Here is a 134,073-nt window from a genome sequence, read left to right as displayed (position 1 = left end):
AAAAAAAATTCCCGAGTTACCCCCTGTGTGCGTGAGAGAGAGAGAGAGAGAGAGAGACAGATAGAAGTAGAAGGCATCACCAAGAAAGAGAAGAATGATGATATCCAGCTCAGGACCCTGGGTTTGCCAAGCCCATACTCACCAGATGTGAGCCCCCGTTCTGGAGAGATTATTGTAACAGGCAGTCTGCTACGACGCCACCTATTTTGGCTTACTAGTCCCGGCAAATGTGTGTGTCTCATTAGTTCGCTATTGCCCTCATGGGATTTCCCCGGGTGCCAATTCCAATTTGGCGCCCCCTTTAAAATTTAAAATTTTTTTCGCATGTGTATGTAATTTTAAGGTTTTCAGGTACCCCCCCCCCACTTTGAATGTTGGAGTTTCGCCAATGCACCCCTTTCACCATCTGGACAGCGCGCCCCTGGGTAGAACACTTGGTAGGATCACCGTCCCCTCCACACCGGGTAAAAAAGAACTGAGTTCAAATCGCGTCGATGAAGAGAATAATTTTTATGGGCCTTTTTCACAACGTGGCTGAGTTAGTCGGGACCATGCGAGGGTAGCATTGATTTTTCTCCAGGAAACTGGGGGGTTTCTCCCAGCAAACATAAAATTTACCTTACAACAACAAACGTTTGAGACGGACTAATTCGGATACTGCGTACATTATCGTTTCTTAAATCCAAAAAGGAAATATTCGGTACCTTCAAAAAGCTGCGACAGAACACTTCCTAGAATTCTCCAAGCTCTATTGTAAAATAACAACTATAGCTGCTAAAATAACAACATCACGAGAGAAAATGTTGACATGTTCTTGGCAAGTTCATTTTTTATACTAATATACACGTACATTACCCTCCGACATGAATTGGCTCCACATGGGCTTTAATAACGCTACAATGTTAACACTGCAATCTCGGTCCATTCATACCAAGGTTGTCGCTGGTTTTCTGCTCAAATAAGAACATCTTGTTCTGGCTCCGAAGTGTTTTCCCAAAATATCCTAAAAGAGTTCATTGGATTTAAATCGGTAAGCTGGGTTAGAAATGACAGTTCTTCATTCTATTCTCCACAAATTATTATTATACTGACTGTGCTTTGCAAGAGAGAGTGTTGGGATTCAGCTGCATATAGAACCCCTCTCTAAAGTGATTGCAATAATACAGTTAAGGCAGAATTGTTCAGAATGGCATTACAGTCAGCCTCTCTCTCTCTCTCATGGTTTCAGCATTGACAACCAGAAACCCAAACATGAAGTCTCTAGCAAAGAATGCAAATGAAAGCTGCAAATACTTCGATGCTTATATTAACAGTAGAAGGAAAGGATTGAAACACATTGGGCCACTTGATATCAATGAGTTAACTGTTGGTGGCACTACTCAAGTTGCTGACTAATTGAATAGGTATTTTTTATCTGCATTCACATATGAGAAATTATTTAGGGTAGGGAAATGCTAGAAGTTCATTTAACTCTAATGGGAAACTAAATGACTTTGTGTTAACTGAAAGGAAAGTGAAAGAGGAACTGTTGAAGCTGAACATAAAGCCCTCATAATTATGGCCTTTAGCAATAATGATGACAGCATCCTTGGATTCAGGGGAGGTCCCTATGGACTGAAGATATGCGACTGTATCTACAAATCATAAAGGCGGTTCGAAATGAAACATGAGTAATTACAAACCTGTTAGCTTAACATCTGTTCCATTGAAAATAATGGAGTTACTGGTTAAAGAAGTAACGCAGGTTGTTGTAGGATTTAAATTATTAGTAGGAGTAGGAGCTTCAACAACTAAGGTCATATTGCTCCGTGTATATTGTCTGTAGATTCCGTGTGTTGTGAGGTCGAATTCCTGTTTCCTAGGCGAAAAACCTGATTATCCAGGAGAAAAGACCATGCCACCCCTCGCCTGAAACCGTTTAACTCAGCCATATTCTGAAAATTACAGTAATGCAGGACCATCTGGACAGGAATGCAAATAAACTGCAGTCCCAACATGGATTTGTTAAGGATGGCGGTATTGTTTAACCAATCTGATAGGTTACAATGATGAAGTGACCAAGGAACTGGATGCAAAAAATAATTTTGATATCATATACTTGGATTTCAGGAAGGCTTGTGATAGTGTTGTACAAAAAACACTGCTGTAGAAACTTGAGCAATGTGGGATTACGAGCAAATTACTGATATGGATAAAGGCAATGGGTAAGTGGAAGAAGACAGAGAATGGTTATCAATGGACACCGCTCTTTGTGGACTAATGTTATTAGTGGAGGGCCCCCAGGTTACAGTTCTGGGCCCAATGATGTTTTCAACATTTATTAATGATATTGGTGAAGATATATCAAGCTTAATGTCAAAGTTCGCAGATAATACAAAGGTTGTCAGTGTGGTTAACGACAGTAATAAGGGTGAGATACTGCAACAAGATCTAAAAGAATTACGCAGATGAGCTGAGAAATGGCAATTGAAGTTTAACATTGGCAAATGCAAGGTACTGCATATGGGTAGAAATAATCCCACAGTAACTTTTCAACTGTGTGGTACAACACCCAGGGAGTGGAAAATGAAAAAGACCTGGGGACAATTGTGAAGTCAGACATGAAATTCTCTGAGCAGTGCAGACATGTGCCTGGACAGCTCATGAGGTTTTGTCAATGGTATACAGAAACTTTGCTAGCAAGCATAAGGAAGTGATTATTCCCTTGTACAAAGCCGTGGTAGGCCACATATTGAGTATTGTCTGGGTGCCTCACTTTAGGATGGATTTAGATCTGCTGGAACGGGCGCAGAGAAGAGCAACGAAATTGGTTAAGGGAAAAAAGGATGCTCTCTTAAGAAACGTCTCAGCTCTGCAAATTGCAGCATCTGGAGAATAGGCACCTGCAGGAGATCTGATTGCGTTGTTTAAGGCTTTGAATGGATTGAGTAAGGTTGATGGCATTCTTCCTCTTGCTGAGATTACATACACGTGAGGGGGCATAAATTTAAGTTTGACGTAGGATAGTTTCAGGATAGATGTGTGGTTTTCCTTCAGGCAGCGGGTGGTTGATTCTTAGAACAGGCCTCCATCTGTTGTTGTGGAAGTGGATGGTTTGAGTAAATTCAAGGAAGAACTAGACAAATTCTCGGAGGGTGTGGATGGGTGAAGTGTGTAGTGTTTTTTTTTTTTTTTTTAGCTGATGCTATGTAAACTTGCTTTCTTGCATTATTTGCCCCTTCTACTACTTTCACCACTGAACTGCACCTATTCTATCGCTCTACAATGACCAAAGATTATTGTTGATACAATACAATCTGGAGGAAACTACACTTTGGACGTGACGAAACACAAGTGCCTCCATCTAATGCCTAGATTATTTAATGTGATTCTTCACTCCATATAACATTCTACTAAAGCCATGCTGTCAAATGCTTCCATTGTCTTCAATAGGTGGTGTTGTACACTGATGCGATACAGCTTCACAAACATCTATGAACTATGCTAACGTTTTCCATGAAGCGTTTTGCTGGAGGTTATTGGTTCTCTCAACGGTCTCTTGAGTCATTTTATTAATTATACTTATACGATTCTTCTTACTATTTGCTGGTAAATTTAAAAAAACAATAGAGTTATGGATCAGTGTGCCACTGATCCATAACTTAATTTATATTTAAAAACATATTAATATGCATTTGTCTGAATTTTTGCACACTTAACAGTTATAAAAACTTGATAATTTAATATTTTAAATATCTCCGTACAGTGTCTTCATTAGACCTCTTTTTTCATCCTCTTTGGATCCTCCATAACAGTAGAGAGGTTTCTCCACATTCCCCTCATTGGGAGACGTCTAGTTTCGATCCATGACCATGACTAGACGAATTTCACAAAATGCAAATCAGTCCGTGAACGCATACTTTTATGTATGTGTTCACGGGCTGATATGTATATTACTATTATTTTGTTCTATTTGTCATTAAACGATTATACTCTAACCATTTATATTTATTTTCTGGTTTCCCAGTGACGCGGTATTATTGTTGTATTATGAATCCTGAGCCTTTTCCTTGATAGTCATTGTTATTGTTATTATTATTAGCTATATGGTGCAAAGAAGCCTGAGGCTTATGCTGCACCAGCCAAAAAAAAAACAAACAAACCTGAGTTACCCTGAGAGAGAGAGAGAGAGAGAGAGAGAGAGAGAGTAGTAGTAGTAGTAGTAGTGGCATGTGATGCAAGAAAGCAAATGTATGAGCTTATGCAGCATCAGCCAAAAAAAAAAAAAAAAAAAAATCACACCATTCCCTCCAAATGCCTGTCCAGTTCCTCTTTAAATTTATTCAAGCTATCAACTTCCACAACGACAGATGGAAGTTTGTTCCAGCAATTAACCACCCGCTGGCTAAAGGCAAATTTCCGCACATCTATTCTACATCTGTCTTTTCTTAATTTGAATTTATGCCCCCTTAGGTTCGTAATCTGAACAAGTGGAAGGATCCCATCAGAATTCAGCGTGCTCAATCCATTCAAGGCCTTATATACCTCAATCAGATCACCGCGCAGGTGCCTAGTCTCCAGCCACTGCAATTTGCAGAACTTAAGCCTCTCTTGGTAAGAGGATCCCTTCATTCCCCTCACCAATCTTGTTGCCCTCCTCTGTACCCGCTCAAGCAAATCTACATCCTTCCTAAAATGACGCCTCCATACCTGTCTGTATGCAGTACTCAAGGCGTGGCCTGACCATTGCCTTATACAGAGGAACAATCACCTCCTTTTCCCTGCTAGCAAAATTCCTATATATCATTGACAAAACCCCATGACCTGCCCTGGCAGCCTGTCTGCATTGCTCAGAGAACTTCATATCTGACTGCACAATTACTCCCAGGTCTTTTTCATTTTCTACCACCTTAAGTGTAGTACCACACAGTTGGTACGTTTCTCTGGGGTTATTTCTAATGGGGAAATGAGAGAGAGAGAGAGAGAGAGAGAGAGAGAGAGAGAGAGAGAGAGAGAGAGAGAGAGAGAGAGAGAGAGAGAGAAGGGAATCACATTGAAAGAGAAGAATGATGATATCCAGCTCAGGACCCTGGGTGTGCCAAGCCCATACTCGCCAGATGTGAGCCCACGGGGGTAACATCTGGTGATTGTTGTACTCGCTTCTCTCTGTACTCGCCCCAACAGCTCCACATCCCTCCCAAAATCAGGCCTCCAGACCTGCATACTCAGGCATGGCCCAACCATTGCCCCACACAAGGGGACAATCATTGGATAGTCTTTCATTATTGGAAGACTTGGCCTAATAAGCAAATAGTTTAATTGAATTAATGACTCTTAAACCATTAGAAAGTAATAGTGCTGATAGTAGTTACTGATAAATATTGATAGATAGTGTTTGAATTAATTTGTTTGGTTCTTTAATTAGTGGTTTTGTTGTTGTTGTTGTTATGGTAACAGCCGTAGTCACCTAAATATGTAATGTGCTGGAGTTTCAGTCCTCTTACTTTCAAATGGTTTAAGGGTGATTGATTCCATTAAAGTATTTGTTTAACATGAGCTTTACTTTTGTGCCCTTCTAACAAAGTCATCGTTAATTAACTAAGTATTGTATGCAACAAAAACAACTTCTTAGCCAAGTGGATAAATTGGAAGAGGTTTAAATATATTATAACAACTACATTTCATGAATCTTGTATTTATCAGTTTATATGATTATCTGTGCATATTCCAAGGTAACACTTGGATCAAACTCAGGGGAGATACAAACATTAATTGAATTGCGACTAATTAACACATTTCAATTCTGTAAACATTGTGCTCCACCACCTCAAGCATATTCAAATCCAGTCTTGTCAACAAGTCACTATCGTTATAATGAGTGTCATTTCTCGAGAAATATGCCTCTGTATTTGCTATAGCCAATTAAAAACATGCTATGAAGAATTTGCGCAGAGAATTCACATTAAAAGTTTTAAAAAAATAAATAATAATAAATGTATATATTTACAGCTATGAAATCAAGATTCGAATTTCTCCAGACATGTGTTTTGGATTGGTTACTATGTTACTATTTTGAGAAATGATGCACGGTTATAAGATAGAAACATGTTGACAACAGTATTAAGTTGGCTTTGAACGTACGTGAGAGATGGTGGAGCAGTGTTTTCAGAATTTATTTCGATTCTAGTAGAACCGTGGAATAAATCAGGAAATCTTATACTTAGAAATTTATTTACGAGAAATGAATAAAATAGTAATAAAAAGTTTATGTTAATAATATTTTTAAATTGATATATATTTTTAGCAAATACATTCCATCCAAGTTTTATTTGATCTGTTATTATTTTTCTTATATTATTTTTGGCATTTTTCCTTTGTTTCACAGATACAAGTTAAATCTGTGCTGAAAACGCAATACTTTATATTACAGAGAGAGAGATTTATCTCTCTTATTGTGTCCAGATATTGTGGTTCAAATCAAAATAAATGTGCAAAATTAATTTTTAAACTAGAATATTGGAGTATTATAATATTCTCTACATTATCATGAAAAACTAAAGTTAATTGTTTCAGTGCTACACTTCCCAAAAAGTAGCATAATGTTACTCGATGCTGATGATTTCCTTATTTTTACGCTTTTTCAGACAATACATTTAAGGGAACATTCGTTTTAATTGAAAAGGGATGGTTGTAGAATAGATGTGTGGAAATTTTCTGCCCACCTGAGAATAATCGATTGTTGGAGCAAATTTCCATCTATTATTATGAAAGTGAGAGTTGAAATAAATTTAAGGAACATTTAGAAAAATTGTTAGATGGAATAAACAAATGAGGGGATTAGCTTCTTTTTTTTTTTTCTGTTTTTTTATTTTTGGCTGATCTTGTATAAGCCTGTTCCCTTGCATCATTGCCACCACTTATTTGCGATGAGAGAGCATCCCCAAATGGTTTTCGGTTAATCATTATATTAGGTTTTTTCGATAGATATCGGTTTTAATGTCCCCAAATCTAAGTTTGTCTCTGCACCTTTTGGAATCATTTGCGTTTGTGAATGAAATCAAAAATGTTTTTTTAGATACTACATTGACGTATGCTGATCCTTCTACTAATATGATACCCCTATTACCTTATACTATTATGATACCAATTAGAGATGTTGGTCGACCAATACAACGATGGCGAGATCAAGACCACCTCCAAGAGCTACAACAGAACAGGTCTTAAAAGACATAAGCAGGACCAAGTTCATGATGATGATGATGATGATAATATCATACAGCTAATACCTTCTATTAATATGATACCGCTAATCCCTTATACTAATATGACACCCCTAATAAGTCACCTGGCAAATGGAATCTCAGCAAATTAACATTATATTTTTCTCTGAAGAAGTGCCAGATATTGTGGTTCAGAGAGAAATAAAATCTTTGTGTCATCATTGTAAATTCAGAGATCAATGCCATGTAAAGATATTTTGTCCTTTTTCAGAGTTTGCATTATTTGGCCCATTTCTACACTTATAATTTTTAGGGCTAAAAGGCCTCTGACTGCTAGAAGGATTTAGCGTCATAATAAGTTAGTGCAATAGCATCATTCTGTGCACAGTAAACTGAGCGCAGTTGTACAGTGATGTTAATGTTAATAACATTTCATATTGTGAATTCCTTCACAATGAGTTGCCTATCTAGCGGTCAGGCGCGCGGGTGCATAAGTACACGTGCCTTGAGTGACCGGGGTTCAAGCCCGTGACTGCTGAATACGGTGCTGTTTCTTGTATTCTGTCTATCTTGTTAACTCCTCTGACCGTTTGGTCGTCCCGGAGTATAAACAGAAAATTTATTTATTTATTATCTCATTATACCTTGAATAAATACGTTTTTCCGATAGAGAAGACTATTGTTACTTACTCTCAGTGAATACCACCACCCAGACTGCCTTTTCAGGGCTATTTTGGCAGTAATTTGTCTGCTGTTGTGCCATCGGCAGGGCCGCCGCAAGTGGGTAAGCGAAGTAAGCATCGCTTACGGGCGGCAGTTCAAGAGGGGGGCGCCGAAATTTTTTCGATATTGTTTTCTGATTGGTTAACGCTCATCAGTATTAAACATTTAGGGAGGCAAATTTTATTTTGCTTACTGGTGGCCCATAGGAATGCAGCACTACTGGCCATCGGGGTATCTCCCCACTCACCGATAAGGGCCAAATATCCCCGAAACGGCAGTCTCGGTGGTGGTACCTATTGAGAATAAGTAACAGTAGTCTTCTCTACTGGGGAAGCGTTATTTATTCGAGATATAATGAGATAGGCAACTCATTGCGAAAGAAATCATAATATGAGAATTTATGTAATGATGCCACTATATAACTTCGCTTGCCTATTTTTTGCAATGGCATCTTATAAGAAGTGGCCCCAACTGGATTATAATTATCATATTAGTTTTCATTGATAGACATGATACAAATGCTTTTTTTATTTTGCTTTTCAATAATGAGAAGCATATTAATTATAATGCTAATATAGTACAATGCATTACACTGTTTACAGTTCTGAGGCTAGTGAAAGGAATGACAGATACTGTATTAATATTGATACTAGAAATAACTGGGATTTAACTAATCGACCAATTAGATGACTTGGTGGTAAATTAGTATGTAGGTACGATTAAAGTTATATGATGAGCCCTGGAACACATGAATTTCCAAAAAAAAAAAAAAAAAAAACAATATACAAGAGGGCTAAAGATCAATTAACAAATGGTTATAATACTGCTAAAGCCAAATTCCTCTGAAATGAACCTGATCCTCAAATTACTGTGGAATCATAATACTATCCAAATTATTAATTAGATAAAATTATTTTACTATAAAAGTAGATGCAGGTAGGACACATATTGCATGCTGAACATATATGTGCACAATGCTCCCTAAAGGTTTGAATCACAATGTAGGACAACAGTTTTCGATAATTGTTTTGAAATTAGTTATAACGATGGAATAACTTTCTTTATATACAGTTATAACATCGCTTATTTTTTTAACACTCAGTTCATATTTCTTGCCATCTTTATCACGAAACACATACGTTTATAAATAATAGAAAATATTTTAATAAAAATTGGCAAACAAGTTTGTCCTATTTTAATAAAAACTTTGAAAATTAATTAAAATGAAACGTGATACCAAACTTTTAGGCGGGAGCATATATATAAGTTAGTGTTATTTAGATTGATATAGTTTAGTCTAGACTTGCCCTGGACTAAAATAAAACTGCTTCAGTTATTGCACCATCTCGCATGCTGTGGATATAACTCGCACATTGTGAATATATTTAGTCACTGGGTTGTTCAGGTCTTCAGAATACCTATCTGCCCACTAATGAGACTCCAATGATAGTAGAAACCAGGTCTGGAAAGTACTTTTAATAAAAAGCAATATACTTCGCTATTGAAGCAGTGCCTTTTATTTAGAATAGCCCAATACCAGGATATATATATATATATATATATATATATATATATATATATATATATATATATATATATATATATATAAGATACTATTGCTATTACTATCCTTATTCCTCTTCATATTCGCATTAATTTTAGGCATAAGCTTCCTTTTCACTACATAAATAAATAGTTGGTACTCATATATTATTCATTATTCACTTCCATTATTATTAATTTTCACTGCTATCTGTCGGGCTAGCGGTTATTCTGCCAGTTTTCTGCTAAATTTAAGGTATATTGAAGTAATTAAGTCAATTTGATTATATCTTCACAGTAAATTCTCAGTATATTTGAACATAGAAAAACTGGCAAATGGCAAACAGAAACAGATAGCCTCAGCTAATTATTGATGCGATATATTGAGTTGTTGTTGTTATTAGGTTTTTTTTAGGAGCATTAGCAACTAAGGCCATATTGCTCCGGATATATTGAGTGAAGCTAGCCCTAGTTAACGTTCCACTCAATGTATCCATATATCTATAATTAGCTATATTATCATTTTAATTTAATTTTATTATATTCTATGTGTTTATTTATAGGGTTCAACAAAGAAGTCCAATTTAGGTTACCTAAATACCTGGCCTTTTGAACTAATGAGTATAATTTTCACCCTTAATAATTTTATGCTAAATTCTCCAATTTATCTAGTTGGTATTATAATTAACTAAACAATTGTTATATATATATATTGATTAATAGTTTTTTATTTGATTGTTTAATTTTAGTTAATGACATGTATTTAATATACATTTAACCGACTAGTGGTGGTATCCTAATTGCAACAGAAGAGGTTACAAAGGACCTGACAGGTTCTCTATTTTTTTTTTTTTATATCTGGATAAAAAAAAATGTTTGTTTTTTTTTTAATACTGCTTACAGTACACCTGTGCTTGACGTTTTAGAAATGAAGTGCAATACAGTACTTGTTAAATGTGATTTTTTAATATAAAGGTTAAAATTATTCTCTGCTTTTAACACCTGTTATTTTCAATGAATTTTCATTAATTCATTGAAAAAAATTTACATTAATTTTGCTGAAAGTCACAATGATATAAACATAAAGTGTAAACTTTTTAAACTCTCAGCCACTGCTATTTTCAAATTAATAAAACGAATGACACCAATTATTCTCAAAGTGATTTGAAAGCAAAGCACCATATAGATGGATTTAAAATTCATTGGTCAAGCACATTTTTAGATGAATAAAACCAATAGTACAGTTAATTAGATTAGGCTTGGATTCTATTTTGTAGGTCAACATCATGTTAATCATGGCTAAAATATAAAATCTCTGCAATGTCTAAATGGCTTTTTGGGAACATTTTTGAAATTATTGGTTAAACAAGCTTACTTTTCCTTTAATTCGACATACTTTACATTCTATTTTTTTATCAAATTACATGTATAGCATTGCATTGTTAGAGGCATACACCGATGAGCAAAAAAACATTATGATCAGCGAGTCGTTGTGCAAATCGAACCTACTGTTAGTACCTACCGAAAGTGGTCCGAGGAGAGAAAAACCCACGAACCGTCGGGGAAGTGTTGGACGACCACTGGTTATCGATGCTCACAGGCTCTTCCGGATGATACGTGGCAACAGAAGGGCGACTATGGCGCAACTCGCAGGTAATTGGAATGCTGGTGACGGGAGTAATGTATCACAACACACAGTACATCGAACCCTGCTGAAAATGGGGCTCCGTTGCCCCAGGCCACTCCGAGCGCCCATGCTGACCACGTTCACTGGCGACAGCGCTTACAATGGGCACGCGAGCATCGAAACTGGACCTTGAGTGATTGGAAGAAGGTCGTCTGGTCCGATGAATCACGTTTCCTGTTGCATCATGTGGATTGGTCTGCGCGGATAGCACAGTGGTATCGTCACCGTCCTCCCCACACTGGGTGGAAATGGCCCCGGTTCGAATCCCTTCGAGGAACTGTAATGGGCTTTTTTCACTCCGTGGCTGAGTTAGTCGGTCTCAGGCGTAGATAGCAAGGTTTTTTCCCCAGAAACTGGGGTTTTTCGTCCATCAAAACAGGCAAATCGACTAGAGAACACACGCAATTTACAGACAAAATACATATATGGGCATATATTAGAAATAATAAGTGGCCCTAATATAATAGTTTGAGTTTGTACCTAAACATCAGAGGGTACGGGATTTTGTGCGGTCAGCACAGACAGTATAGTAGACCCAGTCCCAGCTCCACGTTCATAAAGACGGGCACCAGGTTGCAGTTAATCTAGGTTATGACTGCTCCCTGGTAGGGAGCAGTCATAACCTAGATTAACATAAAGTCACACTTACACGTTAGACAAACCTAACACTATACTGTATATATATATATATTTTTTTTTTTCAGGCTTGTTTATGTATAATAAAGTCAGTGATATTAGGTGGATTTGAACAAATGTCTAAGGGCCACTAAGGCCCTTAGACATTTGTTCTTATATTATAGCCCTAAAGACTATAATAAATAAAAAAAAAACAAAAAAAAAACCCTAAACATCATTGCTGACCAGGTACACCCTTTCATGGCAACGGTCTTTCCCTCTGGCGGTGCCGTCTTTCCGCAAGATAATGCGCCATGCCACACCGCCCAGATTGTTCGAGACTGGTTCACGGAACATGAGGGAGGAAGACTTCCACTATTGCCTTAGTCTCCAACTTCCAAAGACAACAATCCCATCGAGCATCTGTGGTATGTGTTGGAACATCAACTCCGATCTGCGGCGTCTCAACCATGGACCTTACAGGAGTTAGAGCATCTGCTGGTTATGCGTTTGTACCAGATACCACAAGACACATTTAGAAATCTTGTCAGCTCCATGCCTCGCCGGGTACGAGCTGTTTTGGCTGCACTTGGAGGACCAACATCATATTAGGTAGGCGGTCTTAATGTTTTGGGTCATCGGTGTATGATGCAAGAAAGCAAGTTTATGCAACGTTAGCCAAAAAATTCGTTAATTAGTATAATTTATGATGATTTTATTATTATTGTAGCTCCGTAATTTTGATTTTTGCCAAATTTGCTAAGAAATTATTTGTTTAATTATATTTGTATTCTAATTTATATTACACATTTATATTATAGATTCTAAATTAAATCTTATTGTGCTTAATAGGCCAAAAATTATTTTTGGTTTAATAAAAGATTTCAATTTGGTATTCTGCTTAAACAAATGCTTCGTGAATTAGATATTTCAAATTGTGTCTCACAATCAGTCGGATAAGTCGTGAACAAAAAATTATATCGTGTGCATATCACAATTCAAGGACACACATTTCGGTTTCGCTTGCAGTGAAAACACAACTCTGTCCCGCAACTTTACGAAAAGAAATTTTGCTGTCCTTGGGGCTTACTACTTGAGTGTTAATGGCATATTTCCCCCACTCATATTATCAAGGAAACAAATCATGAATGGCTCCGTCCTGATTTAAATGCAGTTATTTGTATAGTACATCTCAGTTACCTATTTGTGTTCCTTGCACAGAAAGTAGTTCTGCATTGTGATGGTAATTCTTGGCAACTAACGTGAAAAAACACCGAATTCTGAATTTATTATATATGAAACACAGGAAGTCGTTTCGAAGAAAACGTTGTCGTTTAAGTTACCTATATTTTATTTTTAAATGAAATTGTTACGAGAAAATATCCTGTTTAGATGATCAAGATATACCCTCCCTTGTCCCTCAAACATTAAAAGTAAAAATGGAAAAACAAGTGGTAAAGGAAAAAGCTTGTTCAGACGTTTTTAATCATATAAGAACATGCCATTTTTATTTAAACTGTTTACATTTTTACATTAAATGTTATTTAAGAAAATATGTGCATAAAGCATAGGACTACGAATTAGAAATTCACCAATGAATGTTCAGTGTAGCTACACGACATTTTGTTCGTAGTGAACTCGAAAGTAGTTGAAATAAAATATTATGTATCTACACTGAACGTTCATTATTGAATTAAATTAAGCTATATGCATTATTAAATATACAAGAAGGTACAGCAAAGTTTTTTTGATAGCTGTACAATTTCTGATGGGGAACATTTCACGGATAGATACAACTCCATGGTAATATAGTTACTTCTGGAAAGGCTGAAGTTAGATGGACTTTATATATCAGGACAATCCTCTGAAACATCATACTGATTTCACCACTTATCACTCATTGGAGAGGTGTGGGTTTGAGTTCCTTCGACGACTGGAGGAATTTCTGACGTCCTCGTCAATCGAGGGTGTAGTTAGCCGACCTCGGCGGAGGGCGAATGGTATTCCCAGTGAATTATGGAGGGTTTTTCAGCCCATACCACATCAAATCAGTTCATGAACGCACATTTCTACAGACAAAATACATACATATATTTCACGGTCCCCGGGTCCCTTATCGGGACCCGGGGACCGTGTATTCACAATTCTATTCACAATCATTTTTAACAGTACCCGGGGACTGTTAAAAATGATTGTGAATAATAAAATATAAAATCCTAGATTGCTGCATATTAGTTTAAATATAGTTCAAACAAGAAGTCCATCGCATTTGTATCTATTGAAAAGATACGAAAAAAGTATTAGTTATATTAATATCCTCTATATTAATATAACTAGTGTGTCTCTAGTTCATTGACAAAATAAGTTATTAAAACTGAGTGCAGGTCCTTATCTATATATGTGTTACAAAAATTACAACGGTATAACGGAATCTTGGCTTACAATAATACTACCGTGTTGGCTGAATTTTGGCTGGTTGGAATCATATTTGGGCTTTCTCTGAAAGCATTTTTTTTTTTTTTTTTTTAATATACTTAATGGATTCGTAGTGATGTAACTTGTTTGTACAACAAATGAAACAGGTGTTAAGCATTTGCTGTTAAGCTGAACGTATTGTTACTTTAGTGTTTGTAGAATGGCAGTAAAAGGTTAGTGTAAATTCATAAAGGAAAGTTCTATATAGAATGGTTTCCATTTATCTTGCATTATATCCTAATTTGGATTACATTCAGAATTTTATCCTTAAGTTAAAATACTGGATTTCTCTATGTGTTCAGGGGCAAATATGTAAGCATCAATCATCTTCAATGGCGATTTAGGCACTTACACAATTTTACTTAAAAAATTGGGTAAAATTTTTTCTTCCATGAGATAGGCATCAGTTTCAAGGTTATCCGGATGCACTTCGTACATCATCCAGGAAGGGTTTTTTTTTTTGTAAAATTCACCTCCAACAATTTGCCCCTGAATAAAATTTCAGAAATTGACACCACACACTCCACAATTAAATCGTGTTAAGCAACCAAAATTTTTTGAAATAATGTATATGTAAGACATCATTAATATATTAAGAAATAGATTAATCCATTTAGTTCGCCTTCGCGGTAGTACAGTGGTATAAACCAGTGATTCTCAACCCTAGTGAGCCAAACGTTCCCTTTATTCATTTGAAGTTAATTTCATGTGTAACATTTACTGTGTCGTTTTAATTTAATCCATGCCCATATTTTACTACAATGACTACTAGAAACAAAGAATTTTATAAATTATTTTAATATTTTTTTGTTAGGCATTAATTTTTCAAACAAATAAATTTAATGAGATCCTTGTGCTTCATGTGATTCATTTATTTATATTCGGTCAATTTATTTATATTTGGCTCTAAATTTGTTAAAAGTAATCTTAAATCTCCTTTCTTACATATACAGGGTGTTTCAGTTAAACGTTTCAGAACTTCTAAGAGGGGTAGGGTACATCCTGACAACTCGAAATCATATAGCAATGTGGGGTCGGAAATGTTTTCCTGAAGCGGTGTTGTACACAGAAGCACCATAAAAAGAAAAGAGACCGTAAGTGAGAAATCGTTTTAATAATACATGAACAGAAGCAAAAGGTACATGGATTAAAGTAAGTGTTTGAAGTTTCTTCAACCTCGTATTGCTTTCGCACAGTGGTACCTTGGAAAATGTGCTACAAATCCCCTTTTTCCTGCTGAAGTGTTGTTTTCCGATGAGGCATCCTTCACAAGGGAAGGAATTTTCAACACGCATAACGACCATATCTGGGCGGTCGAGAACCCGCATGCAATACGACGTCGTGCAGCACAGATTCGATTTTCGGTCAATGTATGGGCCGGTATTATGGGAGATCACCTCATCGGACCTTACCTATTACCGTGTCGTCTAACCGGACCTATCTACTTGATCTTTCTGCAGCAAGTATTGCCACAACTTTTGAGAGATGAACAGATTTCTGCATCGACGCAACAGACAATGTGGTTCCACCACGATGGAGTCCCTGCCCATTATAGCGGAGATGTTCGTAACTACCTGGATGTCACATTTGGTCAACAGTGGATCGGACGTGGTGGTCCCGTGCGTTGGCCTGCTCGGTCACCCGACCTATCATGTCTTGATTTTTATTTCTGGGGTCATATGAAATCGCTAGTTTATGACACCCCTGTTGACAATGCTGAGGAGCTGGTTGCAAGAATCGCAGTAGCTGCCGAAGAAATTCGAAATTCGCCTGGAGTATTCCAGAATGTTCGGATGTCCATGCGTCGGAGATGTGAGGCGTGCATTGTAGCCCGTGGAAGAAACTTCGAACACTTACTTTAATCCATGTACCTTTTGCTTCTTTTCATGTATTATTAAAACGATTTCTCACTTACGGTCTCTTTTCTTTTTATGGTGCTTCTGTGTACAACACCGCTTCAGGAAAGCATTTCCGACCCCACATTGCTATATGATTTCGAGTTGTCAGGATGTACCCTACCCCTCTTAGAAGTTCTGAAACGTTTAACTGAAACACCCTGTATACAGTTCAGTGCAGTAGTTGTACTACTGCACTGAACCCCTTCCCTACCAAGTATGAAGTTGGAAATGCCCTAATAAGTAATTTAGCTTCTAGCCACAGGAGAGGGAAAGTGAGAGATGTTTGCGGATCCAAAAAAATTGTACTCTGGCCTCAAAGTCATCTTGCAACTCAATTAATTCTTCTTGCAAGTGTTGACTCAACACTTGCACTGTGATGTGCAACATCACATGTTGCACATTAGAAAAGAACCCAATCTGGTATAAAAGTTCATGCATATCTTTAAATCAAATTATCGTATCTTTAATAGCATCAGTGTGAGAACAGTAATTTCCAAATCGGTATCCTTAATTCTGTCCTTATCTAACTGTTGCAAAGATTAAAATCGAGAAAATTCTCTGCAACCAAGATTATTTTTTCTAAATAATGTAAGTTTGTTAATAAATCTTATTATAATTCCTTTCTCCTTAAGATTGATCTTGTTTCCTTGCAGCTTGAAAAGAACTTCATTTAATTTTTTGAATATATTTGAAAGATATGCCACATTATTTCGTAAGATTTCAATGTCAGTGCTTAATTTTTTTATTAATAGAATCAAGAAATTCTACAACTATATATCACATTCTTTATGAATCAAACATATGTGAATAATAATGCATCATTATCACATACTGTGCTTCCATCCATTGGCGCCTCCGTAGTCAGGTGGGCAGGAGCAGCAGTGCCTAGCACACGCTTCTTGATTAGACTGGGGTTCGAGCCTGTGCCCACCAAATATGGAGGATGCGGAAAGGTCAGGGAATGACCACCGCATATCTCCGGAGCAATATGGCCTTAGTTGCTAATGCTCCTAAAAAACCAAATAACAAACTAACAAACAAGCTTCCATCCAGCTGTAGTGAAAAATCAGTTGATTGCAGTTACACAGTTTGTATCCATCATTGCACTAATAACTTCCCATACAGCTGGTGTATTAAATTTTCTTTAATATTCTGTGGCTTGCCACAATCAGTTGTGCTATTCTATAAGAAACAATGAGACCTTAATCTTGCTGATTTGTAAGCATTCTGGCGAAAGTATTACATTTTTCAAATTTTACATTTAAATCTCGAAAATATGCTACATCTTTACCTGTTTTATCTGGATGTTTCTTTGTAAAATGATCATTTAATCATTTTATTGCTGCATTAAAAAAATGCATTAAAGGCATGAAACCAAATTTTGTGTTCAGTTGAATATTGTTGACATTTTTAATGTTTCTGTGACTGTTGGGTAGCAGGTTGACAGTTTACACAAATACTGAGGTTATAACAACTGTACTACTCCCGTTGAGAACCACTATTGTAAACCATCCTCCCATACAGTTGGAAAAGGCCTGCATTCAAATTCCATCACTACATCGGTAAATTTTATGGTATTTTTTCAAACATGGATGAGTTAGTTGGTCTCAGGCAAGGATTGCATGTTTCATCTCCGGACACCTAGGCTTTCCTAAGTTTCTGGAAAAACAACAGAGGAGTAAATGTAATTAATGTAATTGTAGACACACACTACATAACATTATTAATTTAAGTATATTAAAATTATGGCATAGTTCAATGCAGATTTTAACTGAAATACAATACAAATTTTCAACTATTTTTTTTTTTTTTTTATAAAATTTCAATTTGTGAAAAATTAGAGGGCATAAGAGCTTCCAACTGAAAACAATGTTTACTTGAATGAGAAGGTTTCCCAGCAGATGAATTCTTTTGTGCTTCGTGCAGTTTGGCAGTTGTGTGACAATCAAATGTGAATTCTGTAGATTTCGGTCAATTTTATTTAGACTTATAACTGTCATGTGTCAATATCTACATCCAATATTATGTGAAGGAGCATTAGAAATGGACAGTAATGTTATTTCTAGTATTTCTGAAGCTTGCACCACCCGACCTAATCTCAAATTTTCCTCATGGTCAGGTAGGGTTATATATTAACTATTATTTTTTCAAGTATTTACTAATTTATCCTTGCCTGACTTTCACCAACTTAGGTTAGTTTGGATTTACCCTGAAATGAAGTTGGTGTAGTTGGTGTTGGTGAAGTCTTCCCATTGCAGAGATCCAAAATAGTTTCATAACTATCATAAAAAGTAAAGCATCATGAACTCAAAGCATCATGTAATTGCACCAAAATATGATTTATTTAAAACTAATATTTAGTTATTTCTACTGAATAGTTATAGCCAGGGCTCCCACTCACAAATTTTAAAAAAACTTAGATTGCAACTTAAATAAACCCAAAAAAAACCTAGTTTTCATCATATAGTATAGCAACACAAATAAGATAAAACTTACCATGCAAAAATATCTTTTATTTAATTGTAATCAGAATTTTCATCCCATTCAGTTCCCTCCACATTTATTTTTTGAAGTTCTTTCATTTTTTTCAAACATTCTTCGTATCTTTTATGACAAGTTCCTTGTATGACTTCTTTTACCAATTCTGATTTAGGTTTCCATGTATAGCAATTTTGATTACATCTATTTATCACCTGTTTTGCCATTAGTCGATTTTTCACAGTTTCTGGTTTAAGGGAGTTTGTGGCTTTTGTTTTTATATGGTTTACTTGGGAGAAGATTCTTTCTACTCTTGCCGAAGAGTGAGGTAAAATAGCTAGACTGGTCATAAAGTAAGATAAAATCTCATATTTAGAATTATTAAAGCCATCTTTTACATTACGTAACAGATACCATAACTCAGGGATGGTTTTGTAAGAGAAATCTAAATCTTGATTTAAACGAAATGATCTCCATTCATCATCTAGAAGATCTAGTTTGTCTTCAGAAACAAGGTGAGGCAACTGCATTGCTAAATGGAAAATGGAGGATGGCGAATTGGCACGATCATGTATCACTGCTGGGTCAAGAACATTGAGACTGGCGATAATTCCATCATCATTTAGAGGAAATCTTTTTCTGATTTCCATACAAAGTTCAACACGAAATTTTACACAATCATTTTTAAACCTGCTTTCACTGTCACCAAGTGGTGTTGAATTTAATAAGGCCATACAACAGCCTCCCAAATATATTTTATTCAGAGGCTTATGATTTATTGCATTGCTTGGATCAATTTCAACCAGCTTGCACGAAGTAATGACTTCTTCTTTTATGAAAAAACTAAGAATATTTTTATACTCAATTGAAACCATTGAATGAAGTAAGTGCAATCTGAAATGCTCAGATTGAAATTCAATATTCAGGCAGTTTATTTTCTCCAGTGCATATCCTAAAAACAACAACATATGCTTAGTTCCTTTGGTGATCATAGTATTGTAAATATTTCCTGCACCATCGATTTTGTCAATTTTTGATTGAGACTGAAAATAAAGAACTAACGCATCCCACTGCTCAATAATAATTTTTATTACATTGCCATGGGATAACCAACGTGTTTGTGCTAATTTGGGGATTTTATGCTTAGCAGTATCTACAACATCTTGAATCATTTTGAACTTGTTTAATCTTTTACTACTACGGGAAAAATAACAAGAGATATCTTTTATAAATATTTCTAGATATGATGGCAGTACCTTGACTGAATGACTAGCACATAATGCAAAAGAATGGCAAACACATCCCATTATAAATACTGATGGTACATACTTTTTTAGCAATGACTGGAACCCACTCTTAGTACCCATCATAGTGGCACAATTATCACTTCCAGAGCCAACGAGATTACTTATTTGAATGTTTTTTTCTATGAAAAGATCTTTTACAGCTTGATAAAGCCCTTCTGAAGTACCATTTTCGACACAAACAGTGTCAAGTAAAACATCTACAACATCAAGTTTTTGAATATCAAAATATCTAACAAACAACAGCTAGAACTTGCGATAAAGATAAATCTGTACTTTCATCTATTATCATTGAAAACTTGTTGTTTCTGCATATGTTAGAAATGTATATATTTTCATGATAGGCTATGCCATCTTGTATAAGATAAGAGACTTTAGTCGCCTTCATCTGAACTTGTTTTGCAATATTGCTATCATGAAATGCTTTCTTACATGCTTCTATAAGGTGATCACATTGCGCAAATGGAATATTATGCTCAGAAATTAGTGCAGCAATTGTTAACTCTGCCTTTGCTACTTCTTCATTCTCCATAGGTTTACGTTTTGTGAAGAACGTGTCTAACGTTGAACTTGTCTTAGCAATATTTGCACTTTTTTTATGTTTAACTGTATTTTTATGCACTAGTAACGTCGATTTATTGGCATTCTTTAATTTCATTTCACAACAAATACAGTAAGACGCACCTTTTTCATTACTGTCTTCTTTCAACCAATCTTTAATTCCGGATCTTCTAACCATTCGTTTCTAAAAATTTGAGTATACCATCGTTTACTCATCTTTCTCTGTGGGGAACAAGTTTCAGACATTGTGGGCAATTTGTGGGTATGGCTAGTTAGCAGTTATCTTATTTAAAATGTTCTATAAAATAAAAAATAAATCACTAACCCATTAACATAAAATAGAAATAGTCACTACAATTTAAATTTATTATATCACTGTATGTAGTACACGCATAAATGTAAAAATCACACCAAATAATGCAATAATAGCACAAACGATCACGAAAAACTGTGGCTTCCGCCTGCTCAATAGGCTGTGCATACATGTTAGTAACACGAACATGTATGCATGAACATGTAAGCATAATTTCATAGTGTAGAACCCTGCGAAAACTTTGAAATCCTTTTACATTTGTAGTATTTTGTACAAGCACTTGAGATATTACAAATTATGATCAGTATTGTTAGAATATAAAATTAAGAAAATTGTAAACTGTTATTAAATATGTTAAATTTTATTGTATTTACAAGAAATAAAAATAAATTTTGACTTAAAATTAAAAATTACCGAAAAAACCCAGATAATGAGATATTTTTGTGAAAAAAACCTGTCAACCCAGATGACAATCAAAAAACCCAGATCTGGGTGAAAAAACCCAGGAGTGGGAGCCCTGGTTATAGCATTCAATTCCCACTCCCATATTTAAAATAAAACTTTTATATGGGGGAGGCTTGTCAGTTTTCTACTATGCCGTTGAACTTTTTCCTTAGTTCCAAGCTTCCCAAAGTATGGGGCATGCCCTCTTTATGAAGCACTTTTTTAACAACATATGGACCATCCTACCCTACTAAGCCAAGTATAAAGCATATTTTATTTCACTCTCTTTCAGATTAAAAGTATTGAAGTATATAGTAAATTATAAAAGTATGTACACTGAGTGGACAGAAATCATGGGATACCTAGCTAGTAATGGGTAGGTCCACCTTTCGTCCGGATAAGGGCAGTCACGTGGCGAAGCATTCCACAGGTATTTCCATCCATGCTTGCTGTCTATAATTCCGTCGCATCCCTGGGTGGAGGATCCAAAACTCAAATGGACCTATCCACAGCATCCCAAAGATGCTTCACAGGGTTCATGTATGGTGAATGGGGAGGCCATTCTATGGTGATAAAATCTGCGGAATGCTCTTCGAACCATGTTCTAGTCACTATGGCTCTGTGGGGAGGCACATTGTCTTGTGGGTCCATGATGACCATGAAGGGATGCAGATGGTCTGCAAGAATGGACATAACCTGGACCATTCAGAGATGTGTCAAGACATAGCAGAAGTCCCAACGTGTGCCAGTTGAACACACCCCAGACCATTGCTGGCTGTCCACCTGCCTGAACAGTTCCCTGTTAATACGACGGGTGTTAACAGGGAACTGTTCGCTTTGTGCGGTTTCCGCCAGATATGCACCTTCCCGTTCGCTCAAAATAACTGGAAACGAGACTCATCGGACCAGGAGACTGTCTCCAATCATCCAAGGTCCAGTGCCAGTGTTCTTTTGCCCAGTTGAGGCGTAGAGTCCTGTGCTGTGGTGTTAGCTATGGAACTCTAGTGGGTCAGCGGCTCCCATAACCTATTGCGGCTAATGATTGCCTGATGGTCTTGGTGGAGACGTTTGTGGCACCTCCCTCATTGAAGCATTGATTTGTGCCACTGTCTCTCTCCGGTTGGCTGAAACAATGTGAGACAGATGTTGATGGCCATGTTCATCCACCACCTTTCTTTGCCCACAGCGCTATCTACGAGATGTTATTTCGGAAATGGCATATTCTCGATACGCTCTTGATACTGTCGAATGGGGATATTACAATTTCTGTACCACCTCCACGATAGAGTGACCCATGCGTTGGGCACCCACTATTGTCCCTCTTTCAAAGTCAATTAACTCATGACGTTTTTCCATACTGATGTTGAATTATTGTCTACATGAATGCAGAGATGTAGTGTACCTATATACCTGCCAAGTGGTGGGTTCGCCACTAGCGAGAGAAGTGACACCGTTGCATTGCCCAGGAACCAGGTATGCCATGAATTCTGTCCTTTCAATGTATACTCATAGCTAAATTTTGATATCTGTTTTATTTGCACTTTAAAGGAGGTCATGAAATTTGTGATATATTTTAGGGGGAAGGATATAAAAGTTTGGGAACCTCTGCCTTAGTCCATTCTGTTGTTCATAACAGAGAAGAAGCAATGACAGCAGTCACTGATGAAGTGGTAGGAATATATCAAGAAACTGTGATTTTCATCTATATATAATTACCAATTGGAAATAAAGAAATATTTAGATTAAAATTGCTTTAGTCCTCTTAAAGCATTTGTTGCATTACTTTTTGCATAGTCACTGAAGCATTTGAACATTTGTTAATTTGAAAACTTTCTGAATTCCATCATCATAGAAGCTGTCACGTGGATGAAGTCAGTAGCATATAGTAGTTTTACACTTTTGTCGGCGTGGAAGAGCTGCTCAGTGAATGAGGCTCTACTTCAGTCGACCAAAATTCCAAAGATCACTAGGTGTGAGTTCTGTGCTATACACAGGATTCTTTTGACACAGTCTATCTAGGAATGCTCTTGTTGCATAACAGACTACTTTTTTAACAAGTAACATGATTCCCCAACCTTTTCCTGTTGTCTGCCTTTCTTAAACACAGTTGTATACAGTACATTTTTTTTTTTTTTTTTTATGAAAACCCCAAACACGAAAGGTATCAAAACCTATAGTACTTAGTACCGTGCATGGGTTGAAGGAGAAGTATGGGGGGATGGGGATGCCGGAAACTTTGCTCTAGAGACTAAACATGGGTTTCACCACTACAAGCAAGAGGCGTATCGCATAAAAGTCAAACAGCTGTACCAACTGTAATTAATCAAAACATGAATATATACTGGTACATTATTTGCTTGAAAAAAAGCAGGTTTACAGTAGATGCCACCTACTACTAGTGCTGATTTTACATTTAATAGTTAGATAGTATGAAACACAGCTGTAATACTCAATATGTTCTACGTTGATAATAATATATTTTTCAATAATATAATAAACGATTTTCAAAATCGTTTTGAATATTTTCGTTAGATTCTTTTAATTGCGTTAATTTGAATTTTAATTGTTTTAAATTGATTTTGAATTGTGTTAAATTGATTATTTAATTATTTATATTTTACTTTAATTATTTAATTATTTATATTTTACTTTAATGTACCGGTAAGTTGTCGATTTTTTTCGTTTTTTCCGTTTTAATTTCTGGAGGGTATCATACGGAAGTGTTCCACGTACTATATTGAGGTAAACTCCTCTTATAAATTTACTAACATTTAATAGTGAAATTCATCCCCTATTTCTTGTGGACACTAATTTTATTTATTTATCCATTGTTGTTCCAGCCTCTTGCCAGGTCAATAAGGAAACCAGTCTTCTCCATTTAGTTCTATCTTCCCACATTCCTCTTTCTCCAATTCCTCCCAGCTAACACTTCTCTCCACATCACTCTTCACCTCTTCTTGCCATCTTCTTAGCCTCCTCCATCTTTTACCCTCCATTTTCATTTCTAAAATTTTCTTTGGCAGGCTGTTATCCTCCATTCTCTGTAGGTGACCTAACCATCTGTCTGTTCCTCTCAATCATTTCTTGTGATTGTTCTCCCATTTGCTTCCAAATGGCCACATTTCTTACTCTATATCTTAACACACACTCTATATCTCTATTTCTATTTCTTACTCTATATCTCAACACACCTCTCAAAAAGTTAGTTTCCATTGCTTGCATTCTGATAATATCCTTTTTTCGCATTACCACGATTCCAATCCATAGGTTATTATATCCAAAAAAAAAAAGCCATGCACAGATTGGTATATAATAAGCTCTATAGCAGGGGTGGGCAACTTTTTTCGTCAGTGGGCCGAATGAAATTTTCGTATCATGATGCGAGCCGAATGAAATTTTCGCATCATGATGCAGGCCGGAATAGATTGAATGATTTAATAAAAAAAATCAGAACCTAAAAAATGTTATATTACTTGAATTACCAAATTATTAATGTATTTTTAAAAAAAATATCTGAATGTCCAATTATCATTGAAAATGCGGCATTCGGCATCAATTTTTCTTTTTTTTTTAATTGGCTCATTTTATGGGCTATAAATTATATTAAATTAAAAATTGTAATAATTAGAAAAGGCATAAAACATAAAATATCTCGCACCAATATTATTTTTTTCAATAAGAAGTCAAACCCAAAGGAACTTCGTTCAATCGATGTTACAATAATAATTAGGAAATAACTCTTTGACGCTGCGTAGAATCACTTGGTTACTGTTGTACTGGCCGCGATTCCCGATTGAACCGAATTAAGCTGAACGTTTACGGCGAGTGTAGTCAGGTATGGATTTTCTATATTTATGCATTTACCGAGGGGGCCGGATTCAACATCGTCGCGGGCTGGATGTGGCCCGCGGGCCGACTGTTGCCCGCCCCTGCTCTATAGCATACCTTCTTGCACGTCTCAGGATCTGCTTTCTCCAAATTAGATCTTTTGCACAGTTAAAAAAACATTCCTCCTTGGTCTGCACTTCTAGATATCTCCTTATCAATTCTCCCTTCTTTATCTATTGTACTCCATAAATTTCAAACTATCCACTTCTTTCCCTCAGTAAAGATGTTAATCTTCTCCTTCCTTGTCATTCTCATTATGTTACTCTTAGCATCACTTGTATCTCAATTGTATCTCTTTCCGGCTGCTCCTGTACCTCCTCCTCTTCATCCCCATAGGTCAACAAATCATCAGCAAACATCATCACTATCCTTTTTCTGTCCCAATCCTTTTTCTCCACAGCATTTGCAGTGTCATCCATTACTAATATGAACGGTTGAGATGAGAATGCATTAGCCAGGTGGGAAGGAGCAGCAGTGCATAGCACACGCTTCTTGATTAAACCGGGGTTCGAGCCCGTCACCACCAAATACGAAGGATGCGGAAAAGGTCAGGGAATGACCACCGCATATCCCCGGAGCAGTATGGCCTTAGTTGCTAATGCTCCTAAAAACCAAATAACAAGCAAACAAACCAGTTTCAGTCCATTATTAATTTCAAACCAGACTGTTTACAACCATTGTTTTTATACAGCTTTCAGTTTCTCTCTCCAGACTTTTAATACTACCTGTTTCCGTAATACTTCCCATACCTCTCTTCTCTCTGTGCTCTCATATGCCTTTTCAGTATACAGAAAAAGCCGTGCACAGATCCCTTCAATACTTTTAATGGTTTCCATCATTTTCCACAGCAAAAATTAAATCTGTGGTCAATCTTCCTTTTTCTGAAATCACTGCTCTTCTCTCATCGCACTTTTGACCTTTTCTCGTATTCTCCTATCTGTTATTCTTTCACACAATTTTCCTATGTAATTAATTAGGATGACCACTATAATTCTCACACTTTCTTCCTGTCCTCATTTTATATATAGGCACAATCAGTCTTTTTTGCAGGGTCTTGTATCCTTTTTCCCCCCCCTTCCTTACTACATTCATTACTCTGAATATCCATTGCAACCCTGCTTGGCCAGCGCATCTTACTGTTTCTGTAGTCACTTCATCACGTGCTAGTGCAGTGATTTTTGACCTTTTTTTAATAATGCCCCCCCCTAAGTAATTTATTTTATTTTGTGGCACACCTACTCAATTTTCTGCCTGTTAGAACAAATTCTCTGTATATATATATATATATATATATATATATATATATATATATATATATATATATATATATATTATTCTTTTGTAATATGATAGTTCATGCCGTATTTTATTTATAATTATAGTAGTTTTATTTAATTTAATTTCTTACTAGCTTCTTCTGTTGTCCCAGTAGCTGTTTTAGCAATGCATGGGTACAAACAGAGTACATATTATTATTCTTTTGTCTTATCTTTGTGGTTTGTTATTCTTTTGTATTAATTTTGTTAATTACAGGCGTTTTTAACACATAGGTATTTTAGTAAATACATAACTGTTCTTTACGATAGCCTAATCTCGGTTATCTTAATTTACCATGGCCTATACATTTAGGATTTTTCAACTTGTTACGTATTGCTAAAGAAATTGTCAAACAATTATTAATGAAAAACTATAGCAATAAGCAAATTATCAATACTACTTTATAATATTATATTAAACATTCTTATACATTTCAATATTACATCACATGTACGTCAATCCCCTACGTTTCTGTTTGTATCTATCATAGCAAAGCTGTGATAGATACAAACAGAAACGTAGGGGATTGACGTACATGTGATGTAATATTGAAATGTATAAGAATGTTTAATATAATATTATAAAGTAGTATTGATAATTTGCTTATTGCTATAGTTTTTCATTAATAATTGTTTGACAATTTCTTTAGCAATACGTAACAAGTTGAAAAATCCTAAATGTATAGGCCATGGTAAATTAAGATAACCGAGATTAGGCTATCGTAAAGAACAGTTATGTATTTACTAAAATACCTATGTGTTAAAAACACCTGTAATTAACAAAATTAATACAAAAGAATAACAAACCACAAAGATAAGACAAAAGAATAATAATTATATATATATATATATATATATATATATACAGGAGATCTTCGTTATCCAAGGATAATTGGTTCCAGAAAATTCCACTTAAAACGAGGACCAATTTTCGCAATGGTTATCATTTAAATAAAACTAAATGCAACTAGGCATAATATTTTAAGAGTTTAAGATTCTATATCTGTATAATACTGGTGTAGATCATGGATAAAATCGTTCTCGCAAAAAAATATTCAAGTGCTTGGTCAATTTTCTCAAGCTTTAATTCTTTAATTTTCAAATCCTCGTAATTGCGGGGACTCGGATACCAGGGATCCCCTATATGAATATATATATATATAATGTGTGGTTTGTAATATAAATAAAGTGTCTGTGAAAATGGAAATGAAAAATACACAAAGTGCATGAACTAAGAGAAGTTCAAAGGATAGTAGAAACTGGAAGTTTAGTGGTGAAAAAGTGAAAGAATTTAAAAAACCTAGTACAAAAATTGTATTGTAGGCCGCATATTTGTCTCCCCTCTTCTCTAATACTATAGACAAGTTTGGAAACGCAGTGCCTGATACATGGTCAGGAATAGTCCCCTGATGAAATTCCTGGCTATGTACCATTTTTTCATTTATTGTATTCAGATTTTGCATATTTGCCATCCCTTGATTCGACCTCTTGCTAAAATTGCCCTCCCATATCTGAATACAGTGTTATTTATATATTTATTTATTTGTACAAAATTATTTTTGTATATTGTTTGCTTCCTCAGTCCGAGTTCATTTTTGTACTAGGTTTTTCAAATTCTTTCACTTTTTCACCACTACTTCACTTCCAGTTTCTACTATCCTTTAAACTTCTCTTAGTTCAGGCACTTTGTGTATTTTTCATTTCCATTTTCACAAACACTTTATTTATGTTACAAACCGCACATTATTTATATCCTTTTGTTTCCATTAGCATTAGTAGAGGCATATGATGCAAGCAAGAGGAAGAATCCCATCGGCATTGAGCATGCTCAAACCATTCAACGCTTTATACACCTCTATCAGATCACCTCGCCTGTGCCTAGTCTCCAGACACTGTAATTTGCAAAACTTAAGCCTTTCTTCGTAAGAGCAACCCTTTGTTCCATTCACTAATTTTGTTGTCCTTCTCTGTACTCGTTCCAGCAGCTCTACATCCTTCTTGAAATGAGGCCTCCAGACCTGTATACAGTACTCAAGGTGTGGCCCGACCATTGCCTTATACAAGGGAATAATCACCTCCTTATCCCTGCTGGAAAAATTCCTGTATATTATTGAAAAGACACCATGAGCTACTTTTGCCGCCCGTCTGCACTGCTCAGAGAACTTCATATCTGCCTACACAATTACCCCCAGGTCCTTTTCATTCCCTACCACTGTCTCTGTAGTACCACAGAGTTGAGCCGCCTCCGTAGCCAGGTGGGAAGGAGCAGCAGTGCGTAGCACACTCTTCTTGATTAGACCGGGGTTCGAGCCCGTCACCACCAAATACGGAGGATGCGGAAAGGTCAGGGAATGACCACCGCATATTCCCCGAGCAATATGGCCTTAGTTGCTAATGCTCCTAAAAACTAAATAACAAATAACAAACCACAGAGTTGATACGTTGCTCTGGGGTTACTGTTTCCCATATGTAGTACTTTACATTTGTCAATGTTAAACTTCATTTGCCACCTCTCAGCCCATCTGCTCAACCTTTCCAGATCCTGTTGCAGCAGCATAGTGTCAGTAGTGTCCTTGGCAACCCTGCCAACCTTTATATCATCTGCAAACTTGGACATTAAGCTTGATATACCATCATCAATATCATTTATAAATACAGAAAACAATAATGGACCCAACACTGAACCCTGAGGGACTCCACTAATAACATTAGCCCATAATGAGCAGTGTCCATTGATTACCACTCTCTGTCTTCTCCCCCTCAACCACCCCTTTATCCATAGCAGCAATTTGGCTCCAATGCCACACTGCTCCAATTTGTGCAGCAGTCTTCCATGTGCAACAGTATCAAAAGCCTTTCTAAGATCCAAATATATAATATCAAAGTTATTCCCTGCATCCAGTTCTTTTGTGACTGCATCATGGTATCCAATCAAATTGGTCAGACAAGACTTTCCCTTAACTAACAAAACCATGCTGTGTCCGAGCTATAACCGAAGTCTTGTCTAGATGATCCTGCAGTGCTTCTTTAACCAGTGCCTCCATTAATTTTCCTGGAACAGAAGTTAAACTAACAGGTCTATAATTACTTGTGTCAGCCTTTGATCCTCCTTTGTAAATTGGGGTCACATTTGCACATCTCCAGTCTATGGGTACCTCCCCTGAGTCCAAAGAAGCTCTTATAATTATGGCTAAGGGTTTGCTTACTTCCTTTGCTGCCTCCTTTAATATAACTGGATAGATCCCATCCATCCCGGGTGCCTGCTGCCCTGCATGTTTTGGAGCATTAGACATATGATAACTTTTATTTTCCTTTTTCTGCTTATTTTTCTTCTTAACAGTTTAATATTACTTTATATATAATATTAAAAAATATATATTATATGATAGTTATTACAATAATATAACTATAAACAAAATTACAATTCGTAATGCAAATTATATACGTATATATAATAATTTTATTCTTTATATAGAAGTACTAAATAAACATCAATTATAAATCCCCACAAAATTAAAAAGATACCATACACCTTTTTATAATGAAATAAATATATATAAATTTTTAAAAAAGGGCAAATAACTTAAAGCCAAATTACATGGCATCCCTGGAATGTTGTTGCGGCACCCCAGTTGAAAACCACTGCGCTGGTGATTTACGTCCTTTCATCTTTTCCATTGCTGCCACCACTTGACCTCTTGATATCCCTCTCTTTCCCTACCTCTTTTTCTTCCATTGTATCTCCTTTTTCTCTCTGATGTTCGTAGCCTCTAAAATAATTTTTCCACCTCCTCTTTATTTCTTCTTTATCTGTAATTATTCTTCCGTCTCATTGGTAATATTGTTGTTTCCTATCCCTCCTCCTGTTCTTCACTAATCCATATAACATCTTTTTCCCATTATTAATATCCCACAGATCCTATGACCAACTCTCCAATCATTTCTTCTCTTCTTTTGCTATTCTCTTTGCATCCCATTTTGCTTCTTTATATTCTCTCTCTGATTCATCCATTGGGTTTTTCATTCTTTCTGAAGGCCCTATTCTTCCTTAGAGTAGCCTCCTTTTCTTTCTCATCCCACCATTCTATCCCCTCACACTGCTTGTCCTCCCACTTACTACACCTCTGCAATCACAACCTAAAGCCTTTTTAGATCCTTCCACTCCTTATACTTCATTCTCAGGCCTCAGTTTTCTCTATACATTTTCTCTGAATCCTTGTTTTCAGCCTTCATGTCTTAATCTTCCTTTCCTGTCTTCTTTTATTTATCTTTCATTGATGCTAGCACCCCTATAAATACTCCTGGTAGTACCTTAATATTCTTCACTCAGCCACAGGTCAGTACTAATCAATATGTAGTCAGTTATTGACTTCTGCTTTCTGTCCTAGCTATACCTCATGTAACTGTGACTATCCTGTTTCTGGAACCACCCATTCCCAATTCTTAGTCCATTTCTCATGTCTAGGTCCAACATTCTTTTGTCCTCTTCATTTCATCTCCCTTTTTCAAACTTGCCCAAAACATTTTCATATATCTTCTTTTATTTATGCCAGCTTGTGCATTAAAATCCTCCATAACAGTTTGATCTTCTTCCTTTACATATCCTTCCATCACTTCTTCAAACATAGCCTTTCCTTACTTTTGCATCCTATTTGTGGTGCATACATCTGCAGAATGTTGATCCCTTTCTGTCTTGCCATCTTTTCATTTATTTGGTTAACCTCCACAACTTTCTCCCTCCATTCTGTGCCACTCTGTTTTTCTGTCTTTGTTTCCTGACCACCAAAGCTTAAATTTTTCCTAGGTCCTTTACCCCTCCACTTCACTCATTCCCAACACATCTAGTCTTATTCCGATCATTACATCTATTAACTTTTCCTCCTTCCCATTTAAAGTTACAATGTTCAGTGTTCCAAGTCTCATATCCTTTTTCCCATTTGCCATTATTAGAATTCCATATGGTTTCTTTGGTTTTGCAAGCACTTAGTTATCCATTGTTGACTTTCTAGGGCTGTCACAGCTTTACCAGAGCCCTATTAACCAACTACTTTCAGGTCATCACGAGCAACCTCCCGCTTCTTGTAGTTGTTGCTGTCCCCCACAATGTTGATGTTGGGTTCGACTTTGGGGGCTACTTTTAATTTTACAGTAGCTCTAATATGTCAGAATTATTATCATTAGCCATATGGTGCAAGAAAGCCAGAGGCTTATGCTGCACCAGCCAAAAAAAAATAAAATTCTAAGTTACCCTGAGAGAGAGAGTGTGAGTGTTAGTCAGTCAGTCAGTCAGAAGTAGAAGGGAATTACCAAGAAAAAGAAGAATGATGATATCCAGCAGTTCAGGACCCCTGGGTGTGTGCCAAGCCCATATTCACCAGATGTGAGCCCCTGGGTGTAATTAGTATCCTATCCATCAGTTCAGACTTGCTCATTTTATTTGCAGTACTCCTGACATTTCTGTACACAGAGTTCACACAATGTTTTTACGTATTGTTTATTATCCTGACACATTCCATAATTTATGTTTGCTGCCCTAACATTTGCTTCCAATTCATTTTAAACAAACCCTTGCACCACCTTTGTTCAAATATTCCATCTCTACAAAGTAAGTAGAGTAAGTGATGCCAGTAACACCCCTTCACAAAAGCCTTCCAAAGGTCCTCAAGTCTGGAGTTAATCCCTAAAGCTTTCAGCATATAATCTTTCCTTGTGCTTGGACATAGTTGCAGACACTATATTCTGACCTTCCAGTGGATTTTAAGCATACTTATACGTATCCACCTTGTCATTGGTTTGTGTGTGGTTAGTATTATTAGGTCCCACGTGAATAACAATATTCTGCCCCTCTCAAAAAGTGACAATTTGTTGGTAACATCATTGATTTTAGTTTCTGGCAGACATACCCTGTTTCTAGTCCAATTATCTTTACAAAAAAGTTACTTGTATTTTTGTTTGTTATTTGGTTTTTAGGAGCATTAGCAGCTAAGGCCATATTGCACCAGGGATATGCGGTGGTCATTCCCTGACATTTCCGCATCCTCCGTATTTGGTAGTCACAGGCTTGAACCCCGGTCTAATCAAGAAGCACTGCTGCTCCTGCCCACCTGGCTACGGAAGCACCTTGTTTTTTTGTAATAAAGACATTGAGCTAGAAACAGGGTAGTCTAGATACAGTTCCCAATAAAACAAAATTCTTCACTTGACTGTTCTCTCCTGAGGCCAGAATCAGGAATGCCCTTAATGCAAATTTAATCCTATAAATCTTATTTGAATGTCTCACAGAAATTTGAAGAAATTTCATATTCTTTCTACACTAAGTATTTTGTAGATATCTAGAGCAGTGAATATTGTAAGAAATCACCAACCATTATAAAAATAAATTTATTCATTACATAAAATGCTTCATAATCATGTGACACTCATTCAAAAACTCATAGTGATACTTTGACCCTTCTTGCTGGAGGTTCTCAAATTTTTAATTTTTTTTCCCTTCTAAAGGATCTAAATAGTTTTCCTAATGTTTTCTGTATGTAGCCTTTTCAAAGGTGTAGTTTTTTTACAAATAATAAAATAATATTTTTATTATTTGTTTGCTGTTTGAAGGAGAAGAGACTGCTTCTACAGGGATGGGATACACTTAAATAGAAAGAGTGTAAGAATATTTGCTGATGCTATTGAGGCAGTGTTAGGTGGGTCAGAAAACTGGTAACTTAGGGGGATTCACAGATTAAAGATTAATAGTAGTCACAGGCAGAGGTGAAAGTGATTCTTGTATTGCTTCTATTGGAATGAGCAACAGCCTGGAGAGCAGGTTGCTGGGGATATCAAGAACTGCTTCTTTATATAGAGGTACTAAGTAAACATCAATTATAGATCACCACAAAATTAAAAAGATAATCTACACCTTTTTATAATGAAATAAACATATAAATTTTAAAAAATAATAAGTTTAAGTAACTTAAACCCAAATTACATGCCACTCCTGGAATGTTGTTGCGGCACCCCGGTTGAAAACCACTGAACTATACAGAGAAATAGTGGGCCAGTAAATCAGGTTGTCTTATAATGGGGGATTTTAACTTCCCAGATATATAGACTGGAACTTGTGGGTTGGTCATTCACACACTAGTAACACTTTTGTGGATTTATTGGATGAGTGTTTTCTACAGCAACATGTTCGAGGTCTTGATCTGATTATCAGCAGTGATTATTCATGCATTAAAAATTTGCAGATAAAGGAACCACTAGGTGATAGTAAACACAGTGTATTACTGATATGGGATTTACTTAAAGATGTAACTACCATCAAGGGTAAAGGGAAGGGTTTTTGCTTTCGTAAAGGTGACTACAGTAGTCTCGGACAGTTTTTAAATTCCATACAGTGGGATCAATTGATGATGTTAAAAATAGCAAATTCTAAATGGGGAGTCTTCAAGAAATTAGTCTTGGAAGCTATTAAGCTTTTCATACCAACTAAGAAATACTGTTCAAGATTTAGACCTAAATGGATGTCAGATGAACTATTGAGGCTCGTAGCAGAGAAGAAACATGCATGGGATGCATATAAATTTTCAGGCGACAAAGAAGCCTATGGTAGATATAAGCTGGTCTGTAGCCAAGTCACAAAAGAGGTTAGGCAAACGAAGGGTGATTACGAGAAATCCTTGGCAAAGGATGCAAAGGAAAACAGCAAAAACTTCTTAAGTAAACTACTTAAGTAAACTCAAGAAGGAAAGGGATGAATCAGAGATTGGTCCACTTGATATTGATGGTTTGACTGTTAATCCTGCTCAGCTAGCTGACAAACTGAATGAGTATTTTGCATCTACATTCACACACGAGGAATTCTGTAAAGAAGGGGGGGGACAGAAGTTTACTAAACTCTAACAGAGACCTAAGTGATTTTGTAATAACTGAGAGCAAAGTGTGGAGGAGAAATTGTTGAAGTTAAATATAAAAAAGGCAACCAGGGTGGATAGAATCTATTCAGTTATATTGAAGGGTACAGTAAAGGAAGTAGGCAAACCCTTAGCCGTAATTATGAGAGCATCCTTAGATTCAGGGGAGGTCCCCATGGACTGGAGATGTGCAGATGTATTCCCAATTCACAAAGGAAGTGCAGAGGGTGACAAATAATTATAGACCTGTTAGTTTAACTTCTGTTCTGGGGAAAATAATGGAGTCACTGGTTAAAGCAGCATTGTAGGATCATCTAGACAAGACTGCAGTAATAATTTAGACACAGCATGGGTTTGTTAAGGGGAGGTCTTCTCTGACCAATTTCATTGGATACTACTATGTAGTCACAAAGGAACTGGATGCAAAAAATAATTTTGATATCATATACTTGGATTTCAGAAAGCTTTTGATACTGTTGCACATGGAAGACTGCTGTACAAATTGGAGCAGTCTAGCATTAAGGGTAAGTTGCTGCGATAGATAAAGGGATGGTTGAGTCGGAGAAGACAGAGAGTGGTAATCAATGGACATGGCTCTTCATGGACTAATGTTATTAGTGGTGTCGCCCAGGGTTCGGTGCTGTGTCCATTGTTTTTTGTATTTATCAATGATAATGATGAAGGTATATCAGGCTTAATGTTTAAGTTTGCAGATGATACAAAGGTTGGCAGGGTTGTTAATAACAGTAAAGACAGTATGCTACTTCAGCAGGATCAAGAAAAGTTAGGCAGATGGGCTGAGAAATGGCAACTGAAGTTTAACATTGAATTGACAAATGCAAAGTACTACATATGGGTAGCAGTAATCCAAAAGAAACATACCAACTGTTTGGTACAACACTCAGGGAAGTGGAGAATGAAAAAGAGCTGGGGGTTATTGTGCAGTCAGATATGAAATTGTCTGATCAGTGCAGATGGGCTGCCAGAGCAGGTCATGCAGTATTGTCACTGATATATAGGAATTTTGCCAGCAGAGGCAAGGAGGTGAGTATCCCCTTGTATAAGGGAATGGTCAGGCCCTACCTTGAGTACTGCTTGCAGGTCTGGTGGCCTCATTTTAGGAAGGATGTAGAGTTGCTAGAATGAGTACGAAGAAGGGCAACAAGATTGGTGAGAGGATCAAAGGGGTGCTCTTACCAAGCAAGGCTTAAGTTGTGCAAGTTGCAGCATCTGGAGACTAGTCACCTGTGAGGTGATCTGATTGAATGGTTTGAGCAGGCTCAATGCTGATGGGATTCTTCTGCTCGCTCAGATTACGAATCTGAGGCAGCATAGATTCAAACTGACGAAAGACAGTTGCAGAATTGGTGTGCAGAAGTTTGCCTTTAGCCAGCGGGTAGTTGATTGCTGGAACAGACCATCTGTTTTTTGGAAGTTGATGGTTTAAATAAATTTAAGGATGAACTAGGCAAACATTTGGAGTGACCGGATGGGTGAAATGGGAATGTTGTTTTTTTTTTGGCTGATGTATAAGTTTGCTTTCTTGCTTCATATGCCTCAACTAATGCTAATTACCCTTATAGAAATGATTATTACAATTACATAAAACAGTTGTTAATTCTGTTTGTAATATATCTATTGATTGATATATGACAACTTTTATGTAATAGTTTACTGCATCAAATGCAAATTTAATTTTAACCCAGTGTATTACATAGCAGTATAAACCTGAAGAAAGAGATGGATTTTACTTTGATTTTATAGAAACAGAGGACCTGCAGCGCCTTCGCTTCCAGATAGAGTTGGAATTTGTTCAGTGTTTAGCCAATCCTAACTATTTAAACTGTAAGTATTGTGTATTTTGATAAACAAATGATTAAGTGTACAGTATTAACTAATCATTATATAAAGATTTCAAAGGATTTTACAAGAAAAAAACAAACTGAAAATTAAAATTATTGGGTGCTGATATGGTTGCCGTAACAATGAGGTTGTTAGCTCTTCTCTTATGGTATTTTCTGTTTTCATTTTGATATGCTATGAATTGCAGGACATTATCTTAGTATTTAATCTGTAAATTGTTATGAGAAAATTTGAAATTCCCTGTGCATGCAAAAATTTGAAATATCAGCAAAAAATATAATTCAAAATTGATAATTTTTTGATGCCACCTGTGTTTTCAAACTTTTCTGAACACAACTGTAAAAAATCAGTGTTCTAGATTAAAAACATATTTTTAATTAATTTTTGAAAGTTCCCTTTAGGTCTGTCAGTGGTCAAATGTAAATTTAAAAACTGCACACTTCAACATATGTCATTATTACACGTCATCCTGCCAGTAACCGGAGTGCTTGCTAAAGTGTGAAGCACACACACATCAACAGTTTTATTTCAGATGATGCATCAATATCACAAAGCCAGAGCATGTCCCAGATTAATGCCATAAGTGGGATACCCAGATCAAAGTAAGGTTGTAAAGAACACTGTCACAAAAGGCACAGATTAAATTTCTAAATAGATTCAGATTTTCAAATTTCAAAATGGAAGCCATTTTCATCAAGGGTCCTCCCTCATCTTTAGCATTCTAAATAGGAAAAATGCAAATTAGGAGAAACTGGTTATCAATCTTTAAAAAAAAAGTTCTCACTTGGAGCCCTCTTCCTCCTTTACCTAAGCAAACACATATGTGAACAAGGCCCTGTGGTTCTTGAAGTGGGGGCCCTAGTGAATGAAATTATTTTGGTATTTGAGACTTTATTGTTGGTTTGTATTTAGTTTTTGTTTTTGATTTTGGAAGTTTTATTTTGTATCCTTTGTGCATGGCTGGTAGAAGACAAAGTCTCAGCAAGCAAAAGTGACTCTTCATTTGGTGCTTTATTAAATTCCTACTTAAGTTGAAATTGAAAGACACAGTACAGTGTTCAGGAAAGCTCTTCAACTCTATTTAACTGATGCAAAATAATTAACATGAGCCACCTGCAACTGAATATTTTCGTTACTATGAAATAATGTAAACCATTATTACAGTTTTAGAAATATTGAGTGTCATGATTGTGTAATGTGATTAATAATTTCTTTACTTAAATGTGATCTGTGTAGGTGCATAGCTACTGGAACGTTAAGGGCTGTGGCTACTCCCAAGCCCAGCATGGGTCCTTGCCGCAGGTTAAGTAACATATCCCTACACCATAATTCATCTTATCTGATGTTAATTATTGTCTTGTTCCTGATGATGTTACTGGTCAACTTAGAATTTGGCTCTCAGTATACAAATGGCTCCCCCACCCCTGTGTTGTTTCTATAACTGTGTTTTAGGCAGTTTTCGTTTTTAAGGGCTTTTGTACCAAATTTGTCTACAAAATATTTCTGATTCAGAATGAAACTCCCATTTATAAAATTGTTTGTGGAAAATGTGTTTCACTTAACATGGTTTTAGTAATGTATTTTCCAGAATTGCATCAGTAGTATTACATGAGCCCCATGTTATATTGATATTTTTTGCTGCATTTCTTTGTAACAATATTATAACACTTTCTGATTTACTTTTACAATAAAAAATTATAAATTGAATTCTCAAAAATCCATTGCTTTAGTTTTAAAATGTTATCAAATAAATAAAATAAAATTATAATCATAATAATTATTATTATTTCATTATTTTTATTACTCTGAAGTCTAACACTTTGAGTCACATTTCTTCAGTTATTGTAAGTTAAATATGGCCCTAGTTACATACTGTAACTTTCAGAAGTAGCATGTTTCCTGAAGTAAACCTTGGATGATGGAAGTAGTGCACCATCATCCAGTGAATTGACTGCTCCATCAGAGATAATGTCAGGAAAAAACTGTTCACTTTAAAATTTTGTGTGGTGTATAGTTTGAATAATGGATTCTGTCAGTGTCAGATATAAGAGCAAACAATCAGAGACTCATCATAAATGCAGCTTGATTGTCAGTGGGGAAACACATTGCTTTAGAAAGTTATGGAAAAATTGACTGTGGCTTTATTTATATGACTATATCAATTATCATACAAGTTCCACAACATTTTTTTTGATATAATTAAAGCTTAGGTTACAATTGAGCATTACAGTAGTAGGTCTCAAAAATCCAGCAAGTGAGGCTTCTGGATTTAAAGTTCTGTTGGATTTAGCACCCTCCCCACTCTTCCATTGATATTATATACAATGGCAGATTAAATGTTCCTCGGGAAACATTTGAATGTTTCCTGAGGAACTCACTTATTAATTGTTAAAAACTCTATGAATTTTCATGCTCAGATTTTTGGAAAATATTCTTATTTTACCATATGTTCAATATATCCTCCATTTTGATGAACAAGTTCCTGAAGGCATACACTAGTATTTGTAATGATGCAATGACACGTCTTTGTCAATTTCATGACGCTGTGAAACAACATCTCTTTCAAGAAACTCCACAAGAGAAAGTCATGAGGACTTGGAGGTGGCCAAAAATACTCACAGTTGTGATGATCTGGATAATAGCATGACAATATGCAAAGGCCAGAAAATTCAAAAAATGTGGCATGGCATTGTTTGGCATAAACTACTGGGTATCCAAGGATAGTTAAGTTACCACAAGTTGTGGTAAAAAAATCATTCTGAAGCATATGTAGGTACTACCATGAGTTAATATTTCATTGAAGAAGGATCCAATTAAACCATGACTTACTGTCATGGTTTGGTTGGAACCTTCTTCAATGAAACACATGGCTACTTTTTGCTTAAGGCTGATGAAAATAAGTTTCATCTAAAAACCAGGTGTTGCGTAACATTGTTTCTCTCCATACAGCAAATTGAGGTCTCCTCTGCTTATCATTTTCAGAAAGTTTTCGCACCACTGTAATCTTGTATAGGAACATTTTCCCATTGAAGTATTTATTGAGCAAAAACCAAAGTATTCCAAGTTTGCAAGCTGATCTGGCTGACTCTCCTGAACTATACTGCATTGCAACTTGGAGGGCATCAACATTTTCTGGAAAATGAATGCCTCACGAGACCATTTTCATTCTTTTACACAGCCTTGCTCTTCAAACTGCTGAGAAAAAGTATTTTTTGCATATTTCCAAAAAAAATAAATAACATATAGCATGTTATTTTATAGTAAAAAATTATAAATTGAGAATTCTCAAAATTTCAGTGCTTTAGTTTGAAAATTTATCAAAAAATAAAATAAAAGCATAATCATAATAATTATTATCATTTCATTATTTTTATTACTCTGAAGTCTAACACTAACACTTCATTTTTATTTACACAAATCATACACATAACTGTATACATGTTCAGTATACACAGAAAATAATTTCTCTCCTTGTATATAAAATCCTTTTTTTTTTTTTTTTTTTTTTTTTTGTTACCAGTGTGGAAATGGAAAGTTAATTGTTGCTGGTTAAGTATGAGATGGAAAACCAGCAATCATTTCAGCATATTTTATTTTTTTATGAAACAAGTAGTTTTTATTTTCTGAATTTATTTAAATATTTTTTCAGTTTTAGTGTAGGGTAAGAAAATTTTTGCTGAATTCATTCGTAATTTACAATTTAAGTGAAACAGATAATTTTTTAATTATTACTAGAAAATTCAAACTCTGCTATGTATGTAACTTACTTGTTCATCAGCTTTATCATCAAACTGCTTTACCGGTGGTGACTCACTGGCCACTTTGACATGATTTGCTAGTCAATTAATCAATTTGATGCATGATTTTATTCATTGCAGATTATTCCCAATGTTCTTGGGAATATCTTACCATAACCTGATTACCTGCATATCAAGTTAGATTTTCTAGTTAAAATTATAAACAAATAAATGACTGAAAAAACCCTTGGGAGTTGGGAACTAGACATGTGAATAAATCTTGACTTGGACCAAACTTCTGCCTATGTTTATTATTAAAAGTGTTCAAAATAAAAATCAAAGTAACATAGATTAAAATCATATATTAAAATATTAAAAACACACATTGGATAAAAGTGCTAAAAAAACCAAAATCTGGAATCAAAATATAAAAATATCAGAAGCGTTTGGCATATGTATGATGCCTTTATCAGCTTAACACTTGCATGGGGTAGTAAGTATAAATACATGAAAATAAAGCTATAGAAGTGTATAAGGAATAAAAGTGATGAGAAGAGGAGGAGGAAAGGAAAGGAAGTAATTCTTGAATATCCCAAGGACAATGCTACTTCCGATTGTGACTTACTGGAAAGAGGGGGGAACGTGAAAGGGAGGTGTAGGAAAGAGAAGACTGGATATCTCGAACTCGTGCAACACTGATCTGGTTATCAGCAGTGATCATTCGTGTATTAAGAATTTGCAGATAAAGGAACCACTAGGTGGCAGTGATCACAGTGTGCTGAAGTGGGATTTACTCAAAGAGGTAACTACCGTCAGGGGTAAAGGAAAGGGTTTTTGCTTCCGTAAAGGGGAGTACAGTGGTCTCAGACAGTTTTTAAATTCTGTACAGTGGGATCAACTGACGATGTTACAAACAGTAAATTCTAAGTGGGAAGCATTCAAAGAATTAATCGTGGAAGCTACTAGACTTTATATACCGATTAAGAAATATCGTTCAAGGTTTAGGCCTAAATGGTTATCAAATGAACTAATGAGATTCGTGACAGAGAAGAAAAATGCATGGGATGCATATAAATTATCAGGTGACGCAGAAGCCTGTGGCAGATATAAGCTAGTCTGTAATCAGGTCACAAAGGAGGTTCGGCAGGCGAAGGCGGATTACGAGAAATCTTTGGCAAAAGATGCTAAGAAAAACAGCAAGGATTTCTTTACTTATATAAACTCTAAAAGGAAGGGGATGAATATGATTGGTCCACTTGACATCGATGGTTCGACTGTTGATGATCCTGCTCAGATAGCAAACAAACTGAATGAGTATTTTGCATCTACATTCACACGTGAGGAATTATTACAATTTGAAAATGGAAGAAGGTTATCAAATTGTAGCAGTGTGCTTAATGATTTTGTAATAACTGAGAGCAAAGTGGAGGAGAAATTGTTGAAGTTAAACATAAGAAAGGCACCTGGGGTGGATGGGATCTATCCAGTTATTTTAAAGGAGGCGGCAAAGCAACTAAGCAAACCCTTAGCCATAATTATGAGAGCATCCTTGGACTCAGGGGAGGTTCCCACGGACTGGAGATGTGCAAATGTGTCCCCAATTCACAAAGGTGGATCGAAGGGTGACACGAGTAATTACAGACCAGTTAGTTTAACTTCTGTTCCGGGTAAAATAATGGAGTCGCTGGTTAAAGATGCATTGCAGGATCATCTAGACAAGACTGCAGCAATAATTCAAACACAGCATGGGTTTGTTAAGGGAAAGTCTTGTCTGACAAATTTGATTGGTTATTATGATGTGGTCACAAAAGAACTGGATGCAAAAAATAATTTTGATATCATATACTTTGATTTCAGGAAAGCTTTTGACACTGTTGCGCATGGAAGACTACTGTACAAATTGGAGCAGAATGGTATTAAGGGTAAGTTGCTACAATGGATAAAAGGATGGTTAAGTGGGAGAAGACAGAGGGTGGTAATCAATGGGTGCTGCTCTTCGTGGACTAATGTTATTAGTGGAGTCCCACAGGGTTCGGTGTTGGGTCCACTGTTGTTTTGTGTATTTATCAATGATATTGATGAAGGTATATCAGGCTTAATGTCGAAGTTTGCAGATGACACAAAGGTTGGCAGGGTTGTTAATGACAGTAATGGCAGTGTGCTACTGCAACAGGATCTAGATAATTTGGGCAGATGGGCTAAGAAGTGGCAACTGAAGTTCAACCTTGACAAATGCAAAGTACTGCATATGGGTAGAAGTAACCCCAGAGAAATGTACCAACTGTGTGGTACTACACTTAAGGTGGTAGAAAATGAAAAAGACCTGGGAGTAATTGTGCAGTCAGATATGAAGTTTTCTGAGCAGTGCAGACAGGCTGCTAGGGCGGGTCATGGGGTTTTGTCAATGATATATAGGAATTTTGCTAGCAGGGAAAAGGAGGTGATTGTCCCTCTGTATAAGGCGATGGTCAGGCCACGCCTTGAGTACTGCGTACAGGTGTGGAGGCCTCATTTTAGGAAGGATGTAGATTTGCTTGAGCATGTACAGAGAAGAGCAACACGATTGGTGAGGGGAATGAAGGGATTCTCTTACCAAGAGAGGCTTAAGTTCTGCAAATTGCAGTGGCTGGAGACTAGGCACCTGCGCGGTGATCTGATTGAGGTGTATAAGGCCTTGAATGGGTTGAGCACGCTGAATTCTGATGGGATCCTTCCACTTGTTCAGATTACCAACCTACGGGGACATAAGTTCAAATTAAGAAAGGACAGATGTAGAATAGATGTGCGGAAATTTGCCTTTAGCCAGCGGGTGGTTAATTGCTGGAACAGCCTTCCATCTGTCGTTGTGGAAGTTGATAGGTTAAATAAATTTAAGGAGGAACTGGACAGGCATTTGGAGGGAATGGTGGGATTTTTTTTTTTTTTTGGCTGATGCTACATAAGCTCCTACACTTGCTTTCTTGCATCATGTGCCACTACTACTACTACAGATTAAAAGATAGGATGTATTCTCGTGTCATCATTTCTTTTCAGAGTGCATCTAGTGCTGCAAATGTGGGCAGATTCCAACCAGTGACAGATCTTAATTTTGTGCATTATCAATAATTTGGACATCATTTTGGCACAAGTTTGTTTGTTTCATATTACAGTTTCTACATAGTATGCTATAAATTACCCCACTTTTTTTGTGTTACTGGTTTTTAAATGGGATGCATAGGTTGTTTTTTTTTAACAGGAGTCTGTACAATATTAATATAACTGCAAAATCCTGGTAATACCATGAGATGCCTTCTGGTAGAAAGGAATGCAAACTATACTGGATGCTTAGTTCAAGTCCAATCTCTGAGTGTGTGATAGGAAGAAATCAGTACCTGCATTCTGAGCTAGAAACACTTTCCACTAATTTAATGTTTGTTCTGGGAAGTCACATTTCTCGAGGATTGCTTTAATGCTTTATATTTCTTAGTATCTTTGTTTCTGATTGATAAATGTGGCCATGTCCTGTCTGTGAGTGTATGACTAGTATTGATGTGCTGTGAGGGAGCATGAAATAACCTATAATTCATATATTTTCCCATGCACATAGGTTTGCAATGTACAGAAGTAGTTAAGTGTGAGTCCATCCACTCTACCGTTATATCAAAGAAGTGGAGGGCATGGTCATTGTCAATCTCTGTTGTAAATTTTAGGAAATTGGAATCTCCATTTAGATATGCTAAAAACATTTCATTCTCACCCCAAGAGAGAGAGAGAGAGAGAGAGAGAGAGAGAGAGAGAGAGAGAGAGAGAAATGATGGAATGTCATTTATATATCTCTTCCATAGCGTAATGGGGAAGGGGGAATTGGAGAGAAATTCAAATTCAGAAGTTTCCATCACTAAATTGGCAATCTGTTGACTGATTGGTGAACCTATGGCTAAACCAAAAATTTGTTCATAAATGACATCTATTATTGAGCCTAGTTGCTTTGTGTTAATTTTTACAAATAAATGACATCTCAAAAAACAATTATAGAACTGTTTAATCATATTGATAAGGCTTTGCATGTATCTCTTACTGTAAGTGTATTGCTGTTAGCTAAAGTAATGCCCCTTTCCAAACATTTTTCATCTAGTCAATTGCATGGTTGATCATATTGATAATTCGTGAAATTTCATGATCCCTTTTCTGGTTGGAATTTGCCCGCATATGGAGCACTAGACACACACTTGAACAGAAATGGCATGCAAAATACATCCCATCTTTTATTGAATCTGTAGTATTGTATGAGTTGGATGGACATCGCCTCCAATCTTCTCTTCCCCGTCCATCCATCCATCCCCTTTGCTCAGAACATAGGGCACAGTCATGTGACATTCCTTTTTTGCTGAGGGCTGATGACCCTCCTGTGTGAGAGTCCTGTGACACCATTTTATCCATTAAGAATATTTTAATTGACTGCACAGATTTTAATGATATGTGTTTTACTACTTTTAATCATCTGACTTGAACCTTATACAAATTAACATAAAAATTTAAAAACAGCTGACACATTGTCATTTTTGGATAAAATCTGACTGAATGTATAATTCAAGAGTCATTTGTTTCCAAGACAGTCTTCTCTTTTCTTTATAAATTTCTTGATAGCATGCATAAGCATTTTTAAAATTTGTAACAACTTTTCTAGTGTGCTCGAAATTTGAATCTTGTGACTTGAAAATCTCAATTGCTTTTTCTATGTGTTGAAAAGCTTCAAGCCCCTTGAGAGTGAAGGAATGAACAGGAGTTTCAGCTGTTAAATCTTCTTCACATTTTGCCATTTCAAGGAGGTCTTCATTTGTGAGCTCTCCATTTTGTGTTTGAAGATGATCGGTGATGTCAGTTGTAGAAACCTCAAGCTGCAATTGGTAGCAATATTAACGACTGCTTTTGTACGATCTCTGCTGGTTCCTGAAATCCTTCAAAATTATCAATAAAGTGTTAACAGAGTTTATTCCAAACACCCTTCATGTTCTTCTCTGTGATTTTGTCCCAGGCTCATTTTATTATTTTAATTGCATCTAAAATATGGAATTCTTTTCAAAATTCTTTAAGAGTTTGACCTCCCTCCTTATCTCTACCAGAACAAATAAATGTATGCACAGTTATACTGTATTGTATAGCTACGCATGAGTTTGAAATTCTGTATTTATGAATGTTTAGCATTTATTTATTGCAATTAATGTTCATATTTTCAATTCTGTTAATACTTTATACTTGAAAAAAAAGAACTCGTAAAACAGGAACTGGCTGTATAGTTTTATTATGTATACTGCTTTTTATCCTATTACTTATATAACCATCTAACGAGGTAACCTCTGAAAAAGGTTACCTCTTTAGATGGTTATAAATTAATTCTGGTAAAAAATAAATAAATTTATTTTTAACTCGCTTTAAACTTGTCTTGGTGCCTAATAGCCTATTCTGCTAATGCACCAAAAAATTGTAAACCTAGCCTAACCATCCCTCCCTTTAGTATATCTCTTCCCCCTCCTAGTAAATTATGAATGATCTGGAGATTACATTAACTTCAGCACATCAGGCATTTTCTTTCCTTTCCTCCCCTCATTCACTTTTATTCCTTATACACTTGTACATTTCTTTTTTTTTTTTACCATGTATTTATAATCACTCTTCTCGTGCAAGTGTTATAGCTGATAAAGGTATTATGCAAATGCTGAAAGCTGAGTGTTTTAGATTTTATGATTGTATTTTGTTTATTTTTAGTGCTTTTATCCAAATATATTTTAAATATTTTATTGCGTTTTAATTAACATTATTTAGATTTTTATTTTTGTACATTTTTAATAATAAATATATTTTGAAGATTGGTCAGAGTAATTAAGAATTATTCATGTAAATGTACAAAACTAGTTTTGCAATAAATAAGACTTCATCCCAAAATTGTTGTGATTAAAATACAACTGTACAAAAAATATTTTTTAACAGATTTACATAACTTTATATTAGCTTCAAAAACATCTGATTCAGTAAGACTGAATAATAAGGAAAATCTAACATGACTGTATTGCTTGCATTGACATCTTAGAAGTGCCATTATTAGAGAAAAGAAATAGTGTGGATAAATTTGTATTTAATAAATGTAAAAATTAAGAAAATAAGTATTTTGTTTATTTATTTATTCGGCGCCTCTGTAGCCAGGTGGGCAGGAGCGGCAATGCGTAGCATACACTTCTTGATTAGACCGGGGTTTGAGCCCGTGACCACCAAATACGGAGGATGTGGAAAGGTCAGAGGAATGACCACCGCATATCCTCGGAGCAATATGGCCTTAGTTGCTAATGCTCCTAAAAACCAAATAACAACATTTATTTATTTTTCTTTTTTCTAGTTCAACTCTTATCACTAAAATGGTATTATGGAAGCAAAATTTTACTGTTATAATAACTAACCAACTAGCTAACCAGTTAATCCTCATGGAATTTCCCATCCATCCCTTTTGTAGTACCAAGAAAGAAAAAAAAAAAAAACAAAAAAAAAAAAAAAAATTTATGATAGGATGAGTAGATAATGCAAATTCAGAGAGAGATTTTTTAGTTTTGTCAGGTTAAGCATTAAAAACTATTACTGTAACTGTTACATTTACACTAACAGTTTTCAAGTTGTAATTTATATAGAGTAATTCCTATAAAAAATTTTTTTTTAGTGTGATAACGAAAAAAAAAACCTTAAAAACAGAGATCCAGAAATGCTTCCTTGTCAAGTTACATCCATGTTTCCAGTCTTGGTGGTGATTCAGAAAGCTGTGTTGCTAAGGTATTGAAGGTGTTTGGCATCTTCTTCACCAGATGTTCACCTTTGCCTTCTTTTATAGTAATACAGGTGTTAACATGTCTTTGTATTGACTGTCAAGCACACTCAAAATAACCAGGAGACACGGTGCACTTACCAACTTTTGCTAACCAAAATTGAATAGACAAGCTTTTAGGTATACTCACACATAAAAATCCATGGGATTTAAACCTGGTGAGCATCCTGACCATGCAATCAGCCTGCCTTGATTTATCAAAAGGTCAGAATAACTGTTGAGAAACTGACAAGCAGTAAATGCTGAAATGTGGAAGAGCCCCATCATGAATCCAAATACATGCTCTTATCTGTAATAGTACATTTTCCTAGTAGTGCAGGCAGATTATCTTACAAAAGAAATCTCTAAATGTTATTGCTGAGTGTATGTAGTAGTATATGAGGTCCAATCATATAGTTAGCAATGATTATAGTTAAGCCAAATGTTGATGTGGATTGTTTTTGATGCTTAGATTGGACAATCTCTCAAAGATTTTCTTCTATCCACAAGTTATGAAAATTTATAATACCATCCCTGATAAACTGCACTTCTGTGAAGAGAACTAGTGAAATGAAGTGAGTGTAAACATGTTTTTGTATAAACCATGTGCGGGACACAAAGCATGCTGGAAAATAATGCAAGGTGCTTTTTCCAGCATTTTGTGAGAGCACCTGCACTTGCCATAGAATATAAGGATATAAGTACTGCTTGTGAAGAATTCACTAGACTGTTCTGTTTCCAGTGAAACATTGAGCTGCCATAAACTTTATGCTAGTCCAAAATTCTCAATCTGGATCAGAACCCATTCTAATTTAGATCCTCTGGTGACACTTCCCCCCTCCCCACCTTCCATTTGGCATTCACAAGCACATGCCTAATTCATTTTTAGACATGTATAAAATGGTTGAAAATTTTCACGAACAACCTTACCTCTTGCTATTTCTAGGTAAGGTGCGGAATTTAAGACCAAACCAAGCTGTATCACGTATCAACTGCACAGTTGACTCGTTCACACAGTGTGGTCCTGGCTGTGGTCAAGTTTATACCTGTTCAGTTTTATCTATGTAACAATGGCTGTGACACGTGAGGAGCAGTGTGCTGCTCTCAAATTTTGTTTCCGTCTCAAGAAAACATCAGCTGAAGCATATGAAATGTTAAAATAGGCTTATAGTGCCTATTTTAACATTTCCATATAGCATAGCTTGCAGGTAATTTAGAATGTTTAAAGATGGATGTGATTCAATCACAAAAATCAGCAGGCCTGGAACTCCAACCACTATTAACCACAGAAACAGTGTTATGGTTTCTCTGTTGACAGCATCACAGAAACCATAACACTGTTTCTGTAATTGTGAGAGAAGATCATCATATAACAATAAGGCAACTGGCAGTAATGTTGAGAATATCAGTAGGAAGCATGCATGGTATTCTCCATGACTATTTGCATATGACACATGCTTGTGCATCCTGAGTTTGAAGACTACTCACACCTGAGCAACATCAAGTTTGCATGGAGGTTTGTCAGGAGCTGCAACGGATGGTTACTGAAGATTATGAGGTTCTGCACAAGGTGATGATGGCAGATGAGATGTGGTTTCATTGTTTCGACCCAGAGAGTAAGCAACAAAGCTCTGTTTGGAAGTTGACATCATTGCTAACACCGAAAAAAGCAAAAGTTTTGGCTTCTCCTGGAAAGGTTATGGTTATTTTTTTATTTATTTATTTTATTTTTTTTTTTGACCTTCAAGGAATGGTTAACCAGCAAGTTGTGCATCATATGACTATTATGGGACTACAGAACTGTAGTAAGGTTCCAAAATGCATACAGTGGGCGGATACTGCATCGTGACATTGCTCATACTGTCATCAAGTACTTTTTTATGTCAAATGTCTTCTTCATTTGCCTTGACCTTGCACCCTTGGTTTTTTTTATTTCTAAAGTTAAAGAAGGAGCTGTGAGGAAAACGTTTCCAGTAATAAGAAAAAGTTGTAAAGACATTGGAGGCGATTCTCAAATGCACATCAAAAAATGGCTTCCGCTATGCTTTTGAAGAATGGCAGAAACGTTGGAATAAGTGCATTTCATCAAATGGGGACTACTTTGAAAAGGATCATGAAAATATGAATGATTAATAAAGGTATGTTGTGAAAAAACATTTATGATCATTCTTTATTGAACAGCCCTCGTATATGTGTAAGCACCTGTTATCTTCACCATGTCCGTCCATCCACTTGTAACAACTTGATCCCCAGCGGGAAATCTGGCAATTAATATTTATTTTTTCCATATAATTTGTATGGAAAAAAAAAATATATTCATAAAAATTTATAGATTACATATATATAGAGAGAAGAGACTTAAAAAAATTAGGGTATACAGTAGGAAAGAAATAAATATTATACAGTTGTAATTAAACCGAACGGCTAAGTTTAGAGAACATAAAACTATAATTTTGTTAAGTGTTGTATAAAGTTATAATCTTAATAATTAATATATAAGAAGATAACTATATTTACTTTTCACATCAGTTAATCACAGAAAAAGAAAAGATTTAATTAATTTTAAGAAGAAAAAAAAAATATAATATGCTTGAAGTGTAACACACTGCATACATAACATGTAATGGAAGTATGTGATCAGATGTTTAGGTATTACTTAATATGAAAAGGTTCATTCAACATCACATTTTCAGCATATCTTTCATTTGACTCCTGAAAAGCTTTTAAGATCAATCATAGCCTCCCCTGCTCCCACCAACCACAGAAATATATTTATATAAATGAAAGTATATTTCACATATTACTCTAAAACAAAATGTGATCAAGCAAGTTTTCAACCTATGTTCTGTTGTTCCTTGGGAAAATTTCGGATTCAGTTACAATTTCACAGCCCTCATTCCTTCCCCACTTACAAAAATCAGTGTAAAAAGTATGTTTTCATATTAATTTACAAGAAAAATGCCAAATTACTACCAAACTTTCAACATGTATTCAGTTTTCTCTACAGGAATATTACTATAAATTTGGAATAGGAGCCCTGGTCCATTTAAAAATTTCAATGCTTGTTTAGAATATTTTAGGAAAAATCCTTGTAACAAATTTTCTTGTCAATGGGTTAACTTATTTTGTTATAAATTATGAAGTATTACTATTTGCCAATGCTTGAAATGTAACATGCTGCATACATTAAAACATGTTAATTTATAAGGAATGCATTCATTTCATTTTTAATTTGAAATAATTTGATTAACAATTGAAAAGAGATTGATCCGTTACAACACCGTTGTAACGGATCAATCTCTTCCGGATCAAACCTCCAATTAAATTTGAGTGCTAATTGATGCCATTCATTATCTGATGAGATACCAGTAAAAATTGAAAGTCTGTCATATATTAAAAGAGTAATGAAGCACTTTAAATTTGTGAGAGATTTGAATATCTTTATTTCCAGTTGTAAATTATATGTACTATATATATTTTTTCAAATGGAAATATGTATATTTAGATCATACATTGGTTGAAAGTAATTCTTTACTCTTTTAACATATTTACCATTACCTGTGCGCTGTGCTACTCAGACGTCTAAGACAGCCTGTCATAGCAACGTGTTAGGATTTTTAATGAAAATGGACATCACCTCTTTTGGTGATGTTATTCAATTAAAATGAAATTAGTAATTTTAGATGGCAATAGTAATAATAATTGCCATATAGTGCAAGGAACCACAGACTTTTTCTGCACTGGCCAAAAAAGAAAACAAAGAGTAGATAAGAAAATACAAATTATTTGCTTCCCTCTTTACATAGGTTTATCCAGTTGACCTTTGAATTTATTCAAACTGTCAGCGTCAGTTACCTGTGAAGGCAACCCGTTCCAACAATTAACAACTTGCTGTCTAAAAGAAAACTGCTTCCTCTCTAATTTGAATTTATGCCCCTGAGTTCTGTAATTCTCTATAACAGTGAAAATTCTGCCTTCATTAATTTTACTAAGCCCTCTCACACCCATATAAACCTCAATCAGGTCACCTCCAAGACTATAAAGCGTTTAGGGCATAAGCCTCAAGCTATGGAAAAGTCTAGACTATGTATAAGTATAGTGCAAAAGCATCAATAATATGTAGCCAAATCTGAATGAACAGAATATTAGCAAAGCGGCATCATGGCATCACTCGGGTATCTACCCACTCACCGAAGAAGGGCCAAATAGCCCTGAAACGGTGCCGTCTGGGGTGGTGGTATCCATCTGAGAATAGGCGCCTCCGTAGTCAGGTGGGAAGGGGCAGCAGTGCATAGCACACGCTTCTTGATTAGACCGGGGTTCAAGCCCGTCACCACCAAATACGGACGATGCGGAAAGGTCAGGGAATGACCACCACATATCCCGAAGCAATATGGCCTTAGTTGCTAATGCTCCTAAAAACCAAACAAACAAACCATCTGAGAATAAGTAACATTAGTCTTCTCCTCGGGTGAAGTGTTACTTATTCGAAGTAGTGTAATATTATGGCAACTCATTGTGAAGGTATTCACAATATGAGATATAACTTAAAACGATGCCGCTTTGCTAATATTCTGTTCATTCAGATTTGGCTATGTATTATTGATGCTTTTGCACTATACTTATACATAGTCACCTCCAAGGTTAAGATTTATACCTGATTGAGGTTTATAAGGTTGCCAAGCTCTCTAGAGCCCACAAATATTTGGAGTCTTTCCCCATATTGTCGCCCATTTGCTGATCTCACCATGCGAGTTGCCCGTCTTTGACTTTTTCAAAAAGTTCAATGTCTTTTTTCAGATGAGGATCTATACTTGAACACAGTATTCCAAATGTGGTCTTACAATTGCTGTGCAGAGTGGGACTGACTTCTCTATCTCTACAGGATAATGTTTGATAAATCACCGATAGGACACCATGGACTTTCCTGGCCGCCTGTTTATACTGCTCAGAAAACTTCATATCTGCCTGTATCATAACTCTCAGATCCCTTTTTTCCTCTACTGGTTTTAATTATATTTAATTAAATCACCTTGTACTACTTTTGTTCAGTCCCACAAGGTGTATAATTTATTTTAGGGTTGCTATTCCCCAAGTGTAATACCTTGCATTTTGCTGCATTAAAACATAATTGCCACTTTTCTGACTATTCCTGCAGCCTGTTCAATTCATCCTGAAGGAGTGCTGCATGGTACTGATCATTAATTACTATACCAATCTTTACATTGTTTGCAAATTTTGATGTCAAGTCTTCTATTTCATCGTTAATGTCGTTTATGAAAATCAGAAACAACAGTGGTCCAAGAAATGGTCCTTGAGGGACCCCACTTCTGACTTTACACCAATCTGAAGAATATCTGAAGTTAAGCATATGTGGGAAAAGAATTTTTAGCTCCAGCAAACGGATAAGTTTTTGATAAATTTTTATCGTTTTATTGACTTAATTGTCATATTAATTTATTTTCTATAAGTAGCTTTATAGTTCTAGTCACACTCCTTAGTTTATTTTGAATTTAGCTAGAGATTTTGTAGGTTACTACTTAATATACGTAGAACCTTTATTTGTTCAAAAATTGACTCCATTGTTATGGTATATTAGATCATACAGTATAGCATAGCATATATCTCGAGCTTGATAGCGTAATATGTATCACTGCATTTAGGAATCTGTTAGCTTAGTTTGCTGTTGTCAATTGATCAATCAAATTGAATTTAAACAAAATGCCCCAGAGCAGCAAAGCAAAGAGCACTAAGTAGTGGGAGTGCTGTGGCTAGGGGGAGAACCAAAGGGGACGATTCTACAATGCATCACAGTCAAAAAAAATGTGCAACTTGTGAGGTGTATGTGGACTGTCTGGAACAGGACATGATCTAGTCAAGGAAATATCTTTGTGTGTTAGGTTTAGAGAGTGTGAAGAAAGTAGGTGCCAACTCAGCATTCTGATGGTCATCTATGAGAGTTTGAGGAGTAGAGTAGATGCCATGGAAGGAATTAAAATGGGGAGGCCCATAAAGCTCTCAGCTGCCCAACTCAATGCCAGAGCTCACTCTTGTGCAACAGGCAACACAGTGGCAATCTTCAAGGCAGAATTTGCTATTCCACAGAACCTAGTTATTGTCGGTGATGCAATTGTCAGGGAAATGGGAAATATATTGTGCAAAAAGGATAGGTAGAATAGGACCATGATATGTCAGCCAGGGGCAAAGGTTGATGTTGTTGCAGAGCAGATATCATCTTTTAAGGGTACAAAAGGTGATACTGTTATACATATTAGCACTAATGGCATTAAGAATAGGAGATCTGCAAACTAACTTAACAAGTACAGGTCAATGTTGAAAAAAAGTCGCAAGTCAGGGTTGAATTTGAAAGTGTCAGCAATTCTGCTCAGTCACGATAGGAGGAAGTATATGATGAGAGTCTTGTCAATCAATTCGGTCCTGGAGGGATTGTGCAAGGCTAATGGGGTAGAATTTTTCTCAGCGTGATCTGTGCTTGTTAACAGGAGAGACTGCTTCTACAGGGATGGGATAAATAGAAGATTAGTATGATGCTATCGAGGCAGTGTTAGCTGGTTCATAAAACTGCTAGCTTTGGGGGATACACAGACCAACAGATTAACAATAGCTACAGGCAGAGATGGAAATGATTCTTGTACTGCTGCTATTCGAATGAGCAGCAGCCTGGAAAGCAAGTTTTTGGGGATTTCAAGAACTGCTGGGAGTCATCATGAAACAAACAAATACATGGGCTGTGTTAAGGTAACTAAAAGTAAGAACAGGTGCATGTATACATGCATCTACACTAATGCTTAGAGTATAGTAAATAAATTTGACGAATTTGAAATGCTGGTCAAGACATCAAAGGCAGTTATTGTTGGGCTATCAGAGATATCCCAACGATAACTGCATGGGATGCATATAAATATGTTGTGTCACACAGATATAAGAAATGCAGAAGTGGAATTTGGGGAGTACAATGTGTGCAGAAAGGATAGACAGGATAGGAATGGAGTAGGGGTTATGCTGTTAGTTAAGACACACACAAATTCTAAGGTAGCGCATTCAGTTTGTCAGCTACCTGAGCGGAATCATCAACAATCGATATCAAGTGGACCAATCTTTTTCATCCCCTTCCTTCTAGAGTTTACATAAGTAAAGAAGTCTTTGTTGTTTTTCCTTTGCATCCTTTGCCAAGAATTTCTCGTAATCTGCCTTTGCTTGCCTAACCTCCTTTGTGACTTGATTACAGACTATCTTATATCTACCATAGGCATCTGTGTCTCCTGATAATTTATATGCATCCCATGCATTTTTCTTCTCTGCCATTAGTCTTGTTAGTTCATCTGACATCCATTTAGGCCTAAAACTTGAATAGTATTTCTTAGTTGCTGTGAAAAGCCTAGTAACTTCCAAGATTTATTCCTTGAATGCATCCCATTTAGAATTCTGTTGGTAACATCATGAGTTTCTTGTCTGATATTTTCGCTGTAAACATCTTTGCCACAAACATTTTTGCCATAAAAGATAAAATAACTGGTTGACAGTTTGGTTTCATTTCTCCATTGACGAATTCAACCGTCTTCGGCAGACTTAATGTGTTTAAGCTAGTTGACAGTTTGGTTAATTATATTATTAATACTATTAAAATAATATTAATTATATTATTAATAATATGAAAATCAAAAGATAAAATAACTGGTTGACAGTTTGGTTTCATTTCTCCATTGAAGAAGTTCTCGCAGTATCCCCATTTTTATATTATATAAATCTTAGCCCTCATAATGGTCTGTACAGTGATGAGTAGACGTGGTGGTCTTAAAATAGTGGATGATAACAACGACGTATATCGACTTGATAGAAAATACGGTGATAAAACTTACTAGAAGTGTGAAATAAGAGAGTGAAAAGCCAGATTGCATACTATACTGGAAAATGATAACATATCAGCTTGCAAATCCTTCGGTGAGCACAGTCATCCCTCCCACCCGTCAAAACCAAAGGTTTACCGAACTATGGTAAATATAAAAGAGGCGGCTACTAATTCACAGCAGTCTTCGAGAGCATTAATTATTGATTCTTTAGCTAAGTTAGATACAACAGCTTGTTCTCTAATGCCGTCTTTACCAAATTTATCGTGCAATATTAGAAGCTGAAGGCAAAAGAAGAATCAAGCTCCACCTATCCCCCCAAAAAAAGAAATGGTTACGTGATTCCTGATGAGTATAAGTTTCTTGAAAATGGTGAAAATTTGTTGTTATTTGATAGTGGAGAACATGATGTAGACAGAATTTTGGTATTTGGCACAGAATCTGGCTTAGATGATTTGGTGAAATATAAGGACTGGGTATGTGATGGAACATTTAAATGTAGTCCAGATATTTACTACCAGTTATATACATTACATATAATGATAAGAAATAGCAGCATCCCTCATCTGTTCGTTTTACTTCCAGGGAAATCTGAAGAGACTTACAGCAGATTTTTTTTATATCGTAAAGACCTTACGTCCAACATTAGCTCCTGAATCCTTAATGATCGACTTTGAGAAAGGAAGTATCATCGCTTTCTCTAACATATACCCAAATACAACTATAACCAGCTATTTGTTTCATATAGCAAAAAACATTTACCCCAAAATCATTGATATTGGACAAAAGTTGTGCTATCAAACAGATGCCGAATTTAACATGAAAATTAAATGCATTACAGTGTTAGCATTTCTTCCAGTTAGCAACATTATTGATGGCCTAATTGAGCTGACAGGTGATGATGATTTTCCCCAAGAGTTGGTTTCTTATTTCGAAACACACTACATTGGAGGAAAAGAGGCCTAGGGCCTCGAAGGCGCAGAGTTGAACCCACATTTCCCATAGAACTTTGGAACGTCTATCAACATGTGACAATATACCAAGAACAAACAACAGTGTAGAAGGCTTTCACAACACAATACAAAGCTCAGTTACAAATATGCATCCTAGTATTTGGAAACTGATACCTCTCTTAATGAAGGAAGAAATTTTAGTAAAAAAGAAAAAGTGCGATGCTGAACGAGGAGACGAATCAACAAACAAAAAAATGTATAATACTATGAATGAAAGACTTCGAAGACAAGTGCTTAGCTACGATCCACAAAATAAAATCAGTTATTTGCCAGGAATCTACAAACATTTTAAATGTATTCAAATATTTTATTTTAATTTTTCGCAATAAAGTCTTTTTAATTTTGTTATTAATTTTTCATGTTTTGTTATGTCCTTTTTAATGTCCCTCTTTTATTTTTCGCTATTTTATCTTTTACGGCAAAATTGCCTTAAAGCGAAAATGTTATGCGGCAAAGATGTTTACGGCGAAAATACCTAGAACCCATCAGTTGTTCCCACTGTATAGAATTTAAAAACTGTCTGCAACCACTGTAGTCACCTTTACAAAAGCAAAAACCCTTGTCTTTACCCCTGATGGTAGTTACATCTTTAAGTAAATCCCACATCAGTACACTGTGATCGCTGCCACCTAGCAGTTCCTTTATCTGGAAATTCTTAATGCATAAATAATCACTGCTGATAATCAGATCAAGAGTATTACTCCCTCTGGTTGCCTCTTGAATGTGCTTCTGCAGAAAACAATAATCCGGTTAATCCACAAAAGTCTTGTTAGTGTGTGAATGACCAACCTCAAGTTCCAGTCTATATCTGGGAAGTTAAAATCCCCCATTATAAGAAAACCTGATTTACTGGCCCACTCTATTTCTCTGAATAGTTGTTCGTTGTACTTATCAGAGTTATTAGGCCTATAACACATTCCTACCCTCATTTTTGCTTTCCCAGTGCTTGTGCTGAAGCCTTTACTTCATGTTCTTCAGCCTAAGAATTAGCTTTCCACACTGTCAGTGAAGGCCATACATTCTTGAGTAATGAAGCCAAAATTATTAATATCCAACACAATTATACGAAATTATTAATAGCTGGAACACTAGAGATTAAATTACATTTAAATTCGATTAATGTTTGGCACCCCTATCCGATTTCAGATTTCTGGTTTTTTTCTGCACATGCTGCAGGATAAAAACTGATCTCTCACCTACAGATTCTGCATTCATTTCATGTTGTTACTATTCTGTGATCACGACCAAAGTGAAAAATTCCTGTCCACTTCAGGAAAGTAAAAAAATTAGCATTAGTAGAGGCATTTGATGCAAGAAAGCAAGCTTATGCAGCATCAGCCAAAAAAAAAATAATAATAAATAAATAAAAAATAACCACTTCCACTTCGCCCCTCTGTTCGAACACCTGTCCAGCTGAGCCTTAAACTTATTTAGGCTATCAACTTCCACAACAAGGGATGGAAGTCTGTTCCACCAACCAACCACCTGCTGGCTAAAGGCAAATTTCCGCACGTCTATCCTACATCTGTCTTTCCTCAATTTGAATTTGTGCCCTCTCAGATGATTATTCTGAGCAAGAGGGAGAATCCCATCAGCATTGAGCATGCTCAAACCATTCAAGGCTTTATACACCTCTATCAGATCACCTCGCTGGTGCCTAGTCTCCAGACACTGTAATTTGCAAAACTTAAGCCTTTCTTTTTAAGAGCACCCCTTTGTTCCATTCACTAATCTTGTTGCCCTTCTCTGTACTTCTTCCAGCAGCTCTACATCCTTCTTGAAATGAGGCCTCCAAGCCTGTATACAGTACTCTAGGTGTGGCCTGACCATTGCCTTATACAAGGGAATAATCACCTCCTTATCCCTGCTAGAAAAATTCCTATATATCATTGACAATACACCATGAGCTACTCTTGCAGCCCATCTGCACTGCTCAGAGAACTTCATATCTGCCTGCACAACCACCTCCAGGTCCTTTTCATTCTCTACCACTGTCAGTGTAGTACCACAGAGTTGATACGTTGCTCTGGGGTTGCTGTTTCCCATATGTAGTACTTTACATTTGTCAATGTTAAACTTCATATGCCACCTCTCAGCCCATCTGCTCAACCTTTCCAGATCCTGTTGCAGCAGCATAGTGTCAGTAGTGTCCTTGACAACCCTGCCAACCTTTATCGTCTGCAAACTTGTACATTAAGCTTGATATACCATCATCAATATCATTTATAAATACAGAAAACAATAATGGACCTAATACTGAACCCCGAGGGACTCCACTAATAACATTAGTCCCCGATGAGCAGTGTCCATTGATTACCACTCTCTGTCTTCTCCCCCTCAACCACTCCTTTATCCATAGCAGCATTTTGCCTCCAATGCCACACTGCTCCAATTTGTGCAGCAGTATCAAAAGCCTTTCCAAGATCCAAGTATATAATATCAAAGTTATTCCCTGCATCCAGTTCTTTTGTGACTGCATCATAGTATCCAATCAAATTGGTCAGACAAGACTTTCCCTTAACTAACAAAACCATGCTGTGTCCGAGCTATAACTGAAGTCTTGTCTAGATGATCCTGCAGTGCTTCTTTATTCTAATTTTTAGAATAGATTTGTATTTGTTTTAATTATAGACATAATGTCTTATTTCGCTTGTTGAAATTTGTGTTGTCCTAACCAGGAGTTCAAATTCAAGTTCATTTGACAGGAGTATTGCCATTTTATTGAAACACTTCTGATACTACCATAGACACAGTTAAGACTAAGTATGCTTTTATAGTTTACTATCCAGACCCACCCCTTCAGCTTATTTAGGTTGTTTCCCTATCTTTCTCATCCCAATGATTTGAAATGTTGCTATCCTCAGAACATCTTGCCAACATCGGATGTTGTGGCAACAAATAAGAATTCTTGAGGTGAGTGCATTACTTTGATCCATATTATCAGATAAAGGCAGATCTGTATTACCCTTCACCCCACCTAACTAGCAGTTTCCCTGAACCCTTATCTTTAGTGATACTGGCAAAAATTCTTGCACCTTTGTTCAAATGAATACCATCTCTACAAAACAGATTCCTTCTGTCTATAAGCTACAAGCATAGGCCACACTGATAACCCCCCCCCCCACACACACATTCTTTCAGATTCCCTTAAGTCTTGAGTTAATCCACAAGGCTTTCAGCATATAATTCCTCCTATCGTGTCTGGTTAGAATTGCAGACACATACACATTCTGATTTAACTCCGGCATTTTTTTTAGCATGGTCCTATATTCATCCAACAAATGATCAGGTTGTGTTCATTTAATGTTGTTAGTTAGAATACATGCCACATACAAATGACAGACTCATGGCTATTCAAATGAAAAGCTTATGACTCACAGTGGACTTTGTATTGTAAGTGGATCTTGTAGTAATCATTAAGGTAAATTTTGAACTTTAGAAAGATTACAAAGTTTAAATTTCAATATATTACAGAATTTAAATTACCAAAATATTACAGAATTTAAATTGCCAAAATATTACAGAAATTAAACTGTTGACAAAACTTTAATCACTACAGAAGTTAAATCTAAGCTATAGAACGAAATTTGTATAACACCCTGTATAACAAGGAACTGTTAGTTCTCTGCCAAAATATCAATAACAAAGGCTATCTAAATATTAAGCTGTAGCTTTTCGAATACTTTAGAAAATTTAAATTTACAATATATTACAGGATTTAAATTAACAAACTGTTAACAAAAAACTTTAATCACTAGTGAAGTTAAATTTAAGCTATTGAATTGAAGTTACGAAGTGCCTGCGGAAATATCGATAACAAAGGCGTTCTGAATATTAAGCTGTAGCTTTATAAATACTTAATTCAGCATGAATTGTTGAGGAGACTTCCATCCTGCAGTGGGTTGATAATGGCTGCACTTTACTTTTTACTTTATGTGACTATATGGATTCAAACTATATATTAACGACAGTTTCTCTCTATACATTAAAAAAGTTTTCCTTCTAGTGATGTTTATTTGATCCAATGGGAGAAGAGGGCGGGGCACTTACATCACTATTTTATTACCTTAGAATTGGCGCATGATAGCCTTAGATGCTGATGCGCCATTAAACTTCCAATAACCAACCAACCAACTTACATCACTACAAATGCAATTAATTATTGACAACTGCCTCCAAAAGGTTCACCAACCTCGTGCACCTGCTTCACTGTCCAATACATGACCACACCTGGCATTATTTGATGTTCCATTGTAACGTTTTTTGTATATTAATGAAGGGACCTATCATCCTGATAGTTTAGTTTTGTATTTTCTAAATATTTTAAATATTTGTATAGTTTGTAAATAATGTAAATGCAGGTAAATAATTACATAGATCATTTCCTGATTAGATATCGATCAGTGCATTTCGACAGGTGATTCTTTTACGTAGAAAATATTTGACTTACTTCGTCATACCTCTACATATTACATAGAAAAGCATGTGCGGGGGTTGGCGAGCAAAGTGAGCAGGGTACAGAGCCCCCTAGTAGTATATTAAATAAAATAAAAAAAAAAAACCCTCAAAATTACTAAACTTTAACTATGAAGTTCCAAAATGCATAGTCACTGTATACAGTCAAGTGCAGCAATGTGCTATATGAGTTCCGTGATATGTTCTAAATGAGTTTCGTAATCCCATGCTTTTTGCTGTTCGTAGGGGGAATGCAGTGCCCTCCTCCTCCTTCCCAGACAAGACAGAAATATAACAAAAAGCAACATTAATTATTGAAAAAAAAAAAACTAGTGCAATACAATATCCCCATCAGGAGCATTTCTTGTTCTTGGCATGTGTTCATGTGTTTCCTGTTGTCATATGTTCACATGAACTTTTTTCATCATTTTGGTGAGTAAAACTTACTCCCAAACTTTGACGTGACCTTTTGGAATCACCCTGTATAACAAGCAATTGTTAGTTAACCTGTAGGTAGGTACACGGGACTCTATCAGATTCTCATGGTTTACAGTAATTTCCTACACAATAAAAGGGAATAGCTAGTTGCCCTAAAACCTTCAGTACGTTATGAGAGAGAGGGGGTCCTAGGATTCACTGACATTGGCATGTGTATTTCAAAATTGAGTCCACAAAAAATGCATAGCCTGTTGTCCTGGTTTATCTACTTCAATAATGCTTTTACACTGAAGTTATAAACTCTGGCTATACAGATCATTAACAGAAATATATTTATTTCTTTGCTGGTAAACTTGAACTCTCATGTGATGTTGATACCTTGATGTCTCACATTTAATGGATTTTTATTTTTGGATTTTTTTTTTTTGATACAGATATTTAAGAAATACTGCAACAAAATTTTATTGAATTGTCATCAGATTTGACCTACAACGTGTTGGACAAGACAACTTGTGTAATCGAGACCCACTAATATCAGTAAAATCAGACATGCTAGCTAGGGCTTACAATAGCGGGATCCTGGTAATTTTTTTCCAGTATTGAAATACCAGTATTGATACAAAAAATACCGGTTTTTCAGTACTAATTTAAAAAAAAATAATTGTTTATAATTTAATCACATAAAGGTTATAAAATCACCTTTTTGTGATTATGACGTCATTATCTCTACTAGCAAATGTTCGATAAATCATTGATAGGACACCATGCAACATTGCAACCTGTCTACAATTCTTGGACAACTTCATGTCTGACCGTATTTTAACTCCCAAGTCTCGTTCCTCTACTACTGACTGTAGTTCACCTCCACCAAGTGTATAAGTTATTTTGGGGTTGCTATTTACCAGGTGTAAGATATTGCATTTTGTTGAATTAAAGCATAGCTGCCACTTTTCTGATCATCCCCGAAGTCTATCTAGTCACTCTGAAGAAGCTCTGCTTGGCGGCAATCATTAACTACTCTACTGATCTTTACATCATCTGCAAGTTTAGACCTCACGCCCTCCATCCCCTTATAGATGTCATTTAAGATAATCAAAAACAACAGTGGTCCCATACTGATCCTTGGGGAACCCCACTACTTACATTAACCCAGCCTGAGGAATAACCATTTATCACAACCCTCTGCCTGGTGCCCTCAAGCCATCGTGCTATCCATCTAAGGATTTTCCCTATGGTTTCAGCCTGCTCCAACTTATAAAGTAACCACTCATGTGGGACTGAGTCAGATGTTTTGCTGAAATCCAAATAAACAATGTCGAAATTATTCCCTAAATCCAGCTCACAAGTGGCCTGTCAAAATGGCTAACCAGATTTGTTAAACATGATTTTCCCTTTACAAAGCCATGCTGTGTATCCTACAGCCTTACTCGCCTGTAGGTGCGAAAGTTCTCATTAAATAATCATTTGAAATTTCAACATCATTAATTACATTTTTTTCAACTTCACTTCCATAATATCTCATTGACACAAAGGGTTTTTTTTATGTAAATATCGATGCAAAGTAACTATTAAGTTCATCTGCAACTTCAGCTGTGTTATCTAATACTATCCCACGTCCATTACATAAGGGTCCAATCTGATTTGTCCTTCTGTTCTTTGCATTTATATGTGTGAAGAATTCCTTAACTGCGCTCTTTGCTCTCTTCTTTATTCCTTATCCCCACTCTTTGCTCTCTCCCAGACTCAGTAAAGATACTATAGTGAAAATTATACTTCGCTTAATAAGACCTCTTTCTCCTTCAGAAAGTGATGATCATAATTCAACCATGGAAGACCAACGTGGAACAGAACATCAGTGTTCTGCAAATTCTTTCCAAAATAAGAAATTGCCTGACTCCAATGAGATTTTAAAAGATGAACTTAGTCGGAAATTAATGAAATACTTTTAACTATTTTTGCTAAAAAGTTCAAAGCCTAGAGAATATGGACTGAGATCATCTACAATTATCTCAGTACGAGAATAGAATCCAAAAGGGCGTTTTCTGTCGCTAATCAAATACTGTATGTACCAAAATTAGATCCGTTTTAAACGATCATACTATTGATTGCCTATGTTTCTTAAGAGCTCACTTTATTCGGACAGGTATTGTGGATGCTTAAACATAACTAAACTTTGCAGTAACAATATGTATTTTTTTGTTTTTAGAATAGCTGTATGCTTATTGGAGGCTTGAAGTGGTGAAACCCATGTTTAGTCTCTAGAGCAAAGTTTCCGGCATCCCCCACCCCCCATACTTCTCCTTTAACCCATGCACGGTACTAAGTACTATAGGTTTCGATACCTTTCGTGTTTGGGGTTTTCATAAAAAAAAAAAAAAAAAAAAAAAAGTTTAATTATTTTTTTTCAGAATATTTATTATTGGAATAAAAGTTTATTTAAAACATGAATTCAAGTAATTACAGTACTTGTTTTTTTTCTTACTTTATTGCACCTAATTGTCGTCGAAATTTATTGAGAAAAACGTTTATTTTTGGAATACCGGTATCCCGGTTTCATAAATTAAAAATACCGCAATATCGGTATTAAGATTTTGACCGGTATTGTAAGCCCTAATGCTAACTCAGTGGTTTTCGACTTTTTTTTTTTTTTTAATAATGACACTCCTAAGTAATTTATTTTATTTTGTGGCACCCCTACTCAATTTTCTGCTTGTTAGATCCGATTGTGTGTGTGTGTGTGTGTGTGTGTGTGTGTGTGTGTGTGTGTGTGTGTGTGTGTGTGTGTGTGTGTGTGTGTTATTATTAAAAATATATGTTATATGATAGTTATTATAATAATATGACTACAAACAAAATTACAATTTATATATACTTATATAATAATTTTATTCTTTATATAGAAGTACTAAATAAACATCAATTATAGATCACCACAAAATTAAAAAGATACCATACACCTTTTTATAATGAAGTAAATATATAAATTAAAAAATAATAATAAATTTAAGTAACTTAAATCCAAATTACGTGTACCCCTGGAATGTTGTTGCAGCACCCCAGTTGAAAACCACCGTGCTAACTCATTGTGATTTGCTGTTGTATAGGCATGCTTTTGAAATACTACAATGGAATGTGCCTGGTCATATAAATACGGCTTCAGCACGTGTTCGCTTACCCTGTGAATATGATATAAGCGAAAAGTCCTAATCAAGCTTCAGGTAGTTAGCATTAGCATTAGTAGAGGCATTTGATGCAAGAAAGCAAGCTTATGCAGCATTAGCCAAAAAAAAAAAAATAAAATAAAATAAAAATAAATAAATAAAAAAAAATAATAATAACCACTTCCACATAACCCCTCTGTTCGTTCGAAATACCTGTCCAGCTGAGCCTTAAACTTATTTAGGCTATCAACTTCCACAACATGGGATGGAAGTCTGTTCCACCAACCAACCACCCGCTGGCTAAAGGCAAATTTCCGCACGTCTATCCTACATCTGTCTTTCCTCAATTTGAATTTATGCCCTCTCAGATGATTATTCTGAGCAAGAGGGAGAATCCCATCAGCATTGAGCATGCTCAAACCATTCAAGGCTTTATACACCTCTGTCAGATCACCTCGCTGGTGCCTAGTCTCCAGACACTGTAATTTGCAAAACTTAAGCCTTTCTTCGTAAGAGCACCCCTTTGTTCCATTCACTACTCTTGTTGCCCTTCTCTGTACTCGTTCCAGCAGCTCTACATCCTTCTTGAAATGAGGCCTCCAGGCCTGTATACTGTACTCTAGGTGTGGTCTGACCATGCCTTATACAAGGGAATAATCACCTCCTTATCCCTGCTAGAAAAATTCCTGTATATCATTGACAATACTCCATGAGCTACTCTTGCAGCCCATCTGCACTGCTCAGAGAACTTCATATCTGCCTGCACAACCACCCCCAGGTCCTTTTCATTCTCTACCACTGTCATGTTGATACGTTGCTCTGGGGTTGCTGTTTCCCATATGTAGTACTTTACATTTGTCAATGTTAAACTTCATTTGCCACCTCTCAGCCCATCTGCTCAACCTTTCCAGATCCTGTTGCAGCAGCATAGTGTTAGTAGTGTCCTTGACAACCCTGCCAACCTTCGTATCGTCTGCAAACTTGGACATTAATCTTGATATACGATCATCAATATTATTTATAAATACAGAAAACAATAAAGGACCCAATACTGAACCCTGAGGGACTCCACTAATAACATTAGTCCATGATGAGCAGTGTCCATTGATTACCACTCTGTCTTCTCCCCCTCAACCACCCCTTTATCCATAGCAGCAATTTGCCTCCAATGCCACACTGCTCCAATTTGTGCAGCAGTCTTCCATGTGCAACAGTATCAAAAGCCTTTCTAAGATCCAAGTATATAATATCAAAGTTATTCCCTGCATCCAATTCTTTTGTGACTACATCATAGTATCCAATCAAATTGGTCAGGCAAGACTTCCCCTTAACAAAACCATGCTGTGTCCGAGCTATAACTGAAGTCTTGTCTAGATGATCCTGCAGTGCTTCTTTAACCAGTGCTTCCATTAATTTTCTGGGATCAGAAGTTAAACTCACAGGTCTGTAATTACTTGTGTCAGCCTTTGATCCTCCTTTGTGAATTGGGGTCACAATTGCACATCTCCAGTCCATGGGTACGTCCCCTGAGTCCAAGGAAGCTCTCATAATTATGGCTAAGGGTTTGCTTACTTCCTTTGCTGCCTCCTTTAATATAACTGGATAGATCCCATCCACCCCAGGTGCCTTTCTTGTGTTTATCTTCAACAATTTCTCCTCCACTTTACTCTCAGAGATTACAAGATTCTCTAGCTTACTGCCGGAGTTGAATACACCTCTGGCATTCCCCTCACTGAATATCTCCTCATGTGTGAATGTCAATGCAAAATATTCATTTAGTTTGTTAGCTACGTGAGCAGGATCATCAACAGTTGACCCATCGATATCAAGTGGACCAATCTGATTCATTCCCTTCCTTCTTGAGTTTACATAAGTAAAGAACTCTTTGCTGTTTTTCTTTGCATCCCTTGCCAAAGATATCTCGTAATCTGCCTTCGCCTGCCTAACCTTCTTTGTAATTTGGTTACAGATCAACTTGTATCTATCATAGGCTTCTGTGTCACGTGTTAATTTGTATGTATCCCATGCATTTTTCTTCTCTGCCATATGTCTCATTAGTTCATCTGACATCCATTTAGGCCTAAACCTTGAACAATATTTTTTAGTTGGTATGTAAAGCCTAGTAGCTTCCAAGATAAGTTCTTTGAATGCTTCCCATTTTGAATTTGCTGTTGGTAACATCATCAGGTGTCTCCCTTTATACCTCTAGTATTAGTCATGCAAGGATTTAAGGTCAAATCATTCTTTTGTGCTGTCACAAGCTTCATATCATAGATTTTATGACATACTTTAGGCAGCTTTTAAAAATACTAATTCCATCTGTTTTAATTAGTTAATTTCATTCTATAATTGAATTAAGTGTAGTTTTATACTGTACCTTGATGCATTTATTATGGATTCCCTTTCCTTGAAGATCTGAACAAAACTTAAATCTCAGGTAAGAGAATTCCAGACTTAAAATTTCTATATTTATATCCCTAATTTAAAAAAAAAAAAAAAAAAAAATCTCCTTGAGATCTTAGATTGCCTTGTTTAAAAAAATTAATTTAAAGTGAAGTCACAGATCCTATACAACAGCAAATCACAATGAGTTAACAGTTGTCCGATTTTATGGATATTAGTTGGTCTCAATTACACAAGTTGTCTTGTCCAACATATTGTTACTTTCAAGATAATAGCATTTCCATAATGTTTTTTTATATAATGTCAGATTTGATCTATTGATCTAAAACTGGTTACCACCCAGAAGTGAAATAGATTTATCTTTTGTATGGCAGTTTAAAATTCTGTCTCCCTCTAGTGTGCAGTTATCATGCTTGAAGAAACAAATGTTCTGGAGATATGATCTAATTCTTACCCCCCCCCCCAATGTTTCAACAAAGTCATTTCCTATTTTTGTCATTTCTGACATAGCAGAGTGTTTATTATGAGAAATTCATGGCTCTTTGATAACCATCATAGCTGTGTAAGGATGAAAAGTTTGTGAAGAGTCTGTGATTGGCTAATTAGACAAAGTAAGCTATCATATTACTTAATGACTAGATAGTGATTTTACCACTTTTGCCCATTTAAAGAATTTTGGTTTCTAGTCCTTTACTGTAAACTGGCTCACGAACACAGGACCAGATTTATTAGTATAGAAACTAGAAAAAAAGTTGTAATCAGATTTGTTACCTAAATAAATTGGTATGCTTAACTGCATTCAATTTTTTATCACGGAGATCATTCTGCTTCCAACGAAGACCGCGGCCAAGTACTCGGCACTAAGGCTAGGGATTACGTTCATCTTAAAGACACAATATTCTATCAAGGAGGGGATGAAATTCTGAAACAATTTTAATGAAATTTTAAGGTGATAAATAATCTGCCTTTGTATAAAGTGGATGAAGTAGTTGGAGAGAACAGGACAACTATAGAATGTCAGTGAGATGGTAAGTCTCGTTTCACTCATAAATTTATCCTAAATAAAGTACATAACTGACAAGAGAATTTTCACAAGTAAAAAAATTCTCATCTTGTCAGTTGTGTAATTTATTTAGGCTAAATAAGTTACATAAATGAATACCCTGATTACTACTGTTAGCACTGATTGAAAATCATAAGGATGGGTTTTTTCCTTGAGGGGAAGCAAAGGTGACAAAATAGGTGCTATACAAAGTTCAAGGGATTATTTCAGAGCCATTTCACATGAACAGCCCTTTTTTAAGACCATGTGTTTTTAATGCATTTTCAAGAGTGCAGCTATTTAAGTTGTAATATACTGGGTGGTTATAAAATAAGTTTCCCTATTCAGGAGACAATAGTGTCAAATGGTTAGAGATAGTGCTGTGAAAATCGGTGGATATCAGGAAGCAATTTGTAGAGGAAAAAAATTAGTTTAAATTTCTGCCACCAGGAGAGAAATTGGCACTGTAAACATGAGATGGAATACTTAACTTAGGATAAGATTTTAATATCAGAACTTATAAATCTACAGATGTTGTTCTATGTGCTTTCCTTCACTTCAGATGACATTCTGAAAACGGAGAACTGCGTGCGACACAGTTTCACGTAGCATCTCATTGGGGATGTTGGCTACATGCTGTTTAATTCTTGCTTTCAAATCGACAAGCGTTTGTATGCTGTCACAGTAAACTCTGTCTTTCAGGTACCCCCATAGCCAGAAATCACAGGGATTGAAATCTGATGATCAGGCTGGCCAGAACTGTGGAAAGTCTCTAGAAATGATGCGATCATTTCCGAATGTTGAACGGAGCAGCTCCTTCACTTGTCAACCAACTTGGGGAAGGGCACCATCTTGCATGAACACTACGGTCTCCAAGTATTGCCTTTCTTGCAGAGCGGGAATAATGTGATCTCTTAGAAGAGTGCAGTACTGTGCACTAGTTACCGTACACTTTACAGGGCCATAAGGTGTAGACTCTTCAAAGAAAAATGGTCTGATTATAAACTCTGCTGTGAATCCACACCGTACTGTAACATATGGACTTTGTAGTGGTCTTTCATGCACAGCAGATGAACGAGAAGTTCCCCATATTCGGCAGTTTTGTGCATTTACAGTCGCATGAAGAGTGAAATGTGCTTCATCAGACCACAAGATCATTCGAGCCCACGTATCGTCAAGTTCCATATGAGCCAGAAATTGTAGAGCAAAGTCTGTTCATTGTTGCTGATCACAAGACTTTAGTTCTTGCACTACGTGAATCTTGTAGGGGAACCAGCGTAAAATTATTAGAAGCACTTTACGTACAGTAGACCAAGGAAGGTTCAAGTCTCTTGACACACCTCTGGTACTACTGACTGGTAGTGTTTTGCATTCTAACCATTGCAACTGCCACTTCATCCACTTCCTCCGTTCCGATGCATGGTCATCCCCTGCCTGGAATTACACCTAACTCCCTGGTTGCTTCAAATTTCTTTATTAGTTTTCGAAGCCTCACTGACATCAAAGGTCCTTTACACAAACCTTTTAAATTTCTGATATTCACATAGTGCTGCATTAGCGTTACTATTATTCTGGTAAAACAGTTTTACTAAAAGAGCATGTTCCTTTTTTGTAAGAGCCATAATGGTTATTGACGATGGCGTTGGCCTTTCTGCTTTTTAACAGGTTGTCATTTGCGTAAGCAGCTTGTCTTGAAGTAAATGACAACTTTTACATATATACAGCACCGTTTTCCCCTGGTGGTGGAAATCTGAACTATTTTTTCTTCTACAAATCGCTTCCCTATACCTTAAATGACATACCCACTGATTTTCACAGCACTAACTCTAACCGTTTTGGCACTAGGGTCTCCTGAATAGGGAAAATTATTTTATAACCACCTGGTATATAATGTTGCTTTATTCAACACAAAAAACACTCTTTAGTTAAGGCTAACAAAACATATACATATATATAAGTTTGTTTGAGAAATTTCCTGTTGTTACATTCAACACCAAAAAATAAATAAATAAAAATAGCCTTGGCTCACAAAACGTGCGTAATATGTTATACAGTCGAAATCGGCAGTTAAAAGTTACAGTTCAGTCTTAGTTTCATTGTAGTGAAATGATCCGTCATGTTGCTGTATTTATCATGATCTATCGCTAGTCCTGAGAGTCTTTTCTGTCATAGTAGAGCATAAGTAATTTTTAATCAGTTTTAGATGGCTAAAAGATCTTTCTGCAGAAGCGGTGCTTACGGGTATGGTGTAAAATATTTGATATAGTGTGGTTACATTTGGATAACTTGAGATCAAATCATTGGTAGTCATAAATTTCAACATTGTTGTGATGGTAGGGTCTTCAAAATTTGTTTCACTACTCATCATCTCTTTCATCAGGGCTCTAAAGGAAAAGTATTCCTGAATAATTTCACTTTGGTCATCAAGGACATTGGCATATTCCTTTGCTAGAAAGTCTGACCTGCTACCCTCATCATCAAAATGCTTGGGATCCAGTACACTAAAGTTTGAAGCCACATCAAGGAAATTTTTGAACCTCTCCTGTGTACTGCTGATTACTGTATCCAAAGACATCAATTAAAATTCTACTATAAAACATTTTCTACTATCAGATATTCTGTTGTCTTCTGCAATATCATAATGGAATCTCTTTCTCGTTCGTCCTCTTTGGAATTGGTATGTGGACGCTGTCTCACTTCAAAGTTAATGAACTTCATTATTACTTCAAATTTACTTCACATATTACTTCAAAGTTCATTAACTTTGAAGTAATATGTGACTGGCTTCCTGCTCAATTTCCTTAAAATGACTCATCATTATTTTGCATGGCTTTTAAATCATTATCAAATACATTAATTAGGTGAGAGGCTGTCAAGATGAACGAGAAGTTCTTTAGCCATATTTAGCCGCTTGATCGAATATTTTTTACGTCGAATTATTTCTGTAAGTAGCTTATAGACCTAGTAAGGATCGTTAGTTTATTCTGAATTGAGACAGCGAGATTTGAAAGTTAATTAATACTTAAGTGTCCGTAGATATAAAGTTCGTAAGTTCCCGCCTTTGTGATACGATAGTTATATACCGTACTAGATAGCGTTAGTTGAACTTCGTTAGCAGTTAAATTGTACTTTTAAATAAATACATATAACGACTTAGATTACAAACGTAACATAATTAATTATAATTAATTAATAAATTAATAGAATCATGACTCAGACCAGAGCAGCAAAGCAAAAGGCTCAAGCTAATGGAAGTGCTGTGGCTCAGAGCAGAACTGAGGGGGGCAGTTGTCCTCTGACTCACAGCCTTATAAAATGCACTGTTTGCTTGATGTTTGCAGAGCAAACTGGTACGGGACATGATACTGCCATGGGGGATGTCTTTGTGTGTGCGCGATGCAAGGAGTGTATCGATATCAGGCAACAACTCAGCGTTCTTGGGGGGCCTATATGAGAGCTTGAAGGACAGGGTGGATGCCCTCGAAGAAACTAAATTGAGGGGCCCATCAAGCTCTCAGCTGCCCACATCAACACCAGAGCTTGCACTTGGGCATCACGTGACACAGAGGCAACCCCCAAGGCAGAATGAGCTGGTCCCGAAGGAACTAGTAGTTGTTGGTGACTCTATTGTCAGGGAAACGGGGAACATGCTTTGTAAAAAGGATAGGTGGAACAGGACCAGGGTATGTCTGCCAGGGGCAAAGGTTGATGACGTTGTAGAGCGAATATCATCTTTTAAGGGCACAAAAGGTGATATAGTTTTACACGTTGGCACTAATGATATTAAGAGTAGGAGACCGGCAGAATTACTTAACAAGTACAGGTCACTGTTGAACAAAAGCCGAGAATTAGGGTTGAATTTGAAAGTGTCTGCAATTCTGCCCAGACACGATAGGAGGCAGTATATGATGAGAGCCTTGTCGAGCAATTCGGCCCTGGAAAGATTGTGCAAGGCTCAAGGGGTAGAATTTTTTTCAGCCTGGACTGTACTTGTTAACAGGAGAGATTGCTTCTACAGGGATGGGATACACTTAAATAGAAAGGGTGCAAGAATATTTGCTGATGCTATCGAGGCAGTGTTAGGTGGGTCGGAAAACTGCTAGCTTGGGGGGAGACAAAGACCAATAGATTGACAGTAGCCACTGGCAGAGGTGAAAGAGATTCTTGCACTGCTTCTATTAGAATGAGCAGAAGCCTGAAAAACAAGATGCTTGATATTTCAGAGACTGCTGGGAGCCATTGCGGTACAAGTAAACACATGGGTTGTGTTAGGGTAGCTAAGAATAGAAACAGGTGCAGGTATACTTGCGTGTACACCAATGCTAGGAGTTTAGTAAACAAATTTGATGAATTTGAGGTATTGCTCAAAACATCAAAGGCAGATATTGTTGGGATATCAGAGACGTGGTGTCACACAGATATAAGGGATGCAGAACTGGAATTTGGGGAGTACAACGTCTACAGAAAGGATAGACAGGATAGGAAGGGGGGAGGGGTTATGCTATTAGTTAAGAAACACATAAAAACCAAGGAAGTGAAGCCAGTCGACATCGCTGGACAGTGCAGTGTTGAGTCAGTTTGGTGTGACATAAGCATTGGGAGATCAAAATTGAGAGTAGGAGTGTGCTATAGGCCTAATGACCCTGATGAGTATAATAAGAAACTGTACAGGGAAATAGAGTGGGCCAGTAAATCAGAGAGTCTTATAATGGGAGATTTTAATTTCCCAGATATTGACTGGAATTTGGGGGCTGGTCACTCACACACTAGCAAGGCTGTTGTGGATTTATTGGATGATTGTTTTCTACATCAGCATGTTCGGGAGGCAACTAGAGGGAGTAATACTCTTGATTTGATTATCAGCAGTGATTCTTCATGCATTAAGAATCTGCAGATAAATGAACCACTAGGTGGCAGTGATCACAATGTACTGAAGTGGGATTTACTCAAAGAGGTAACTACCATTAGGTATAAAGGGAAGGGTTATTGCTTCCGTAAAGGCGACTACGATGGACTGAGACATTTAAATTCTATACAGTGGGACCAACTGATGATGTTACCAACAGCAAATTCAAAATGGAAAGCATTCAAAGAACTTATCTTGGAAGCTACTAGGCTTTACATACCAACTAAGAAATATGGTTCAAGGTTTAGGCCAAAATGGATGTCAGATGAACTAATGAGGCATATGGCAGAGAAGAAAAATGCATGGGATACTTACAAATTAACACATGACACAGAAGCCTATGATAGATACAAGTTGATATGCAACCAAGTTACAAAGGAGGTTAGGCAGGCGAAGGCAGATTACAAGAAATCCTTGGCAAGGGATGCAAAGAAAAACAGCAAAGAGTTCTTTACTTATGTAAACTCTAGAAGGAAGGGGATGAATCAGATTGGTCCACTTGATATTGATGGTTCCACTGTTGATGATCCTGCTCAGGTAGCTAACAAACTAAATGAATATTTGCATCGACATTCACACATGAGGAGTTATTCGGCGAGGGGAATGCCAGAGGTGTATTCAACTCTAGCAGTAAGCTACAGAATCTTGAAATAACTGGGAGTAAAGTGGAGGAGAAATTGTTGAAGATAAACACAAGAAAGGCACCCGGGGTGGATGGGATCTATCCAGTTATATTAAAGGAGGCAGCAAAGGAAGTAAGCAAACCCTTAGCCATAATTATGAGAGCTTCCTTGGACTCAGGGGAGGTACCCATAGACTGGAAATGTGCAAATGTGACCCCAATTCACAAAGGAGGATCAAAGGCTGACACAAGTAATTATAGACCTGTGAGCTTAACTTCTGTTCCAGGAAAATTAATGGAGGCACTGGTTAAAGAAGCACTGCAGGATCATTTAGACAAGACTTCAGTTATAGCTCGGACACAGCATGGTTTTGTTAAGGAGAAGTCTTGCCTGACCAATTTGATTGGATACTATGATGCAGTCACAAAAGAACTGGATGCAGGGAATAGCTTTGATATTATATACTTGGATCTTAGAAAGGCTTTTGATACTGTTGCAAATGGAAGACTGCTACACAAATTGGAGCAGTGTGACTTTGGAGGCAAATTGCTGCTATGGATAAAGGGGTGGTTGAGGGGGAGAAGACAGAGAGTGGTAATCAATGGACACTGCTCATCGGGGACTAATGTTATTAGTGGAGTCCCTCAGGGCAGTAGTGTTGGGTCCATTATTGTTTTCTGTATTTATAAATGATATTGATGATGGTATATCAAGCTTAATGTCCAAGTTTGCAGACGATACGAAGGTTGGCACGGTTGTCAAGGACACTACTGACACTATGCTGCTGCAACAGGATCTGGAAAGGTTGAGCAGATGGGCTGAGAGGTGGCAAATGAAGTTTAACATTGACAAATGTAAAGTACTACACATGGGAAACAGCAACCCCAGAGCAACGTATCAACTCTGTGGTACTACACTGACAGTGGTAGATAATGAAAGGGACTTGGGGGTGGTTGTGCAGGCAGATATGAAGTTCTCTGAGCAGTGCAGACGGGCTGCAAGAGTAGCTCATGGAGTATTGTCAATGATATACAGGAATTTTTCCAGCAGGGACAAGGAGGTGATTATTCCCTTGTATAAGGCAATGGTCAGGCCACACCTAGAGTACTGTATACAGGTCTGGAGGCCTCATTTCAAGAAGGATGTAGAGCTGCTGGAACGAGTACAGAGAAGGGCAACAAGATTAGTGAATAGAACAAAGGGGTGCTCTTACGAAGAAAGGCTTAAGTTTTGCAAATTACAGTGTCTGGAGACTAGGCACCAGCGAGGTGATCTGATAGAGGTGTATAAAGCCTTGAATGGTTTGAGCATGCTCAATGCTGATGGTATTCTTCCTCTAGCTCAGAATAATCACCTGAGAGGGCATAAATTCAAATTGAGGAAAGACAGATGTAGGATAGACGTGCGGAAATTTGCCTTTAGTCAGCGGGTAGTTGGTTGGTGGAACAGACTTCCATCCCTTGTCGTGGAAGTTGATAGCCTAAATAAGTTTAAGGCTCAGCTGGACAGGTATTTTGAATGAACAGAGGGGTGAAGTGGAAGTGGGTTTTTTTTTTTTTTTTTTGGCCGATGCTGCATAAGCTTGCTTTCTTGCATCAAATGCCTCTACTAATGCTAATGTTTGCTTTCTGCAAATAGTTGGATAAAGTAAGTGCCTTGTTTAAGAGTTCTTTCCATACTATAAGAAAAATCACAAATTCGTATGTTTTAACTGCTGTAAGAATGCCCTTTGCCTCAGCAAGCTGCTGTTGGGTGCTGTTAATATCCCCATCTAATATTCGTTGCAGGGCAACAACAATAGTTGGTAAGCTTTGCACAACTGCCTCTACTACAGATTTCCTGGATTCCCATTTAGTATCAGATAGTATCCTTAATGTTAATGCAAAAGACTAATTGGCGACATTGCTCTTCCCGAAGCACAGATATACGAGGCAAACTTCCAGAAAAATAAGTGTGCGAGCTTTCTAGAGTTCCAAAGTACAATTGACTCTGAACATTGCAATTTACTGAGTCACCTAAGATGAGATTTAAATTATGAGTGCAGCAATGCGTGTAAAGTGCATGAGGGGCAATTTATTTTACTCTTGTTTGAAGACCTGATGCTTGACCAGTCGTGCTGCTGGCTCCATCATATGCCTGGCCATATCACATTGTGATTGATAACCCTAACTCGTTTAAAGCAGCAAGAAGAATACTAAAGAAATCTTCAGCACTTGCCCCAGGCAGTTCAAGGAATCAAACAAAGCACTCCACAATATCACCTGTTTCTGTCACATATCAAAGTGATAAGGAAAACTGATCAGTCCTGCTTACATCAATGGTTGAGTCAACTATAACAGAAAAGTATTTGGCAACTTGGACTTCTGAATATTCACTATCAGTTTTTGAGCTCAGCTGCCAGAGCACATATCAAATTATTTTGTATATTTGGGCTCAAATATGTTGTGTTTTGTTAACTTGGTAACATATACTGACTAAGTGATGCGTCATGTTTAGCTAGTAGCTTGATGAGCTCTAAGAAATTTACTTCGTTTGCACTTGGGCCACCTAAGCTCTGTATTCACAATAACCATGAAATGCTAAGTTGTTTTACCAAAAACAGAACTGCATCAATGATACTTGTCAAAATCAGTCTGTTCTTATCTATTTCTTTCTTCTCTGCTGTTACGAGATTCGAAAAGACAGTTTGATCACGAAATAAGTGAAATTTTGTTAAAAAGAAATCCTTTTCTGCTTTCTGTGTGTATCACTTTGTTCATGTTTTTCAATTTTGTGTACTCCCTTGGCAAAATTTTCAGTTACCCCCAAGGATCCAACCAATTTCAGCAGTTTGTAAACTACCAGCGATAAAAGCAAAACATAGCATTTGCTCTTGATGAATAGATAAGCCACTGCCTGGCACTTTCACGGCCACTTTTTTAATGATTTTTTTGATACCACTGTGGTACAAAATGGCAACCAGCTGCATCCTTAGAAAAATTTTGAAAGTTGTCCTTGAAACCTGGCTGGCAAAGTCTGCATTTAAAAGTACAAGAGATGGTGTGGTTGGTTTATTTAAAATTAACAACATTAATTATAGTAAAAAAAAACTCACTGAAAATACGGACAAAAAAAAGGCTGTTCTGTGGTGTAGTGGTTATCACGTTTGCTTTACACACAAAAGGTCCCCTGTTCGATCCCGGGCAGAACCACACATCTATTTTAACCCCAGGGGCCCACATCCAGTGAGTATGTGCTTGGCACAACCAGGGTCCTGAGCTGGATATCATCATTCTTCTCTTTCTTGGTGATTCCCTTCTACTTTTGACTCTTGCTCTCTCTTTCTCAGGGTAACTCAAATTTTTTTTTGGCTAGTGCAGCATAAGCCCCAGGCTTCCTTGCACCATATGGCTAATAATAATAATTTTCTTTTCTGAAATTATAACCCATTCCTTTGCCTTTTACTACTGCTACCTCTCTCTTCTCATAAATATTTTATAGAACTCATAATATATTTTATATAAAATATATTATGGGTATTGCACTACCTCGAATAAGCAATGCTTCCCCAGTGGAGAAGACTAATGTTACTTATTCGAGGTAGTTCAATATCAGGGCATTAGCATTAGTTGAGGCGTATGATGCAAGAAAGCAAGCTTATAGAGCATCAGCCAAAAATAAAAAATTAAATAAAAATAAAAAAAAACTTTCCCATTTCACCCATCTGCTCACTCCAAATGTTTGTTTAGTTCAGCTTTAAATTTATTTTAGCTATCAACTTCCACAACAACAGATGGAAGTCTGTTCCAGCAATGAACTACCCGCTGGCTAAAGGCAAACTTCCGCACATCTATTCTACAACTGTTTTTCCTCAATTTGAATCTATGCCCCCCCCCCAGGCTCTTAATCTGAGCAAGCGGAAGTGTCCCATCAGCATTGAGCCTGGTCAAACCATTCAAGGCCTTGTACACCTCAATCAGATCACCTCGCAAGTGCCTAGTCTCCAGATGCTGCAACTTACATAATTTAAGCCTCTCCTGGTAAGCTTTGTTCCTCTCACCAATCTTGTTGCCCTTCTCTGTACTCGTTCTATCATCATTCTAGTTCTCATCCTTCCTAAAATGAGGCCTCCAGACCTGTACGCAGTACTCAAGGTGTGACCTGACCATTGCCTTATACAACGGGATAATCACCTTCTTGTATCTGCTAGCAAAGGTCCTATATATTATTGACAATACTCTATGACCTGCTCTGGCAACCTGTCTGCGCTACTCAAAGAACTTCATATGTGACTGCACAATTACATCCAGGTCTTTTTCATTCTCCGCCTCCCTGAGTGTAGTACCACACAGGTTTTTTTTTATTTTTTTATGAAAACCCCAAACAAGAGGGGTATTAGAACCTATAGTATTTAGTACCGTGCATCATTATACTTGAACTTCTGTAGACTGTAATTTTCAGGAAATATGTATGAAGGAAGGTTGTTCCAGAAAACAGCAGTTGAATGAATAAACAAGGAAAACGAAAGTTGGTTCTCTGAGTTTGAAGTTGTACAATAAATGGATGTTGGCTGGGCAGCATGTGTTCAGACTGTTTTGGAAGAGAGAGCGGGAATTATAGAAGCTAATTCAGAAGAACAGTGCCCATGGAAGTATCTGTAGAAAAGGCATGTAGCAGAAACAGTACGTCTATGAGACAGAGAGTGGAGATACTGTTAGAGATGAGTCATTAATTAACCTAACTGCCCTCTTCTGAATGGAATCTAGAAGCCTGAGAGAGGTTTTGGGGGCACTGCCCAAGATGTGGAACAATATTCCATGGTAGGGTGGATTTGCGATTTGTACAGAATGAACAGCTGTTTCACTCACAGCAAAAGAGAAAACCAAGTTTTTAGATGCAGAGGAAGCAGTATTTGTAATGTGCTTGTGCCAAGAGAGATTAGAAATCAGGGTAATTCCCAAAAGATATATATCATCTTGCCTAGAAATTGGAGTGTCACCAAAGATAAGCATAGGAGAAAAAGCATCCTTTTTGTGAGATATAAGATAGGACTGAATTTTAGAAGGATTGAAATTAACTAAGTTGTCTTTGCCCCACTGGAGAATTACCTGTAGATCAGCATTTAAGAAATTAGTAGCAGATATTCGAGAAGTTGAAGCTGATTGAGCAGGGCAAGGTTTCTCAAAATGGAAAGTGGAATGCAATGTGCTATCATTGGCAAAACTATAGATAGGATTTCCAGTCAATAGAAGAAAGTCATTAAGAGTAGGGGAAAGAACTGAACCTTGGGGGACACCAGCATTAGTGGAGAAGTTGGAAGACAGAGAGCTATCTACCATCACTCTTAGTGAGTGGTCAGAGAGAAAACTGGATAACCAATTACAAAAAACTGTTGGTAAATCATAAGAAGTATACACTATTGAATGTACCTTTATGCTAAACACAGTCGAAAGCCTTTGAGATGTCTAGAGCAACTGCTTGTGTTTCACCGAACTTTTCCATTGAATTTGTCCTTAATTGGGTAACATAAGCCAGAAAAATAGTAGAAGTAAGTGCAATGGGGCAATAATTGGATGGTAGGTATTTGTCAACCTTTTTAGAACTGGATGGATATGAGCAAATTTCCAAGCAGAAGGAAAATCACCTTTGGAATAAGAAAGTGAAAAGAGGTGGCAAAGAACAGGAGTAAGTTCAGGTGTACAAGTTTTGAGAACAAGTCGAGAAATACCATCAGGACCTGGAGCTTTTTTTTTTTTTTTTTTAACATCAAGATTCATCAAAATCCTTTTGACAGAAGACCACAGGAGGCATTGAATGAGTTGGGAATGGTGGGAGGAGTTTTACCAAGATCATTAATACATGAGTTGGAAGAAAATTGGGATGCTAGCAGGTCAGCTTTATCCTTGGCTGAAGTGACAAAAGAACTGTCTGGTTTTGACAAAGGGGGGAACAGAGATGGGCAAAAGTTGCAGCCAATAGCTTTGGCAAGAGACCAGACTGCTTGGCTACGAGTAGAAAACTTGCAGAAAGCAAGTTTTCTACTCTTAGCCTGTTCAAAATCTAGTTTGGACTGATTAATAACTGCTTTACAATTGTTGCGAGCTGTGGTGTAGGCAGAAAATGAAACTGAAGAATTAGAAACAAGCCAGTTACAATATGCAACATTCTTTTCTTGAACAGCCTTAGCACATTTATTGGAAAATCAAGGTTTAGATAAAGGACAAGATTTTAAAGTGGAGTGTGGAATAAAGGATTCTATTCCTACAAGAATAATTTCACTGACACGATCTGAAGAAACATTGACATCAGAAGTTTTGAAACAGTAATCCGACCAAGAAAAAGAACAGAAATATTGCAGGTCATCCCATTTTGCATTCTTGTAATGCCAAACAACATGAGGTTGGGAATAGCCATGAGATAAAGGTTCCATTGGAGAAGAGACAATCACCAAGTTGTGATCTGAGGTGCTTAAAGGACCACTCACTTCAATCGTCTATTTAGAAAGGTTGTTTGTGATAAAAAGATCAATCATGTTGGCTGTATGGTCAGGATTGTTCGATATTCTGGTAGGTAAATGAACAATCTGTGCGAGGTCATTAGAAATTGCAAAAGCCTCAGCATCTTGACCAGCTAGTTCTGTGTGACTAGAAAACAGAAGCCAGCTGGAGTTGTAAATGTTAAAATCACCAACGGAAATTACCTCACTGTTAGGAAAGTTGGACTGGAGAAAGTCAAGTTGCAAAGAGAGGAAGTCAAGAGTTCCAAGTGATTAGTGGAGTTGGGAGAAGGGTAGAGACAACAGATGAATTTGACAGAATGAGGTAGGGAGATTTTAAGCCAGAGAAGATCGAAAAGAGGAGATTCCAAATTACCAAGTCTTTGACAGAGAATATCGGAATGGGCATATACCACCTTTGAGGCAAAAGGAATCATACAGCGAATAATTTGGGCAACTGAGATGAGCAGTGGTTGAATCAATCGATAACTGAGAATCTGTCAGAAAAAGTACATAGGGTTTGGCAAGACTCTAAGTGGAAATGGACACTGTTGAGATTAGAACTGAAACCACGTATATTTGTGAAATGAACTAGGAAGTGTTTGGGAGGTTTAGCTCTTTTCGCAATACTCGGACTACTCGGACTCCCTCCAGTCACTATCTGGCAGAGTAGAAGTAGCAAGATGATCCTGAAGTCTCCTAAAGAGTTACCAGTAGGTTCGGTTTAATGTACTAACTAGTGGCCAGCCTGCGAACACCGCTTTAGCGCTGTACCCTCGAAATGTCACGAAGTTTGGATTTCGCCATGGTGTTCATCATAACCTCAAAAGACATCAGTCATACTGCATGATGAAGAGTTGTGGAGTTTACCGGAACTTAGCTCTTGAGACTAAACATGGGATTCCACCACTTTAAGCCTTCAATAAGCAAAGTGGTGGTATCACCAGTTGATGATACCACCACTTTGCTTATTGAGAGTCATCTACCACCTAGTATTGCCTTGTAACAAAGAGGGGCGGCATTCTTCCGTGTGTGGGTGCCACGGCTCGACCACCTTGTTATGTTGGTTCACACCTGGGTGGTCACCCACATTGTTCTTGTGCATTGTGGTTATACCCAGGATTACTAACAGTCCCACCATTGTGAAGGTGCAAGTAAAGGATTTGGCTGCACAGACTGTCTGGATTTTGCCGAAATTGGGTCCACTTGACTTGAGTGTCACCCGAATATCAGTGACATCAGCGTTTTAGACTCCCATGTAGCAAGCACAGCTTGTCTGGTATAGCTGAGAGAATGTCTGCGACAACCTCTAGGACCAGTTGGTACATTTCTCTTGGGTTACTGCTACCCATATGCAGTAATCTCGAGCAACTTGCTCTCTAGGCTGCTGCTCATTACAATAGAAGCAGTGCAAGAATAGCTTTTGCATCCACCTGTGGCTACTGTTAATATTTAATCTGTGAATCCCCCCCCCCAAGCTAGCAGTTTTCTGACCCATTTAACACTGCCTTGATAGCATAAGCAAATATTCTTGCACCCTTTCTATTTAAGTTTATCCCATCCCTGTAGAAGCAGTCTCTCCTGTTAGCAAGCACAGACCACGCCGAAAAAATTCTACCCCATGAGCCTTGCACAATCTCTCCAGGGCCGAGTTAATTGACAAGGCTCTCATCATATACTCCCTCCTATTGAGTCTGAGCAGAATTGCAGACACTTCCAAATTCTACTCTAGCTCACTACTTTTTCAACATTGAGCTATACCTTTTAATTAATCCTGCAGATCTCTTACTCTTAAGGTCATTAGTGCCAACATGTACAACAATATTACCTTTTGTGTCCTTAAAAGATGACATCTGCTCTACAACATCAACTTTTGTCCCTGGCAGACATACCCTGGTCCTGTTCCACCTATCCTTTTTGCATAATATATTCCCCATCTCCCTGACAATAGTCACCAACAATAACATTCTTTGTGAAGACATTCACAATATGACATATAACAAAATCTATGCCATTTTACCCACTTCGGTGATGTACTATGAACCAACATGATGCTATACACTAACTTGTTTTATTGGTGAGTTTTCCATAGTCTGAGGCTTTTAGCCCTAAAACCTTTTTATTGGTATTCACAGCAACGATCAAGAGGCATTGGCATGTATGGTGTTGAGCTAAAGGCAGCAGCTGAAAAGTTTACCAAGAATTTGAAGTTACACAATTTTACTTGCAGTTCAGGATGGCTGTGGCGATTTAGACAAAGGCACAACATCACTAATAGAAAAATTTGTGGTTAAGCCCTAAGTGGTGATGTTGAAGGTTTTGAGCCATTTAGAAAAAAATTAAATGAAATAATAATACAATCAAGACAAAACTTGACAGTTTCTTCAAACCTGCATTATTACATTAAAAAAAAAGTATAACTTCTGAGTCTTCTATCAATGGATAAATGTATTGTCTTTTTATAGTTTTTAAATAAAGGCTCTACAGTGATATTTTTTTATTTATTTTCATCAGCACCACCTACACCGATGAGCCAAAACATTAATTCCACCTACCTAATATGATGTTGGTCCTCCATGTGCAGCCAAAACAGCTTGTATCCGTCTGGGCATGGCCGCTACAAGATTTCTAAATGCGTCTTGTTGGTACCAACACGTAACCAGCAGATCCTTTAACTCCTGTAAAGTCCGTGGTTGAGACACTGCAGATTGGAGTTGCTGTTCCAACACAAACCACAGATGCTCGATGGGATTAATGTCTGGGGAATTTGGAGGCCAGGGCAATACCTGGAAGTCTCCGATGTTCCGCGAACCAGTCTCAAACAATCCGGGCAGTGTGGCATGGCACATTATCCTGCTGAAAGACGGCATCGTCAGAGGGGAAGTCTGTTGCCATGAAAGGATGTACTTGGTCAGCAGTGATGTTTAGGTAGGTGGTAGACGTCAGAGTGCCCGTCACATGGATGACTGAACTCAGGGTATCCCAGCAGAACATCGTCCAAAGCATGACACTGCAGCCACCAGCTTGTTTTCGTCCCACGGTGCATCCAGGCACCATCACTTCCCCACGTAAACGATGCACACATACATGGCTGTCCACATGGTGCGGCAGGAAACATGATTCATCGGACCAGACAACCTTCGTCCAATCACTCAAGGTCTACGTTTCGATGCTTGCGTGCCCATTGTAGGTGCTGTCGCCAATGAACTGTGGTTACCATGGGCACTCAGAGCGGCCTACGGCTATGCAGCCCCATTTTCAGCAGGGTTCGATGTACTGTGTGTTGTGACACATTACTCCTGTCACCTGCATTCCAATTACTGGCTAGTTGCACCACAGTGGCCTTTCTGTTGCCACTTACCATTTGGGAGAGCCTTCGCTCACCTCAAGCATCGACGAGCCGTGGTCATCCAACGCCTTGCTGATGGTTCGTGGGTTTCCCTCCCCGAACCACTTTCGGTAGTACTGTGATTTTTTAGTGTTTTCCACCAACCATGGAATAAAACGAAAGAAGAAACCAAAATTTTTTAAAATATTTAATATTTACAATAAATTATTTACAAACAATATTACTAATAGTAATTTTAAAATAAAATAAAACAACTGTGATATACAAGATAATAATAAAATGCCGAATTTAAAATGCAATAAAATATACTGGTTAAAATCGCTAAAATACTAACTGAAGCTTTCAAAGGCTTCTGCCTTCTTTCTCAACAGTGTAATTTCTGTTCTGCGGTGCATCATTAAATACCAGCAGGTTCACGGTGCATCTCACGTGGACGTGTACTGTTCCCGTCAGAACCGGAAGTGGCTCGGGAGCGTTTCAGGCAAAAACGTTCATCCCCTCCAAGGATTACCGCCTCAAAGAGGGGATGAATGCGTGTGCCCCTATCTCTATTTATATTTTTTCTCGGTAGAACTAATTCGCAAGCTCTCGAGCCACTTGCGGTCCCAAAATCTATGCGCCCGATCAGTGATGACCGCTTCTTCAATTGGGTATTTCCCAATCCACTGTATGGAGGATACTGTCAACAAACCAAATCACACTTTCGGTAGGTACTAACCACAGCTGACTGTGAGCACCCCACCATCCATGCCGTTTCGTATATGCACTGACCCAGTCATCTGGCCATTACAATTTGGCCTTTGTCAAACTCGCTTAAGTCCGCTGCCTTTCCCATCTGGAGAACAAGAGTAACACTGATTAACGGAGCTGAGTATCAGGTGTTTTTTATACCATGTCCCAACCCGCGCACGTGCCGTAGTTCACCTGCAGTTGCTTCGATTTGCATAACGACTTGCTGGTCATAATGTTTTAGCTTATCAGTGTGTGTACAGGGTGATTCACTACCAGTGCGACAAACTTGCAGGAGGTGTAGGGGACACAAAGACGAATCGGAATCACATAGCATTGCAGGGTCCGAAATGCCTTCGTCATGCGGTAGAGGACGTTGAACGGGAGGTCGCGTGAACAGCGATCCCGCTGGAAGTCAGCATTTGCGAACCGGTTCCCGAGGCAGTAGGATGGAGGAGTATTCAAACGTTGAACTGGCCGACATGCACCTCGCGTATGGAGCTGTGGACTGTAACGGGCGCACTGCTCTGCGCTTGTACCAGGAACGTTTCCCACACAGGCGTGCTCCTCATCATACGATTTTCGCACGTGTGCACAGAAGGTTACGTGAGACTGGTTGTTTCACGAGAGGTACCATGAATCTAGAGTGAACGACGAGGACGCCAGACAATGAGGAGAATGTCCTACGTCTTGCAGAAGGCAATCCGAGTACGAGTACTCGAGCGATAGGCCAACAATTGGGTATTTCCCAATCCACTGTATGGAGGATACTGTCAACAAACCAAATGAGTTTATACCGTCTGCAACGCGTTCAATTATTGGAGCCTGCAGATTATCCACTCCAGAGGACTTTTGCTACTTGGTTTCTTCAACAGAAACGGTTTGCAAATGCTGACTTCCAGCAGGATCGCTGTTCACGCGACCTCCCTTTCAACGTCCTCTACCGCATGACGATGGCATTTCGGACCCTGCAATGCTATGTGATTCCGATTCATCTTTGTGTCCCCTACACCTCCTGCAAGTTTGTCGCACTGGTAGTGAATCACCCTGTATATATAATTTGTATTATGAATTGTAATTTTGTTTATAGCTATATTATTGTAATAACTATCATAACATATTTTTTAAATATTTTATATATATACTGTACATATATATACACACACAAAGAATCGGATCTAACAGGCAGAAAATTGAGTAGGGGTGCCACAAAATAAAATAAATTACTTAGGGGTGCCGTTATTAAAAAAAGGTCTAAAACCACTGGTATAAGCTCTCATCCCTGCTAACTCGGTGACTGGAGGGAGTTCGAGTAGTGTGTATATGGAAGGCATTGTTAAGGCCACATTATGTTATGGAGCTGGGTATATTCTCGCTTTGTGTACTCCATATCCAAAATATTCATTAATTCATATAACATACTCCTGCTGTACATTTACTTTATCTGCTTAATGCATCATGAATGGTCAAACTAACAGAGCCAGCTTATCTGCAAAATGATCTGAGCCTCACAAAAAACTTCTCATTCATTTTACAAATATACATGGTCTCGGTTATAATCTCGGTGATGTCCGTTATCACCTGCATTCTGCCAAGTTCTACTTTTTCTGACTGAATCCCAATTATTGGTTGTTTCAACCACTACTCATCACCTAATTATTCACTTTGTGACTCCTTTCACTTCAAAGGTGGTATGTGTGCATGTTTGCCCTGATATTCCTTATCAGAGATTTCCAAACTTGGAATCTCTTTTTGCTCCTCTGGCCTAAAATCTCTCTACACCATTCCATCATATTCCTCCAGCTCCACTAATCACTTTGAACTCTTTGACTTCCTTTCTTTGAAACTCAGCTTTCTTCAGTCTAACATTCCTAACAATGAGGTAATGTTCCTTGGCAGTTTTAATGTTCAACTCCAGTTGGTTGAGATGCTGAGGCTTTTTGCAATTATTAATGACTTCACTAATCTTGTTCATTTACCTGTCAGAATACTATACAGTCCTAACCACCCACCCAAGACTCTTGGCCTTTTTCTTACAAACAACCCTTCAAATTGTAGTCAATTTTAATGCTCCTCTAGGCATATCACAACTTGATGGTGGTCTCTTGTCCAGTGAAGTCTCTCTCTCATAACCATTCTCAGTTCCTGTCAATTGGCAGTACAGGATGTGAAATGGGATGATCAGCCAGATTTCTATTCTTCTTATCTTTCGTTAGATTACTATTTTAAACCTTCTGATACTAGGGTTTGCTCAGATCATATCAGCAAAATTATTCTTGTAGGGATAAAATCCTTTATTCAATATTCCACCTTAAGGTCTTGTCCTTTATCTAAACCTTGGTTTTTTAATAAATGTGCTAAGACTGTTCAAGATAAGAATGTTGCTTATTGCAGTTGGCTTGCGTTCAAGTCTTGAGTTTCATTATTTGTCTACACTGAATTCATAACAATTGTAAAGCAGTTATCAGTCAATCCATATAGTAATTGAGCATTCTGGTCTCATGCCAAAACTCTTGGCCGCAACTTCTGTCCCTCTATACTCCCACCTCTTTAAAACCTAATAGTTCTGTTGCATCCTCAGATAAAGATAAAGCTGACTTACTAGTATCCTACTTTATTTCTAACTCTTCTATTGTTGAGCTTGATAAACCACCTCCTGCCATACCCAGTACACTCCACTCAGTGCTGCCTATGGTCTTCCAACAGCAGGATGTTAGAAGAATTTTGAATAATCTTGATGCAAACAAAGCTGCAGTTCTTGATGTTTCTGAGCTTGCTCCTCTTTGAGCTGTGGACTGATTGTAAAATATGAGGGCTGTTCAATAAAGAATAATCATAATTTTTATTTAAAAGATACCTTTATTAATCATCCTTATTTTGATAGTCCTATTCAAAGTAGTCCCCATTTGATGAAATGCACTTACTCCAACATTTCTCCCATTCTTCAAACCATGGTGAAACAATTGGAAATGTTTTCCTTGCAGCTCCTTTAATTTTAGAAATAAAAAAAAAATAAAAAATAAAATTGCAGGATGCAAGGTCATGGCTGTACTGCAAATGAGGAACACATTTGATATTAATGCTAGCTAAGTACTCAGTGACATTATGACGTTGTGGGTGTTTGCAACAAATGTGATCCTGCAAAGTGTACAGTGCAGTTCTGTAGTATGGTCCCATAACAGTCATGTGATACACAACATGCTGGTAAACCATTCATTGAATGTCAAAAAAAGGAGATGACCAGAATCATTCCTGCAGAAGCCACAACTTTTGCTTTTTTCAGTGTTGGAAATGATGTCAACTTCCAAATAGAGCTTTGTTGCTTGCTCTCTGGGTTGAAACAATTAAGTCATGTCTCATCTGCCGTCATCACCTTGTGCAGAACCTCACCATCTTCAGTAACCATCTGTTGCAATTCCTAACAAATCTCCATATGAACTTGCTATTGCTCAGGTGTCAATAGTCTGGAACCCAGCATGCACAAAATGCAAATGGTCGTGTAAAATACCATGCTTGCTCCCTACTGATATTCTCAACATTGCCAGTTGCCTTACTGTTATACAACAACCTTCTCGCATGATTACAGAATCAGCGTTTATGGTTTCTGTGGCTGGAACTCCTTCGTGACTGCTAATTTTTGTTGTTGAATCATGTCCATCTTTAAACATTTTAAACCACCTGCTAGCTGTGCTATATGGAAGCGTAGATTGACTGTAAGCCTCTTTTAATATATTGTATGCTTCAGCTGCTGTTTTCTCGAGATGGAAACGATTTGAGAGCAGCATATTGTTCCTCGCATGTCATGTCCATTGTTACTTAGGTGAAATTGAACAGGCATAAACTTGACTGATTGCCAAGGTCACAGTGTGCGCAAATCACCTGTGCAGTTGCTATGTGATGCAGCTTTGTTTTGTCTTAAATTCTGCAATTAGGCTAGAAATAGCAAGCACTACGGTTGTTCTTGAAAAATTATGATTATTCTTTATTGAACAGTCCTGTTATAAGACCTGACCTCTATCTGCTGTTTTGTAAACTTGTACTCTGATCGGCATAAGAAAAGGACTTGGCATTTCAGCTAGCCACAGAAAAGCCCTTTTCTGTTATTCCCAACTCTGTTGCTGGTGCGTATCATTCAGTAAGATTCATTTTGATCATTTATGTTATCACTTTGGTATATTGTCAAGTGTTCCTACCTTTGAAAGAATGATAGCTAAGCATGTTATATGTTTCCATTTCTGTAAGTAATAGTATCAGCAAATTATGCCAAAGAATCAAACTTATACTGTTAGCAAAAAAAAAAAAAAAAAAAATATATATATATATATATATATATATATATCCACATAATTTGCATATACTTTCTAATAATTTGTCTAATCCTTTAAATTTTTTCAAACTACCCATTTCCACAACATCAGATGGAGGTTTGTTACTGTCTGGCTGAAAGTAAATTTTCACACATCTGTCCTACGGTCATCCTTTTCCAATTTGTCCTCTTGTGTATCATCTGAAAAAAAGCAAGGATGCCATCAGTATTTAGTTTACTCAATCTATTTAAACACTTCAATCAGGTCTCCTTGCAGGTGGCTAGTTTATAGACTTCAATTTACAAAGCTCATCTTTCTCAATAAGACTACTCTTTTGTACTCCTAATTCTTTTGCTTTTGTTTACACTCATTCCAAGAGATCCACATCCTTCCTAAAATGAGGATTCCATACCTGTATGCAGTATTCAAGATGTGGCCTAATCATTGCCTTATACAACAGAATAATCACATCCTTGCCCCTACTGGCATAATTTTTGTATATCCTTGATAGAACATCATGATGTGGCCTGGCTGCCTGTCCCACTGCTCAGAGAACGTCATATCTGACTGCACAATTACCCTTAGGTCTTTTTAATTTTCCGCTACCCTGAGTGTACTATCACACAGTTGGTATGTTAATCTGGGATTACTGCTATCCATATGCAGTACCTTGCATTTGTCAGTGTTAAACTGTTGGCACTTCTCAGCCCATCTGCCTAATTTCTCTAGGCTTTGTTCCAGTAGCATACCCTGATTCCTATCGTTAACCACCCTGCCAGCTTTTGTATGTATCATCATCAAACTTAGACAATAAACTATATGCTTTCAATAATATTGTTAATAAATAATGAAAACAATAAGGGACCTGGCACTGAACCCTAAGGAACTTCACAAATAACATTAGTACAAGAAGAGCAGTGTCCATTTATAACTACCCTTTGCATTGTTACTACTCAACCTTCCCTGTATCTATAACAATCACCTGTTCCTAATTTTGCACTAGTCTAATTTGTATAGCACTGCCATAGAAATGTCTTTCATGTGGAACAGTATTAAAAGCTTTACTGAAATCTAAGTGTATGATGCCAGAATTATTTTTTGCATCCAGTTGTTTTGTGACTACATCATAATAACTGATCAGATTGGTCAGACACAATCTCATTTAACAAATCCGTCTGTGATTTCTATATAACTAGTCCTGTGAAGGTGGTCCTGTATTATTTCTTTAACCACTTACTCCATTATCTTCCCTGCAATGGATGTTTTGCTTATAGCTGTCTATAATTACTGACCCTGCCCTTTGATCCCTCTTTGTGAATAGGTGAGACATTTGCACATTTCCAAGGAATTCAGGATTCAGAATTCCTTGAATCCTCACCTGAATTCAGAGATGTTCTCATAATTACAATTGAAGATTTATTTCTTCGGTGGCTTTTGAGTGTTACAACCTTCCCATTACCTTGAATGAATTCTTTCAGTCATTAATTAGAGCAAACAAGTCTTTTATAGACCTCCAGCAAACACAATCTGATGTTGGCTTTCTGACTTTCATTCCCCTCTGGATTACAGATCTTCAATTGTTGTCGTAATCTTTTGCAGAAACCGTGAATCTGTTTCTTGTTTTCAAATCTTTTAAGCTTATGGTCCTAAAAGTATATCCCTTAGTCATAATATAGAGAAGTGAATGATTGTATCATCCTTTAATAGCTATTATTAGTAGTATTAATAGAGGCAAATGATGCAAGACAGCACTCTAATGCAGTATCAGCCAAAAAAAATTAAATAAATATTTATTTATTTAATTACCATATTTGTTGACTTATAAGATGCTGTGGCTTGGAAGACGCACCCTAATTTTGGAACGGTAAATTTAAGAAAAAAATATTTTGAAAAAAATTTATTGTTAATACGATGGAAATTTAAAATCGAATAAAAATAAAACCCAAAAGCCAATAAAGAAAGGTATAGGATTATTACTCTTATTATTTTAGTATTATTCAACTTCAGATTCATTACTGACTTGATCATCATTATCCTCAACATCATAATCATCATCCTCTTCACTAGTATCACTGTTGCTCTCATACAATAAATGATCTTCAGTGCCATCCATTCATTACTTCAGCGTTTCCCAAACTGTGTTCTGTGAAAAATCGTAATTAATAATTAAAAAAATAAATAATAAAATAGATAAATTTTGCATATTTGTAGCATTCACCACTTTTGTATCATTATAATTTTTAACGTTATTTTATTTTATTTTATTTTATTATTATTTTTTTTTTATTATTAATATACGGGCATAGACTAATAATCAAATAGGCCATGGAACACTTTATTTTGGCTGGCTTTTGCATAGAGAAGTATGTGTAGAAGTAATGACATCTATGAAAAAAGTAGCAATGTAGTGATCTAAAATGCCATTTGTATGTGATTTAGCCTGGAGTACACGGATTGAGGGAGAGGGGGAAGCGAACCGATATCATAACTAAACTCATTTCCTTTATAAATTTTTTTTGATAATTATCAGTATTTCAAATTATTATTATTAAAAAAAATGGCCATGGATTTGTGGTTGAAAAAAAGGAACTTAAAAATGAGAAGCAAGTACTTCTAGTAGTGCAAATGTGGTCGATGAAAACGAACACGATATTGTCACACTTCAAAGTGAGGATGAACAATCGCAGCCTCTTGTTCCCCAAAAATCCGAAGTGAAAAAACAGGAACCAACTAATAAACGACCAAAACGAAAGTATGATGAGAGTTATTTGAATTTCGGCTTTACATGTGTTGGAAATAAAGATGCTCCTGGTGCACAGTGCGTTGTATGTAATAAAATATTAGCAAACAGGTCTTTGGATCCTGCTGAACTTGTGTTTTATAAGTGTTCCATAAATATATTATGATATGAAAAGTGTTCCGTGACTAAAAAAGTTTGGGAAATGCTGCATTACTTGATCACAATTTCAGTCTTAACATCATGTCATGACTTTAACTGGGAAATTAAGACACCTGGAATTGCTGCCAATTCTGTGTTCATCATTTTGGCCAGTTGTTTGATGTTTTCAGTCCTATGTGCTCTAAACTGATCCCATACTAGTAGTGCATTTGTATGCAGTAGTCCACCAGGACATTTGGACCAAATCAAAAGTCAACGGAATTTCATCTGTATTCCCGATTTGGCTAAGTTCGTAGTTGCTTTGTTTTCTAGCATTAAGGACAAATTTATGGAAATCTGATATTTTCTGTTTGTACTCCGTAGGCATTCTCTGGGCTATTCTAGTTCTTGTACATAAACTTAACCTGTTTCTTTTCATGAAGCAACAACACCAAGGTTCATTCCTTTAAAGTCATGCATCCTAATATCAACTGCTCATTTCCATGCTTCTACTATTATCATTTTAGTACTTGCTGCAATACCTACATCTCTAAGTTCCATTATCCAATTGCACAAGTTTTCTTCCAAATTTGGCCATTTAGGTGGAATTTTACGAAGGTCATGCTTTGTTTTATCAGCTTGTAATAAAACTTCCTGCTTCCTCCATTGACGAATCATCTTCTCAGTAGGTGGTAGTCCGAAATTTCGTTCTGCTGCTCTGTTCCTGTGTTCTTTGGCATATTGTACTACTTTTAGCTTAAATCCAATAGCCTTCTTGATATGCCTGCCATTGATTAGGACTTAAATGTATAGCATTAGCATTAGCATTAGTAGAGGCATATGATGCAAGAAAGCAAGCTTATTCAGCATCAGCCAAAAAAAAAAAAAAAAAAAAAAAAAACCCTCTCCCATTTCACCCCTCCGTTCGTTCGAAATACTTGTCCAGTTGAGCTTTAAATTTGTTTAGGCTATCAACTTCAACAACAAGTGATGGAAGTCGGTTCCACCAACCAACCACCCGCTGGCCAAAGGCAAATTTCCGCACATCTATCCGACATCCGTCCTTCCTCAATTTGAATTTATGCCCTCTGAGGTGATTATTCTGAGAAAGATGAAGAATCCCATTGGCATTGAGCATGCTCAAACCATTCAAAGCCTTATACACCTCTATCAGATCACCTCGCCGGTGCCTAGTCTCCAGACTCTGTAATTTGCAAAACTTAAGCCTTTCTTCGTAAGAGCAACCCTTTGTTCCATTTACTAATCTTGTTGCCCTTCTCTGTACCCGTTCCAGCAGCTCTACATCCTTCTTGAAATGAGGCCTCCAGACCTGTATACAGTACTCAAGATGTGGCCTAACCATTGCCTTATACAAGGGAATAATCACCTCCTTATCCCTGCTAGAAAAATTCCTGTATATCATTGACAAGACACCATGAGCTACTCTTGCAGCTCGTCTGCACTGCTCAGAGAACTTCATATCTGCCTGCACAATTACCCCCAGGTCCTTTTCATTCTCCACCACTGTCAGTGTAGTACCGCAGAGTTGATACATTGCTCTGGGGTTACTGTTACCCATATGTAGTACTTTACATTTGTCAATGTTAAACTTCATTTGCCACCTCTCAGCCCATCTGTTCAACCTTTCCAGATCCTGTTGCAGCAGCATAGCGTCAGTAGTGTCCTTAACGACCCTGCCAACCTTTGTATCATCTGCAAACTTAGACATTAAACTTGATATCCCATCATCAATATCATTCATAAACACCGAAAACAACAATGGACCCAACACTGAACCTTGAGGAACTCCACTAATAACATTAGTCCACGTTGAGCAGTGTCCATTGATTACCACTCTCTGTCTTCTGCCACTCAACCATCCCCTTATCCATAGCAGCAATTTTCCTCCAATGCCACACTGCTCCAATTTGTGCAGCAGTCTTCCATGTGCAACAGTATCAAAAGCCTTTCTAAGATCCTAATATATAATATCAAAGTTATTCCCTGCATCCAGTTCTTTTGTGACTACATCATAGTATCCAATCAAATTGGTCAGGCAAGACCTGCCCTTAACAAAACCATGCTGCGTCTGAGCTATAACTGAATTCTTGTCTAGATGATCCTGCAGTGCTTCTTTAACCAGTGCCTCCATTAATTTACCTGGAACAGAAGTTAAACTAACAGGTCTATAATTACTTGTGTCAGCCTTTGATCCTCCTTTGTGAATTGGGGTTACATTTGCACATCTCCAGTCTATGGGTACCTCCCCTGAGTCCAAAGAAGCTCTCATAATTATGGCTAGGGGTTTGCATACTTCCTTTGCTGCCTCCTTTAATATAACTGGATAGATCCCATCCACCCCAGGTGCCTTTTTTATGTTTATCCTCAACAATCTCTCCTCCACTTTCCTCTCAGTTATTACAAAATCATCCAGCTCACTGCCAATGTTTACTTTACCTACATCATTCTCCTTCCTGAATAACTCCTCATGCGTGAATGTAGATGCAAAATACTCGTTTAGATTGTTAGCCACCTGAGCAGGATCCTCAACTGTTGAACCATCAATATCCAGTGGACCAATCTGATTCATCCCTTTCCTTCTCGAGTTCAAGTATGTAAAGAACTCCTTTCTGTTTTTCTTTGCATCCTTTGCCAAGGATTTTTCGTAGTCTGCCTTTGCCTGCCTAATCTCCTTTGTGACTTGGTTACAGACCAACTTATATCTATCATAGGCTTCCATGTCACCCATTAATTTGTATGTATCCCATGCATTTTTCTTCTCTGCCACATGTCTCATTAGTCCATCTGACAACCATTTAGGCCTAAACCTTGAACAATATTTCTTAGTTGGTATGTAAAGCCTGGTAGCCACCAATATTAGTTCCTTGAATGCTTCCCATTTTGAGTTTGCTGTTGGTAACATCATCAGTTCGTCCCACTGTATAGAATTTAAATACTGTCTCAGACCATCATAGTCGCCTTTACGAAAACAAAAACCCTTCCCTTTACCTCTGATGGTAGTTACCTCCTTGAGTAAATCCCACTTCAACACACTGTGATCACTGCCACCTAGTGGTTCATTTATCTGCAGGTTCTTAATGCATGAAGAATCACTACTGATAATCAGATCAAGAGTATTGCTCCCTCTTGTTGCCTCACGAACATGCTGATGTAGAAAACAATCATCCAATAAATCCACAAAAGCCTTGCTAGTGTGCGAGTGACCAACCCACAAATTCCAGTCAATATCTGGGAAATTAAAATCCCCCATTATAAGACTCTCTGATTTACTGGCCCACTCTATTTCCCTGTACAATATATTATTATACTCATCAGAGTCATTAGGCCTATAGCACACTCCTACTCTCAATTTTGATTTCCCTATGCTTATGTCACACCAAACTGACTCGACACTGCCCTGTCCATCGATGTCAACTGGCTTCACTTCCTTTGACTTTATGTGTTTCTTAATTAATAGCATAACCCCTCCTCCCCTCCCCTCCTGTCCTGTCTATCCTTTCTATATACATTGTATTCCCCAAATTCCAGTTCCGCATTACTTATATCTGTGTGACACCACGTCTCTGATATCCCAACAATATCTGCCTTTGATGTTTTGAGCAATACCTCAAATTCATCAAATTTATTTACCAAACTCCTAGCATTGGTGTACACGCAGGTATACATGCACCTGTTTCTATTCTTAGCTACCCTAACACAACCCATGTGTTTACTTGTAACGCAATGACTACCAGCAGTCTCTGAAATATCCTGCATCTTGTTTTTCAGACTTCTGCTCATTTGAATAGAAGCAGTGCAAGAATCACTTCCACCTCTGCCAGTGGCTACTGTTAATCTATTAGTCCTTGTATCCCCCCCAACTAGCAGTTTTCCGACCCACCTAACACTGCCTCGACAGCATCAGCAAAAATTCTTGCACCCTTTCTATTTAAGTGTATCCCATCCCTGTAGAAGCAATCTCTCCTGTTAACAAGTACAGTCCAGGCTGAAAAAAATTCTACCCCTTGAGCCTTGCACAATCCCTCCAGGGCCGAATTGATCGACAAGGCTCTCATCATATACTCCCTCCTATCGTGTCTGGGCAGAATTGCAGACACTTTCAAGTTCAACCCTAATTCACGGCTTTTTTTCAACAGTGACCTGTACTTGCTAAGTAATTCCGCCGGTCTCCTACTCTTAATATCATTAGTGCCAACGTGTACAACTATATCACCCTTTGTGCCCTTAAAAGATGATATCCGCTCTACAACGTCATCAACCTTTGCCCCTGGCAGACATACCCTGGTCCTATTCCACCTATCCTTTTTACAAAGTATGTTCCCCGTTTCCCTGACAATAGAGTCACCAACAACTACTAGTTCCTGTGGGACCAGCGCATTCTGCCTAGGGGGCTGCCCCTGTGTTGCCTGATGACCAATTGCAAGCTCTGGCGTTGATGTGGGCAGCTGAGAGCTTGATGGGCCCCTCAATTTATTTCCTTCGAGGGCATCCACCCTGTCCTTCAAGGTCTCATAAAGGCCCATAACAACGCTGAGTTGTCGCCTGATTTCCTTGCACTCCTTACATCATGCACACACAAAGACATCCCCCTTGGCAGTATCATGTCCCTTACCCGACTGCTCCGCAAACATCAAGCAAACAGTGCATTTTAATAGACTGTGATTCAGAGGGCAACTGCCCCCGTCAGTTCTCCCCTGAACCACAGCACTCCCATTAGCTTGAGCCTTTTGCTTTGCTGCTCTGGTCAGAGTCATGATTCCAATTTAATTCAATAAAATTTAAAACAAAAATTAAATCCTTAAGTTATATCCCAAAACAGTTATGTTATATATATATATATATATTTTTTTTTTTTTTTTTTTCGGTATCTAGTGTTCCCTTTATACAACTTCCGTATCACGTGTACCACTATAGTTATGTATTAATTATTTGTTACGATTAAGTCGTTATATATATTTATAGAGTTAAAAATACAATTTAATTGACAATAAAGTTTATCAAGATTAATAGATTTACTGATTAATTGACAATATTATATTATGCAGTATACTACACTAAGCTTATGCTATCGTGTAAAAATGGCGGGAATTCACGAACGGTATTTCTACGGACTCGTAAGTATTGATTAGCTTCGAAATCTCGCTATCTCAATTTAGACTAAACTAAGGATCCTGCCTAGGTCTATAATCTACTTATAGAAGATAATTTGATATAACAATTGGTTAATAAATCGACTAAATTTGGTTAAAAGACCTCTCGTTCAATTTGTGACACGTGGATTTGATACCGTTACCGATACTAAGTAATATCTACGAAATCTCTGTCTAAGTTAAACTTTAAACTAAGTATCGTAACTAGGAATATAAAGCTACTCTAGAAAAAAGTTAATATGACAATTTAAACTAATAAAGCAGAAAATAAATCAGGAAAAACTTCTCTGTTTGAAGAGCTTTAAGGAGCAATGTCTGCACAGGCTAACCTCGCTATAACTGGAATTCACTTGTTACTCCAACAACAACTGGTAATTACTGAAAAGTGTACTAACGTATAGTAGTTAGCTATCCATTAACTACTATACATTAACTCTCGGTTTTGTGCATGTGCTGTAATTGCCACTTTCAGCTTCTAAAAACGGCAGTTTTTTAAGATAGTCTGTCCTCATATAGCACGATAGTTGTGTTCCTAGAAACCCTCGTGCAATGCAAAATCGTGCAATATAAACAACAGGCCCTAAGGGAAAAGTGGGGTTAGGTGCCGACCACCCAAGATTGAACACACATTTGGAACCAAAACATTACCAAACACAATAAATAATCGGGTAATTTTAATCGTTATAAAATACGTAAGTATTTTATAACGATTAAAATACGTAATAAAAAATATAATATATTTTTTATTATAATATAATAAATAATAAATAATAAATATTTTTTATTATTTATTACATTATAATAAAATATTTTTAGTATTTTTTAATACTAAAAAGTATTTTTACGAATAAAATACGTATTTTATTCGTAAAAAATTTATTATATTAAATAAAATAGTCGTAATAAAATACTTACGTATTTTATAATATGTAAGTATAAATTATAATATGTAAGTCGTAATAAAATGCTTACATATTTTATTACGACTATTACGTAATAAAATATTGCTAATGCTTTTGCTTCTATCGTAAGCAAACTTGTTTTTTGTTTGATTTTCTATCCAAACAGATGACAGCCGTTCCATCTCTTCCAATTCTTGTGTCTTAATCTAATGGATTTTAATTACACTTTGAGTTGTTCCTGCTATGAAAGTTGTTTTTATTTTCTCCGCATTCTTTGTAATTCTCGGCGTTGCCTCATTTAGGTCTGTAGCACGTGCAATATCACATGGTCTTTCGGGCACCTCCGTAGCCAGGTGGGAAGGAGCAGCAGTGTGTAGCACACGCTTCTTGATTAGACCGGGGTTCGAGCCTGTCACCACCAAATATGGAGGATGTGGAAAGGTCAGGGAATGACCGCCGCATATCCCGGAGCAATATGGCCTTAGTTGCTAATGCTCCTAAAATCCAAATACCAAACCAAACATGGTCTTTCATTTCGCTCAAAGCGTTTCACAATTTCATATTTTTTCTCTATCGACAGAGGCGGACTGGCCATAAACCTTACCCGGGAAATCCCGGTGGGCCAGAGGCCGGTGTGATTTTGGCCATAAACCATAGTATGAGGCCACTATAAATTTTCCCGGGTAAGAATTTTTGATCCAGTCCGCCTCTGTTTATCGATATTGCTTTTTTTTTCTCTCTCTCTCTCTCTCTCTCTCTCTGAATCTTCAGTGTCTTCGCCAGGACGCTTCCTTTTCACACCTTTTAAGTATTTTACTAATTTTTAGGGAATAAAGGGCAATTACAAAACGAGGAGGCACGCTTAATACGCATAAACAAAGCTGCGCACGTATAGCAACTGAATAAACAACACTGTAAAGGCCGAGATACACTATTAACACCCCACATTTTACTAAAGCACATTTCTGGGGGTTATTACCATAAAACAATAAAAACAATTTCCAGTTTCGTTTCTGCTAGTGGAATCTGTTATAAACTGGTAGTAAACTCCATCTAATTGCATTTGCGATTATATCGATAGCTGGAATTGTGTTGGTTTTTACGTTATTATGGTGAAATGTGTTTCCCCTTCACTGATATAAAACACATAAATACATTTTCAGAATCTTCTTCATTCCTATCGTGTTGCGTTCAGTTGGGGTGATTCCGCGTTCAACTGCCATTTCTTGTAAACACAAAGGCGAATCGTGCATAAGCGAATTCGGTTTGTGTTATATAAGATAACGTTCCCCTATTTATAAATCGTGTATGATCGAATTCGTGCAATGTAAACACGTGTTATACGAGGACCGACTGTATTTGTAGGGAAAAAAGTGCGTTTTATAAGCCAACAAATACAGTAATTAATTAATTGTTTTTATTTATTTAAATAAAAAAGATAAAAGCCAACACTCCCATATCACCTAGCAGTTTTTAGTTCTTCCTTGAACTTATTCATATTACCCATCTCTACAATGCCAGATAAGAGTTTGTTCCAACAATCAACCACCTGCTGGCTGAAGTCAAATTTCCACATATCTACCCTGCAGCCATCCTTCCTTAGTTTGAATTTATGACCCTCTCATTCATGTGTGTAGTCTGAGCAAGAGGAATGATTACATCAGCATTGAACTTATGCAATCCATTCAAATCCTTAAACATTTCATTCAGATTTCCTTGCAGGTGCCTAGTCTCCAGGCATTACAGTTTGCTAAACTGAAGCCTTTTCTAGGAAGCATACCATTTTGTTTCTCTCTCACTAATTTCATTGCTCTTCTGCACCTGTTCCAATAGATCCATGTCCTTCCGAAATGAGGCCTTAAAGACCTGTTTCAGTACTCAAGATGTGGCTCGACCTTGCCTTATACAGTGGAATAATCACCTCCTTATCCCTGCTGGCAAAATTTCTGTATGTCATTGACAAAACCCCATGAGTGATTTATCCTGGCAAGCCTGTCTGCATTTCTCAGAGAACTTCATATCTAACTGCATAGTTATCCCATGTTCTTTTTCAATGCAATGTCCATTACTCTGAGTATGGTACCACACAGTTGGTACGTTAATCTGGAATTATTGCTCCTCATATGAAGTATCTTGCATTTGTTGATATTAAACTTCACCTAGTTTGTCTAGATCTTTTTATGTTTTTCTTCAATTTCTCCTTTACTTTCCTCTCAGTTATCATAAAATCATTTAGCTCCCTGTAATATGATATACTTCTGGCATCCCCATCCCTAAAAAATTCTTCATATATGAACATAGATGCTAAATACCTATTTTGTTTGTCAGCAACCTGAACATAATAATCAACAGTTAAACTATTCATATCTAGTGGACCAGTGTAATTCATCTCCATCCTTCTAGTATGGAACATAAATTAGGAAGTGATGGGCAACATGAGATCCCACCAGGGGCCCTGTGGCTAAATGGCGAGAAGAACAATATAACTCAACACTACACTACACTGCACAAACCTACACTCACACATACACATTCTGGCCTTTATAGTGTACTGTATACATCACAAAGCTACTATGCAGAGTTGGGGGAGACCCCTGATACCACCTGACAATTATGTCAGTATATCCTTTCCATTCACATTGTACTCCCCATATTCAAATTCTTCATGCCTTATATCTGAATGACAACACATCTTAATAACCCCACAATGTCTGCATTTGGTTCAAGTATACATGCAGCTGTTTTTACTCTTAGTAACCTTAACACAGCCCATGTATTTGTTTTTTCATGAGGACCCCATCAGGCCTTGAAATCCCCGACATTGCTTTCCAGGCTGCTGCAAGTTCCAGTAGAACAGTGCAAGAATCACTTTACCTCTGCTTGTGGCTACTGTTTATCTATTAATTTGTATATCAACCCTTACAGGCTAACAGTGTTCTGACCCACCTTGCACTGCTTCGATAGCATCATAAAATATTCTTGTGCCCCTTCTATTTAAGTGTATCCCATTCCTGTAGAAAGTGTTGCCCGCTAATGAGCACAGTCTCTCCATGGCTAAATTAATTGACAAGGCTGTCATCGTGTACTCTTCAGTTTCAGTTGTAACTCACAACTTTTTCTCGGCATTATCCAAACATATTCAAAGCACTTCTTTGATGCAGTACTCGCATAAACCTTAACAAAGTTCCTGTCTGCCTCTCTGTTAAAATGATGAAGAGATGTAACTTACCAAAGCCATCCAATATGTAAAGCATTAAATGATAAACTTACATAAATAGCTAACTGATATGAGATTAAGAGACATCGTTAAAGAGCACTAAAAATGTAGCAGTTACTCAAGGTCGTACACAAAGTGCCGCTGCAATAAGATCCGTATTGGTCAAAGAACACTAGGAGGCCGTCAGTTACATGGCAATATTAGAATCTGAAACTACACTATTCCATTACTGATAAAAAAAAAAAAAAAAAGAAAGAAAGAAAGATAGACTGCTCCTTCAACATCTCTAGCACAAAGATCTCAATAAAAGAAAATTGCACAAAAGTTGGAGAAATAAAAGGCATATTGATATGGAACCACCAAGTAAAACCATCACATGACGTCAGTCCCACATAACATGATCTGCCTCAAATATTTAATATGGCATGTTCTATTATAGCTTTAGAAATTAATACAGTAAACTGAGTACTATTGTGTCCTTTTGTGTGTTTAATGGTAAGCAGGCTTTTGGCTGCCATAAATCAAAAGAAAGCACTTAGTTTCTAACACCATATAGCATCTGATATATCAAATATTTGAACTGTAACTTCATTACACAACATGGCAACCCACACAGAAGGGTTTCATTATTCACAAGTCATTAGAGATTTGCTAACTGAGACCACCTACTTTCTGGTGAGAGCCCAGAAAATCTTAAAAGAAATTATCATATGATAGCTCTTATTTTAAACAAATAGCAGAATAACTTTTTGGTATTTGTGTTTGGTGATGCTATCCATAACACTTATTTAGCAGTAAATTCTCCTCAGTTTACTCTATGATATGTCTGAATATAGCCAAGCAACTAATCTCTTATTAGCTGCTTCTATCACAGATAATGCTATCTACTAGGGTTGCCAAGTTTCTGGTTTTCACATGGGCAGTCCAGTATTTGAGCTTACTCGTTAATAAACATGTCTGTCATTTGCTCAATTTTTTTACATCATTTTATATGTTTGCTAGTTTAATTTTAGTTACATTCAGTGTTCATTATAGTTGTTTTCTTGAAGTTTAATAAATTTTGGCAACCACTGTATTTGTTTAAGCGGAATTGTATTCTGTAATCTTTATTATTTTCACATTGCCAAAATAATAAAGATTTGACTACGGACAGATGAACATAGCAGTTTCTGCAATGAATCAGTAGGAAGTAACTTTTTTTTTTTTTTTTTTACTTTTGAATTAGCTGGATGTAAAATGTAAAAGATGCTTTCTGTCTTAAAAATTTATATTTTGCAATCCAATTTAAATTGTGAAGTTGCAAACTATTTTGAATATAGTTTCAGTTTAGTTCCATTGCATTTTAGATTGGTGTTTCTTGCTATAATGTGCGAAACTTTTCTCGTGTGCATTGTGTTTTTTGGAAACCATCCAAAAAACCTATCTACTTTAAGATAGTTGACACCAATCACAAAACTGGAAGCTGTAGATATATGAAACCAATAACTGTTTGGTTTTTCCGAAGAGGTCACCTTGGAACTCTACCACCTACTAGTTACATTGAAGCAGAATAGTTCAATAACATGGTACTCAGTTTCATAGTCATTATTTCATTATAATTTCAGCTTGTCCTTCATCTATGCCATCTTGTGAGATTGAATGGCAGACTGGCTTCCTGTCAATCAGCCTTTACTTTTTGGGCATTGTTCACAGTGAGGAAGAGCAATTACCCAAAATGTTTAAAGTTCAATACTAATGTATAGTATAAAGCTTTTCGTTTTATTTCTGGATTTCAATTAATTATACAGTAAACTCTGTAAAATCTGGCACTTTACAATCCAACACATTTTATAAGAAATTAACATTTTAAAATCCAGAAATATTAAGAAAGAAATCCAGCACTCTTATTGATGATCGCATTTGTCTTTGAAAATATATTTCTTTATAGGATGCTTGTAGGACTATCATGGTCTTTAATCTGTTTTGCAGCCAACGGGATTTAAAATGCATACATAATGCAATGGTCTTAATTGTCAGAGCAGAACAGATTTGCCTTGGTATTGCATTGCTTTAAAAAAAAAAAAAGGCCGATTAACGTTTTGTCCTTGCCAAAAGGTTAATTGGTCATTTGTTTAAAGGATGAGACTACTGTGATAGCGTATTTCAGGACTACACGGTCCCTCAGATAGCAGGTGGTCTCTAGTAATAACATGAAGACAGAACAGTCATAAAGAACTTCAATGTGAGCTGCCATGCAGTATTAGAAAATTGGTTTTCAAAGTTGTAATATAGCTAAAGATATCTGCTGAAAGTAGTGCAATGTTGGGGTCTCAATTCTCACAACTAATTGTTGTGAGAATTGAGACCATTGTATTATTCAAGCAGTTTAAATCCTGCTAGCCTCAAAAAAAAAAAGAAAAAAGAAGATAAGACAATCACAACAAATGTAAATAAATTTAGCTGTTCGTGTTTTTTTTTTTTTTTTTTTTTTTTTTTATGAAAACCCCAAACAAAAGAGGTATTAGAACCTATAGTACTTGGTACCATGCATGGGTTGGAAGTTTGGAAGATGAAAGAAGATATTTGTTGACATTAGACTTGACCGTCTGTAGACTGTAATTTTCAGGAAATGCGTATGAAGGAAGGTTGTTCCCATAAACGGCAGTTGAATGATTAAACGAGGAAAATGAAAAGTTGGTTCTGTGAGTTTGAAGTTTGGGCAGTAAGAATGTTGTTTGGCGGCGGCATGTGTTCGGACTGTTTTGAAAGAGAGAGCGGGAATTTATATATATGTATATATATATATATATATCTTTTTTTTTTATGTGATTAATAGCTGCTTTTTACATTTTAATTAACGTAGAAAGAGGCATTGTGCTGAGTACTTGATTTATAATGTGATTATTTTTTATTTTTTGTAGCCAGGTAATTCATTTAATAGGCAGATCATGTTATGTGGACAAAAAGTTGGACAGTAAATGGATGTTGTCTGTTGGCGGCATGTGTTCGGACTGTTTTGAAAGAGAGAGCGGGAATTATAGAAGCCAATTCAGAAGAACAGTGCTCATGGAAGTATCTGTAGAAAAGGCATGCAGCAGAAACAGTACGTCTATGAGACAGAGTGGAGAGACTCTGTTAGAGATGAGTCATTAATTAACCTAACTGCCCTCTTCTGAATGGAATCTTCAAGCCTGAGAGAGGTTTTGGGAGCACCACCACCCCAGATGTGGGAACAATATTCCATGGCAGGGCGGATTTGCGATTTGTACAGAGTGAACAGCTATTTGGAAGAAAAGTAATGCTGTGAGCCAAAGGGAAAAATCATGTTTTTTAGATGCAGAGGAAGCAATATTTGTAATGTGCTTGTGCCAAGAGAGATTAGAAGACAGGGTAATCACCAAAGTTAAATATAGGAGCAGAAGAATCCTTTTTATGAGATATAAGACAGGACTGAGTTTTAGAAGGATTGAAATCAACTAAGTTGTCTTTGCCCCACTGGAGAATTACCTGGTGATCAGCATTTAAGGAATTGGTAGCGGAGGATATTCGAGAAGTTGAAGCTGATTAAGCAGCATGAGGTTTCTCAAATTGAATTGAAAAGTGAAATGCAATGTGCTGTCATCAACAAAACTATGGATAGGATTTGCAGTCAATGAAAGAAGGTCATCAATATACAAGAGGAAAAGAGTGGGGGAAAGAACTGAAACTTGGGGACACCAGCATTAGTGGAGAAGTCAGAAGACAGAGGGCCATCTATCATCACCCTCAGTGAGCGATCAGAGAGAAAACTGGATAACTAATTGCAAAAAACAGTTGGCAAACCATAAGATGGAAGCTTGGTTAGAAGACCTTTATGGTAAATGAACAATCTGTGTGAGGTCATTAGTAATTGAAAAAGCTTCAGCATCTCGTCCAGCTGGGTCTGTTTGACTAGAAAACGGAAGCCAGCTGGAGTTGTGAACATTAAAATCACCAAGGGAAATTACCTCACTGTTAGGGAAGTTGGACTGGAGAAAGTCACGTTGCAAAGAGAGGAAGTCAAAGAGTTCCAAGTGATTAGTGGAGTTGGGAGAATGGTAGAGACAACAGATGAATTGGAGAAATGAGGTAGAGAAATTTAAGCCAGAGAAGATCAAAAAGAGATTCCAAATTACCAAGTCTCTGACAGAGAATATCGGAATGGCCATATGCACAAGTACCACCTTTGAGGCAAAAGGAATCATACAGTGAATAATTTGGGCAACTGAGATGAGCAGTGGTTGAATCAATTGATAACTGAGATCCTGTCAGAAAAAGTACATGGGGTTTGGCAGACTGTAAGTGGAAATGGACATCACTGAGATTAGAATTGAGACCGTGTATATTTGTGAAGTGTTTGGATCTTTTTGCAGATAAGTTTGCTCTATTAGTTTGACAATTCATGGCATATTCAATAGTAAGAAAGGTGGGGGGGGCATGCTGTATGATGTAATGAAATTTTTGGATATGGCATACACATGGTAAGAATATACCTAGATCCTTGACATAACGTGGCCTCGACATTGCCCCCCACATACACACTACTCCGACTCCCTCCAGTCACTATCTGGCAGAGTAGAGGTAGCAAGATTATACACTAGCTGATGATCTGGAAGCCTCTTAAAGAGTTACCAGTAGGATCGGTTTGATGTACTAACTAGTGGCTGGCCTGCAAACACCACTTTAGAGCTGTACCCCCGAAATGTAAAGAAGTTTGGATCTCACCATTGTGTTCATCATTACCTCAAAAGACATCAGTCATACTGCATGACGGAAGAGATGGGGAAGGGCTGACCAGAACTTAGCTCTTGAGACTAAACATGGGATTCCACAACTTTGAGCCTCCAATAAGCAAAGTGGTGGTATTGCACCAGTTGATGAGAGTCATCTACCACCTAGTAAATAATGTATATAATGTAATAAATAAAGTATGTGCTTAATAGTTATTAAAATGTTCTTTTTAAAACTACTCAGCCAATAGAGATGCTGGACCTTAGAAAGGTCCAGCACCTCTCAATCCCCAAGGGTGCCGGATTTTAAAGAGTGTTGTATGAAATTTAATGAATTGATAAATTCATTTATTTTGAAAATGAAGTATAGTGTAGAGCTGGGGTGGCCAATGAGTCGATCGCGGATTTAATTTCGGTCGATCATGACGAATTTTAAATATACAGTCATCCCTCGATTTGTGCACCTTGTGCAATGAAATTTTTGAGATGGTAGATCAGATCGTGGCACATTTTGAAGGAAAAAAGTAGATCGCATCACAAATTAAGTTGGCCACTCCTGATGTAGAGCATTCAAGGCTGTGATGAATGCTATTTTTATGATAAAACATTATATGGATAGTTTGAAACCTTTAAACCTTTTAACCATTTCTATCATAGGTTAAGAAAGAGTGTAAGGAAAACTATCAGCAACTTGCTTTCCCTAGCATGCCCATTGGTCTATATTATCTTTTCATTCAGTAATTCCGTAGGTGTTTGCAGTATTGATGGTGGCAACTATTCCAATACTTGTTTCAGTAGAATCCAAGCTGAGATAAACTAAGAATTTGCTAGTAGCCAGCTCAGTCCAACAGTCAGCAACAATGCCATCTACATCCAAAATTTGTCTACTTACTAACTGAACCTAATGTAATGTAATGTTTATGGTTAGGTTAGGGAAAGTGAGTAAAGTATTCAGTGGAGATAAGATAGTTTATGGTTTTGATTTGCATTTAAAAGTAGACAACACTAAATAAAATTTGGAATTGTAATGTACCATAAAAAAATTAAGTGCCATTAATCATAATTTTCTGTTCAAGCTCTTAAAGAGCCTAAATGGTTTTTCATTGTTATAATGCAAAAATTTCTCATTTGTACAAAATCCAAATGTATTCAACTGCTGACATTTGCAAATTTTCCTAACTTAATCTAATATAATGAAACTGTTGTATACATTTAGGTTAGAGAAATTGAGTAAAGTATTAAGAGAGATGAGAATTTTCAGATGAAGGATGCTCACTAGTTCCAGAACTTGCTCTATATGATTGTCTTGTTCTAACACAAAGGCACATAAATTTTTGAATGGTTTGGAGAGATATTCCACATCTAGTAGTGTAATAAACTTGATTTTACAGACTAACAGGGGGAAAGGGTATCCATTGCTGAATGTCAGTTAAATTGAAAGTTTTTTTCAAGGCCATTTGTACTCCACATAATTGACAATTCAAAAGGTTACTCTGTATATTTGCAAAGGTTACTCAACAATAAAAAAACAAGCTTTTATTTACCTTGACTTTATTAGTTGATATAGTACATAGAAGAAGGTAATTTACTGTGACCTTAATATTGTCTGGAAAAACTTTATTCAGAATGGGACCTAAGAAACGAGAATTTTCAGTAAATTTTCAAAAAAAGCAGAAAATTTTCACTCTTTAAGCTTAGCTTTGCTTTTCACAATGTCTGACACAGTTTGTTTTTTCACTCTGGGTATGTTCTTTACAAATGCAGAAAACAGATGAGCCAGAGTCTAACTTCTCTAATAGATTTAATTTCTGAGTAGCACTCAGTTGCACACACTTTCTCTTTCTTCAAATTTTCTAAAGCAGTGGTCTCCAAAGTGGGGTGCATGAGATAATACTTAATAAAATCATGAGGGCTGTTTTCCACACTGATATTTAATCTAGATATAATACATTTTATCTACATATAATGCATACCATGTAAATTATTTATAAATAAAACAAATAGTATTGCATTACATTTACTACATTTATTACATTAATGATTTCTTGTCATTTTGTACTTGAACTTCAATTTAATTTTGATTTGTAATTTTTTATTTGTGATCTTTTAAAATTATTTGTGATTTTAGATATAATGCCTTCCATGTAAATGATTTATAAATAAAAAAAATATTAAATTTTTACATTTATTTTTTTTTTTTCTGGGGTGTGTGCTAATCCTTTTAAGTAAAATAAGGGTTGTAATGATGCTGAGGTTATAATAAAGAAACAAGGCACACGAACAATTAATGATATGATCCATAAACAGATTGAGACGCTTGGCTGTTGCTGCTGTGACTTGAGTTCCCAGGTTTCACTACCTCATGAGCATATTCAGAATACATTGTTGCCAGTCAGATTTTTTTCATATGTTAAATATGAGATCCATTTAATTGAGGTTTTACTGTATAATGAAAACAGTTTTTCATTTAGAAATTCATTTTTCTAAATGTGAGGTAACCTCCTAGGCCACTGTAAAAATTGTGACACTAGCATCTCTCTTTCCCATTGTTGGTAAATCTCTGCAAAGAACAGCTATAAATATTTCCATTTTGAATAAGCTTTGGCAATAAGTAGAAGTGGAAGTCTGAACTTTATACTGAAGTGGACTCTATGTTCCGATTTTCCACTGCTGATATGACTAACCTGCAGAACAGGAATATTTGTATGGCCATCCAAATAATATATGAAATAAAGATCTCCGATGGCAGATAAAGTTAGTTTATTTTGGTAATTTATGCATTCATCAGCAGTGATTCTTTCATTATTCATTGGCAGAATGTATCCACATCTGCAATATAAAATTTAATGCCACATAGCAACTGCCAAAATTATTTGCCCAGCTGATTGGCAGGTGATAAACTGAATGGCAGATGACAATAGCAGACTGTAAAATCACATGTTTAAAGTTATTGATTGGCAGGGTGATTCAGACCACTGAGCATATTGTAGAAAAGCAGGTTGCTGATAGTTTTCAAAGATTCTTTCTAAACCTTTGTCATCCTTTCTTTTGAATTAATTTCTCAGGCAGCATTTAACTAGTGTGCAAGTATTATTCATATAATGCAGCGTATACTTATGCATCTCCAATTGTTCATTGATTCCTATTCTAGTATTAAATTTTTCTCTAATTTTTTTATATGACATGTAGAACTGCCCTTCATTATAGGTTTTTATGGAGTTTGTAGATTTATGCACTTTCCTCTTTCTTGGTTTGTAACAGTTAGCATTAGCAGTGGCAAATGATGCAAGAAAGTAAGCTTATACATTGGTGTTCAAAGAAAGTGCATCACCCCTTAAAATTGTAATTGTCATCCGAATAATGTAAGTACTGTATATGGCAATATTTCTTACAGATTGCATCAGATAAGATTGACACGTGTTGGTGATGACATAATATTGCATCAGCTGTTAGTTTCAGCTATATAAGGCTCTGCAAGGGGTGCAGTTGATTCCACGAAGAAAGAGTGCTATTGTTGCTTTACGTGAGGAAGGATGTTCTTCCCGTCATATTGCTTATAGAATGTCTTGTAATCAGTTGACAGTGAGTAGATTTCTTTCCAAACTCAAGAATACGGGTTCTGCTGATAGGAAAAAAGGAACCAGGAACCAGATGCAACTGAGTCTCTACGCCAAAACAGGACTGCGTTCTGAAGCACTTATGCCTTAAAAACCATAAAGCTTCTTTGTCTGAGCTGAAAAGAGAATGGGAAGAACATACAGGAGTAGTAGCAAGTGCAGTAACAGTCAGAAGACGCCTCTTCAAAAATGGACTTGTAGCCCGTCGTCCTAAGAAGAAGCCCCTCCTCACACAAAAAATGAAAAAAGGCCCGATTAATTTGGTGTAAGGAGCATGTAAAATGGACCCCCGAGCAGTGGAAGTCCAGTTATTTTCTCAGATGAGAAGAAATTCAACCTGCATGGCTCTGATGGGATACAAACAATTCACCGTAGACATGGTGAAGAATACCATCCCGACTGTATGGTGTCTACAGTGAAATTCCCTACCAGCCAAATGATATGGGGCATTTTGTATTGCGGAGTAGGTCACCTGCAGTTTATAAAGGGTTCCGTAAATGCCAGTGGATATCTGGCTATATTGGAAGGCAAATTGCTGCCAAACCATTAGAGACCATTTCAACCTGCCAAGTAACTGCATCTTTCAGGATGGCTCTGCTCCTTGTCATTGGGTGAAAAGTGTAAGTAGGCACTTCTGTAGTTACTTTAGCTTCATTTCTGCATTAGAGGTTCGATAGTAATGTGTTTACATTTGTTACAAGTGAAAAAATGGTTGGAAGAACGGTCCATTACGACTCTTAGCTGGCCAGGAAACATCCCGGCCGGACCTGAACCTTTAGAGAACTGTTGTCATTGTGTGGAATCTGCAGTTGCCAGAAAGAAACCAAAGACCCTTTGTGACCTTCAGGAAGCCATAATTTGTGTTTGGAACCATGAACTATCAGTTGATTATCTTCAGAAATTGATCTTGTCAATGTCTCGACGGTGTGCTGCTGTCATCAGGGCCAGAGGCGGTTCAACTAAATATTAGTTTGCACCTGGTGAACTTTTCATTTTGTTTTCCATTTAAAATGATAAACTGAAGCAAATTGAGGGCTTCTGATAACATTTCAGCCATTATTGTCATGTTTACCAAAACTGTTGTATAAAAGTTGCAAATGCTCATTTTGGAATATTTTGAGAGAGCACATGTCAAATATTATTTAGCGTTGCCTTAACTATTAATAAATATCTTTTGTTTATATTTCTGTTTGTGATGCTAGTCATTAATGTAACATACCATCGCGAAAAAGGGTTAGAAATGTGAAATCCCTAGGTGATACACTTTCTTTGAACACCAGTGTGCATCATCAGCCAAAAAAAAAAACTTTTTATTTTTTTTTATTTTTATTTTTTTTTTACTAATTCCATGATATGTATGAACCTTGTATAAGCTATCTATTTTTTGTTATGCTTTCTATATCATTGCAGTTTCCTCCTATCATTCATTATATTCCACCTCTAAAAGTACATATTTTTAATTTGGTGTAATTTCTTTTCAGTCTTATTTTTTTAATTAATAACATTTGTTATGGTACTGGTAATTGGTGATGCAAATATAAAGTAATTGTTGATTTTATTTTGTGTTATAAAAGTAAAGTTGTGATACTTGTTTTCATTTTTGTATTGCTGAAGTTAATTTCCCTCAATTTTATATATAGTTTTAGCTCAAAGAGGATATTTGAAAGATAAGGCATTTATAAACTACTTGAACTATCTACAATACTGGAAAAGGCCAGAGTGTGCAAAATATCTCAAGTAAGTGAATTTATCTTGTTTTTCTTTTATCCTTATTGGTAGGGATTGAATTAATGTTAGTCATTTCCTTACTCATTTTGTGTGTGTGTGTAATGCAGTTAAGTATACTTTCTCTTTACTAGTGAACTATTTCACATCCTTCTATGAAGAAAATCATTATAGTTTTCCTTTTACATTCTTCTAATGGAAATAGCTAAAGCTGCTACTTGGGAGTCTAAAACTCTTATGGGCTGATATTCAGGTCACATTCATCAATCAAGTCACTAATAGCCAAGTCTTTTACTTGCACCTTTACACTGGTAGGACTCTCCTTGGTGTGTCCTCCACATGCAAAGTCTAAATATACTATGCCTGTTATAGGCGACCACTTAGATGTGAACAATTCTATTAAAGAGGTCAAGTTGTGGAAGCTATAGCTTTAGCCCACCTTCTGTGGCTCTAGGAAATACTAGTATATGGTACATGAATTTCATCACTGGTAAAAACCACAATTGGTGTAGAGAACAACACATCAGCATTTCTTCTGCCATGTCTTTTGAAATTATGATTGACATTGTGGTGAGATCCAGTAATCTTTACATTTAAAAGGTGTGGCTTTAAAATGGTTTTTGTAGGCAAGCTGTTAGTTTACTAAATTGAACCCATTGATAATATCTAGAAGGCATCCAAGTCAGTTAGTGTATAGCCTTGCTATATCTACTCTGCCATGTAGAGAGAACTGGTGAGATCACATTAGTTATTAGTAGTGGTAAATGATGTAAGAAAGCAAGCTTATACAGCATCTCAACTAATCTCAAAAAAAACTCCCCACATCACCTGTCCACATCCTCTCATAATTTATGTCCTATCATATGTGTTGTTCTGAGCATGAGGAAGAATGTTATCAGTATTTAGCGTACTCGGTTCATGCAAAGCTTCAAACACTTGAATCAGTTCTCACAGGTGCATGGTTTCCAGATGCGGCAGTTTGCACATCTGAAATCTGCACTGTTCTGTTAACTTCATGTCTGACTGTACAATTAAATTCTACCAGGTCTTTTTTGTTCTCTACTACCTTGAGTGTGATAACACACAGTTGGTATGTTACTTTGGGATTACTGCTACTCACATGCAGTTTCTTACATTGCATTTGTCAATGTTAAACTTCAATTGCCACTTCTCAGCCCATCTTCCTAATTTTTCTAGAATTTGTTGCTTTTTTTTTTTTTTTTTTTTTTTGTAGTTGTTGGCGCATAGGCTTCTGTGGCCATAATGCACCTCCCAAGGTTTTTGCAGTACATTGATCCAACCCGAGGCGGGAATCGAACCCGCGACCTTTGGGTTGCCAGGCAGGCACTTTACCCACCCGGCTAGCCCGGTCGGCTGAATTTGTTGCAGTAGCATACCCTGATTACTGTCACTAACCTTCGTGATAACCTTTGTATCATCTGCAAACTTAGACATCAAGCCAGGTGTACCTTCATCAGTATCATTAATAAATATTGAAAACGAGCCCAGCACCAAACCTTGCTGGAGGACTCCACTAGTAACATTAGTCCAAGAAGAGCAGTGCTATTGATAATTACACTATCTTCTCCCAATTAACCATCCTTTTATCCATTGCAGCAACTTGCCCTTAATGCCAAAGCACTCCAATATGTGCAGCAGTCTTTTATGTGAAACAAAATATCAAAAAAATTTTCAGCAACCTACATAAAAAATATGCCAATAGATAAAAAAGCTCACTACTCGTGTGTCCAATACGATGCCTGAATAGGTATAAAAACATGCCTGTAGGTTGCTGAAGGTAATGATGTATACTTGTGTCGGCCGCCAAGGACTGCCGACGGGGGTGCACAATATTTTTTACAAGTATGGTTTTAACTTAAAAAGTCTATTTAAGACATGTTTTGTTTTTAACATAATATTTTATATTTAAATTTTACGAAAAATAGGAAAAATACAAAAAATAAAATTTTATGTCAAGATTTCTTTAAGCTTATTGATTTCCATGCTGCTGAAACTTCGTAAATTGCGTCCAGTACAGTCAATTTTTTTTTTCAAAATATCAATAGTTAGGCAGTAGTCAATAGTTACAGTCCTGTTTCATCAGCATTGTAAATTTGCTCTGGCACAAGTTCACTGGTGAATTCTTGGGCGACCGGTGCATCACTTCTTAGTTTTTCCACCTTGAATGGCAATCTGACGAAAGTCGTGCCTCTATTTAAACTGCATCAACCATCCAGAAGATGCGTTAAGATCACCTTGCAATTTTAATTTGTCAAAAAAATATTTTGCCTTAGCTCTTCTGCTGTTTGTTGACTAAACCACAACACCATTGCCTTGTCAAGGTCCTCGTATGTGGACTGTTTCATCATTTTTCTGATTGTCATGCCTTTAACACTATCAGATGTGCCCGCAAAATCTAGGCTTAGTTGGTTTAAAAAGCCCAGTAGATTCTATAATTACTTCCCTGAATGCTTCCCATTTAGAATTTGCTGTTGGTAACATCATCAGTTGGTCCCACTGAATAGATTTTAAAAACTGTCTGAAACCATGTAGTCACCTTTACAAAAGCACAAGCTGTTCCCTTAACAGTAGTTACATCTTTAAGTAAATCCCACATCAGTACACTGTGATTACTGCCACCTAGGGTTCCTTTATCTGCAGATTCTTATTCCATTAAGAATCACTACCGATGAGGAGAATAAAGTATTGCTTTCTGTCATTACCTCTCTGACATGTTGTTGCAAAAAAACAGTAATCCAATAAATCCAAAAGTCTTGCTACTGTGTGGTTGCCAAAACACAAGTTCCGGTCACTATCTAGAAAATTTAAAATCTCCCCTTATAGACATTCTGGTTTACTGACCTACTTTGTCTATATAGTTGTTCAGTATAGTTAACACAGTCATTAGGCCTATAACACACTTTTACTCTTATTTTTGTTTTCCCAGTTAATAAGCTGAATATATTTTGTTGTGTTTGTGTGCACAACTAGAATTTCCATCTGTTTCTACCCGTCCCCCTCCCCAACCTCAGATACATCATGAATAGATATACTGATGGAACAAACTTATCTGAAAAAGAACTAAACCTCCTAGAAGCTTCTTAAATTATTTCACAAATATATGTGGTCTTCAGTTCTAATCTCAATTGTTTCCATTTCCATCAACTATATGCCAAATCCCACTTGCTTTTTTTCTGACAGAATATCAGTTATTGGTTGCCAATCCACTAATCCTGTCATTTGCAAGTCTAAGCTTTGTTGTTGTCACTGAATGAAACAGCATTACTATACAGAAAGGCAGAAATTATAACATGAGGTAGCATTCTGCTATCATATTATTGTTGATGCCTCTGCCAAAATAATACCCTACACTTTACTAATTTAGTGTACTGGACTATGTTTTCATACTCTTAGCTGCCATTTGATACCAGGCATAGCATGTCAAATTTTTGATTCATGCAATGTGATATGGCATTATTTGGTCACATAATATTATTAAAATTTTTATATTATGGATACTGTATTTAATATATCAGAAAAGGCCAGTGTAAAGATAATAATAATACAACTTACTGTAAACAGTCCATGATTAACACCTCTTCAGAAACTCCCCCCCTCAAAGAACAGGGGGGTGCTGATTGACATTCCCTTATCCATCTTTATAGAGCTCTCATCAGGTCCTGTTTGGACTACTGTTCTCCAGTGTATGACCCTTCAAGGAAGAGTGCTTTAGAGCTATTAAATACTATCCAGTACAGCGCTCTGAGAGTTTCTCTAGTGGCTTTCAGAACCTCCCTTACATCTTCATTGATGTATGCTGCAAAAATCTGCAGCTTCCCTCTCACCCTAGTTGGAGATGTCTGTACAATACCAAATGGGAGTCATTTTACAATAGTAAACCAAATAAAAACACACCTGCTGCACTTAGACTTAAAGAACAGACTCAAACGTGGAACATAGAAATCGACAATATATATCAGGACATGACACTGCCTGATCCACCCTGGACAAATATCCCTGCAATTTACGATGATTGTTTCCAACAGTGGGGAAAGAATACTTTAGTCTCCCTTCAATATCGCACAGTTATATGAAATTCACTCTGCTTCTAATTCACTGGCCTGTAAGATCTATACAGACAGTTCAAAAACTGAGACCCAAGTAGACATTGCGGCAATCTTCTCATCATTCACAACTTCTGTCTCATTAACTGTAGAATGCAGTATCTTCACTCCTGAGCTTTATGCTATAAACTTGTCTCTGGACTTCTGCACGTTACTGAACTTCTAATTATGCCTGCTTTAATATACACTGACTCACTCAGTGCTGTCGCTGCCATAAGTAGTAATACCAACTTTTCTCACCCTGTAATAAAACAAGTCCATTCTAAATTACTTGCTTGTAATGAGTCAAACCAAACTGTGACATTCTGCTGGATTCCAAGACATTGTGGAATAACAGGAAATGAAAGAGCAGATCTTGCAGCTGAACAACCAGATACTACTCTTTTGCAGACTTTTCAAACTCCATATATACTGATTATAAACATATTATCCATAAAGCATGTTACAATAGCTGGTCACTAATCTGGAGAGGTTATCCAGGAAACAAACTATACCAAATAAAACCAGAACCAAAGCTATGGCTCTCCAGCTTCCGGGAAAGCAGACAAGAAGAAACAGTTTTAGGAAGGCTAAGGATTGGGCATATTCACCTCACTCACCTGTATCTATTAACTAATGACAGCGCTCACCAATGTACATCATGTCAAGTATACCTGACCATTCGCCATTTGTTAGCGGACTGTTCCCACTTTCAAAACATCCGCTTAAACAACTTTAAATCAATTGCTAGCACACAGTCATCAATAAATTTACTGTAGAGTCTGGGAGATGATCCTAATAAAAAAGAACTATTTACTTTCCTAAATCAGATAGGAATATATCATAAAATATAGTTATTTTTTCATATTCATCATTAGAAAGACACAATATGGCCCCAGCAGCCTACATGTCATTAAACTCAACAACAAAGAACAGGTCTTACTAGGTACATATTTGCTGCTTAGCAAAGCTTTGCTAAATGAGTACAAAAGTTTAGTTTTAAAATAGCTACATGACTGGCTGTTTTTGCATCACTTTTTTTTTTTTTTTAAATGTAATCATATATTAGTATCAGTAGTTTAATACTATCTTGTAGCTGTATGTTTTATTGATAGCAATTTTATTTATTATTAGTTTCCAATTTTATTGTTATTTTTATTTTATTTTTTACAGGTATCCAATGTGTTTGTATTTCTTAGAACTGTTACAGTACGAGCACTTTAGGCGAGAAATAACTAGTGCTCAGTGTGCCAAATTTATTGATGACCAGCAGCTTCTACATTGGCAGCACTACACACGTAAGAGGACAAGGTTATTACAACCACAGCATGAAACTAACCAAATAGTGGCTCAACCAACTGCCCCAAAATAAATTTTTTAAAGTTTTTTTTTTATTTTTTTAAATAGACATGATTTCTTTATCAATAGCTGAATTAAGAATCATACACACACACACAGAAGTACAATATATATAAAAAATTGTATGTACAGTTGAAAGAATTATACATAAGGTAATCCATACAAATTCCACCTTGTTTTATATCGATCTATTTTATACTGACATTCATTGTATAGTCATGTGACCATTAAATAATCATTGTCACTTGATATGAAAATTGTGCCAAGTTATTTAATCTCAAGTGTAAATGCTGTATTATATATTCCAGTAATTTAAAAATTTTAGTTAATTTTTAGTATGCATTAAAGCAAAAATCTAGTTAAATTGATGGAAAATCATAAATTAAAGAAACACAGTACAAAATAAACAAACAAACGAACTAAGATTAAGGTATTAAATTTATGACAAGTGCCTTCAGTCTTGCGATGATTAACTGGATTAATTAAAAGTAAAGTTTATTTATATCAAAATTTGCCTCTGTCTGAATGGTTAATTTTTAAAGAAACCAATTATTACCTTTTGATTTTAGTTTTCTCATACAGTAAATTATATAGAGTGAGAAGCTAATATTGATATAAGTTTTGCTTTTAATTAATTCAGTAAGAACTTGGGATTATTTTTTTTATTATTTTTATTTATTTTTTTTTACTGTCTATTTTTGGAAATTGGAAATTTTTGTAAGTACAGCAGTGAGGAGACCTAGCATCAAATTAATATTGGTGTGATATAAGGCCTTTCCAAAGGTAACATTAAAATAACTGAGAAATTGGCATAGAAGCAATTTAGTGGATTATTTGAATAAAACTAAGTGGGTCAATAACCCATTGAACAGATTGTAGAAATAACCACTAAAAACCAGTTTAGATTTCAAGATGATGAGTTTCTTGAAAATTATGTAATTTTTTAACCTTCTCTTAGAAAAGAAGCAGTAACATGTATTTCAGCAAATCCTAGTTTTGCTTGATGACAAAAGGGTTTGTTCAAATGATATTTCATTTTTGACATCTTAGAGAGCATGCCAGAATCATGTTGCATTCCATGGCATTTCTCAAATTATTTTGAAATGTGTATATATTAGTCACATCAGTTTATTTATTCTTGTGCCTATGTGCAAAATAAAATTAGATAAATACTTAATTAAGTTAATATACATTACAGTTATAATTATTATTGAAAACAAACTAAAAATATACTTTTATATATGTATTTTATAGATTGTGCTAACATATGGAATAAAATAATATAAAATACAAATAAAAACCTAAATTAAATAAAAATACAAATAAAAAATGAAATAAAGTCATCATAAACCATAGCACATACTATTCTTTCACAAAGCCACATCATGGCCATGGTTTACAAGATAAGTATTTCAATGGCTAGACAACTCAACTTTATGGATTGAATGGTAATTTAGCATACATAGTGTGTCATAAAAGTAATGAGACCGAAAAGTAATTGAAAAAAATATATCTAATGCAAGTGTTATCTGCATAGGTAGCACAGTGGTTATAATAACTGCCCTCTGCATACCCAGTGGAAAAGGCCTGGGTTCAAATCCCGTAAATGACATGGGAAACTTTTATGTGCTTTTTTTCACTCTGTGGCTGAGTTAGTAAGCCTTGGTCATGGCCAGCTAGGTTTCCCCAGGGAACTCTGGTTTTCATTAGAAAACCATCCAGAGAAACACAATTTATGGACATGGAATTTATACACATGGGTATAAGAATTAGTTTTTGTGTGGCCCTAATATGACACTACTTTTTTTTTTTCTTTTTTCTTTTTTTTTTTTTTTTATGTAACACAAGTATTGCTTTAGGAGAGGGCACTAGAGAAGCATAAATGTGTGAACTTGGCAGTCCTGCCAATCCAAACCAATTGTCCTTTAAGTTGCTTTTTTGTATAGACATTCTTTGTGCTTTGTGTCTAACATCAAGTTTTGTGAAAAGCTGGAGACAATTCCCACTGAAATGCACACAATGTTACAAACAGCTTATGGGGATGAGGCTCTGTCCTGAGTACAAACATTTTTTTTTAAGGTTTTTTAGAGAGGGCAGAGAGGATGTAGCAGACAATCCTTGAAGTGGACAACCAAAAACAACCTACAGCCCTGAACTGGTGGGGAAAAAAGTCTGCAATTTACTAGAAAATGACTGCTGATTAACACTGATGATGCTATCAACTGAGTTAAATGTGAATAAGGAATCATTAGAGTCCATAATTACCAAAAACCTTTGGTAGTTATGGACCTTAATATGGACTTTTTCTTTTGGAAAAAAAAAAATTTGTCTGAAGTTCATTCCATGCTATTTGTGAGATGAGAAAAAATTGAAAATGATTGGATGCGTGTGAAGATTTTGTTCAAATAGCTGATAGTGAATTTGGTTTCCTAAAAAGCATTAGGCTTCAGCAAGCATTTTTCTGTTTTCCGAGTTGAGAATGAAATTGATTGAAAGGATGCCGATTTGATAGTGTTTACTACATTCAGAAGAATATTGACAGCAGAACTAAATACCATCACAGCAGACAAATTTTCAAATCGTGCATGAACACTATAAGAAGTGTATTCTGTCCATTGGGAACTATTTTCAGGGAGACAAGTTTGAGAATATTTTCCTTGTGCATATTTTGCTCTATTTGAATTCAGTCTCATCACTTTTATTCCATGCTGTTTTATGTTAATTTCAGTAAAATTATTTTAGTAAAGCTGAATTGAATAGCAGTGGCTTAGATATGCTTAACCTTGAAATGAAAAACAGACATGTTACTAACTATTTGGATAAACCATGTGAAAGCAAAAGACCAAGAATGTTACTTACTGTTTCTGGATGGCCCATGTACATGAAAAAAATGAGACAGATCATGTTAATGATGACTGCTATGATATAATAGATTAAATGCACCCCCTAGAATTTGGAATCTGTCTAATTAATTTTGTTAGTTATATAACATAGATATACATACGATTTTATATACATGGTTAAAAAAAATCATAATGATAATGTACATTAAAACAATGTTTGTGAAGGATGATGATGAAAAAAGAAAATATTAGTGAGGAATGATAAAAAAATAAAACAAAAATAAAAACTTGAAATTTAAAAAATATTTCTTTCTTTGAAGGGTGTTTTTAATTCTGGTTGCTCTTTCCTGTAGCAACACAGTTGGATTAGTGCCAAAGCAAGTATATACAATATAACAATGATAAAAAAAAAAAATTACATTTATATAATTATATTTTGATATAAAAGTAAATCATGTTTATAACAGCAACACTATTTTTAACTAAATTTATAATTTATTTCATTTAAATTCAGACAATGTAATTCAATTGTTGGTCTCAAATGTGACTCTGATGTCTACAGATCAAGGTCACTACGTATTTCATTTTCTATAAATACTATTGCCAAATTTGATAATCTATTCTGAGACATAGATCAAAATTGATTTTTTTTTTATTAATTTTAATTTAGAAAAAGAACAGTCTTTCTCCTGTGACAACACTCAAAAAACTGTTAAAAGAATTTGTAAATTGCAATATTGGAAAAGTACTTAAAAAATGATTTTGAAATAAGTGATTTAAAATGTCATATGCTGCCATTTCTATATATATATATATCGTTGTGTTATTTCTAATTCATCTTAAATGCATTCTAAACTTAATACATTTACGTCACTGTGACCAGTATTGTTATCTGATAATTTAAGTTGCAGATATTTACAACAGCTTAATATGCATTTTTTATCCATTGTTGATAAACAGTTATTATATATGAAAAATTTTAAATATTGTTAGTTTTTTAATAACATAAATCTATTATTGAATTTTGGAATCTCTTGCTTCATCTTGTTCACAATCAAAATTTATTATACTTTGCAAGATCACATAACAAAAATAGATGTGAATTCTGTTTCTGCTTCTGCAATTTCTTTTTCATCCATCAACACTACTTGGTGTCATGGGATTCTTATTGAAGGTGATGTGTATCATCTGAGGCTGATTGGCTATCTACTCCCAAATAATTCAAAGCTTTTTGCACCTCTGTACTTCTTTGGGTCCACTATTGCAGTGCCTTATCAACATCCGATGTTCAGGAAGGTGTCTTATGCAGGGTTCCATACTCAGTTTAATTTGTTTTATTTGCAATTTGTATCAATAGTCTTACACAAGAACATGACAACCCAAAAATTTGAAGTTTATTTGATGCAGACGATATGGCCATTTCCTGTCAGTTTTTTTTTTTTTTTTTTTAGGAGCATTAGCAACTAAGGCCATATTGCTCCGGGATATGCGGTGGTCATTCCCTGACCTTTCTGCACCCTCCGTATTTGGTGGTGACGGGCTCGAGCCCCGGTCTAATCAAGAAGCGTGTGCTACGCACTGCTGCTCCTTCCCACCTGGCTACGGAGACGCCAATCTGTCAGTCACAGAATGTGAACAATATTGAAAAAGATAGCTCCTGCTCATTACTCACTTTTGCAAACAACGTGGACATCAACCTGATCCAAATCTTAGAATCAATAATAACCCACTTCCACTTGTTAACACTCCAGACACTCCAGTTTTTAGGTCTAATACTAGACAACAAACCAAATAAATTTTCAGGTCTATGTGACTTACCTGTGAACCATTTTTTTTTTTTTTCCTTTTGAAGAAATTAAATATACTCTGGCGCCTCCATAGCCAGGTGGGAAGGAGCAGCAGTGCGTAGCACACGCTTCTTGATTAGACCGGGGTTCGAGCCCGTCACCACCAAATACGGAGGATGCGGAAAGGTCAGAGAATGACCACCACATATTCTCGGAGCAATATGGCCTTAGTTGCTAATGCTCCTAAAAACCAAATATACTCTAGTCTGTAAGATCCATGTTATGGGATATCGACGGTCATATCTTGTTGCACCTTTATAGAGCAATGATCAGATCTTATCTAGACTACAGATCTTCAATATATGACTCTACTGTTAAAACTATTTTCAGTGACTAAATGCTATCTAGCACTGCTCTCAGAATTGCCCTGAAAGCTTTCTGAAGACCACCAGTACAAAACCACTTATGTTGAAGCAGGTGAACCTCCATATATATCTGTAGATCAGTGCTTTTGCTTTTTGCTGCAAAAATTCAGTCTGCCTTTCTCCAGTTGGAGATATCTGTATAACATCACATGGGATTCCTATTACAACAGTAAGCCAAATGACAACCAACCTGCCTCCCTCCAAATAATAGACTGACTCAAGACTGAAATATAGAGCTGTGCAACATATTTCAGAATACAGCATTACCAACTGTACCTTGTACTTATCCCTGTATCTTATGATGACCATTTTCAACAATGGGGAAAGAATATTGTACCATCCTGTAATATTAAACAATTACAAGCGGCTTGCTCAATATATATTCTCAGACCTGTAAAATCTACACTGATGGTTTGTAAAGTGGCACTCATGTAGGTACTGTGGCAGTCTTTCCTTCTTTTACCACCTCAGTCTCATTTCCAGTAACACATATTTTCACTGCTGTGCTTTATGCCATTAAATTAGCTCTGTATCAGGGTTATTGAACTTTTCTCTTTCACATACCTTGATATGATAGACTGTCAGGGCAGTTTCTGCAATAAGAAGTAACCTCTCCCTTCTCATTCTATATTAAAGAGAATCTGATCACAGTTACTCTTTTGAAGTGAGTCCAACCAAACTGCAATATTTTGCTGGATCCCAGCCACTCTGGCATATTGCTGGAAATGAAAAAGCTGATTGTACCGCAAAACAACTTAACACGGTACTCCCACAACCATTTCAAGTACCCTATACAGGTTATAATAACCGCTGGTCTCAACTGTGGCAAGCCCAAGTTAATAATAAGCTTCTACATATAAAAAAATTAACCAAACTATGGAAATCGAGCTTCTGGCATAATAGACAGGGGAAGAGGCAGTACTGGCTAGACTTTGTATCAGTCATTCCTCCTTAACTCATCTTTTCTTACTTTTGGAGAAAGCCCTCCTCAGTGTGCCCCTACTATCGGACTCGGCTAACAATCAAATATATCCTCATTGACTGTCCTTGTTATTTCACTATCCAGTATATGTGATATTCTGTCACATATACTTGGAAATAATGTTAACATTGATGAGCTATTCTGATACTTAAGTGCATCCATCTGTATGACAGAATTTAATCATGGTTTTAAACAATTTTTTTATTGCATATATCTGAAACACAAATTCGGTAGTGTTTCAGATATATGCAAACAAATTACTTAACAAATTAATGCAGTGCAAAATTACTTGTAGAAACATAAAAAACTTTATGTAGTCACATTTGTTTTGTCATTACTGATGTTCCGATAATTGGTTTGGGTTATGGTCTTTTATAATGATTAATTGAACTTCCGGTAAGACTGTTTTGTACAAAATTCTCCTTCGTTATTTTTAAGAATGGTTTCTGATAAGACTAATGACTGAAAATTTAATATTGCCTTTCTAGCATCATTCACTTCTTTAGAAATACTGAAATATCATTATTTTAGTATTAGTAATGGTTTTAAAATGAGAGAACAATGTAAGGAATCAGTTTATGAAAAATATACCATCAAAAATTCTCTCTGGTCATTATTTATTTACTTCCAAACATTTATTCCTCTTTAAATATATTTAAGGTCTCGGAATCTACAAGACTGGGTGACAACAACTTGTTTGAATAGCTGATTACTCTTTGACTAAAGGCCCGATTTTCTTGTTCTGGTCTGCCATTATCTTTTCATAATGTGAATCTCTATCCTCCCTCTTATGTGTATGCTTTTCTAGCATTATACTGTCATTCCAGGAGTTTAAATTTATCTGTCTAGCAGCACCCTTGTTATTGATATTAATAACCCTGCCCACCTCCATATTATCAGCAAATTTTAATTTGAAATGCATAATACCATCATCAATATCATTAATGAAATTTGTAAATAGGGACCGACCCCTGACATAAAAGCCCTGAGTTATCCTACTAGTAACATTGGTCCACCAAGAGCATTGTCCATTTATAACCATGCTTTGTCTTCTACTGCATAGCCATCCCTTTATCTACTATAGCAGATACCCTATTTCAATTTATATACAGGACATTTGTGTGGGACTGTGTCAACAATCTCTGAAATCCAAGTCAGTTATATCAAATCACATCCAATTTCTTTGTGACTACCTCATAACAGCACCTTACTAGATTGGTCAGACAAGATCTATACTTAACAAAATCATGTTGCAACTCTCTTGTATCATTATTATTAAGGTTAACTTGCACTCAGTTTTTAAAATTGGATGAACTGTAGTTTATTACTCTGGTAGCTATTTTTCTTTGTCACGATAGCTAGAATGTTTTTCATATTTATTGGAATGTCCCTGACTTTGGAGGTGTTGTAGGTGACTTGGTATAGTTTTTGTTAATTTCTGTACATTGTGGAACAATGGTGGCATCCTGCATGTTAAATTTTCCAAGTTTAATTTATTGTTTTCACAGATATTAAGGTTCTGTAGAAGATTTAGATTTGCAAAAGGGTTCCTCAGCCAAAAATGGAAAACCCTGCTCAACTTCATTTCCAAAAGTCCGCACCTAATATTGTATCATAGTCCTTACTTCTGTAGTTATTAAGAAGTTGTGAGTTAGCATCACTTGTTTTGACAGGCGCCTCCGTAGCCAGGTGGGAAGGAGCAGCAGTGCGTAGCACACGCTTCTTGATTAGACCGGGGTTCGAGCCCATCACCACCAAATACGGAGGATGCGGAAAGGTCAGGGAATGACCACCGCATATCCCGGAGCAATATGGCCGTAGTTGCTAATGCTCCTAAAAACCAAATAACAACAACAAACTAATGAAACTCCTCATTAACGCTGTAATTACAGTTTATCTTCCTTTTCCAACTCTTCTTAGCATGCCATTCTCACATTTTGGAACATATTCTGTGCCTTGTTTCATCCTTAGTCATTTGCTAAGTATTTAGTGGCTTGGCACACCCTGAGCTGGATATCATCATTCTTCTCTTTCTTGGTAATTCCTTTCTACTTCTGTCACACACACACACACTCTCTCTCTCTCTCTCTCTCTCTCTCTCTCTCTCTCTCTCTCTCTCTCTCTCTCTCTCTCTCTCTCTCTCTCCCCTTCAGGGTAACTCGGGGAATTTTCTTTGGCTGGTGCAGCATAAGCCTCAGGCTTCCTTGCACTAACATCAGATTTATCAAGTTTGTTAATTGCATGACTAGCATTAATATTCAAATGTGTGAGAGTCACTTTTTATGTTCAGTGTGACTAACATTCCATGTAGTTGCATGGCCATACACCCAGTTCCAGTTCTTACTGTAGTAGTGTTATATGAGCCCCCATCCCATTTTTTGGACCTTCTTTCTGATTTCAGTCAGTATATATCCCATAGGATGGTTCAGAGCAGTGCAAGAATATTATATATATTGTGATTTTAAACACCACTGATGAAATTAATCCCTTTCCACAAGCTGTATTTTTTGAACTACTTAACATCAGCAAATATTTTTGCACCTTTTCTATTCAAAGTATTAGTACAGTGACCATCACTAATCTGGTTCCACCGCTAATTCGGACATAATTTCTGCGAACATAATTTCAAATTTCCCGAGTCGGCGCACCGACCTGCCGCTACTGTTTTGGTGGCGTTGGTTGCAGCATCAGTTGTTGGCGCGAACTTGTAAAAACTGGCAAGCCATTCCCACTTGTTTTTCTGTATTTATTATTATAACCTGCTCACATTTAGCCCCAGCCATGGTTCCAATGCATAAAGGAAGTGCCTCTTGTGGTGTAAAGCGCAAACACCATACATTGTCCATAACAGATAAAGTTGAACTTCTGAAAAAAACTCAACAGCGGTGTGTCTGTGAGAAGTTTAACTCTGCTTAATTGTAAATTCCAGCAATTTCTCTCAGTTCCTCTTATCTTAGTAATTTTATTTTTGCCATTCCTTTTTAGATTTTTTTTTTTTTTACAACACACTTATGCAAACTTGCGGAAAAACAGCACAATATGATGGATAATACAGCGTGCTAACGAACTTCTTTTCACAAAATCTCTAACAATACTGACAAACTTATTGCGATGTTTGAGAGTTTATTTTATTGTAATTAGTTTTATTGCGGCACTCGCCCCGTGTGCAATAAACTAATCACAAATGACCTTCATATGTATGCTGTAATAGCGTCACACGTACGTGGCTGACATGGCTTCTCAAGAAATAAAGTAACCAACATGTGGCCACATATATGCGACATAAAAAAACTTTTTTTAATATATTTTAAGTGAAAAAAAACGACAACACTGACGTTGCAATATTTATTTTAGAATTAGTAATCAAATTAATTCCTAAATATTTTTTTGGCCCCTGGGGAATCTTTTTCTTAAACTAGTTTGGTGGTCAACGTGTTAAAGGTAGAAGGAGGTGGTTAGCTGTTGGGTAAAATGTATGTGCTAAAATAACCACCGGTGATCCGGTACCCCACAGGTCCCAATGCTGCCGGATTGGTGATGGTCGATCTGTAGTTGCAAATGATGCAAAGAAGTAAGCTTATAGAGCATCAGGAAGAAAAAAAAATCTATTTCGCCTATCCAATCCCTCCAATAGTTTGTCTAGTTCTTCCTTGAATTTATCCAACTATCCACTGGAATTCTATTCCAACAATCAACCACCCACTGGCTGAAGGCAAACTTCTGCACATCTGTCCTACAACCATCCTTCCTCAATTTGAATTTATGTCCCCTTATGTGTGTAGCCTCGGCAAGAGGAAGAATGCCACAAACATCAAGCTTACTCAATCCACTCAAGGCCTTAAACACTGCAATCAGATCTCCCTCAGGTGCCTGGTCTCCAGATACTACAATTTGCAGAACTGAAGCCTTTCTTGGTAAAGGTACTCTTTTGTTCCTTTCATCAATCTCAATGTCCTTCTCTGCACCTGTTCCAGCAGAGCTACATCCTTCCTAATATGAGGCCTCCAGACCTGTATACAGTACTCAAGATACAACCTACTCATTGCTTCATACAACACTTACTTATCCCTGCTAGAAAAGTTCCTGTATATCACTGACAAAACACCATGAGCTGGAATTATTGTTCACCCATACCTTGCATTAGTCAATGTTAAACTTCAACTGCCATTTCTCATCCCATCTGCCTAATTTTTTAGATCTTGTTGCAGTTTACCCTGATTACTGTCATTACCCACCTTGCCAACCTTTGTATCATCTGAAAACGTTGACATTAAGTCTGATATAGCTTCATTGATAATAATTGCACAATCATACACCAACCATTATTAAAAAATATAAATAGTATTATGTTAATATAACATAATACTATTTATCCAGTTAATATAACATAATACTATTTATCCAGTTAATATAACATAATGCTATTTATATATTTTAATAACGGTTGGTGTATGATTGTGCAATTATTATGAATAAAAATATTCCCAACCCCAGAGGCCTATTTGAAGATATAGCTTCGTCGATATTATTACTAAATATTAAAAACAACACTGGGTCGAGCACTGAACCCTGGGGGACTCCACTAATAATATTAGTCATTGAAGAGCAGTGTCCATTAATAACCACGCTCTGTTTTCTTCCACTCAACCATCTCTTTATCAATAGCAGTAATGTGCCATTGATGACACGTTCCTCCAATTTATACAGCAGTCTTTTATGTACAACAGAAACAGGAGCCTTCCTGAAATCCAAGTATATGATATCAAAATTATTTTTTGCATCCAGTTCCTTTTGTTACAGCATCATAGTATCCAATCAGAATGGTCAGACAAGATCACCCCTTCACAAATCCATGCTCTGAATGCAGTATAATTGCATTCTTGTTTTAATGGTCTTGCATTACTTCTTTAACCAGTGACTCCATTATTTTCCCTAGAATAGATATTAAGCTGACAAGTTTTTAATTACTTGTGTCACCTTTTGTTCCCCCTTTGTGAAGGGGGAACAAAAGGTGACACAAGGGGATATATCCGCACATCTCCATTCCTTGGGGACCACCTGAATCCAAGGATGCTCTCATAATTATGCCCAACGGTTTGCTTATCACCTTTGCTGCCTCCCTTAATATAATTGCATAGATCTCACCAACACAGGTCTTTTTTTATGTTCAGCTTTAACAATTTCTCTTCCACTTTCCTTTCAGTTACCCAAAATCATTTAGCTCCCTGTTAAGAGTTTGATAAACTTCTAGCATCCTGTTCCCTAAAAAATTCCTTGTGTGTTATCCACAATAAAGGTTTATCCACAATAAAGCCATTGACATCAAATAGTTCAGTGTGAATGTTAATATAAAAAATGTTGTTTTGCTGCTTTTCTTTGTATTCTTTGCCAGAGACTTCTTGTAGTCTGCCTAACCTCCTTTGTGACTTGATTACAGATTAGTTTATATCTACCATAGGCTTCTGTATCACCTTATAATCTGTGTCCCATGCATTTTTCTTCTCTGCCACAAGTCTCATCAGTTCGTCTGACATCCATTTGGGTCTAAGCCTTGAACAGCATTTCTTGGTACAAAAAGCCTAGTAGCATCTATAATTATTTCATTGAATGCTTCCCATTTAGAATTTGCTGTTGATAATATCATTAGTTGGTCCCACTTTAAATTTAAAAACTGTCTGAGACCACTGTAGTTACCCTTACGTATGCAAAAGCCTTTCCCTTTACTCTTGTCAGTAGATATTTCTGTAATAAAATTCCACATTAGTGATTACTGCCAATTAGTGGGTGTTTTACCTGCAGATTCTTAATGTATGAAGAATAACCAGATCAGGAGTACCGTTTCCTCTGTAACATGCTACTGCTATAGAAAATAGTCATCCAGTAATTGCAAATTCCAGTGAACACCTGGAAAGTTAAAAATCTGCCATTATAAGACATTTTGATTACTGGCCCACTCTATTTCTCTGTTATACTCATCACATTCAATAGGGCTAGAGCACACTCATATTCTCATTTTTGTTTTTCAATTGCTCAATATTGCACTGGTCACCCATTTTGACTGGATGCACTGCCTTAGACTTAAAATGCTTCTTAACTAAGAGTATAACCCCCTATCTGTCCCTCCTGTATAACATTGTATTTTCCATATTCAAATTCAGCATCGCTGATGCCTTAATGATACAATGTCTCCAATATTATATCTACATTCGCACATGAGGAGCTATTCAAGGAGGGGAATGCCAGAAGTTTATCAAACTCTAACAGGGAGTCAAGTGATTTTGTAATGACTGAGAGCAAAGTGGAGGAGAAATTGTTGAAGTTAAACATAAAAAAGGCACCTGGGACAGGTGGAATCTTCAGTTATATTGAAAGCAGCAGCAAGGGAAGTAAGTGAACCCTTAGCCATAATTATGGGAGCATCCTTAGAGTCAGGGAAGGTCCCCGTGGACTGTAGATGTGCAAATGTATCCCAAATTCACAAAAGGGGTGCAAAGGGTGACACAAATAATTATAGCCCTGTTAGTTTAACTTCTGTTCTGGGGAAAATAATGAAGTCACTGGTTAAAGAGATGATACAGGATCACCTAGACAAGACTGCATTAATACTTCAGACACAGCATGGGTTTGTTAAGGGGAAGTCTCATGTGACCAATTTGATTGGATACTACTATGTGATCACAAAGGAACTGGATGCAAAAAATAATTTTGATATCATATACTTGGATTTCAGGAAAGGTTTTGATACTGTTGCACATGGAAGACTGCTGTACAAATTGGAGTGGTATGGCATTAAGGGCAAGTTGCTGCAATGGATAAAGGGATGGTTGAGTGGCAGAGGCAGAGAGTGGTAATAAATGGACACTGCTCTATGTGGACTAATGTTATTAGTGGAGTCCCCCAGGATTCACTGCTGGGTCCATTGTTGTTTTTGTGTATTTATCAGTGATATCGATGAAGGTATATCAGGCTTAATGTCCAAGTTTGCAGATGATACAAAGGTTGGCAGGGTTGTTAATGACAGTAAAGACAGTATGCTACTGCAACAGGATCTAGAAAAGTTAGGCAGATGGGCGGGCTGAGAAATGGCAACTGAAGTTTAACATTGACAAGTGCAAAGTACTGCATATGGGTAGCAGTAACCCAAGAGAAATGTACCAACTGTGTGGTACTACACTGAGAGAGGTGGAGAATGAAAAAGATCTGGGGATAATTGTGCAGTCGGATATGAAGTTCTCTGAGCAGTGCGGACAGGCTGCCAGAGCAGGTTATGGAGTTTTGTCGGAGTTTTGATATATAGGAATTTTGCTAGCAGAAACAAGGAGGTGATTATCCCTTTATATAAGGCAGTGGTCAGGCCTCATTTTAGGAAAGATGTAGAGTTGCTGGAACAAGTACAGAGAAGGGCAACAAGATTGGTGAGAGGAACAAAGGGGGGGGGGTGCTTACGAAGAAAGGCTTAAGTTGTGAAAGTTGCAGCATCTGGAGATTAGGCACCTGCGAGGTGTATAAGGCCTTGAATGGTTTGAGCAGGCTCAATGCTGATGGGATACTTCCGCTTGCTTATAAGAACCTGAAGGGGCCTAGATTCAAATTGAGGAAAGTTTTTTTTTTTTTTTTTTGGCTGATGCTGTATAAGCTTGCTTGCATCATATGCCTCAACTAATGCTAATATCCCTGCAATGTCTGCATTTGGTAACTCAAATCAGTACTCAGATAGATCATCAAATTTATTTACTTTGCTCCAAGCATTAGTGTACATGCACCTGTTCTTACTCTTAGTTACCCTAATACAGCCCACATATTTACTTGTTCCATGATGACCCATAGCAGGGCTTGAAATTCCAGACACCTTGCTTTCCAGGCTGCTGTATGTTCCAATAGGTGCAGTGCAAGAATTAATTTCAGCTCTGGCTATAGTTAATCTATTAGTCTGAATATCCTCTAAATGCAGTTTTGCACCCCACCTATCATGCCTCAATAGCATCACAAAATATTCTTGCACCTTTTCTATTTAAGTGTATCCCATCCCTGTTAACAAGCACAGACCACATTGAAAAAAATTTTACCCACTGAGCACATTCTTTCCAAGGCCAAATTGATTGACAGGGCTCTCAACATGTACTCCCTCCTATCATGTCTGGAAAGTTCTCAACATGTTCTTCCTATTATGTCCTGAAGGCTCTCAATGTGTACTCCCTCCTGTTGTGGCAGAATTTCAGACACTTACATTCAATCCTAACTCACTTTTTTTCCAACATTACCCTGAGCAGTACTTGTTAAGTAAGTCCTCAGATTTCTTATTCCCATCTAAGTATCCCACCTTTAGCCTACTAAAGGAAGTGTAGGCTTTTATAACACCCTCAGGGGTTTGGGAACTGTCTCATTTTCTAGTTTTAAACTCTTAATAAGCACAGATATTTTTCAGTATTTCTCAATTTTTTTTTCTCACTGATAAAAATTATATGGACTCTAAATGCAAAATATCATTTTCTTATTTTTATCCGCATTTAGTCAAAAAACAGTTTCATTAAGGAAGCACATTTTTCAGCTCTCACTTCAGCAATTAACATCAAAATAAACAAATACAGTGCATGTTGGTTGTTGTGATCACGGATAATGTTATAATTTGTATAATATATTGTTGAAGTTAAACATAAACAGTTACCCTTATGTGAAGTCCTGATCAAACATAGATGAATACATAGAAAAAACTACATTTGTTGTAATCAGCACTTCAATTTATGTTTTTGGTTTTTTGCTTTATTGCAGTTTACGCATGTGCAGTGGAAGCGATAACATCTCATACTTAATGTCCCGATTATGTGATGTCCCAAATTTTTCTTAACTCTGACCCATCCCTTCTGTCACTGTATACAGTTTGTATGGTTGTCATTACTCTCTGAAAGAAAGTATTGTATCTGTACTCCTACCATTTTAACTTCCACAGTAGAGCATTAATCCTTTTCTAATTCTTGATTTTGATATTTTCTTTATTTGTTTTTATGGATTTCCAAAATAGTTTAATTTGTATTGATGACTTTCTCAAAAAAATAGCAGTCAAATTAAAGTATTTTATATTGCTTGATTTAAATTTTTTTTTTTTTTTTTTTTTTTGTCCACTTTATGTACACATTTCTGCTCTGCATCAATAAACAAAGCTGAACAATTTCATTCTTTGGTCTTTGGTTATTGTTATCAAGTATTGTTTTTGTCTGTGTCCCAAAGTGAACACAATAAGCAGTGTCTACTGTATTTCTCATTGAATTTTTTCCTGTTAGTAAAGAATAGTATAATCTTTACTAACAGGAAAAAATTTCACACATTCATGTCTACATTAGTTATTTTTAATAAAATTTTTAAATACACTACTCTCAAAATGATTGACATGGCAGCATATGAAGATTCATAATCCATTTTTACAAAAAATGTTGCTGTTCCCACTGAAAATATAAAATTTCTTCAAGTTCATAGCTTTAATAATTCATTTTTTAAGAATGTTTTTGTAAAATCATCCCATTTTGTGTTTTAGTAAAATTAATTCTAGCACTCTTTCAGTGGAATGCTTTGTGAAGGATAAGCTATTACATAAATAATGTGTAGACAGCTGCCTTCAGAAAACTGACACTAGTCAAACTGCTTTTTGCACATGGCTTGTCAAAATTGTGTTATTGACTCCTGACAGATCACAGGAGTTGCAATAATTAAAAAAATTGTTTTCTTTAAAAGTTACTAGGACTAACTAAAATGGTTAGTTGGTTTACACTAGCCAACAAAAAATATTTTTTGTCATACCTGCACAATGAAAATATGTGATTATGGCTTATATCTGTTAAAAGTGGTGATTCCAAAAATCACCATAAAAAGTCTATCGTGTCTACATCAAAAGATGTACCAATGTTTAATGTCAAAATAAAGGGATATATACGTATAATTCAAGTTTGTAATACAAGTGTAAAAAATATAAGTTCTATTATGTTTGGAGGATAGATTTACAACCCTGAGAACATGTCATAATCAGTTAATACTTGGAAAACCTTGGTACAGCCTACAAAAATCCTCACCAAAAACGCTAAGTGTGTTCTCTTCAAATTGTAAATTGTTGCATTGGAATTTGAACCTAAGAACCAAACCATAGTTAGGAAGTCATTGATTATGTTTATCACAAGAAAACTGAGGCCAGAATCAATCGCTAAAATTAAGAGAATTAGCTTATACTGTTAAAATAAATCAGTGTGTTATACATTACTAGCTAGATTATGTGAAACTGGAATATTTTGGTAAAATGTAACTCCCTCTATATTTAATAATTGTGACATGATGTAGATGCTAATCACAATTTTCGAAATATAGGCATAAAATTGTTTAAAAACAGCATTTAAGTTCTTGGAAGTAAAAATCGTGTTGTCTAGTGTTATTTTTGACTCTGTTTTGCTGCATAATGACGGCAAATGAGATAGTATTATTACCAATAAAGTTAGTCTTACTTGAAAGTAATGAGTTTCTCACCAAGTTAGGACTATTCTTTCTTTATTGGTGCCTCCGTAGCCAGGTGGGCAGGAGCAGCAGTGCGTAGCACACGCTTCTTGATTAGACCAGGGTTCGAGCCCGTGACCACCACATATCCCCGGAGCAATATGGCCTTAGTTGCTAATGCTCCTGAAAAAAAAAAAAAAAAAAAACCAAACTTTCTTTGTTTTCAGTTGCTTTAAATTTCTCAAGCCCACTTGCCTAATGGAGGGCAAAAAAAAAAAAAAAAAATCAATGGTGAAACTACTATATTAGTGTCTGCACTATAAGCAGTGGGGGAAATATCTGATAGTTCAAGGACTCCAGATGGTTTGTTTGGCATTGTTAAAAAGAATGGGTGGCTGTTTTCATGAATCTTATAGAGGAACAGAATTTGTAGTTTTACCACTGTTCCTAACTCATGGCTTTTTTCTCAACATCACTTTTTAACTAAGATCTTGCATTTCCTATTCTCCATGTCATTAGTATCTACATGTATAAAATATCTTTTGTTCCTCCAGAAGATAATTATTCTCTAATTTCATTAACCTTTTCCCTCAGCAAGTATATCCTGTTCCATTCCACATATCCTTATTACAAAATATATTTCCAGATTCTCTGACAATTGAGCCATCCAGAATTACAGTTTCTTTTAGGAACAGCACTGCCACTGGTGTTTGCTTCCAATAGCCAGATGCATGAAAGACAGCTCCAGCATTAAGCTGGACACCTCAGTGGCTGAGTTCCCTGATTTAAAACTTTTCTTCAGGCAGCTGAAGAAATCGAACGGAGTCATCAAGTTTCATCCAGCAAAACACTTAGAGTTTCAGCCTAATTTCCTTGCTTTGCCTGCAGCTAGGTATCATCTGTGGCACAACTGTGACCTTCTCGAGATAGTTTGAATAGTTTGCCAATCATGCTAGCTTAAGTAATAGTATTCATTATAGCTAAATTTCTAACTAAAAATTACAAGAAATTAGTCATCTTCCTGAGATTTTTTTAATTTATTAGTGTAACTTTGGGTGACACTGAAATTTCACAATCAATTTAAATTTGGTTTTCTATTCACTATAACCAAACATTTCAGTTAATATTTTTGAATTATGAGTAATTTACAACAAACAAAATTCAATTAATTTCATCTTTGTTTGATAGTCATAGGTTTAATTCTGTGTAATTGGACGTTTTGCCAATTAGAATTCATAATGAGTGTGGAAAATTTTGTAATCATGCCATGATCAGGAAAATTATGTATTGAATACTCCATCTCTAATATGGACATTTTTCTATAGATAACAGAGGTACTAAAGCTGGGAATTAAACGCAATTCTGCATTGCGGATGAACAGAAATTTATTGATTTAAAATTTGGAAAAGAAAAATATATTGGAATCTACTACTTTGCTTCTTTCTTTGGAAGAAGAGTTTCATTTTAATTCACAGTTTAAAAGTTAATTTAATCCTGCCTCTGAAGAAGGAAATGAATTAGCTGCCTTGTAGCAGGTGTCTGAACCTTATACGTTGTGTAAGGAGAAAACTCCTTTATTGAGAATTACTTTTTCCTTTACAACTTGCCAAACAGCAGCCATACTGTGAAATTAAGATGCATGACATATCACTGAATACCTCTTTCTGGGAAAAAAAAAAAAACATGAAATAAGCAAAACTAAATACAGAAGTATAACAATATGCCTACATTGAACAAAGCTTGGATGGGACAAGTTCAAAACAGCTACCACTTACCCAAATTTTTATAATAGAAATGTAGATAAGAAATTTTTTATGGTTGGATTTCTTTTTACCCAAACTTGTCCTAGTAACCAAAATTTGTGGCAGGTTCTTGATCAACACAGATCAGAAACTTAAGGATTCTTTACTGAAGATATTGTAACTATCATCCCAAAATTAATAAAACAGAACATTTTTGAAGAAATTTGTTAAAGGAATTGTATTATAATTGTTTTTGTATGAAACCAATTATAGTAGTTTCTTTTCAGGAAAAGACCTATAAAGAAAATTTAGGCTCTTAGCATTTAAACACACTTTTAATAATTAAATCAATAAAATGTACATAATGGCCACCAATAAGATTAATTACCACTAAAAGTAATCTTAAACAGCATTACTAATGTTACAAAAGCCTTAATTTTTCAAAATAAATAGTTACTTTCAAATAATACATTTTGCAAAAGTAATATCCTTTTTGTTAATGTTTTCCAACTTGCTTGATTAAGGTGGTCAGAGTTGCGATGTTAGTTTTGGCATTTCCTGCAGTCTTCTGGAAATTGTTGAAATC

The 134,073-nt window shown here is 36.5% G+C and overlaps 1 protein-coding gene and 1 non-coding gene across 2 annotated transcripts; both read left to right on the top strand.

Annotated features, from left to right (window-relative positions):
* Positions 1–14,302: 14,302 nt before the first annotated feature.
* MED31 (mediator complex subunit 31) lies at positions 14,303–115,597 on the top strand. The gene is made up of 4 exons (XM_090373746.1): positions 14,303–14,414; positions 36,106–36,186; positions 109,689–109,785; positions 115,050–115,597. Exons 1-4 carry the CDS (start codon positions 14,402–14,404, stop codon positions 115,246–115,248), a joined length of 390 nt encoding a protein of 129 aa, XP_090229872.1. The 5' UTR covers positions 14,303–14,401; the 3' UTR covers positions 115,249–115,597.
* On the top strand, positions 75,795–75,867 carry TRNAV-UAC (transfer RNA valine (anticodon UAC)). The gene has a single exon. It is a non-coding gene; the product is annotated as a tRNA-Val (tRNA).
* Positions 115,598–134,073: the final 18,476 nt, after the last annotated feature.

Source organism: Mastigoproctus giganteus, chromosome 5 (genome assembly GCF_048544385.1).
Source record: "Mastigoproctus giganteus isolate SK-2022 chromosome 5, ASM4854438v1, whole genome shotgun sequence".
Classification (NCBI taxonomy): domain Eukaryota; kingdom Metazoa; phylum Arthropoda; class Arachnida; order Uropygi; family Thelyphonidae; genus Mastigoproctus; species Mastigoproctus giganteus.
The sequence above is the reverse complement of the archived record's forward strand: the minus strand, read 5'-3'. Positions and strand labels throughout refer to the sequence as shown.

Bases quoted from the DNA above. Each gene is read 5' to 3' on its own strand.
- MED31 (XM_090373746.1), top strand. The intron at 36,187-109,688 runs GTAAGTATTGTG...TTTTATATATAG, and splicing joins CAATCCTAACTATTTAAACT to TTTTAGCTCAAAGAGGATAT. The intron at 109,786-115,049 runs GTAAGTGAATTT...TATTTTTTACAG, and splicing joins GAGTGTGCAAAATATCTCAA to GTATCCAATGTGTTTGTATT.